Source organism: Canis lupus, chromosome 12 (genome assembly GCF_048164855.1).
Source record: "Canis lupus baileyi chromosome 12, mCanLup2.hap1, whole genome shotgun sequence".
NCBI classification, from domain to species: Eukaryota; Metazoa; Chordata; class Mammalia; order Carnivora; family Canidae; genus Canis; species Canis lupus.
Window position 1 is genome coordinate 21,992,540 of NC_132849.1, and position 140,252 is coordinate 22,132,791.

General features: G+C 35.3%; 1 long non-coding RNA gene across 10 annotated transcripts; it reads right to left on the reverse strand.

Moving 5' to 3' along the window:
* Positions 1–18,101: 18,101 nt before the first annotated feature.
* LOC140601279 (uncharacterized) lies at positions 18,102–80,958 on the reverse strand. Of its 10 annotated transcripts, XR_012004315.1 has the most exons (8): positions 80,875–80,949; positions 76,483–76,506; positions 67,707–67,755; positions 57,556–57,602; positions 40,101–40,149; positions 31,726–31,794; positions 19,832–19,928; positions 18,102–18,414 (listed from the first exon to the last, which is right to left on the reverse strand). It is a non-coding gene; the product is annotated as an uncharacterized lncRNA (long non-coding RNA). The 10 variants fall into 10 exon arrangements; XR_012004308.1 differs by lacking the exon at positions 57,556–57,602 and having other exon boundaries at positions 80,875–80,958; XR_012004312.1 differs by lacking the exon at positions 57,556–57,602 and having other exon boundaries at positions 67,707–67,867; positions 80,875–80,926.
* Positions 80,959–140,252: the final 59,294 nt, after the last annotated feature.

The window sequence follows — 140,252 nt, forward strand, 5'->3', positions numbered from 1 at the left end:
TCCTTATCAGATAATTAAATATATGAAAGTGTGTCTATACATAAAATAGTGCAATTATATGCTATATTTTATTATTAAGAAAACTGAGGCCAAGAGAAGTAAAATAACCTGTTTAATAATAATGAGACCATCAATTCTAGACCACGACTTTCTAGTAACCACAATTTCTCCTTGACCATGGTATTCATGTCTCCTAATTTTGCTTCTTGTCCTTTCCTTGAAAGAATACTTTGAAAAAAAAAAAAAAACTTTGGCAAAACTCTTCCCTTGCTTGTATGTGCAGTCTATAATGTGGTGCAAGGTTGTCACTTGCCAGTTTGCCTGCTTTAACTAACTAAGCTGCCTCTATTTGTGTGGCCTGCTCCAATTCTTTAAAGTGCAATGTGTTTCCTTTGGATATTATTAATATTATTTACACACTTGCTTAGCATATTGCTGTCAAATAAAATAGTGCTAATAAAAATAGGAATTTGATTATGTGTGAAACAAGAAAATGAGATCTGACAACGACTTATTGTCACATTTTATTTGGCAAAGATATAGAAAGTTAACAACTAAATTTACCTACTTTACAACTTTGCATGGTAATATATACCCTGATGTGTTTTAATAGAGGTGAAACCCATCACTCTACATTCTGGGTTTTTAAGTTAAAAAAATTCTTGTTCATCTCTTACAAAATTGATGATAATCACCACTACTTTAGTAATATACCCTTAATATTTTTTTAAAAAGATTTTATCCATTCAATCATGAGAGACACACACACAGAGAGAGGCAGAGACACACAGGCAGAGGGAGAAACAGGCTCCACGCAGGGAGCCCAATGTGGGACCCGATCCCAGGACCCAGGATCAGGCCCTGGGCGGAAGGTGGCGCTAAACCCTTGAGCCACTGGGGCGGCCCTACCCTTAATATTTGAATTCATACTGATTGATTAATCTATAGAGATACTATAATACAGCATGTGTGGGGTTGGGGAGTTTATAAAATAAGAAAATTACTTTCCAATAATTCAAAAAATAAATTACTTAAGTGTACAGATATTTTACTAGGAACTGAGTATAATATATTCAGTTAAGTGATTCAGCAATTTAAAGTGAAGAAAATATCCCGCACAAAAACCCAAAATATCTTAATGTAACTGCCTTTAAACTATTAAAACAGATTACATTGTATAAACCCGGTTAAAATTTAAATCCAGTGTAAAACAACAAAAAATGAAGTCTTAAAACGATATATAGTAAAATCAATATTGCTCTTTCAGAGTGGAAGTATTCTCTTGGAAATGCTCAGTAAACCATTAAGGTATCAGGACAAAAAATTTCGAGTAAAACTCCTGTAAATTTCAAGAGTTTAATTACTCAAATGCTACTCTTCATTCCGGAATCTTTCCAACCAATTTGGGAAGTAAGCTAAAGGAGAAAAATATCTCTACATCAATGACTATTCAAAATGTCTATGTTAAATCACACCACCAACACACTATATATATATATATATATATATAATAAAGCTATTTCCACCTAAAAACAATTGCATCAGGCCAGATAGCTTACAGTTACTCCAGTGGAGGCTTGGCTACTAGTAGGACCCAACTGCCTTTTTAGACTTGTGTCAGTATAAGCAAAATTATTGCAATTAAAAGAAAGGAAATAAATGAATGATTAAACTTGAGGAGAGTTTTTAAAAACAGTTTTGAGGTTTCTGAATCTGCAGTCAGGGGATATCAGACTTACAAACATGAGAGATTGCAGAAACTATCTTCTATCATGCATTATAGATAAGAACCTAATTTCAAAGTTTTATTTCATTTGTAGTAACTGTTTTTCAATGTGTCCATCTCTAACTAAACTTGTAAATAGCTTTTGTAGATAGATAAAATTATGCGCTCAATTAGAAATCTCTGATCATTATTTATTCTTCATTTATTGAAATAATAAATACAGTAGTGAAAGTTTGAATAGATGACTATGATGAGTTAAACTAGGTATTGTTACAGTTATGGGTAATGGTTATGGGTGTTTAAATACTGTCTCTGCAAAATCAGCAGGTATAAGTTTATGGGCTAGTCAACTTCTATATGCTTCACCAGTCTTACCTGGCAAATGGGGATGATGGTGGTGATGATGCATATAACAGTCATAATAACTTTGTTATTAAGCTTGTTATGAAGATCAAAAAATACTTGCAAGTTGCTTATCACAGTGACAAATTGAATAGGATAAATTTAGCCCCTCTGCCAGACTCATAGCAAGTATTTTAATAATTTAACAAGATATGCATTGTTGCAGGTTGTATTAATTAATAAGAATCAGCCCACAGAATGAAACACACCAGCAATTCATTTACTAAGATGTGTAGCTACTTGAAAATAAGTCTATAAAAATTTTACAAACTTTATTTTTTTTTAAATATTACAAACTTTATATGAAAAAACTGAAACGATTTGTGATGGCACGATAGGAGACTATTCAATTTATTTCTAGGCAGTGATAAATGAAAAACCAGTTGCAAATGATAAGAAGCATAGTGTTACAGGAACATTTGTATGCGTCCCTCTATAGCAATGCAAAATTCAAGAAGGACGTTTGCCTGAGAATTATACCCACACCTTCAAGTCTTTGAGATCAACTCAGTTACTATGGGCCATGAGGGATCTCAGATTCATTTAATTCAGGCTCAAGACCATTTTTTTTTTTTAGATTTTTTGTATTTATTCATGAGAGATACAGAGAGAGAAGTAGGCTCCATGCAGGGAGCCCGATGTGGCACTCAATCCACATAGGCCGAGACAGAAGTAGGCTCCCCACAGGGATGGAGGACTCAATCCCAGGATTCCAGGATCATGCCCTGAGCCAAAGGCAGATGCTCAACCACTGAGCCACCCAGGTGCCCCTGCTTTGTGTTTTAGAAAAAGAAAAAGGCTGGGATAAGGGAAGAAAGGACACAAAAGATTTTGGTTCTGTTACAGCCTGACCAATATCTTTTGTAGAATATTTACATATGAACAGATGAAAGTGGAGTTATTCCAATTAAGAAATTTAGGGCCTTGGCTACTTTGCTTCAAGACAACACATAGTGGTGACATAAGTCACTGCCACAGAATACTATTTCCCTGATAAAAATATTTGTAAACCACTGGATAGAGTCTAGGATTCTCTTCAGTTCTAATATTTCATGATTTCAAAATTTTTTTATTTGAAAAGAATCTTAGAGATCATCTAGATTTATTGTAAGACACATATTTTAAATAGAAAGATTAGAATTATCAGTGTTTTATAAACTAATGGAAGATTACATTCATTTGGGAACTCTTTAAATAAATTACACAAACAACACTCTCCTAGTTGTGAAGCAGTGAGTACGGTTTGAGGTACCAGAACCTGAATGTTTTTAAACCTATTAAGGGAGTCTAAAAATCACCAAAATGTGAGGACCAAAAAAAGAAAAAGTGAAAAAAAAAAACCCCTCCCTCCATTTTCAGTACTAAAAGACACTAGAGCATAAAGGACTATCTGCTTGACTCTTTTAGAGATAGTTTTAGAAAAAGCAACTGTGTGGGAAAAAACATTTTTGTTGGCTGAAGGAAAAAGAAAATAATAAAATAAAATGTGCAGAAAACATCAGATAGACTATATACCCCTCTTTATTTTTTTACTCAATTATTGCCATGGTATAATATGGTAATTCAATGATCATCTTTATAAATTATGAGATTTAGAGTCAGAATATCCACAGCAAAATTTGGCTCCACTATTTGTTTGTTTATAATTAAACAAATAATATTGAACAATTAGTCCCTTAACCTTTACTTCTAAGATGGGAATGGTAATAGACTCATGAAAGTGCTTTGTAAAATGTTAAACAAAAAATGAATATTTCTAAATAACAAAAAAAAAAAGACCTGAAATAAATTACTTAGGCTAAGTAATATTTTAGATTCAATTTAATTTCATTTTTTGTGCTATACAATGAGCTTCTCACATTGGAAAGCTGAAGTTTAGTGAAGTTCAATGAGTTGCCACAGTCAAAAATCTAATAAATGGTAGTTAGAATTTGAACACAGGTTTCTATATTTCCAGAGTCCAGGCTTTATAATCTATTGTACTTTATTATTTAGTAGTGTTTTAAAGAATATACAAGAAATAGATTTCTCCCCAATTTCATATAACTTGCATTTGCCTCAGTGTATCAACAAACAGAATATAAACAAGTGCTAAACCATTCTGAAAGCCTTCACAGCATATATTTACCTGCATAAAAGACTATCCAGAGAAACCTTAATAAACACTGGGAAAAGGAAAGATTCACACCCTAATATATATTCATGATCTATACCTTGATTTCATGTTGTTTACTGTGACAATAATGACTGAAAACTCTACACATGGTATAGATTTTCAAGCTTTCTAAAACTGACAACTAATAATATTTTTTAAGACTATTTCTATTCATGTAGTTTTAATACTTATTGTTTGGTCACATTAGCCCCTAAAAGATGTCATTAATTATTACACACTTAATTATTCACACTCTTTTTTTCCCCTATTATTGGGCTCTCCTTTCAGTTGTTATGGATCCCTTGAATACCATGCACGTAATGGGCGTACAAAATTGATATGTTCTGTTACCTGATGCTCATGTTATATACTATATGAGCTTTCAGGATCTGTCTCTCATTCTTCACTACAAGGTATGTGATTAATTTGCTTAAATTGTTTGTGCAAACAACGTGAAACTGCTTTATACTGAAAATCTGCTTGATTTTATGGAAAATATATAATAATATATAACTGATATTAGATGTCAATTGATTTTTATTACTTTGCAATTATATGTATTTCTATATAAATATTTATAAATCTATAGTGTAAATATTTGTAAACATATATATTTATATAGGTATGGACCATTTTATTAGATTCTTAAAGGTTTATAATTTTTATATTTGTGTAATGTATATTCCTTTTATTTTCATGCTGTGTCTCTTTTCTTTAGATTTTATTTATTTGAGAGAGTGAGTAGAGAAGAGCACAAGCAGGCAGTGGTAGAGGCACAGGGAAAAGGAGGCTCCCTCAGACATAGGGGACATAGGGCTGATCATCCTCAGACATAGGGGACATGAGGCCGATCATGACCTGAGCCAAAGGCAGACACTTAGCTGAATATGTGCCCCATGATGTGTCTTTTCTGCATTAAATTATATATTGTTATCTTACTATTTTTTATTATAACTTTTTCATTTACTTATTTCAAATTTTCTGTCAATTTTGTTTTTGGTATAGCACTCTTAAAATGACAAAACTACTTAATTTAAATCCAATTTTGGTTTTTTACTGTGGGCTTAGTAAATTTAATTGTTTAAAATATCATTACTAATAATACACTTTTAAGTGATCTTACCTTGTTTTACATTAACCAAGTGCTTTTTTCCCCTATCATTTCATATACTTTGTAAAGTTTAAAAATTTTTCAACATTTTTTTTGGCTTTATTTAGGTAATTGACATATAACTTTGTGTAAGTTTAATATGTACAATGTGATGGGGTATTATTCAACCATAAAAAAATAAGGCAATCCTGCTATTTGCATCTTCATTTCCTTTTTATCCTTTTTTGGTCTGAAAGCTATAAATTACTTACATGTTTCTTATTACATTGAATTGATTTGAAACCATATATAACTACAACTTTCCAATGTCGTGAAAAGTTTTTAGTAAATTTTAATTATCAATCATACAATTCTCTTCAGCCCTTGATCCCTGTAATTGCTCTCTGGAATATTACATCAACTATTTTTAAAACACTACTTACTTGTGATTATGTATGTATGTATGTATGTATGTATGTATTTCAAAAATATTGCGAAGGTACTTATTGTCTAACCACGTGGTTTCCTAGTCCCCGTTTTCACCTCTCATTCATTCTCACTTCTCTTTTTACTGAAATATTTACTGCAGTAGTTCTCTTAGGAAAAAAGATTGGGACAGAAATTCTGCCCCATAATGTTTCTTACTCAGGCTATTTTGCTCATTTATATTGCTTTGTGGGCTTCACTAGTCATAGATTTCATTTATTCTAAGATACACTTCACATCTTAACTTTTCTTATCACATCTTTTCTTAGATTGAGATGAGTTTTACAGTTGATGAAATCTTACCATTGGGTCATAGTTTAATACCACAGTGTCTTAGTGGTAACTTAGAAAAATTGTTTATCTGGTTTAGGTTCCACAAGATATGGTATTGCATTTATTGAGGGCTTTATCCCAGGCATTACTTTTAGCTTTAAGTAATCTTTTTAAATTACTCCCAAATTCAAATAACTGGTAAATAAAGCAACGTTGGGATTCAAAACCTGTCTGATTCTAGAGCCAACTTTTTTAACAACTATAAAACATCTGTTGTTTGTGAGCCTGTTTTCCAACTTGATAGAATCTCTTACTCCTTAGTTTTCCAAACTCCCCTATGATAAACATCCCTTGGCAAAAATAATGCCAATTCAAACTCCTGCCTTTAAGGGTTACTGAAACAAAACCTTCAGAAGAAGGGCAGATATGCTGTGCTTTATCAAATGTTTCCAAGTGATTTGAATCTTCAGGCAAGAAAAAAAAATGTCATGACTCAATTATTCCGGGCTAGTTCCTTTTTTAGGCTTTAACTCCTGACCAATAAGCAAAGTACCAGCTACTGTGGACCATTGCTATTTACCTTGGGAGGAGATGAGTTTTTAATACCAGTTAACTGCCTCCCTGAAATCAAAACCAAAACCTACTTTGATCCTTCACTGTCAGGGAGGGATATTCCCATTTCTGTATCTTTGGAGTCATCAGGCCACCTCATAACTTTTTTTATTTTTATTTATTTTTTATTATATTTTATGATAGTCACAGAGAGAGAGAGAGAGAGAGAGGCAGAGACACAGGCAGAGGGAGAAGTAGGCTCCATGCACCGGGAGCCCGACGTGGGACTCGATCCCGGGTCTCCAGGATCGCGCCCTGGGCCAAAGGCAGGTGCCAAACCGCTGCGCCACCCAGGGATCCCCAGAACACCTCATAACTTATGTGTCACTTGGATCCCTAGTGAGAACTACTGATTTACTAACATGGATGATAGAATGCTGACTTTAAGCCACTTTGGGTTTTTGGTCTTTGAACTTGAAGGTCATCTGTTTATAAAATGTCATACAGTTCTAAAAACTATTTGATAAACATTGATCTCCTTCAAATACTTTTTTTTTCCCTTCCTTTTCCCTACCCCTCCTCTCTCTCTTCTTTTTTGTGTGTATCCTGTGGCTCAAAGAGGAAAAGTGGCTTTTATATTTTATAAGTTAGTGTCAGACCTGGCAATAATACTCATGGAAGGACTCTCAAGTAGATTATTGCATTTTTTTCTGTACAATGGAATCTTTGCTATTTTAGTATATTACTTAAATGAATACATAATAGTTTCCACATTCAATTCTAAGCAGTGTATTGGGCTAAATGTATTAATATGAAAGACTGTGTCCGGTGGAACTCAGTTGAACTTTTAGGTTCATATCAAATTAATTTGAATGAAATCAAGTTTAGACTTTGATATGACCTTGATGTCAAGCAAGATTCTTTCAATTTGGCTGGAAAATTGTGCTTTCAAGAATCAAATTCATTTTTAGCTTTATTTCATTTCCCTCTTTCAACTCTATTTCCCTTAAGTCAAAATGAATCAAACCCAGCAGTGTCTTTATTATTTTAATTGGATGATATCAATTGACAGATTGTGTTTCAAAATTCTAGTTCCAATCTATTATATCTGAACACTGGAGAACTCCTTGGACAAAATCATCTAACAGAAAAGATTATTATTTATTTAAAAGAATGAAAAGGAGTACAGGTTTTAGTAGGTTTAGAAAAAATAAATACAATTTGAAAATTAGTAATAAAGGGGCACTTGGCTGGCTCACTCAGTAGAACATATGACTTGATCTCATGGTTGTGAGTTCGAGTCCCATATTGGATATAGAGCTTACTAAAAATAAAAATAAAAATAAAAATAATAATAATAATAATAAAAGAATATTCAGGGCAGCCCTGGTGGCTTAGCAGTTTACTGCTGCCTGCCCCTAGGGCATGATCCTGGAGACCCGGGATTGAGTCTTAATGTCGGGCTCCCTGCGTGGAGCCTGCTTCTCCTTCTGCCTGTTTCTCTCTCTCTCTCTCTCTCTCTCTCTGTCTCAAATAAATAGATACAGAAAGAAATAAAAATATTCAAAAATTAGTTATTAAGAGTCAAGGGTAAAAATCTGCCCTGGTATCTCAAAAGATCTCAGCTAACCTATATGTAAAATTAAGTAGTCAATATGATCTTCCTTTTAATATTCTTTATAAAGAAAAAAATTAGGAAAATGGGCCTTCAAATATAAAAGTGAATTAAAACATGTACTTTTCCTTCTACATAATGATCAACCAAATAAAATGTTAATTACATTCTAAGTTTGTGAAGAAATTTGAGGTTGTAAGATCCAGTTTTTTTTTTATCAGATCTGGGGATCTGAATGATGGTAAGGGTGAAGGATTCAAGACTGTTATATCCTTAGTTTGTATACATTGTTTTGCTCATTTTAAAATCTCAAATTATATTTTCAATGTCAGTCTCTAGTAAAAACTTTAATATTCAATTTTCTTATATTTTTCCTAACTTTTCTTAAATATGCAAAATTTGGCTGAAATTGCCTTGTAAATTTTTTTTTTAAGAATTTATTTACCTCTTTTTTAAAGATTTTACTTATTTATTTATGAGAGACACAGAGAGAGAGGCACAGATACAGGGAGAAACAGGCTCCATGCAGAGCCTGACGTGGGACTCGATCCCAGGTCTCCAGGATCACACCCTAGGCTGAAGGCAGTGCTAAACCGCTGAGCCACACGGGCTGCCCGCCTTGTAAATTTTTAATAAACTTTGCACATACCTCTCTAATTCTTTGTGTTTTCTTTTCCTTTTGATTCAATACTCTTTACCTACACTGCTATTTACCTACATTTTACTTAGAAAACCCAGAAAATGACAACTTTGAAACATGCAGAGATAAATTTGGGTCTTTATATAGTGTACTGACACAACTCCTAGCCAAGACAGTAAAACTGATCATATCTTCAGTTTAACATTCATGCCTGAATTTTTCATTGTTTTAAATATTTTGACTGCTTTGTATTTGAGAACATTACCTTTATTAATTTTAATTTTTATTATCTCTATTTGATTTTTCAGACAGATTCTTGGCTATGGCCCATTACTTTTCCCAAATTTGATACTGTTAACTGTTATTTCACAGCATATCAAACCTTATTGTTTGATAGCCATAATCTTCTATATTTACTGTCAAATCATATCTAGGTATTATTTCCATGGATCTACTGATCTGCACTAATGTCCTTTTTAGTAATAGTGACAATGCTTTTGTGGGCTCTTTAACCATGCTTGGTAGCAGGACTACATTTACACTTTTTTGGAGTCATAGATTCTTCTTCTTCTTCCTCTTTTAGAAATTTCTCAACTAACTCTAAAATATTCTTCAATGGCACATTCAGATGAGGTTAGGAAAACTACAAAGTTAGAGGCCACAGTGACCTAAATAAACTACACTCACTTTGGACGCCAACTGCAAGTTTTGGGTTGGGGAAGAACTGGACCTAACCATCTTCAGGTTTGATAATTTGCTAGAATGACTCACAGAACTCAGTGAAGACTATTATTATTCATGCTTATGATTTAGCACAAGAAAAGGACATATACTAAAATCAGCCAAAAGAAGAAAAACATAAGGAGAGTCTGGGAAACTACCAAATGCAGGGCTTCTATTGTCCTTTTCCACCATTTATGTATGACAGTATGCATGGAGTATCATCAGCCTGGGAAGCTTACCTGACCCTTGGTATTCAGAGTTTTTATGGGGCCCTATTATATAGACATGATTGACTGTTCATACAGTTGATCTCAGGCTCCAACTTGACTTACTCTAGATTGACTCAAAACCCTGACCCTAAATCATAATCTTAATTTTTCTGGAATAGCCAGCTCCCACCCAAAATCACATTGTTTGGCTAGGCCTATTTGGCTAGGCCAAAGATCCAAGACAAATGAAGATTACCTCCCAGGAGATGAGAATAAAGACTAGATCTCTCTGTGCAAAGTTAAATTCTTTACTACACAGGCTTTCCTGTGTAGTTCTATAAAATAGAACAAGTCTATTTTATAGCAAAACAATTATATTTTTCTGGGCATCTACATTTAGTATATAGTGAATATAACAGACACAGCTATAGTAGGATTAATATGCCCATAGTTTGGATGAACCAGTGTTGGGTAGGAATAGATTTAAAGATAATAAACCAAAAAAAAAAAAAATAAAGATAATAAACCTGTACTATAAGCCACTACACACATTTTCATATTTTTGTTTCCTGATCTACCACTGTTCATACTTTATGATTGATTACCTCTTACAGAACTATTTAGCATGATAATTATTAGCTAAATCTTGTTCTTCTTTAGGCCAGACATTTTCCATCAGCGTTGCATCATCATGAGTCTTTACTCAATTTCCCCATACATATGACCATCAATATCAGTACTGTAATTTTACCAACAATGCCAGTATTAGGCCAATATGAATATAGCAGTAGATATAACTTGAAAAATGAGTCAAAAGATATGCACATGCTAAAATCACACTTAGTCATTAACAATTAGTCTAGTCCATCATTATATTCTTTGACTAAAGTATCTTCCAGAGTAATGCCAGTCAAGTTTGCAGGCTTCCATTTTGCCTGGGCAGGTCCCAAAAAGCATAAGTGGCCTCAGTGAATATATGGTTTCATCCTTTCAAAAAACTAGTATAACTGAGGTCACAAATGGCATCTAGCTCTGAACCTCCTTTGAGGCATCAGTGTAACACCAGATTGTTCTCAGTGTATACCCCATTTATTTATTTTTACTCACAGTTACATTTCCTCTTTCTTTCCAGTTACATTCAAAATTTTCCACCTTTGGAAGGTGGATTAGGTTCAGCTACTGTGCTGGTTCAAACTGCCAGGAGCACTATTAGTCTAGCAAGTGCCTTCCCCTCAATCTACTCCTATTCATATAGGGTAGCATTACATAGAAGGCAGTATTGCTTGGATTTCCATAGTGGGTTATACTCATCACAAGACAGTAGAGCTGCATTCACTGCATGCCGTAACTTTGCCAGATGGAATGAGGGTAAAACTCACTTCCTCTGGCCCTTATTGATTCTAACAAAAATTTAAAGATCTATTTACAGTTTCTTGCTTAGAAATTATCCAAGCTCTGGCACACACAGAGCTTGGGTCCTGGGACCACTGCATCACATAGGAAAAAAGAGAGCTGAAGTGATCTTTGGCGGCAGTGGTGGGGGATAGTATTGTCATACCAGCATCCTACCCTATCTCCTCATCCCCAGCTCTCCCAAAGTAGAGGAAACTATCTGGCGAGGATCCTCCTTGGCTCCCTCTCATATTGAGTGTAAGCATGTATTTGTCAAAGTATATAAACCACCCTTCATACTTTCGTCTCCCCTAGTTTTAGACAACAAATGTTTTAAATGCTCATTCAACTGCACTCATTAGTGTAAGGATAAAAAGGGGTTCCTTGCTCTGAGAAAATGTGATTCAGCTGTCTAAACTGGTAAGCTATCTTTTATAATATAGTGAGCATCTATCCCTGGGTTAGTAAAGCCCCATCCTGAGTATACCTGTCAGGTCTCATTTATAGTCTCTTTGGTACTACCAGCATGAGTTCAACCAGCCAGATATGTCTGGATCTTCCCCTTCCCTCAGCATTATTTGCCCATAGCTATCTCCAGTTTCTGTCTCGCCTGCTGATTGACAGAACAGATCTTATTGGTATTTTGTTCCCCCCAAAATGCAAGAGGAATATATCTAAATTCAGGTAATCTCTGTATTGTTACATCCTTGTGAACCCAAGTGCCCACCTCATGTGAGCACATCAAGATATCCACTCACCCGTTCTAATCAACTTCCAGTCCTGGATGTGATTCTTCATGTCATGTCCTACTTAAAGTCCTATTTTAATACAATCCTTAAATTTTCATAGTGATTTTCATAAGGCTGTCCCCCATATGAGCACCCCTTAGATAAGCCTGTTTTCTACTGCCCTTCTGCCTGACCATATGGCTAGACCAGTCAGCCACTGTCCATGAGTCAGTTAAAAACCTAAATATAGAGGCAAACCACATGCAATTCAGCTCACTTTACTGATTCTTCTTTACCTTCCCACTGACAAAAGCAACTCACTGGAGAGTTTTTACTGCCATTTATATGCAGGTGTCCACATCAGTCACTAAATCTTATTCCTAGGTGAATTTTACATTTATGCAAATGCCTAATTCTCTAAGAAGTAATATAACTTTATTTCCTGGAAAAGTGGTTAACATATTTAACAAGTCTGATGTACATAAAGGAGTACACTTTTCGCAGTCTTGAAAGCACACTTCCCAGGCATATGCTTTCTTTCTTATCCTCTGGGCAACAGGTACAGAGTCTTATTTGCACTCATGTTTTACTTTTCTTAGTATTTAAATATCATTATGTGTCATTCTCACTTTAAGCCTGTGAGGGTAACAGAGAATTTATCATTACATATACTTTGTAAATAGGAAAATAATACTCAGAGAAGACAGTTGATATGCTCGAATTAGCTAACAAATGGCATGTAAATCATCAAAACTTAAGTTCATTGTCTTGTTTTAATTTATGATATACCCATTTCTTTTATATATATATATATTTTTAAATTTATTTATTCATGAGAGATACAGAGAGAGAGGCAGAGACACAGGCAGAGAGAGAGGCAGAGAGAGAGAGAAGCAGGCTCCACACAGGGAACCCAACGCAGGACTCGATACGGAGTCTCCAGGATCACACCCTGGGCCGAAGGCAGGCGCCAAACCGCTGAACCACCCAGGTGTCCCTGATATACCTATTTCTAAACCAAGACCTGCTTTATAAAAGGTTCTAGAGTTTTCCTAAACCTTCATTCTGTCTGTAATTCCACAATGGCATATTTCCTACAGATAATGTGCTAACTGTATAGAAACCAGGAAAGAGAATTAAATACAATATGGACCCTTGTGAAGCTTGGCACAAGTAATTGAGGTAATTCCTCATATAATATAAGATAAGGAGAAACCTATCTCTACTTGTAGAATTGAATTACCAGAATAATATATAAGAATATTTGAGCATTTTCTGATGGGTAATTGGGAGAGGGGTATGCTTATAAGATTGTAAATTGAAGAACACCAAAATAATACCTGTTGTCTCTTCCATATTATAATGGCAGAATGAACTGCAAAGATAGTGTAAGAAAAACTCCAACATTTAAAGAATGTTTTAACCCCAGTATATTTTAAGAACTACCAAATCAGAATAGACAATTGAACAAAAAAAAATTTATCATCATTGTTATCAGAAAATATAAAACACTTGCCTTATTGGCATAGTATTTTTTGATGCCTGAGTATCATAAATAAATTCAAGTACCATCTCAAAGGAATTAGTAATAATTTTTTTCATGTTATATAAAAATGATTTTAAAAATCTGTGATGAAGTATCAGTATTGCACTGTACTTTACATTTTCTTGTTTAAATAAGGAATTCCTAGAATCTAGACACTTGGATTTTTAAGTCAATTCTTTTGATAGTTAACTGCTGATAGCCAATTTTTAAATATTAAACACCACACCCAACAACCCCATGCAGCTAAATAAAATGTGCCTCTTTGCCGTATCTGGTGAGCTCTAATATGTGACCTCTATTCTGAATACAGTTTATTTAACAATGTGTAAAATACTAGATTTGTCCTCTCACCATAAATAATTGTAACAGGCTGTAAAAAAACAGTGTCTGTATGAATTAAAATTTACTAAATAGACAATGAAATTTGAAAATATAACTCATTAGCAGGAAAATAAGCAGTCCATAGAAACTGATTCTGAGATAATAGAATGCTGGAATTACCATAAAATAACTCTAATATAGCTATTTTAAACACTATCAGGGACTCAGAAGAAATATGATATTAACAAATGAGCAGATGAAGAATTTAAGTAGAGCAGTGGAAACTATAAAAGAAATTTAATTAGAAATTCTAGAAGCAAAAAGTAAATTCTCTATAATTAAATATTACTGGATAAGTTTAACAGAAGTATAGAAAGAGCAAGAAGAAAAATAACAGAACAATTTGGGGAAATGAACAAAATCTCAGTGAACCAAGGGAAATACATCTTCCAACATACATATTATTACTCCCAAAAAGAAAAAAAAAGGAAAGAATTGGGCCCCCCAAAACGTTTTTTCAAATGTTTAAAAATTCCTTAAAATTTTTTAGGAAAAAATTGAAAAAAAAAAAAGACCTAATGGAAAAAATCAATGGCATACTGATGAACATTTAACTGTCAGTTTGATGAGAATAAAAACTTATATTGTAGCATTTCCAACATCTCTGGTGTAAATATTCCAACCAATTTCAAGCAACTCATGTGATTTAACAAGATACCAACATTATATAACTAACATTTCTAATAGTAAAGCATTGGATACATTTTCCTCTAAGAGTGTGTATGTTTATTTATTATTGATTGATGATTTTGTTGTCTTATATCATCAGTTAGATCTTTTAATACTATATATATGTATATATAGTATTGGAAGTATATGTGTGTGTTTGTGTGTGTGTGTGTATCATATAGTATGGGAAGACTTAACTAATGATATAAGGCAACAAAATCATCAATAAGTGATAAATCCACTGGCTTGATTAAGTACACACAATATCACTCAGTGATCTTCCTGCCATAAACTATCAAACACAAATTGAGGTTCAGTGTTGAAAACAAAAAGCATACCTTCTTAAAGACAGTCAAGGTCCAGAAAAAGACAGGATATGCTATTGAATGTTCCTAGGTTAAAAAATTAAATTTTGAGATTAATGTAACTAGATGTTACACTTGACAATGAATTGGACCTCAGACCGCAGAAAAAATTAACAAAATAACTATTAAGGACATACTTGTCATGACTGTATGGACTTTGGATTTGATAATAACATTGAATCAATGTTAAATTTCTTCATTTTGATAGCTATTCTGAGTTTGTGTAATATAGCAATATTGTTCTTAAGAAATAACAGTGAAAAATTTAGAAGTAAAGGGAATGATTGTCTCAACTTATTTTTAAATGGATCAGAAAAAAAATGATTTGTCATTCTACCAATATAACAATATATCATATACTGAAATACATAGAATGTATATACAAACATATGTAACCATTTATAAAGAAATTCAAACATAAATGATTGATAAATTTGGTTAAAAGTAATGGGACTTCTCTGACCTACTTCTGTACTATTTTTTTAATATTTGAAACTATATCAATACATAATATTATAAATTTCAAAATAAACAAACATATAACCAAAAATGTGGAGACACATGGTAAGCATTTCCTTGAGGTAATAATTATCTGAATTATTATTTGAATTCCATTAGCAGCAAGTCTCTTCCTATGAAAAGAAATTTTAACACTATCATCCATCATGTTTTCTGAACCATAAATGTGGTACTAGTTTTAATTACACCTAACTTATTTCACCCATTTATGTGCTTTACACCTAAAGGCAGAAGAGTCTGCAACACTTTGTTGGAAGTAAAGATTGCTATAGGCCAGAATAAATAATGTTCTAGATATAATATTTAACAATTAGTTCTCTGTGGTGAAAAAAGTTCATATTTGTAATATCTGCCAATATCCATAGTGTAAATGCTCCCACTATGGCCAATTTTAAGCAACCAACATGAAATCATAAAACAATGCTAGGAGGTGTTGCACAAACAGCTTTTATGGGCTTGTGCAAGCCAGTTGCAGCACATCACTGGCTAGAACAGCCAAACTTCCCAGATTTCCATAGTTTAACTTAAAGATCATGCAGACTTGAAGAAAGTATAATAGGGAAAGAGAAATTACATTGCCAGTGATGGACAGAATAATACTTATAATCTTGCGATGGGAATTTGTAAAATGGTATATATATATATATATATATATATATATATATATATATATATATATGGAGGAAGAAAGTTTAGAACAGCAATTTAGAAAGTTTAGAACTACAGACTTTCCAATTTGAAGTATACTTAGCCTTCCTGAATATTTTAATCAGTTGAACTGTTATTTTTTTTCAACTTGCCATTTCAACATACTATTTTCTAAGGTGCATTTTATTTTCCCTTTTGCTTTCTCATTTACAAAACTTATCTAATTGCTTTCAAATACTTAAGTGGAGCTATGCTTTTTTCTGTTTTTGTTTAATTCTCTCCCATCTATTAAAAACAAACAAATTACAGACTAACCCCTATCTATTTGAAAGACAGTTTTTGGTTGAAGGCACTTAAAGCAATCCAGACTTGAGCTAATTTTCTCACTCTATGGGACTATAAGATTTTCCACTACCTTCTGTGATTAATGAGACACTATATAAATAAATAACTAAGCTTGTCAGAAAATAAGGTGGAATGCAGCAAAGGCCCTGAGAAAAACTGATACACTTATGCAAATTTATAATTGTAATTACATTCTTTATTATGTTGAGCTTCTTTGGTTTCAGTTCCTTAACCAGATTCATTGTCTTACTGTTACATAATATGGCATCTTAGTCCTGGTAGTTGGTAAATTAGTCTCCTTTCTTGGCCTAAATTACATCCTTTTGTTTTCTAATATTTTGTTATATTCTGTCTCAAAATGTCTCACCTTGTGTAATTTCAGGGTTAAGCAGGTCAATAATTCTGTCAAGCATTGTAAATGGTTTAAAATTCTCCCTGTTTGCTGCTAATTGGTTAACCTCCCACAATTTCATAGAATCTGGCAGAAGACATGAGACTTGTGAGACAAGGAAAAGGCTTTATTACACCCAGCACACCACCCAACATGGGTTTCTTGTTTACCTTCTGCTCCTAAATCTCCTGAGGGTGACAGGATACAAGTTTCAAGTGCAGTGGCTTTGCCTCACAACTGAAGAATCCGGAGATTAGGGGGCCTTGATCTTTGATATTTGGCTTTAAGCAAACTTTCATAAATGCTCCAGTGCACCGCATAGCCCGTCTGGGCTTGAGGAACACAGGGCTTCTGTAGGCAGGGCATCCAAGGGTAGCTCATCTGAGGACTCTTTGTCCCCTCCCACAAGGGCTGTGAGTTCTTGGGAGGTTGGGCTGATGCGCTGGGAAGTGGTCCAAGCTGAGTACCAGCCTGTTTCCATCCTGCGCTGAGATGCCTCAGGCCCTTGCTGTCAACCCTGTCCCCATCCTTTTTGCTGCCCTCATGCCAGGCTGGGGTCACTCTGGAGTTCTGCCTATCATAGGGATCATTCTATTAGACCATGTAGGATAGTCTCCCTGTTAGAAAAACAAAACAAAACAAAACAAAACAAAACACTTTTGCCAAATAAAATAACCTAATCGCAGATGGGATGTCCCTTTATATTCACATATCACCCTCCCCTCTGGGGAAGAGTTACACAAGTGAATAGGTCCTTGAGTTTCATTTTAGAATTCTGTTACCACACCTGTTGTACAGCGAAGTTGTAACTTTGTACAGTTGTAACTTAGTTAAAGTTTCTCATGAAACATCTGGAGTTTTACTTTTTAAACTAAGAATCAAAAAAGTAGTATTTTCTTTTATGATGAAGCTGTTTCATTTCTTTAGTAGCCAAAAGGACCTGCCAGGACACGTGAAACAATGATTCACAGCAGAAACGTGCAAAACCTCATTATTGTATAAAACTGTCTAGCATTTCAGAGTTTGTTGCCAATGAATAAGTAGAAGATATAATCCTTGTTCTTGAAAATATACATTGTTTTCTAGGAGAAGAGAGATGAATAGACAAGAATTTAAAGCTGGCATAAGAAAGGTTAGTGCATCAGTAAAGGTCATTAAGTATATTATTAACTGAAACTTGGGTTGAAATGACATTTTTTTATGGGGAGTACATTATATATTGCTGGGTAACAACATTACAACAAACTTGCAAGCTTAAAACAATGCACTTTTATCTCAGAGTTTCGGCAAGTCAGGACTATAGGTTCCTCCGCTTAGGTTCTCAGAATGTTGCAAAGTGCTGCATTCTCAACTGGTGGCTCAATTTGGGAAGAATCCACTTCTGAGCTCACTTGACTGTTGACAGGATTCATTTCCTCACAACTGTAGGACGGAAGGCCTCACCTTTTTCGTGGCTGCTGGCTAGAGGCTCTTAGAGGCTGGTGAAATTCCGTATCACATGGACTTCTCCAACATGACTGCTTACTTCAATTAGACAGTTGGGAGTCTGTAACATGAGTCTGAGAGCAAAACAGAATCTTATATAAAGTAATGTAATCACAAAAGTGATACCTCATCCCCTTTGATATATTCTACTAGTTAGAAGTCACAGGTACCACCCACAGTTAAGGACTATAGGTTATATAAAGGAATTAATGCCAAGATGTATGGATCATGGTGGGGAGCATTTTAGAGTCTTTCTGTCACTGTAAAACAAAGGTGGGCAGGTCCTTATAGGATAAAGATGGCTGAGAAGGAAAGAAAATAATGGTTTGGAAAGATAGATTTTGAGGTTTAAGGCATGAGTATTATTTTGAGCCCAGATTTACCAAGGAACACCAATGGTCTTTGCTTTAGAAAATGGTAATGTAGCAGCTCTATCAGATGAGTAATAAAATCAAACAGTGCTGATAGAGAAAACCTGCAAAATGTCAATATCAGAATAGTTATGTTCATGAGCAAGTGCACTAGAAGTCTGTCTCAGAAATGAGCTGAACTTCCTCATGTTCAACGAATCAGTCAGGTCTCAGAGATTGTAGAATTTAAACCCAAACCAACTTAAACACAAAAGTTTATTAACACAACTAATGAAGTCGATAGGTGGCTTAAGGAGTCTGCCAGGTTTCTGTGGCAAAACTAACACTGACTTTTTTTTTTTTTTTTTTTTTTTTGAAAGAGAGAGAGTGAGCAAGTAGGGAGGGAGAGGGAGAAAAAGAATCTTAAGCAGGCTCCATGCCCAGTGTGGAACCATTCTCAGGACTCTGAGATCATGACCTGAGCCAAAATCAAGAGTCAGACTCTTGGGGCACCTGGGTGGCTCAGTGGTTGAGCATCTGTTGTTGGCTCAGAGCGTGATCCCAGGATCCTGGGATCGAGTCCCATATTGGGATCCCCACAGGGAGACTGCTTCTCCCTTTGCCTATGTCTCTGTATCTCTCATGAATAAATAAATAAAATCTTAAAAAAAAAAGAGGGAGAGAGAGATTGTTAAGTGATAAAGCCACCCAGGCACTCCAAAACTGACAGTATTTTATGAGAGAGAGAGAGAGTAGAAGCAGAAGGAGCAGCAGGCAGAGGGAGAGGGAGAGGGAGAAGCAGACTCCCCACTGAGTAGGAAGCCTGATGCAGGGCTCAATCCCAGGATCCTGGGGTCATGACCTGAGCTGAAGGCAGATGCTTAACTGACTGAGCTACCCAAGTTCTCCTCTTGTTTATCATTGGTAATTGGCTTTCTTTTTTAGGTTTCATTCTTAGATAATTTCTTCACATAGGGTAACAATGATGATTTGCATGTTCCTCAACTCTCATCACATCAAAATCAAAAGAAGAATCTCACTCTTCCAGAGACCAAAGTCTTCCCTGAAAAAATAATCACTGTGATTTATCCTTCATAGATAGGATAAATCAGGATTTATCCTTCTACACCAATGATCTTACCTTGTGGGATGGAGAACTATAATTGACCAGATAGCCTGCGTCATGTACTCTTTTTTGTGGCCGGAGGGCCCGATCATGTGATCAGCAACTTCAAAAGCTGAGAGAAAAATAAGTAAACTCCATATTTAAAAAAGAAAAGAAAAGAAAAAAAAAATGACAACATTTCCTAAAAGTATAATAGATATTAAATTATGATAAAGTCATTGTAAGATTTACACATATTTGCACTAAATATTCCCACTTATATAACAAGTTAAATTTAAATATTCAGCAGAACAGTAATCATCAGGAACACTCAGCAGCATGTGAAAGTACCTCACAAAGTATAAAGTAGCCTAAATATGTTATTTTTATTAAATTTTTTTAAATTGAGAAATTTAAGGGTTTTTTTTCAACATTAAGGATAGTGATAATAGAGTTCTATATGTGACTTTTAGATATAATTCAATGTAGTAAGTTCAATGTGACTTTTAGATACAATTTAATGTAATAACATGGATAACAGCAATGGACTTATTTTCACACAAATATCTTGAACTTGAACTATCTTGAACCTATCTTGAACTTCTTATCATAACTAACCATACTTCTCTCTGAAGAGCTGAACTAGTAACCCCCAGTATAATATCTAGTAGAGAGTATCTCCTGAACAATATTATTTGTTTTATACAGAACTCTCCAGAAGAAATCCTGCAGGACTTCCTATTCCAGGATGATTAAATAACAATATTAAAAATATGAGGAAGCTACCACAGTGAGCCAACATGTTAAATAAACTAAGTGAGATTTCATAGCAATAATGGCTTTTCAAGAGAATGAAACAAGACTTAATTTGGTAGTTATGGAGTACATTTTTATTTCTAAGCAGTACTGAATATATTGGGTGATCAAATAATCAGCATAACATAATATTTCATTTTTTCTCTCCCAATTTTTTGGTTTCTGTATAGCAGTCAGAAGAATCACTTTCTCTTAAATTGTCCCTGTCATAAATATTCTAATTAAATCTAGATAAATCAATATAAATTTATTGACTTATATACAAGGTATTCTATTTAAGGCCATCCACATAGATATATAGTGGGTAGGGCCACCATACCTTCTGTTTTAGCAGAGACATACTATATTTATGCATGTTGTCCCAGAAAAATTCCTAAAAGCTCCTCCTTTCACTTTCACTGTGTTGTATGAAAAGTTATATAGGCTCCCTAGCACTGCAAACCTACCATATGCTCTGAGATTGAAACTAGATTACTATTTTTTAAATCTTAAATGTCATATAATTTTATCTTTAACTCTTCTATAAGGACATTTGAAAATATCAACCATACTAGTAACACAACAAGAAAAATAATAATTCCTTAAAACCAATACATATCCAACCAGTGTTCAAAATATCTCAAATGTTTAATATGTTTATAGCTTGTTTTATTTAGGATCCAAATAGATTCATTACATCGCCATTAACTTTTATGTCCTTTTGCAGTAGCTCTCATCTATATTTATCTCCAGGGATGTCTGGGGCCATACTAATGACCATTGGTCAAGATAAGAAGGAAATGTCCTAGCTAGTTGAAATGCCCTCACTAGCTAAACAGTTGAACTGTTTACTGCCCTAACACTCACCTAGAAGGGCTCTGTGCCAGTTTATCCACATGATAGTTGATCTACATGATAATTGAAAGTGTATATATTGATGATCTGTGACCTGATTTATCTGGTTACACAGCTTGATTTTGGCTTTGTAACCAAGGAAGTATAGAAGATCCCTCAGTAAACATGTGGCTGAGTTTTCCTGAGACCAAATTATCTCACATATACCTTGGTTTGTAATCTAAAGAAATGAATCTGGTATACCTGAGAAAGGACATGGAAGCCCACACCTGAAAGTGTGCCTAGGCTTTCTTTCTCCTGGTATATTGAATTCCTTATCTCTATTAAAGCCTTAATTAAGTTCACCAGGGTAGGCCATTATAAGTCTTTTCAATTATTTGGGGTGATACATAATTACTACAGTAATAGTAGCTGCCATTGATGATTACTGCTTAACTCCATTATGTTGTTAAAAGCTAAAGAGGATTTTATTAAATTTTTTACATACCTTATTCATTTACTGGATAATGTACATCTGTAATTATTTTTCTTGATTTATTATTTAGTTACCATGAAGTACCATTGGTAATAAAAGATAAATGTTTGATATTTTTGCTTTATTAAACAGTTTTCTAACTTGTGAATTATTTCTCTTGTGATTGCTTGTTGGCAGGATATAGGTTGTTAGACTGAGAGCTTCAGTTCCTCACTGGCCATTGGTCAGAGTTTTCTTTTAATTTCCTTCCCATTGACCCTCTCCAGTAAGGCAGCTTGCTTCATCAAAATGTGGAAGAAAACAGGGACAGTCAGCTAACAAGATGAAATTCAAAATCTTTTGAAACTGCATCATAGAAGTGATGTCCCATCGCCTTTATTGTTTTCTACTGGTTAGATGCAAAGTATTATAATCAGTGCATACTTAATTAGAGAGTATTAAACAAGACTTAAAAAACAGGATTTGGGTACTGTCTTAGAAATCTGCTTATCACATATGCATACACATATAGTCAGAGATTCAGAGAATATCTTGAGAATGAGAATGAGGAGTTAATACTCTAAGAGTTTATGAATAAATATTTTTAGAAGGAATGAATTCTATAAATCCATACAATCAGAAAAACACAACATGAAACAAGATAAATGTACTGAAAACCACAAGCCACGAAGAGACACAATGTAATCAAAACTGTAAAACACCAAAAATGAAGAGATTTTTCTTTAAGATTTTATTTGAGAGAGAGAGAAAAAACATGAGCAGGGGGAGGAGAAAGGGGAAAGAGACAAGCAGACTTCCCACTGAGCAAGTAGCCAGACTTGGACTGAAAAACTCGGGGCTGAATGACAAAGGGCTCCGTGACCTGAGTCAATGTCGTCAGATGCTTAACCAACTGACACACTCAAGTGCCCCAAAAATCAGAGATTTTTAAAAAGTTTAAAGATGGACCGCCAACTGAGGATTAGTATTTATGCTGACAGTAGATATCACATCAGCAACAAAAAAGTTAGAAAAAAGTAAAAAAAATCTTCAAATAGATAAGCAGAATTTCAACTTAAGATTCTTTGTTGAATAAAACTATATTTCATGACAAATGGTGATATATTTCTTTTATTTACTAAAGGAATTTCTAATGTACATATTTCAAGAAAATTATTATTTCCCATTTAAATTTATTATTTCCAGTAAAAAGTTCAATAAAAATGTATAAGATGCAATGAAAAATATTAGCAAATTAGCTAGTAAATGTTGACATAAATCTAACAAATTTTTGTGTGAAATAATGACAGTTAAGTTTATGACACTAAAAAATAAGACTTGCTTGAGAAGAGCAAACAACTCAGGAAGAAGTCAATAAAAATATTCTTCTGAGATCCATGTATCAGTTGTGAGAAGATTTAAATACTGATTAATGTTACTTTGTTGCAAACATGGTAAAAAATTAAAGTAGCCATTAAAATAATGAAAATAAAGATGAAATTAGTATGAGAGGAAACAAAAGAAGATATTACAACAAGAAAAAAAAACAATGGAAAAACAAAAATGCATGATATTAAATCATAATTATTTGCAAGGCATTAAAGTGCATTTAATCCCTCATTTAAGAGAAAGATCTCAGATTTCATATAAAAAAATTCAGCTAAGCTTTTATAGGTGGAACATATAAAACCTAATAATGGAAGTGATAAAAATAAATAATGGAAAAATATTTTCCAGGAAAATATGATAAGAATGAAACTAGTGTAGATGTAGTACTTTTAGTTAAATTAGACTTTGATATGAGAAGGATTATTAGGATTAAAGGTTGTCATTCTATAATGACAAATCAAGCCGTTCAAATCCTAGTCATCAGTAAGATATTACAATTTTAAACTTGTAGATTCCTGAAAAAAATTAATAAATCAGAAATAAATACAAATTAATGGATAAAATGACAAAGCTATTATCATCATAAGAGAACAGGTCTTGATTATAAATCAAATATACTAGACATTAGTATCTATATGAAAAATAAAAGTAATAAGCTTGATAATGTAGGCATAAAGAAAATCCTGAACTGAACAACTGAAAAATGTAATCTTTCCAAGCTTGTACCGTTAATTGGTAATCATTGATTTTGTACATTATTATAAAGCAAGTACATTTAATTAAAACTATTTTTATTATAGAACCCATGTCTTTCATGACAAGGCTGTATATTATATCATACAGGAATAACAAAATGATACCTGAATGCCCACCACCATGACAAAGACTGATAATCTCCTACCAGTTTTCATTTTCCCCTTCTATTTTAAATAATGAATTATCACATAAATTTAGAAAAAGAGATAGATGCTCTGTGGAAGAATTGAGTGTGGCAATGTGGTCAGGTTCTTGTCAGAGAATTTTGAATGGAAATGATATGTGTAAACTCTACATCATTTCCATAAAAGAAAATTGCTTATTTTTTTGTTTTACAGTCTCCTACTTTTCATGGGTGCTGGTGAGCCAAGCCAGGACTGATCATTCAATGTAAGAAAACATGCAAGGTAATGAGAGTGCAATAATAACACAAACAAAAGACATGGGCGGGTGAATAATGGATGTAGCAAAACTTTCTACTGGTTCTGAACTGGCTATTTATCCCTAAATGTTAGGTGATAAGAAGTAAACCTCTACCTTATGTAAGCTATTGATTTGCAAATTATCTTTATATATTCTTGATACTAGTTAATTCTTTTCTCTGTATAATGGATTAACTTCTCTGAGTTTTTGGTTTTATATTTTATTTTGATGCACAGAAATTTGTAATTTAAAACTATATAGACATACCAATATTATCTTAATTTAGTTTTTTTGAGTCTTACTGATAAACTCATCTCTTAAGGTTATGAAAATATTACCTAATGTCTACATGACATTATATTAGGTACTAATATACCTAACTACCTCCTGAAAATTTAAAGTTGAGACTCACACTGTGGTCAATCCACTCCAGTTATTTTTATGTACTAGGAAAAATAAAGATGCAACTTTATTCACTTCAAATGTAGAGTCAGTTACTTACAAATGATATATTGACTGTCCTGACATTTTTGCATCTTTGTTATATGGGAGTCTAAAGGAATCACAACTTCAGGAATTAACACTGCATTATTTTGTAATCCTGATAAAGTACGTACTCTAGGACCCACAAACATTCTTCTAAGGCATATTATGTACAGAATTCTTGTAAAGTGAAGTATGAAATATTTTAGAAAGTTCATAGCAGTGTTGTTTATCATTATCAAAGAATGGAGAATTCAAACGTCAGTTAACAGGAGAAAAGTAAATATGATTTACTCATTTAAGTATGAGGAAGGTGGGAACTCAACATTAACAGGAACAGAATGTTACGTGACAAAATATAATATGAAACCATTTTTATTAAGTTATAGAAGTAATCAAAACTAAATAATTTACCAGCTTTATTGTTTAAGGTACACATATTATAAAACTGCTATAAAGAAAAATAAATGTTAAAAAATTTTGGAGAGTATGCATGTAGAAAGAAGCTTGACTCAGAATTTATTTTTCTTTTAGCAATTTTTATTTTGGTATAATTTTAAACTCAGAGAAAACTGGCAAAAATAACACAGAATAACTTCCACCTAGATTCAAGAATTGTTAATATTTTATGCAATTTTTTTTTGCCATTCTTTCTTTGCTGGTGTGTGTGTGTGTGTGTGTGTACACACAGAAATACACACATACACTATTATGTGTGTAAAATAATAAAAGTTTTGTCTGGATCCTTTACATTTCCATATACATTTATAAAAAGTTTGTCAGAAACTGTGAGCAGTTTATTGAAATTATGATTTGGAAGGCATTAGATCTATAGATCAACTAGTGGAGAACTGAGTTCCTGATGATGTTGAGACATTCATATTTTAAACATATCTCTTGGGATCCCTGGGTGGCGCAGCAGTTTGGCGCCTGCCTTTGGCCCAGGGCATGATCCTGGAGACTCGGGATCGAATCCCACGTCGGGCTCCCGGTGCATGGAGCCTGATTCTCCCTCTGCCTGTGTCTCTGCCTCTCTCTCTCTCTCTCTCTCTCTCTGTTACTATCATAAATAAATAAAAATAATAATAATTAAAAAATAAATAAACATATCTCTTTTATTAAAATTTTCTCATTTTGTAGTTTTTATTGTAAAAATTTTGCATGTTTTTAATTTTATTCATATACATTGAGTGTTTTTTTTACTTTAAAAGGTAGTTTAGTTTTTATGTTATTTACCAATATTTGTTGCTACGATATAGAAAAAAAATTAGTTTTATTTTTGACCATGTAGTCTGCATTCTTAGTAAATTAATTTCTTTGTAATTGTTTATTTCTTAAGGATTTCTTTATCCTTAATCATACCTTCTGAAAATGGAAATAGTTTTACTTTTTGCTTTTCAAACTTTATGCATTTTATTTATATTTTGGCCTTATTGCTAGTATACTCAATGCAAGGCTATACAGAAATAGAGAGAAAGGACACCACAGCCTTCCTTGTTCCTGAATTTAGGGGAAGCATTTAATATTCCACCTTTAAAAATGGCTGTAGGTATTTTAGCTTTAGGTATTTTGTGGATGTCTTATCATATTCAGAAGTTTCCTTCAATTCATAGTTTACTGAGATGTTTAAATAATAGATAGAAGCAGAGCTTTGCCAAATGATTTTTCTGTATATATTGAAACAATCCTATCTCCTTTGTATTCAATAGGTAAATTATTTTAAGTGATTTAAAAATTTAAGCCAATCTTCCACACTTGGAACAAATGCCACTTAGTGGTAAGTTATTTTACATTATATATACAGCTGGGTATATTTTGATATGTAGGAGTTTTAAATCTATTGTCATGATATATTATTTTTCTTATAATGTGTCAATTTGGCTTTCATATGAGGGTTTGCTGGCTTTATAAAAAGAATTCAAGTTTCTTTTCTATTTTCTGAAAAATGTGATATTTTATTATCCAGGAATGAGAGAGCTCAACGGTAAACTCTTAAGAACCTGTTTTTTGTGATGCTTCTGATAAAAACTGTAATTTCTTTAACTGATATAAGATGTCTTTATATCAGTTGTTAAATTGTTCTTCAAGGAATTTTCACAGGTGGTATAGAGTGGTAACGATATTCTTTTCTACATTGTTTTTTTTGGCCTATAGGATGATCAATATTGATATATTTCTTTTTATATCAGGAATTGGTAATTTTGTTCTCTGTCTCTGTTGCTCTTTTTCTCTCAATATGTTTTGCTAATATATCTTTTTACAAAAACCTTTTGTTATTTTTTAGGTTACTGTTCTGTTTTCTATGCTCTTATTTTTATTGTTTTGTTTTAATTATGTTACATTTAAATTACTTCTTTTTATTTCTTAAGGTAGAAGATCTTTACTTTTCTAATATAAGAATTTATATCTATAAATTTCCATCTAATCACTGCTTTAGTTGGATTCCACAAATGGATATATGTTGTAATTTTACTACCAATTGATTCAAAATATTTCATAATGACTCATGTGATTGTTTTTAGACACAAACTATTTTCTATTGCATTTTAAACTTTCCAAAAATATGATGCCTTTTAAAAACTTTATTATAAATATTAATTTAAAACTATTTTACTATTTTCAGAAAATACTATTTTCAGAAAATACCCTTTGTAATATTTCTATCTTTGCTGTTATTGAGATATATTTTATCTCCATTTATGTGGTCAACCTTAGTTAATACTCTATGTGTACTTGAACATAATGTATATTCTGGAATTACTGGGTGCAGTGTTTTATAAAAGTCAATTGATTCAGGTGATTGATAGTGTTGTTTAGTTCTTTTATATCCTAGCTGCCTTTTTGTCTGTTTATTAATCCCAGCAAAGGGTTTGTTACAATCTCCAACTATGATTTTGGATTTATCTCTAATTCCCTTTAGTTCTATGAGGTGGTTTTTAGCTTTTGTTTTTTAAGTTGTGTTATTAAGAGAATTTACTAGGAATTTACTAGGAAAATTTACTGATAGTTATCCTTTATAATTTGTCGTAGTATTCCTTATTTTGATACCTAATATTTTCCTCAATTTTTGTAATCATAGTTTTCTAATATTGCAGGATACATTTCATTTTTCATTACTTTGCTTTAATCCTGTCAGTTTGTAAATTCAAAGTATGGCCCTGCAAATAGCATATACTTCTCTAGCTTTTTTATCCATTCTAATTCTGCCTTTTATATTAAGTCTTCATACCCTTAAAAGTTCAAAAAATTAACATAAATTGTTGGATTGAGGTCTATTATTTTACTACTTGTTTTCTATTTGTCCAATCCTCCTCCACCTAATCCTTCTTTTTCACCTTTATTAGGGTGAATCCATTGTTTTGTTTTGTTTTTACTATTCAAGTGTATTCCTTCTATTGACTCTGTAGCTATGCATTCTTACATTTTTTAGTTATTTCTCTAGAGGTTAAAAAAACACACCCTTACCCTATTACATAAAATCTAAGAACCTTGCCACAGATAGATATAATCCCCGTATTTTGTGCTCTTGTTTTCATGTATAATACATATACATATTACAAACCACAGAACACAGAGTTGTATATACCATTTTGAGTGCTTCTCATTACTTCCTATGCCAATGTTTCCATCTGGTTTTATTTCTCTTTATCTTAAATAACCTATTCACCATTATTTGCTGTGCAGTTCCACTAGCTGCATATTTATACTATTTTGTTTATCAAAAGAAGCCTTTATTTTGCCTTCATATAAAGGACAGTTCTGCTGGATTTGGAATTTTGAATTAACACGTTTTTGTTTTGTTTTGTTTTGTTTTTTTACAAACTATAAAGATTTGTTTTATTTTCATCTTTTATATTGTTCCTAAAAAAAATGTAGCTGCCTTTCTTATTTTAGTTCCCCTAAATGTAATATATTGCTTCTTTGGGGATGCTTTAATGATATTTTCTTTATTTTTGGATTTTGAAAATTTGACCCTGTCTACCTAGGTGTTATTTTCTTTGTATTTATAATGGTTGGGGTTTATTAAATTTCTTGGATGTAAAATCTATGCCAATCAAAAAATTTGGGGAGTTTGGGGACATTGATTCTTCAAATATATTTTCTACCTTTTTTTCTTCTTTCTCTAATTTCATTTCAACATATACTAGATGGTTTATATAATCACACAGGTCATTGGAAACTTCTAATTGAAAAAAAAATCTCTATTTTTTTGATAATTTCTGTTGGTCTACCTTCATTTAACTGACCTTTCTTCTGATTTTAATCTGTATTTAAATCATCCAGTAAAACTTTAACTTCATATTTTAATAAATTTAACTCTATAACTCCCTTTATTTTAAAATATATTTGCCTTTTTTTTGCAGGAATCTCCTATTTGTTTATTCATTATTACACAAATTTTCTGTAGGTTCTTCAACATATTTGCAAAAGCAATATCATAGTCTTTTTCCACTTATTTTAACATCTGCGTTATTTCTGTGTCAGTTTTTTTTAAAGATTTTTATTTATTCATGAGAGACAGAGAGAGTGTGTGTGTGTGTGAGAGAGAGAGGGACAGAGACACAGGCAGAGGGAGAAGCAGGCATCATGCAGGGAGCCTGACATGGGACTTGATCCCGGGTCTCCAGGATCACGCCCTGGGTTGAAGGCGGCGCTAAACCGCTGAGCCACCTGGGCTGCCCTCTGTGTCAGTTTCAATTGTTGACCTTGTCTATTGAACATAGGTCACTATGTTTTTGTTTCTATTTATGTCTAATAATTTTTATTATGTAGATGACATTGTGAATTGATAAACTTTAGACATTTTGAAAAGTGTTGATTTTGTTCTAACAAATAATGAACTTGGCTGGAATTAACCTAAAAATATTTCTTCTTTTTACCTTATACCAGTCGTTGATTAGTTCTAGCCTTTCAGATTTTGCATCCCTTAGGAAGTTCTGGAAATTTCCCCATATGTTTAAGTTCAGAACTCAAAGTTTTTCAGTAAGGTTATACAAAGGTTTTGGAGTTCACTTTTCTGCATTTTCCTCCTTTCTAATATCCTCTTCTTTACTTTTCATCTCTTCGGGAAGCTCCAACTCTGTTCATGAGCAGTTATGCAGTTACATGACTTCATGCCAACCTCAACCAAACCATGTGGGGAGTTCCTTCTGGATAAAAGCCACAAAACACAGTTCCTGGCCATTACATAGCCCCTCATTCAGTCATCAACTGCCTTCTGGTTTCTGCCTGGTTTTGGAAATTTTCCAATGCCTTCATGTGATCGATTTCAAAATTTTGTTCAGATATATAAATTTTATTTGTAAGAGAATTAGTCTGATATGAGGTAGCCATTATTTGAAGCAGAACTGTGCTAGGTAGTTTTTCTTTAAATATGGATACTGTTTTCATATGTTTTTCATTTACTATTATTATTATTAAGCTTTATTTATGTATTTTAGAGAGAAATAGAGCATGAGTGGGAGGGGTAGAGGGAGAGGAAGAGAGAGAATCTCAAGCAGACCCCACACTGAACATGGAGCCCAACATCCCATCTCATGACCCCGAGATCATGACCTGAGCTAAAACCAAGAGTCAGATGCTTAACTGACAGTACCACCCATGTGTCCCTCCATTTATTATTATAATTACTAAAATAAATATTTTCTATATTTCACCATAAAACATAATTAGATTTTTGACACAATGATATAAAGAGATTTTTGAAATGGCATTGATTTTTTAAATTTATTTTTAAAGATAATTGCTTATTTGTACCTGTACTATTCTGTCCATGGAATTATGTTTCTTTCTCTTGACACTCCCATGAGTGGGAATTTTTTTGAAGTTTCTTGGAATTAATTTGTGTTAGGTTTGAAGCTGGAAACAATTACTTCAAGGTCAAAAGCAGAGACTTTATCTATAGACTGGGTGGAATTCTAGTATGGATATACATTTCTGTAGGAGTCCAAAGTCTACTTTGACAGTCCTAATTATTTTTTAGGATGTTACTTTTTTTTTTTTTTTTTTTTTTTTTTTAAGTACTAGCCAGTATTTGATAATGCTGTGAAAATGTTGTGGTTCTCCTTTCTTCCACTTGGAGAATGGGTAAAGAAATGGCGGTGGTGAGATAAGAACTAAGAACGTAGGGATTAGACTGGCAGAGTAATTCAATATTCAGCATTTCAACAGCTACCATTCTCACTTCTCTTTGTGTTACATTTTTGTAATTCTTTTGGTTATCCAGAGAACCTCCCCAATTCACTGCAGTTGTCTTCTATGAGTACTGGTCTCTAGCTTTCTGGATTGACTTTATCCACATATAGGCAAAAACTTCTCACTGACAGTCTATCTCCCGTCTCATTTGTTTTTATGTGTTTATTTTTACTGTCATTTTATAAGATCATGAGAGCAAAGAGAAACAGACGTGTAGCCACCTTTGATTAATTCACAACCTTCATATGCATCTTTTTGTTGGTTTGAATTGATAACATGGTCAATACCAATGTTGGCCTTTTGAATCAAAACTTTTCAAATGAATCCCTCCTTTTTCAATCCTATGTGCTTGTTTTCTAAAATCCAAATCAAAATATTTTATATATGATCGTGTTAGATTTCATTTTAAGAATTTTAGATACTCTTGTTAACCTTTTAAAGTAATTTCTTACTCTATTTTGTCATTTGAAATAGCACAGCTCCCTCCTGCCAATATGCCATCTGTGATGACATATGGTGCTTTAACTTCTACAGCATGATTTGAAAAGGGTCATTGCATCACTGTCAGCCTGAATCTTACCTTAGATAACTAACCGGAGGCCCCTTTCCTGGTGCAGAGGCAATTTTCTTGCTTTTTTGAATTGTTTCCCTTGATACAATGAGATATTTGTTCAATAGGAAAGAAAGTAAATTTTAATGAATAAATGCCAACCATCTTAAGGTCATTATCTCTATTAAATCTCAAAGCTGTAAAGATATAATATTTTTCTTATATTATGGATGAAGACACTAAAGCAGAAGCAGTTTATGTAATTTTCTTAGGGTTACATAGACAGCAATTGAGAAGAATGAGATTTGAACTCATACTTTATGTCTTCAAAACTCATGATCTTTCCACTGCTGAACTTTAATTTTAGTGTAATCAAATAGCAGAGCTCAGTAATTCCAATTCTTCCTATATCCTGATCCTGGGATAGCCTTTAAGAGAAGTATCTCAATCTGACCTCATTTGTTGTAGTTTCAGAAAGGACTATGTTTACTACAATTAACAAGCTATAAGATTTCTGGAGGTTGACAGTGTTTATTTTAATTCAGTTTCACAAAAATACATAATAGATTCCTATGCTTCCTTTTAAGAAGCTTTTCCACTACCTTTCTCCATTGCCTAGACCTATGTCACACAGTCATATATGAATACAAGGAAGATGGCAACATCTTTTTTAATACTATTTTGTTCATATTCCCAACTTACATACAGCAACTCAACGACAATTTTTATTCTAAGGATTTAGTATATTTTCATTTGTGTATATATCACAATAAATATCTGGTACTTTAGGTTTAAAGGTATTTTAATTTAAATAAGTCATATGCCTTATTCTGTGTCTTCCGTTAACACACCAGCTTATGCTTGTGAGATCCATCTCTTCTTCAATGTTGCATCCTGTCCAGTATTCTGATCACTAAGATTTCATGATGTGTGTCCCACATATGTTCCATTTAAAATCCCTGTCCTTGGAGGAGGGGCAAGATGGCTGAAGAATAGGGTCCCCAAGTCACCTGTCCCCACCAACTTACCTAGATAACCTTCAAATCATCCTGAAAATCTACGAATTTGGCCTGAGATGTAAAGAGAGAACAGCTGGAATGCTACAGTGAGAAGAGTTCGCGCTTCTAACAAGGTAGGAAGACGGGGAAAAAGAAATAAAGAAACAAAAGGCCTCCAAGGGGGAGGGGCCCCGTAAGGAGCTGGGCTAAGGCCTAGGTGAGTGTCCCCAGGACAGGAGAGCCCCGTCCCAGAGAAGCAGGAGCTGCACCAACCTTCCGGGGGTAAAGGGGCTCGGAGCGAGTTGGAGCAGGACCCAGGAGGGCGGGGATGCCCTCGGGATCCCTGGGACACTAACAGACACTTGCGCCCCGGGGAGAGCCCCACACCCCGTGGCTGAGCTCCCTAAGGGCTGCAGCGTGCACGGTGGGACCGGAGCAGCTCGGGGGGCTCAGGCGGTGGCTCCATGGAGGGGGCTGCGGGGCGGGAGCAGCTCGGAGGGGCTCGGGCGGGCTCCGCGGAGGGGACTGCGCAGCCAGAGCACGAAACCAGCAGTGCAGGCTCCGGAGCACAGGGCGCCGGGACACAGCCCAGGATCCGGCCTACCCCCGGGAAAGGGAGAGGCCGGGAGGGCCCAGGACAGCAAGGACACTCCTGCCCCGAGCTGAGCAGATCAGCGGCCCCGCCCCGGAGCCTCCAGGCCCTGCAGACCGAGAGCTCCGGAGTTACTGCGGGGGCTGACTCCAGGGCTGCAGAGCTGGCCCCACCACTAAGGCTGTTCCTCCAGGGGCCTCACGGGGTAAACAACCCCCACTGAGCCCTGCACCAGGTAGGGGGCAGAGCAGCTCCCCCAAGTGCTAACACCTGAAAATCAGCACAACAGGCCCCTCCCCCAGAAGACCAACTAGAAGGACAAGTTCCAGAGGAAGTCAAGGGACTTACAGTATACAGAATCAGAAGATACTCCCCCGTGGTTTTTCTTTTTTCTTTTTGATTTCTGATTGCTTCCACCATCCTTTTTTTCCTTTCTTTCTTTTTCTTTTCTTTTTTCCTTTTTTTCTTCCTTTTTTCTTTTTTCTTTTTCTCTTTTCTTTCCTTCTTTCTCTCCTCTCTTTTTCTCCTTTTCCCAATACAACTTGTTTTTGGCCACTCTGCACTGTGCAAAATGACTAGAAGGAAAACCTCACCTCAGAAGAAAGAATCAGAAACAGTCCTCTCTCCCACAGAGTTACAAAATCTGGATTACAATTCAGTGTCAGAAAGCCAATTCAGAAGCACTATTATACAGGTACTGGTGGCTCTAGAAAAAAGCCTAAAGAACTCAAGAGACTTCATGACTGCAGAATTTAGATCTAATCAGGCAGAAATTAAAAATCAATTGAATGAAAAAAAAAATCAATTGAATGAAATGCAATCCAAAATAGAAGTCCTAACGGGGAGGGTTAAGGAGGTGGAAGAAGGAGGGAGTGAAATAGAAGACAAATTGATGGCAAAGAGGGAAACTGAGGAAAAAGACAAACAATTAAAAGAACATGAAGATAGATGAAGGGAAATAAACGACAGCCTGAGGAAGAAAACCTACATTTAATTGGGGCTCCTGAGGGCGCAGAAAGGGCCAGAGGGCCAGAATATGTATTGAACAAATCATAGTTGAAAACTTTCCTAATCTGGGAAGGGAAACAGGCATTCAGATCCAGGAAATAGAGAGATTCCCCCCCTAAAATCAATAATAAAAATAAAATAAAATAAAAATAAAAGCCGTTCAGCACCTCGACATTTAATAGTGAAGCTTGCAAATTCCAAAGATAAAGAGAAGATCCTACAGCAGCAAGAGACAAGAAATCCCTGACTTTTATGGGGAGGAGTATTAGGGTAACAGCAGACCTCTCCACAGAGACCTGGCAGGCCAGAAAGGGCTAGCAGGATATATTCAGGGCCCTAAATGAGAAGAACATGCAACCAACAATACTTTATCCAGCAAGACTCTCATTCAAAATAGAAGGAGAGAAAAAGAGCTTCCAAGACAGGCAGGAACTGAAGGAATATGTGACCTCCAAACCAGCTCTGCAAGAAATTTTAAGGGGGACTCTTAAAATTCCCCTTTAAGAAGAAGTTCAGTGGAACAATCCACAAAAACAAGGACTTAATAGACATCATGATGACACTAAACTCTTACCTTTCAATAGTAACTCTGAACGTGAACGGGCTTAATGACCCCATCAAAAGGCGCAGGGTTTCAGACTGGATAAAAAAGCAGGACCCATCTATTTGCTGTCTACAAGAGACTCATTTTAGACAGAAGGACACCTACAACCTGAAAATAAAACGTTGGAGAACCATTTACCACTCAAATGGTCCTCAAAAGAAAGCAGTGGTAGCCATCCTTATATCAGATAAACTAAAATTTACCCCGAAGACTGTAGTGAGAGATGAAGAGGGACACTATCTCATACTTAACGGATCTATCCAACAAGAGGACTTAACAATCCTCAATATATATGTCCCGAATGTGGGAGCTGCCAAATATATCAATCAAATAATAACCAAAGTGAAGAAATACTTAGATAATAATACTTATACTTGGTGACTTCAATCTAGCTCTTGCTATACTCGATAGGTCTTCTGAGCACAACATCTCCAAAAAAACAAGAGCTTTAAATGATACACTGGACCAGATGGATTTCACAGATATCTACAGAACTTTACATCCAAACTCAACTGAATACACATTCTTCTCAAGTGCACATGGAACTTACTCCAGAATAGACCACATACTGGGTCACAAATTCCATCTGAACCGATACCAAAGGATTGGGATCGTCCCCTGCATATTCTCAGACCATAATGCCTTGAAATTAGAAACAAATCACAACAAGAAGTTTGGAAGGACCTCAAACACGTGGAGGTTAAGGACCATCCTGCTAAAAGAGGAAAGGGTCAACCAGGAAATTAAGGAAGAATTAAAAAGATTCATGGAAACTAATGAGAATGAAGATACAACCGTTCAAAATCTTTGGGATGCAGCAAAAGCAGTCCTAAGGGGGAAATACATCGCAATACAAACATCCATTCAAACTCTGGAAAGAACTCAAATACAAAAGCTAACCTTACACTTAAAGGAGCTAGAGCAAAAACAGCAAATAGATCCTACACCCAGCAGAAGAAGAGAGTTAATTAATTTTCGAGCAGAACTCAACGAAATCGAGACCAGAAGAACTGTGGAACAGATCAACAGAACCAGGAGTTGGTTCTTTGAAAGAATTAATAAGATAGATAAACCATTAGCCAGCCTTATTAAAAAGAAGAGAGAGAAGACTCAAATTAATAAAATCATGAATGAGAAAGGAGAGATCACTACCAACACCAAGGAAATACAAACGATTTTAAAAACATATTATGAGCAGCTATACGCCAATAAATTAGGCAATCTAGAAGAAATGGACGCATCTTAAAAGCCATCTATGAAAAGCCCACAGCAAATATCATTCTCAATGGGAAAGCACTGGGAGCCTTTCCCCTAAGATCAGGAACAAGACAGGGATGTCCACACTCACCACTGCTATTCAACATAGTACTGGAAGTCCTAGCCTCAGCAATCAGACAACAAAAAGACATTAAGGCATTCAACTTGGCAAAGAAGAAGTCAAACTCTCCCTCTTCACCGATGACATGATACTCTACATAGAAAACCCAAAAGCCTCCACCCCAAGATTATTAGAACTCATACAGCAATTTGGTAGCATGGCATGATACACAATCAATCCCAGAAATCAGTGGCATTTCTATACACTAACGATGAGACTGAAGAAAGAGAAATTAAGGAGTCAATCCCATTTACAGTTGTACCCAAAAGCATAAGATACCTAGGAATAAACCTAATCAAAGAGGTAAAGGATCTATACCCTAAAAACTATAGAACACTTCTGAAAGAAATTGAGGAAGACACAAAGAGATGGAAAAATACTCCATGCTCATGGATTGGCAGAATTAATATTGTGAAAATGTCAATGTTACCCAGGGCAATTTACACGTTTAATGCAATCCCTATCAAAATACCATGGACTTTCTGCAGAGAGTTAGAACAAATTATTTTAAGATTTGTGTGGAATCAGAAAAGACCCGAATAGCCAGGGGAATTTTAAAAAAGAAAACCATAGCTGGGGGCATCACAATGCCAGATTTCAGGTTGTACTACAAAAGCTGTGGTCATCAAGACAGTGTGGTACTGGCACAAAAACAGACACATAGATCAGTGGAACAGAATAGAGAACCCAGAAGTGGACCCTGAACTTTATGGTCAACTAATATTCGATAAAGGAGGAAAGACTATCCATTGGAAGAAAGACAGTCTCTTCAATAAATTGTGCTGGGAAAATTGGACATCCACATGCAGAAGAATGAAACTAGACCACTCTCTTGCACCATACACAAAGATAAACTCAAAATGGATGAAAGATCTAAATGTGAGGTAAGAGTCCATCAAAATCCTAGAGGAGAACACAGGCAACACCCTTTTTTAACTCAGCCACAGCAACTTCTTGCAAGATACATCTATGAAGGCAAAGGAAACAAAACCAAAAATGAACTATTGGGACTTAATCAAGATAAAAAGCTTCTGCACAGCAAAGGATACAGTCAACAAAACTAAAAGACAACCTACAGAATGGGAGAAGATTTGCAAATGACATATCAGATAAAGGGCTAGTTTCCAAGATATAAAGAACTTATTAAACTCAACACCAAAGAAACAAACAATCCAATCTTGAAATGGGCAAAAGACATGAACAGAAATCTCACAGAGGAAGACATAGACATGGCCAACATGCACATGAGAAAATGCTCTGCATCACTTGCCATCAGGGAAATACAAATCAAAACCACAATGAGATACCACCTCACACCAGTGAGAATGGGGAAAATTAACAAGGCAGGAAACCACAAATGTTGGAGAGGATGCGGAGAAAAGGGAACCCTCTTACACTGTTGGTGGGAATGTGAACTGGTGTAGCCACTCTGGAAAACTGTGTGGAGGTTCCTCAAACAGTTAAAAATAGAACTGCCCTATGACCCAGCAATTGCACTGTTGGGGATTTACCCGAAAGATACAGATGCAATGAAACGCCGGGACACCTGCACCCCGATGTTTCTAGCAGCAATGTCCACAATAGCCAAACTGTGGAAGGAGCCTCGGTGTCCATCGAAAGATGAATGGATAAAGAAGATGTGGTTTATGTATACAATGGAATATTACTCAGGCATTAGAAACGACAAATACCCACCATTTGCTTCAAGGTGGATGGAACTGGAGGGTATTATGCTGAATGAAGTAAGTCAATTGGAGAAGGACAAACATTATTTGGTCTCATTCATTTGGGGAATATAATTAATAGTGAAAGGGAATATAAGGGAGGGAGAAGAAATGTGTGGGAAGTATCAGAAAGGGAGACAGAACATAAAGACTCCTAACTCTGGGAAATGAACTAGGTGTGGTGGAAGGGGAGGAGGGCCGGGCGTGGGGGTGAATGGGTGACCGGCACTGAGGGGGGCACTTGACAGGATGAGCACCGGGTGTTATTCTGTATGTTGGTAAATTGAACACCAATAAAAAATAAATTTATTATAAAAAAATAATAAAAAAATAAAATAATATAAAATCCCTGTCCTCACAGAAGAACCAAACTGTATATATATTGTTGTACATACGTGCTTATTGACCCTTGTGAGAAATTCTTTGGAATACATATGCAGATGTAGAATACTTAATTTGACTAGTATCAGATTACTCTCCAGAATGGTAACATCAATATATAAACCTAAGCTGCAGAAGTTTCCCTATTGTCCGCATCATCTGTTGACTGTACCAAGTTTCTAAATTTTACAAGCTTGCTATTTTGGGCAGCCTGGGTGGCTCAGTAGTTTAGCGCTGCCTTCAGCCTAGGGTGTGATCCTGTAGACCCAGGATTGAGTCCCACACCTGGCTCCCTGCATGGAGCCTGCTTCTCCCTCTGCCTGTGTCTCTGCCTCTCTCTCTCTCTCTCTCTCTCTGTATCTCTCATGAATATAAATAAAATTTAAAAAAATCCTTTTTGCTATTTTAGGTTTAACACCCCCTGCTAATTAATTATGTTCTCCTCTTCATATGCTGTTTGTATTAGTCAGGGTTCTCCAGAAAAGGAGTATCAGTAATTTGTTGGATATATATTTATTATGAAAAATTGGCTCACATGATTATGAAGACTGCTAAGTCCCACATAATCTATAAGCCCTCTGCAAGGTGGACACCCAGGAAAGCCAGTGGTATAATTCCTTCCAAGTTTGAAGTCCTGAGAACCAAGGGGGGAGCCAATTATGTAAATCCTAATCTAAAGGCCAACAAAGATGAGATGTCCCAATGCAAGCAGGAAGGCAGGAAGCAAAAAGTCATGAATTCCTCCCTCCTCCACCCTTTATACTATTCAGGCCCTCCCTCAATGGATTGTAGGATACACATTGTGAAAGGCTGTCTTCTTTCCTGAGTCCATCAATTCAAATGCTAATCTCACTGAGAAATATCCTCACAGATACACTCAGAAAAAAATCTAATCTAGGAACACCAAGGCCAATGAAGTTGATATATAAAATTAAGAATCACTGTCGGGATCCCTGGGTGGCGCAGCGGTTTGGCGCCTGCCTTTGGCCCGGGGCGCGATCCTGGAGACCCGGAATCAAATCCCACGTCGGGCTCCCGGTGCATGGAGCCTGCTTCTCCCTCTGCCTGTGTCTCTGCCTCATTCTCTCTCTCTCTCTGTGTGACTATCACAAATAAATAAAAAAAAATAAAAAAAAAATTAAAAAAAAAAGAATCACTGTCTTTAACGTTTTGTTTTTTCTCTGAAGTTTTCAACTTCTGTCGATTTTCACTGATAGTCTTGCCTTTTTTAATTTTTAATTTGTTGATCTTTATATTTTCAGATGCTAGATATTTTCTTGTCAGATTTAGAAATGTAAATATATTCTCTAAAATTGTTTTTAATATGTTAATTTAACTGAAAGAAAGTACTTAATTTTAACATGACACTATTGAATAAAAATACTTAATAGTAATACCATCAAAGTCTTCCATCTATTTTGCTTTACAAATGTTATTTTGAGTTTTTTACTTAAAAAAATGTTTTTATACCCTTTCTTTTTTCCAGCTTCCAGAGTCTACTTGCATTTCTTGTTCATTGCTCATTCTTCATACAAAGTACTTTACTCCAATATCTGGTTTCATCTTCAACTCTTTTTTTGAAATGGATGTTCTGTATCTCTCTTATAAAAAGTCTTATGATTACATTGGCTTGACCTGAATAATCCAGGAATAATCTCTGAAATTCAGGATTCTTCATTAATCAAATTTGCACCATTACAATGTAAAGTATCATACTCACCAGTTCCAGATAATAGGCCATGGACATCTTCTCAGGACCATTATTCAGCCTACCATACATTTAGAGTAAAAGATTACAAAAAGTTTTATACTATAAAATGCCTAGCATAAGAAAGCTCAAGTCAATATTTTAATGCTATAAATGAGACTTCAGGAGAATAAATATTACCAGGGAGAAAAAAATGTTAAATCATAGAACAATCAATTTATGAAAAATATATAGCCCAAATGTATATGCACTCAATTATAGACCATTTCCAAACATGTGGAGTATGTGCTAACCAAACAAAAATTGGAAAGAAGCAAATTACCAATTATATTTAGGGATTTCAATATTTACTTCTAAGTAATTGGTATTAAAATTAAACAAATTTAAATTAATAAGGTAACTTAAGATATGGTTAATTTATGTTTACAATTATTTAAAATTTTCTTAACTTTAATTGCAATGAGAATTAATTAGGAAAAGTAGACTTAAAAGAATATCCACCAACTCAACCTAATTGATATTTATAGAACATCCCCATTTCAAAAATCAAGATCAGGTAGGAAATTCATTAAGGAATTTTATGCTTCAAACATTAGAAATAAATGTTAAAGTATATGTAACTAAAGCTAATAAAAATATAATATTTTATGTAATAATTTAAAGTGGTTAGAGAGAAATTTATAGCTTTAAAGCTTGTATTAGGAAAAATGTAAAGAATACGGTGATCTATATTTCTAGAAATTGGAAAAATGAAGTGAAATTAAGACCAAAGGAACTATATTTAAGGGGATTATCAAAATAAAAACAAAAATAGGAGAAATAATAAAGAGAATCAATGGCTTCTAAGTCATTTCTTCAAAAATACTAGTGCAATTTATGAACCCTACCCAAACTGACCAAGAAAAAAATGAGAAGACACAAATTACCAACACCAGGAAAGAAAGAGGAGAGGCATCAATATCAGTCTTACAAATACAATGATAATAAAGACATATTAATAACTTTATGTTGAAAAATTTACAAACATATATCAAATGGAGAATTTCTGTAAAAAAATCTAACTTCAAAGCTTTTTCAAGAATCGATCACCTGAATAGCCTTATATGCATTGAAGCAATTGTATTTGATGTTGTGTTTTTTTTTAAAGCGCCCAAAGAAAAATTCAGAATGAGGCAATTTCAGTTGTGATTTCTACCAGTGTTTAAAAAATTAATTTGAAATGGGGATCCCTGGGTGGCTCAACAGTTTGGCACCTGCCTTCAGCTCAGGGCGTGATCCTGGAGTCCTGAGATGGAGTCCCGGGATGGAGTCCCGGGATGGAGTCCCGAGATGGAGTCCCACATCGGGCTCCCTGCATGGAGCCTGCTTCTCCCTCTGCCTGTGTCTCTGCCCCCCTCTTCTCTCTCTCTCTGTATCTCTCATGAGTAAACAAAAGATTTTAAAAATTTTAATTTAAAAATAATTTTATACTAAAATGGAGGACAAAGGAAAATTCCACTCATTTTATGAGACCAGCATTTCTCTGAAACCAAAATTAAAGAAAAATAAAATCAGGCAGACACATGACAACAAAGATAACAAACCAACAAAACTTTATGACACTATCCCTCATGAACATATATTTTATTTTTTTAAATTTTTTATTTATTTATGATAGTCACAGAGAGAGAGAGAGAGAGAGAAAGAGAGAGAGAGAGAAAGAGAGGCAGAGACATAGGCAGAGGGAGAAGCAGGCTCCATGCACTGGGAGCCCGATGTGGGATTCGATCCCGGGTCTCCAGGATCGCGCCCTGGGCCAAAGGCAGGTGCCAAACCGCTGCGCCACCCAGGGATCCCTGAACATATATTTTAAAATAATTTTTTAAAGTTAGGAAATATAATCCAGCAACATAAGAAAAATAATACACTATGACCAAATGCAGGTTACTCCAAGATTAGATATTAGCCCATAATGTATTTCTATTACAATTCACCAGAATGGATAAAATGAAAGATACATTTCCAAGTATTGTTATGGAAGGTACAGTCATTTTGGAAAATTATTTTATGGTCTATTTTAAAATGAAACATGACCTGTATGAGATAGTATCTCACTGCAGTTTTGATTTGCATTTCCTTAATGATGAGTGATATTGAGCATCTTTTCATATGTCTATTGGCTATTTGTATGCCTTCTTTGGAAAAAGGGTTTATTGAGGTCCTTTGCTTGTTTGTTAATTAGATTTCTTGTTTTTTTTTTTTTCTTTTTTATATAAGCTGTGTAAGTACTTTATATATTTTGGATTTTAACCTCTAACCAAATGTATGATTTGTAAATATCTCCTCACATTTGTTTTGGTGAGGATATAGAGAAAAAAGAACTTTCATATACTGTTGGCCGGAATGTAAATTGGTACAATCACTATAGAAAATAGTATAGAGTTTCCTGAAAAAAATAAAAATAGAACTACCAAATGATTCAACAATTCCACTTCTGGGTGGAAAGAACAAAAACATCAATTTGAAGAGTTAAGAGATAAATATACCCTATGTTTGATACAGCATTATTTACAAAACCAAGATATGGAAGGAATTTAAGTGTCCATTGGTAGATGAATGTATAAAGATGTGTATATATATAAAATGGAATATTACTCAACCATAAAAAGAACAAAATCTTGGCATTTGTGACAACATGGATGATGCCAGAAGATATCATTAAGTGAAATAAGTCAGGAAAAGATAGACAAATACTGTATGATTTCATTTATATGTGGAATCTAAAGCAAAACAAAGGAACAAACAAAACACACAAAAAACAGAAACAAACATACTCATAGATACAGGAAAATAAAACCTATTGACTTCTGAGCAAAATAAATGAAGGGGATTAAGAGGTACAAAATTCAGTTACAGAGTAAATAAACCACAGGAATGTAATGTATAGCATACAGAACAGTCAATAATATTGTAACAACTGTATGGTAACAGAAGGAAAATAGACTTAACATGAGGTCATTTTGTAATGTATAAAAATATCTAACCACTCTGATGTGCACCTGAAACTAATAGGATATTGTACGTCAATTATACTTCAGTTAAAAAGCAAAACAAAACATTATTACTTATATGATCCAGCAATTCCATTCTTATATTTAAACAAGATAAATAAAAGAACAATGTGTTACACAAAGATTTGGAATTTAATTCCATAGAAATTTATTTTAAATTATATAAATTATATAAAAACGTAGGTGAATATATAAACACATTTTAGTATAACTGTACAATAGAATAGTACTCAGCAATAAAAATGAAAGATACCCTGATACTTGAAAGTACATGGATGAATCTCAAAACTATTATTCCAAGGAAACAAAGGTAGAGTAGACAATATATATTTTCACTTATATAAAACTCTAGAAATGAGAAACCTAATACACAGGGGAAGAAAACATATCAAACACTGACTTGGGCCATGAGTAGAATATTGACCAGAAGGGGCACAAGGAGATATTTTGGAGGTGATGGAAATATTCAACACAACCTTGGTAATGTTGTCAGTCACTCAGATTTATACATTTGCTAAAACTCACCAATGTAAAGAGTATTTTACTCACCAATGGAAAGTAAATTTTATCTAAAAAAAAGTTTGTATTTAAAAGATAACATCATTTTTTCCACTTTATAGTGTTCCTTTTCTCATTCAGGTTTTGGATCCATTTAGGCTTTATATGTTTTGTTTAGGTATGTCATTTGTTTAGGTCAGATTCAATTTTATTATCTCCTATATAGATCTTTTATATGCTGCATTGAGATCTTCCCTAGATATCTTACTGATCTGTAATTATTTGAATAATATCTAAATTTTTTCCATATTGTCTAAAATTACTTTTGTACAAAAATGAGTTATCTAAGTAAATCTTGTTCAATAAACTTATGGAATTTGGAAAAATGTGATGCTTATTTGTATTAAAGCATGTTTTAGTTTTCTACTCCTGATATAAAAATCATCAAAATCTTATTGGCCTAAAATAGTATCAGTTTATTAACTTATAGTTCTAGATGTCAAAGCCAAACTCCGTTTCCCTGGAGTAAAATAAAGGGTTTAGTGAAGAATCCATTCCTTACCATTCCCCGGTTGTGGAAGCTGCCTGCATTCCTTGGTTTAAGGCCCTTTCTTCCATCTTCAAAGACGACAGTACAGCATTTTCTCTCACTCTGACCTATGCTTTCTTTTTTATATAATCTCTCATGCTCTGAATGAGACCATCCTTCCCTTTGATAACGACCCTTATGATTAAATTGAGCATACTCAGATAATCCAGGGTAAACTCTTCATCTTAATATTATTAACTTAATTCTATCTTCTAAGTTCCCTTTATCATGTCTAGTAGCATATTCATAGGTTTCCAGGGATTAGAAGTTGGACATTTTGTGGGGCCATTATTCATCTTAACCACATTTACATTGTAGTTAAATAATAAGAGTTGTAGTAAATCCATGTAGAACATAAATAAAAAGTTCTGTGAGTCATAAAAGTAGTTACTTCTCTTTCTTACTAGTTAAAAAAAATATTTTGAATTCATGAGTGTTATGTAACTACAGGGAAAGCTTCATAGCTATTTAATTATTTTTTAAAGTGAATATTTGGAAAACTCAGTACTTTGTAATCAGTGACTACCTTCTCTAAAACATGACCATAACTTTCATATCTTCTAGTTCCATGACACTGAGGTTGCTAAATGTGTAATCCTTTCTTAGCTCTCCATTTGCATCCTCCCATGCTTGAGGCATCCAGAATTTGTGTGTCATAAGAAATAAAAATATGTCAGAAAAATTTAAACTAAACTTTGGAAGGTTCTGACTACTAAATTACTAACTTATAATTACTTATACAAATCATACAATATCTATGATTTTCAGTTTCTTCACTGTGAAATTAGGATGATTTTTATGCCTAACTCTTACCATATATAAGAGAATCAATACATGATGATAATTTACAAAGTGCTCCACAAATGCAAATTATTACTGATATAAAAATGAGCTTGTAGGCATATTTATGCTGCTGAAGAAACATATATACTGGTAAGAACTTTCTGAAGGGATGTTTGTTATTTTCCTTTTTGGCCACAGATATTGTAAGTAAAGTGGACAAATTCCTAGAAAAACGGAAATTATCAAAACTGGCTAAAGAAGAAATAGAAGATTTCAACAAATCTATAACAAGGAGATTGATTCCATCATAAAAACTTTCTGAAGGGTAAAATTCCAGAACCATTTAAACATTTAAAGAATTAAAAATTCTTATCAAATCCTTTCAAAAAATAGAAGAGGGAGAAACACTTCCTACCTTTTTTTCTATAAGGCCAGAATTACCCTGATATCAAAGGCAGAGATATCATAATAAAAGAAAATTATAGAATACAGAACCTTTATGAATACAGATTCAGCAATACTCAACAAAATGCTAGCATACCAAACCCAGCAGCATATTAAAAGAATTACATACCACAAACAACCGAGATTTACCACAGAGGTAATCTTCATGATTTTAGACTTTGCAATGTATTTTAAATACGACCAGAAAGCACAAGTGAGAAAAGAAACAATGCAGCTGGTAATTGTAATTGGGTTGACACAAACTTACCCAACACATCAATAGACTATATATATATCTCAAGTGGATTTTCACCTGTCACGTGGCAAACTCAAGGACCAGTATAAAAATGGAAAAACAGCTGAACCACATTCAGTGATTGGAAAGGTTAATTTTGGCTGATGGCTGCCTCAGTGATTTGGAACATCTGTGAAATTTATGCTATTAATGCTTTTGATGTGTCTGATTCCCAGGAGCACTCATAAATTAGGCAAAAGCCTAACATTATTTTTGATCTTGGAGTATAAGTTTTCTAAGAGTAAGGTAATTAAGAGCGCAAGCTGAAATCAACCTGTTTTATAATCCTTTCTGGTTTCACCAGCCATTGTGTGATCAGCTATTGTGTATTAGGCAATTACTGAAACACTGGGCTTCAGTGTCCAAGGAGATAACACCTCTCTTAACAGATTTGCTGTGAAGGATAGGAGTTATAAAAGCCTTGCTTAGTTACTGGCACAGAGTGAGCATGAGATTCAGTTCTGTTCTGAATGTACCTCTATCTACAAAATCAGGATAATAGTTCCTTTAATTGTTGTGATGGTAAAGATGACATAATCTACATGAAGGCACGTTACAAGGTTTTAACAGATTCAGAAATGGTAGCTCACACTTTTCAGCACCTACCATATTCATGTAGTTTAATGTATGAATCAATAATGTAAAAATTTGTGAGTAGGAGTCTGAAAAGACAAATATTATCAATAGATTTTAGTGGTTGGAGAAGAACGTAAGACTAGACAAAACCTGAGCACATATGCTGATATTTGTGACTTGAGGTGATTATTACACATTTATTCCATGAACACATGGTTGATTTTCAAGATATATGTTTTGGAATTTGTGCAGGGATCAGTAGAGCAAGAACTGTGTCCTGATTATTTATGCATCCTTTGTTCTTGATGGGCTTCCTCAGAGATACCTCAATCTTCTGACACAATTTTTTTTTGCTTGTATACTATACTTCAGCTTAGCACTGCTCTTGTTTTCCATTTTTCAGTAGTCATAGCCTAACTGCCATTAATGATAGCTAAATCGCTTTGTCAATCTCTTAGGTAGGTACACATACCATCTATTTAGTTCAATACATAACTTCTCTCTTTCTTGATTCCAACTCCACCTGTTCCAGCCAATCAAGAGCTCCATAGACTCCTTTCATTTATCTGAGTGAATGTTATAAAGTAAAATCAAGTTGTAGTAGGTTTCCTTCACACTCTTTCTCCAAAAAATTAACTTGATGGGATAGGGGAAGCATTTTTTGGTCTTCAATTATTTACTGATTTTGTGTTTCTTAAACCCTTCAGTTTACGTTTTTGTCGTAACAAAAAAGGCAGAAATACTGTACAACTTGAGAAAGTTATTTAACTTGTCTATGTTTCAATTTCCTCATATATAAAATGGGAAAAAATAATAGCTTTTACTTCTTAGTGTTGTTTTAAGTAATAAATGAGTTTATATTTATAATAGTTAAAATAATGATAGAGTCTAGTAAGCACTATGGAAGTGTAACTAATTATTATTATGACTTACCTTAGTATACTTCCTATGATGTCCTCTTCCCCAACTGCAGCCACCTATCTGTATACCATGTATGTGTGTGCATGTGCATATATGTATGTTAAAACCACTAGATACAAATAGAAAAGATCCTCTCTTAATTACTCATTCATCTGAGAATGGGCTCATCAACCCTGCCCAAGTGAAGAGAGACATTGAAGGCTATTCAAAATCAATGTAAATGTCAACACACTTAGACAAATGGCCAACCTTCCTTGTGATAAGCACAATGAACAAATCAATGAAACCCATTAGAAGGTACTTAAGAATAATAAATTATAAGAGATAAATAACATGTCAGTAATGGTTTGGCCCTGAGACCTCGAACTGAAAGTGTCAGAATTGGAAACAACTCTGATATTCTCTGTATAATCTGAGCTTTGGCAAAATATATGAATCATTTTTAAAAGATCAAAACTTCTCTATAGGACGTGTATTCGTCAATTTGCAGGTAAGTATTCCTAACTGTAAACTTGCTTAAGCATGGGGTGAGAGCACTATCCTGTCTGCAAATGTGATCTCCCATCATTTCACCTCCTGTTTATAGTCCTAAATGAGAAAATTCTGAGTCAGAAGACCCAAACTATATTACCAGACATGTCTAAGCAACACAGAAAGTTGTCAAGACCTAGTGGTTGAGAAAAAGTTAGTATTTCATTTTAGAATACATGTTTACTCCTAGTTATTTTCCTATACCCATCTTTATCAGTGTGCTTATAGTAAAAGATCTATTAGAGTTTGGGGTCAATGGAGGACTGGCTACAACTTTGGCTGATTGGAAAGGACTTAAATAGTTATTCATACTTATCTTGTTAAAACCTCCAGGGGAAGTTGCATTTCAACAAGGGATGAAACTTAAATCACAGAAGTGAATCTGTAGTGTTATAAGTTGAGGCGTCAGAGAGCAAGTCAAGGAGAGGAAGGTCTGGCCACTTTCCCTGAAATCACATATTTTATTCAGGTAGCACTTTTCTTTCAATAAGGCTAGAGTAACTCTGTTTTTTGTATAAAAATGTTGTCAATCTGCACATAGCCTTCTGGAATTTTGTACCCAATTAAACCATCTGTTGATGCCCTGGAGCACACCCATCTACAAATTTCTGAGCTAATGATTTGCTCAGTGGTTTCAGTAAGATTTCTTCCTCAAGGACAGTGCCTTACGCAGTTAAAAAGCCTAAAAGAAACTGTTAGAGTGGAGAGAAGTGTAAAAATATGTATTTTTTATACTGTAGAAGGGTCAGTGTCAAAACAAGTGTAAGAAAAGTAGATTTGCTCAGCTCAGCAAGTGAATGTTCTCTTCATGGCATTTCCAAATTTACCAATTTAAGGAAAAAAATCAACACAGTCCTGAGATGGGATTCTCCATTTCATTGTAGAAGCTGCCTTCTCTGACAGTCATGAAGAAGAGGTCATGTAAAGGCATCTTCAAAAGTGGTCAGGTTCTGCTTATTGATATAAATTTATGATGCTCAGGAAGCAGGTGTATGATGGAGAAATTGTTCTTCAGCTTTTTTTGTGTATGAGTGTCCTGGAAAGACTTATTGAGAAAAATGGTGAGAGAGAGGGACAGGGAAGGTGTGAAAAGAAAAAGAAAAGAGAAAAAAGGTGAAAGAAAGGAGGATAGAAATAAAAATAGAAAGTAGAAGATATAGGGAAAAGACTAGGAAAAAAGAATTGCCCTTTTATCAAATTACTAATTTAAGTTCTTGTTGACCTAGGGATTGTAATATATTTGTTAAGATAACATTCATCTTCAATTTAGACTTAAGTACAATATCTTTTTTTAAAAATTGAGGTATAGTTGACATACAATGGTGGATTACTATCAGGTGTACAATATAGTGCCTTGACAAGTTTATCCATTATGCTATGTTCACCACAAGTGTAGCTACCATCTGTCCCCATACAACACTATTGCGATACCATTGACTATATTTCCTATGTTGCACTTTCCTATGACTTACTTATTCCAAAACTGAAAGCATGTACCACCCATTCCCCCTCACTCATTTTGCCCATCTCCTTTGACAACAATATCTTTTCATAAATGTTTACAAGTATACACCCTTTTAACACACAATTAATTGCAGGAAATTACTTCTTAAAGACAGCTTTTCTATAAACCAACTATTTAGCCTTACTATTCTTTTTGCCAAGATTAATGATATCTGAAAGTCAGTTCATGGATTGATTCACTATTGCCATAGTTAGAAGAAAATTTTATCACCAAAGAAAAATTTTCAGCATCAAGTTAGAAACTTATATAGACATTTACATAGACTTAAGTTTACAAGTAAGTTTCAAAGCATATGCCAACTCTCAATAATAGGTAGTAGTTGCCTCAGTGTTGAGTTGAGAGGGAGCCTGAGGTCAAGGACAGGCACAGCAGAAATTAATGACAATTCTTCGATGAGCGTAAGTGGGGAGTTTTATCACAGGTCCCAGGTAATTGTGATATGTTCTAGCATTGCATTCTCCAAAAGAGTAGTCACTAACAACATGTGGTTATTAGGTGCTTGACATGTGGCTAGTCCAATTTGAGACAAGCTGTATGAGTCAAATACTCACTAGAATTCAGACCTAGTATTCAAATCATGTAAAATATCTCTTAAAATTTTTATAGTGATTACGGGTTTAAATGCTTTTTGAAAATGTGACTACTAGAAAATTTAAAACTACTGGCTCACATTATATTTCAATTGGGCAGGACTGGTCTAAAAAATCAACTCAAACGGTGGTCCTACTGCATGTCAAACACATACAAAACTAATATTCTTTCATTTTTTTATGTGGATACTATACAATAATATACTTTGTTAACTTTTTGTGTGCCAAGATTTGAGTACAGCATATAAAAAAAGATACTTAATATTTTCTAAGCACTTATGATGTCCCACAAAGTATATATCAAAATCCCATTGATAAATGAGGAATCGGGCTTAGTGTGCTTAAGGGAGTACCAAAGTTGACAGTCTAATAAGCAGTGAATATGTGATCCAAATCCTGGTAGTCTGTCATAACTGCTGGGCTAGTCTATGAAATGTGTATATGCATTCAATATTATAACTGACTCTAGTGAATTTTTAATTAAATATTTCAAAGTGGCACAACTCAAGTAAATCATGATTCTCATTATGTGGTATCTGGTTTGTAAAGGACTTTAGGATGTCGTACAAATACTTCACAAAGGACTATAAGAAATAAATTTCTGTTGTTTACAAGCCACTAAGTCTATGTGGTACTTTGTTGTAGTGCCTCAAACTGACTAAGACAATCACTAATGATTCTGGTTGAGTGCAGGCCTCTGTAACCCTTGTTTTGGGTTAAATATAACATATAATTTATGCTATAAAGAATTAAAACTTTTTTATTTTAGCCTTTTCCCCCTAAAAGTTACCTCTAACTTTTCCTCTTACAGCATATCTCACTGATCATAATCTTCATAAGTAAGTTAAAATTTATAAGCATTAATTATTTAACTGCATTTGCATATAGGTGAGTCTTCAGGATCATCAAAATATATTAATGTTAGCATATTTGAGTGAAGGGACAAGTATCTTTGACAAAAGGCAATGGATGGGGCGTTCAGCTAACAGAACAGGCTAACATTCTATCTTCTCTTAGAGTGACAATCTCTAAATTTCTCTTCTCACCTCTCCCTCTCCCAACCACAAACACACAGAGGTAGTTCAGTTTGTATATCCTTCTTGTTCTTGCCTCAGATTTATTTTGAGTTGGTGCACATGTCCAGTGGGGCTCATGATTCAGTACTTTTTAGATAATAGTATATGTGTCAAAACTACAGTGGTTTAAACCCTAAAATAAACTATGTCACATTCGCTCACTCATTTTGAGGTAACTGCATGGTTAATAACCAGAGGTGTTTTTTTTTTTTAAATTGCTTATTTACCACAGATTTATTAACTACAGAAGAAAATGTCCAATATAAAATATATCTACCTCATATAAGCTTCTTCTAACACACTAATTTGAGGTAGGGAAGAAAGGCCACAGTATGTATATTAAACTCCTAGGTGGGTCTCCATGATGGTCGTATAGACATAAATGCACATTGTCTCCCACAAAGTGGTCTAGGTCAACACTGCAGAGTAGACTCTTCAGCAAGATCACACCCTTCTTCCAGGACACTTAGAGAACTGGTGGGATATCACTGTAGTAGGAGTAAATGTCACAGAGCTATGAAAGTTCAGAGATTTAAAACTTGGAAAACTTGAATATGTTGATCTTAGATTGGTATGGTTTGGTGTTGATAAAGGTGCTACGGTTGCAGCTGGGAGTCAGACTCAAAATTCATCCACACAAACACTCTAAAATGTCTAGACAATATTAACCTCTCTCCAGAAAAAAGTCCCATTCTGGTTGATTTTCTGTTCTTCTTTTTTTTTTTTTTCTTTTTTTTTTCTTTTTTTTTTTTTTTTTTACATTTTGCCATCTATCTTTTTCTCCCATTTTTCAATAGATCACACACTCTTTGAACAGTTTGCCCTCTTCAAAATCTCTAATTATTCTTATACCAGGTTCCTTTATTCTATATAATTGTTACTTAGGTTAGACTTGAAATATTATAAAACAAAACAGATAGTAAATCTATAATCCCAATAGGTTGTACAAAACTAAATTACTCAAATCCGTTACATGTCTGAAAATGTAGAGATGTCTCTATTCTTTATTGGTATATATTTTCCTCAATCCTCATTGTTTTTTTTTTTAATATTTTATTTATTTATGACAGATACAGAGAGAGAGAGAGAGAGAGAGAGGCAGAGACACAGGCAGAGGGAGAAGCAGGCTCCATGCACCGGGAGCCCGATGTGGGATTCGATCCCGGGTCTCCAGGATCACGCCCTGGGCCAAAGGCAGGCGCCAAACCGCTGCGCCACCCAGGGATCCCTCAATCCTCATTGTTAAAAATATTTTTATTTACCTCTGATGTTATAGGTATTTATATATGACGACTTAAACTTCAGTGTTCTCAGTAACTAGATTTCTGGAGAGTTCTACAAGAGAAAAACTAATCTAACTTTCAAAGGAACTAAACTATATTTGGATACAGTTTGATCTAAAAAAAATTATTTATTTATTTATTTGTTTGTTTATTTATTTGTTTATTTATTTATTTATTTATTTGTTTATTTATTTATTTAGAGAGTGTGGGGAAGGGTAGAGGGAGAAGAGAGAATCTCAAGCAGGCTCCATTGAAAGCACAAAGCCCAGGGCTCAATCTCACAACCCCAAGATCATGACCTGAGCTGAAACCAAGAGTTGGAGGCTCAATTGACTGATCCGCCCCCACTTTGACTTTTAGCACAGTTTGCAAAAGGAGATTATTTATCTGATGTTGGTGATTGTACATATTGTGTGGTTTGAGAAATACAAGGACAGAATTCCTCACCAAAAATAAAAAATGCCACTTTTATGCCATAATCTGAGGAATTATAGTATAAGTGATTTTCTTTTTTTTTTTTACAATTTATTTATTTTAGAGAAAGAGAAAGAAAGCGTGTGTGAGAGCAGGGGGAGGGGCAGAGGGAGAGGAAGAGAATCCCAAGCACACTCCCTACTGAGCATGGAGCCCAATTGGGTCTGGATCTTAAAACTCTGAGATTATGACCTGAGGCAAAATCAAGAGTCGCTTAACCAAGTGAGACACCCAAGTGCCCCCAAAGTGATTTCTCCACTTTGTGTTAAATATTATATTCTATGGACTCTAATTTTTTTTTAATTTTTTGTTTAATTTTTATTCATTTGTGATAGTCACAGAGAGAGAGAGAGAGAGAATGAGGCAGAGACACAGTCAGAGGGAGAAGCAGGCTCCATGTACCGGGAGCCCGACATGGGACTCGATCCCGGGTCTCCAGGATCCCGCCCTGGGCCAAAGGCAGGCACCAAACCGCTGCGCCACCCAGGGATCCCTATGGACTCTAATTTTGAAAACAAAATCATTTATCAGGTTAGGGGAGTTTGTTTTCTGTACAATAAGAAGATTCTAAAATGGATGAAAGTACTCTTGCATATCAGGAAAGGGAAGAAATAAATACATTTGGGAACTGAAAGGAGGTTCTAGGTCGTTAAACATAATCTTCTCCATTTTGCATAAGGAAAGTAAAGATGAGTGAGGAAATGGTTTGCTCCACCTTATATATTTGCCCTAATACATGCCAAGAATGCATTGCTTTCTTGGGCTACTCTGGTCCTTTGCCACCTTAAATCTTAAAAAACGTGTTGAAAGTGGGATGTTAGTAAGTATAACCTTTAGCTACCAGGGCCAGTATTTTTAAAGATCTTTCTAAAATATCAAATTGCAACTAATTGAGAAAAACATATAACTTTACATTTTCTTCAGTAATTTGTGTTGATAGGCTGCTTCCACTCCCCTTTAAGTGAACTGATTTATGCCTAAACTGTGACTATCATCATCAGCTATTTTTCCTTTCCTATGACCAGTTTTATCTTCACAGCACCCTTATGTTTAACTCCTCAGTAAACATAAAACAGCCATGGCCAGTTGGCTACAACCCTGCTATCTTATGCCTTAGCACCTAAAGAATTCTGTTTTCTTCAACTTTCATCTCTGCTGTAGATAAGAGAGTAGGAGCAGAGGAAGTAAGACAATAGTTATATCCATACTCCAAAAAAACATGATCACAAAAGAAGATGAAAACTTTGTGAGTTGACTTTCTATTCTTGCATGCAATTAGCCTAAAATTAAGTAATTTACTCTGTAATTACTATAAAACCAGATGGCCTTTAAAACTGAGGACACTCTTTTTTTAAAAAACACTTTATTTATTTGACAGAGAAAGCATAAGCAGGGAGAGGAAGAAGCAGACTCCCTGCTGAGCAGACAGCCAGATCTGGAGCTGGATGCTAGGACCCAGGATCATGACCTGAGTCAAAGGCAAACACTTGACTGACTAAGCCACGCAGGAGCCCCAACTGGGGACACTCTTAACATGAATGAGTTCCATTCAAATTTCTTTCCACTTGCAAAGTCTATATTAAATTTATACCAGAAATCAGATACTGTAATGGGAACCAAGGCTATAAAAAATAAAAAATTGAGTGCCTTCTTTCAAACTTTACACTTAATCTGTAGCCCAAATATGAAAAATGTTGGGCACACTCTCTAACACCTTGGAGAAGGGAAAAATGCATTTTCTGACACTCCCCACAGAGAGACATTTAAATTTTGTGTTCTATATAGCCCACATAGAAAAGAAACTCACTTGTACGGAAAATCAAAGAAACCAATCACTATTTGACACAATTGGTTCAAATGGAGGTTTGGAGACATATCAGCCCTCAGGGTGTCTTAGTCTTCTCAAGCTGCTAAAACAAAACCATAAACTAGATGACTTAAAAAACAGACATTTATTTCTTACAATGTGGAGGCTTGGAAGTCCAAAATCAAGTTGCTGGCAGGTTCAGGTCTTAATGAGGACCCTCCTCTAGATTTGCAGTTGGTCACCTTCTCACAGTATCCTTACATGGGAGGAGGTATAAGAGGCAGGGAGAAGGACAGGATACTTTGGTCTCTTTCTCTTCTTATAAGGACACAAATCCCATCATGTGGGTTTTACCTTCAGGACCTCATCTAAACCTAGAACTTCTAAAAGGCCCCATATCCAAACACTATCACTTTGAGAATTGGGCTTCAACGTACAATTTTGGAGTGACAAAAATATTCAGTTTGTAACAAAAGGGTCTACCTACAATATAAGGCAATCCTTAAGGTGCCACACTACAGTTAGATATAAAAAATATGTTTCTGCTAATTCAAAGGTAATTTAAATGATAATCCAAAGAAAATTTAAGAACTTATCCCTCTAGCCTCCTTATCCATCCTGAGAGTATCAAGTGATTGAAAGTTGAAAATCTGGAGAGGACTTATCCTGCCGCCTTCACATAAAACTTAGGGAGACAGCTTTAACAACTATGACGTGTAGACATGCATTTGACTATTTCAAGGAAACTGCAGTGATATTTTCCTGAAGAACGTGAAAAGCACCAGCTGGGGATGAATGAGTAGGGAAGAGCTGGTTTAAATGTCTACAAAATCCAAAGAGAGCTCCAAACCTACATTACTAAAATCAATTTATTAAAAGCTTTCTTAAGAATATTCCTGCTCCCTTGAAGAGGTCACAGCCATAGTTAGCAAGACGTGGAAGGAAGAATAGAAGTACTAAGTGAGAAAGGTGCTCATCACCTGACCCTTCACTGAACTGAAGCTTTCCTTTAGCATCAGACTTAATTGGGGCGATAGAAGTTTCAACTTTAAATCAAGGTAAGATTTTGGATTATTCTGAGAAGACATTTTATTTAATGAGTTGAAACTGTGATTTGTACTTAAAGTGACCATAGAACTTTTATTGCTTAAGAATAAGTAGAGAAGGCATTGTTCCCAAGTAGGGAAAATTTATTCTTTTTCCTGTCTGTCTCTTATATTCTCACATGACTACCACACCCACAACATTTCTGATACCAGGTGTGTGAAGGTTTTTCCCCATTAAGCAATCCATAGTTTCCTACAATTTAATCCAATTCTGACACTGTCTGTGGGAGATAGCATCAGATTCCACAGGTTTAGGGCTCATTCCCATAACACTCCCCTACTTCAGATGCCAAATGCAAGTTCAGGTTGTAGCCTGTGCTTTGGAACAATTGGCTACAAATTGAGAATTTCTCATGATACCCTCCTAGGTTTAATTAATTTGGTAGAGCAGCTCACAGAATTTAAGGAAACAGTTTACCTACTCTTTACTGGTTATTGTAAAAAGATATAATAAAGGATACAGATGTACATCCGGATGAAAGAGATGTTTGGGACACGTTATGTGGGAAGGGCATGGAGCCTTCATGTCTTCTTCAAGTGTACCACTTTCTTAACACCTCCATGTGGTCACCAACCCAGAAGCTTTTTGAACTCCATACTTCTTAGAGTTTTATCACATAGAGATGGTCAATCATTAGGTCCATTTCTAGCCCCTCTTCCCTCTGGGTAGGAGGGTACAGGGTAGTTGGATACGAAAAGTTCCAAGCTACTAATCATGATTTGGTCTTTCTGGTGACCAGCACTCATGCAGTAGACCAAGAGTCACCTCATTAGAACAAAAGACATTCCTATCACCCAGGAAGTCCCAAGAGATTCAAGAGTCCCCATGTCAGGAATTAGGGTCAAAAACCAAATGTTAGAATAATAAACACTTCTAGTGGGCTTTTTAAATTTTTTTTAGATATTTTATTTATTTATTCATGAGAGAAACACAGAGAAAGGCAAAGACATAGGCAGAGGGAGAAGCAAGCTCCCTATGGGGTAATTTCCTTGGCAATAACCTGGGTTTTAGGAGTTCTGTGCCAGAAACCAGGGACAAAGAATAATATATTTTTTCTATTATTTCACAGCATTTTAATCAAGTTTTTATCCAGGGAATGATGAAAATCTAGTGCTGCTGACTGTATTCAAATGGAGAGCAGGAAATCACGATATACTCCTTAATAATTATGTCCCATAGATTGAGCTGATTAGATGTAATGGCTACATATTTGTTATTGCATCATTAAGTCTAAAGCAGGCTGACCACAGCATACCATTTGGTACAACTGATTTATTGAAGTCTCACAACTCTTCACAGGTTTAAGTGAGAAACCATTTGAATTTTCCCAATAACTGTTTAGCAATTCTATATAAACCCCTTTCTACTGATCTCTTTATAATTTGTGACTAGATTCCATAATGACAGTCACTTCACTTAATTCAAACCATCTTATTTCAGTTTCAAATCCAGTCCTGTTCATTTTAAAGTTTCATTTAACTTTACCCATATTTTAACCTCTACCTATATTTTAGGCTAGACTCTTCCATGGCTTTAGCAGCTTGGAGTCTTGAGGTGGGGTTGAAGTAGGGTAGGATCATTTCTTCACTATCCTGATCTATTTATCTTTCTACCATACATCCTTTCTGTTACTAGGCAAGGAAAGGGGAGAGTGAAATAGAATAAGTGAATGGGCACATTTCTTCCTTTGTAAAAAGAAGTAGCTGAATATATTGTATGTTTGGCAAAATGCTTGTGAGTTATTTTAAGGACCCTAGAATTCCAGGTTTCTTTGTCTGGCAGAGGCTGGGCTCTAGTCTCGGGGAAGAGATCCCTTAACAGGAATTATGGTTGAGATAAAGGAAGACAGTCACTGTCAAACCAGATATGGGAAGCATGGTTCTAGGGAATAAAGTCTCCTTATTTTCTCTTTCCCTACCTTCTTATAGCCTGTAGGTGCTTCTCATGTGATAACTCACTTGGACCCTAGAAGACAAGAGAGCCTGTGAGATTCACTATGTCATCTCTTAGAGCAGAGAAAAATTAAAAAGATATCTGGAGAAGTAAACAAAATACACATCTCAACCTTTTGCTTGTTTCCTTCATTCAATGAGTAGCTTTCTTGGTAAACTAAAGTAAGATGGCTCAAGTTCAGTTACTTCTAATGCTGTCCAACTGGTTCTAAGGAAAATCCATATATAAGCCAAATCAAAGAGTAATTGTGTGTGTTCTGTCTCTGAACTCCTCCATCTCTCTCTACCTCAGGAATGTCAGGCATTCTGAAGACCCAGAAGTACAAATCCTTGGTTTATTACCATACACTGAGAGTGATGCTTCCCTGTTACTGGGGGAAAGAAAAGCCCTGCAAAAGGGGATATGATAAAGGGAATAACCTTTCTCTAGAAATCTGAACACATGCTCAACAAAATATTTGATTTCTGAGTGCTGTCCTTACATGAATTGAAGGATAATGGGGGTGGCATGGATGATGGAACACATTTTTCTAAATTGAGACCATTCAGTAAACACTGAAAAAGATATTCCTCCCTTGCTAATAATTCTCTGCATCCAAAATACAGGGACCATTATCCTTGTTGTTCAGGTAGAATTTGGGGCATCAGGAAAAAGGAACGTTTTGTAAGATGCCACATCTCTAGAGATAAGGAGAAATCTACAGGCTGATAGATTCAAGGGTGGAAGGTAGAGAAAGAGAAAAAGAGGTATACGAACTTAGAGCTTGGGACAGAAGCTAGTTTTTTTTCTACTGTATTCCATACTGCCTGCCATGTCTGAGGAGCCCTGATCTCACTGCTGTTGATACAATCATGTATTGGTAATTTGAGTGCCCTTAGAGATATTCTAGTCTAAACTATTTTTGAGAGAGAATTTTAGATAGAACTAAAAGTTTATAATTGCATAATTTCTCTGAAGCGGGTTCTTACTCTTACAGTAAATATTTTATGCCTTTTTCATATCTATCTATACCTTATATATCCAAGAATATTGTGAAATCCTTGAAGGGAGAACTTTTTTTTGTGTGAGTTCCATCAGCCTTAACCTCACTCTGGGGAGTAAATAAGTATTCAATAAAAGTTGTCCAACTGTAAATAACAGGCAGTGAGTTTATTAATGATTATTCCAGTTTCTAAGACTTTAAAGCTGTTTCTTATCAAAGTATCCTTATTACTAATAGCTCATATTGCCATACTTGATTCTAAGTTTTTCTGCTCTTAACTTGAGGTCAGAAAACATCCTTATATTATATATAAAACTCTGTATATTTGCCTGGTTTTGAGGGAAATAAATTTGCTTTGGTTCATTTTGTAATCAGGTTTCAAGGGGGTAGGTAAAACAAAATACACAACAACACAATTATCTAGTGAATGAAGATTTTAGAGGGGAATATTAAAGTTTGAGAGACTGAAAGCCTATAATTCTATACTGACACTGCAACTAATTACCTGTGATTTTTGCTATCTTTTGTTAAAAAAATAGCATCTCTCTTCCTTACTCTTTAGATGTCCTAACCTGTGTCACATCCTCCCAGGCATCACTAAGAAATTTACTTTAATGATTGTACACTCCTTTACACTGAAGGCATTGCCATTGCTATAATTGTATATGCTAAAATTGCTCACTCATAGACTAGCTCGGAGTTGATGCTTTGAACTTAATTTATACAGAATTTATGACATAGTAAAACTGAAACTTTTCCTGTGAGAATAATAGGTATATCAACATTGGTCTTCCTTGACATAACTCAAAGGAATCAGTACTGCAGAAGTTTCGAGTTCTAGGTCAGTCTATTTTAGTAACATGGATTCTGCTGTCAAAACACCTTCTCCATCTCCCAGCTCTGCCTTAACTAAGTGGAAACATGTCCAGCACTTTTAATATGTCTGCTTCAATTTGCCCTAACATAAAATTGAGATAATATTATCATGTAGTTTAGGTTTTGTAAGTTTTAAAAAAGTCAATACATGGGGATTATTTTGTTTTTGTTGGAGCTGTGATATGCTTGAGTTAATGAATGAATTAATTAATCCAGATGATTTCTTGAGTTATAACTGACAAATAGAAATTGTATACATTTAAGGTATAAAATATTAAGTTATGATGTATGTATACCCTGTGAAGTAATTATCATAATGAAGCTAATTAACATATCCATCAGCTCACATTTATTTTTTTATGTGGTAAGAACACATAAGATGTATTCCTTTAGCAAATTTTAATTATCCAATACAGTATTACTAACTTTAGTCATCATGCTGCTGTACCTTAGATCGTACTCATCCTGCATAGGTGTAACTGTACCCTTGACCAATTTCTCCTCATTTCCTCCACCCCTCAGATCCAGGCAACTACCATTTTACTTCCTGATTCTTGACTTTTTTAGGGAATCCTTATCCACTGTTGGTGGGGATCTAAACTGGTGTAGGCAGTATGGAAAATAGTATGGAAGTTCCGCAAAAAAATTAAAAAATAGAATTACCATATGATATAGCAATCTCACTTCTAGATATATATCCAAAGAAATGAAATCATTATCTTTTTAAAGAGGGTATTTATTTATTTATTTATTTATTCATTTATTTGAGAGAGCAAGCATGAGCAATGTGGGAGAAGCAGACGGAGAGGGAGAAGCAGAAGAGCCTAATTCGGGGCTTGATCCCAAGACCCTGTGATCATTACCTGAGCCAAAGGCAGATACTAAACTGACTGAGCTACCCTGGCTCCCAAAAATCAGTATCTCAAAGAAATGTCTATATTCCCATGTTTGCTGAAGTATTATTTATGGTAGCCAAGATTTAGAAACAAAGTAAGTGCTCACTGATAGATAAATGAATAAAGAAATTGTGGGATATACACATGCAGTGGAGTATTATTCAGCCTTAAAAAGGAGATCCTGTCATTTGAAACAACATAGATCGACCTAAAAGACATTATGGTTGGTGAAATAAGCCGGACAGAGAAAGACAAATACTGCATGATTTCACTTATTTCACTTATATTTGTAATCTTAAAAAAATCAGACATGTGACATATTATAAAAATTGTCATCACAAAGAAAATGCTCAATCAATTTTAGCAATAATCAGTTATAAAGCAAGGAGGTGTCTGGTCCCTAAGATAATTTACCATAGAAATAACCTTATCAAGCATGAGACTAGCTTGAAACATCTTGCAGCACCACAAAGAAGTGCTTATGAGAAGAGTTATACTGTAAGAGTAATAGTATTACTCTTGACTTGTACTCTTGACTTGTAAAGACTTGACTTTATTCCCAGCTTGACCACAAGGCTAGGTAATTTCAACCAACCACTTCCTCTCTTTGAATCAATATCTTGATCTTCAAGACAGTAATGGAGTAAATAGTATTATTTCCCATTTTAGAGCTTATCCTGAGTTGTTACATCACCTTGGCATTTGTCTCTTTAATGTTTAGCCTCAGGCTTCTCACATAGTGGTGTGCATACTATACTTGTATTCGTCCTTATGGGGGGTTTAATCTGGTGATATCTGAATAGCAACGATTATCCAGACTTATTTCTAAATCTGAACTGCTTCTCCTCAATTCTGTGTCTAAAGTCAGAATGAGTGACTTCAATATTCTAGGCAGTAGGTTAGCTGCATCTCTTGGGTCTCTTAGAGCCTCTTTCCTCAAAATGAATAGGTTGTTCTTTCCCTTTCCCCTTGCCTGTTACTGTGCCACCATTTTCTTTTCTCATATCTTTCATGGGGAAACTGTACAAAAGGAGTATGTGCTTTCTCATCTTACATTTCTTTTCTGACGAACACAAATAGCACTTTAATTCAAGAGGTTCCCCACTCCCAACTAGTGACTATTTTACACATACTATCACTTTTAAATAAAATTCTAAGAGTTCCTGAACTCTATTTATAGGCTTCTTGTTCCCAAATGCATTTCTAAACAAAACTGCTTCAAGCTCTCTCTTTGCAAGCACTTTTTCCTTTATTTATTTTTTCCCTTTAATCTTCCATTATTTGTTTTATTTCTGCCCTTTTTAGCTCTTTCAAGCCTAGTTTTGGGCAAAAAAACATTAGGCAGAGAATCACACATAACCTTAAATGCACCTCCAGAAGCACCATTCAAGGAAATGTACAATACAAAGTCCAGGGACGACTTTATTCCCAGCTTGACCACAAGGCTAGGTACTTTCAACCAACCACTTCCTCTCTTTCAATCAATATCCTGATCTTCAAGACAGAAATAATGGAGAGGAAACATTAGAGAATAAGTAATACTAACACATTTTTTAAATGGACATCAGTCCACATTGCCCTCCATTTCTTATGCCTTGCTTAACCAAGCCATCAAGTTATTCTGTCCAGATGTAAGAAAATGTGGGGATAGTAGAGCATAGGTTCTTGGTCCTGTCTTTACCTCTCCTCTGTATCTGCATATTCTGTAAAATGCTTCCTTGTATTAAGTCAGGTAATAGTAGTATATATATATATATATATATATATATATATATATATATATAATATACATACTATATACACACACACACACACACACACACATACACGCATATCCTCGTTTCCCACAACCTACCCCTAAGATGTAAAACTGAATAATACTACAATTTAGAAATTCAAAAGTGAGTAATTTTGTGTACAAATTATGTACAGTTAGGCATCTCTACTTTTTTTTTCAACTTTACTTTTTATGGTTTAGTTCAATTAGAGTGATAAGACCCTTTATTATTATTTTTTTTATTGGAGTTCAATTTGCCAACATGTAGCATATCACCCAGTGCTCATCCTGTCAAGTGCCTCCCTCAGTGCCTATCACCCAATCACTCCAACCCCCTGCCCACCTCCCTTTCCACTATCCCTTGTTTATTTCTCAGAGTTAGGAGTCTCTCAGTTCTGTCATCCTCCATGATATTTTCACTCATTTTCTCTCCTTTCCCCTTTATTCCCTTTTACTATTTTTTTATATTCTCCAAATGAATGGGACCATATAATGTTTGTCCTTTTCTGATTGACTTATTTCACTCAGCATAATACCCTCCAGTTCCATCCACGTCGAAGCAAATGGTGGGTATTTGTCATTTCTAATGGCTGAGTAATATTCCATTGTGTACATAGACCACATCTTCTTTATCCATTCATCTTTCGATGGACACTGAGGCTCCTTCCACAGTTTGGCTATTGTGGACATTGCTGCTAGAAACATTGGGGTGCAGGTGTCCCGGCATTTCATTGCATCTCTATCTTTGGGGCAAATCCCCAACATTGCAATTGCTGGGTCGTAGGGCAGTTCTATTTTTAACTCTTTGAGGAACCTCCACACAGTTTTCCAGAGTGGCTGCACCAGTTCACATTCCCACCAACAGTGCAAGAGGGTTCCCTTTTCTCCACATCCTCTCCAACATTTGTGGTTTCCTGCCTTGTTAATTTTCCCCATTCTCACTGGTGCGAGGTGGTATCTCATTGTGGTTTTGATTTGTATTTCCCTGATGGCAAGTGATGCAGAGCATTTACTCATGTGCTTATTGGCCGTGTCTATGTCTTCCTCTGTGAGATTTCTGTTCATGTCTTTGCCCATTTCATGATTCGATTGTTTCTTTGCTGTTGAGTTTAATAGATTCTTTATAGATCTTGGATACTAGCCCTTTATCTGTTATGTCATTTGAAAATATCTTCTCCCATTCTGTAGGTTGTCTTTTAGTTTTGTTGACTGCTTCTTTTGCTGTGCAGAAGCTTTTTCTCTTGATGAAGTCCCAATAATTCATTTTTTGTCTTTGTTTCCTTGCCTTCATAGATGTATCTTGCAAGAAGTCACTGTGGCCAAGTTCAAAAAGGATGTTGCCTGTGTTCTCCTCTAGGATTTTGATGGATTCTTGTCTCACATTTAGATCTTTCATCCATTTTGAGTTTATCTTTGTGTAGGGTGCAAGAGAGTGGTCTAGTTTCATTCTTCTGCATGTGGATGTCCAATTTCCCCAGCACCATTTATTGAAGAGACTGTCTTTCTTCCAGTGGATAGTCTTTCCTGCTTTGTTGAATATTAGTTGACCATAGAGTTGAGGGTCCACTTCTGGGTTCTCTATTCTGTTCCATTGATCTATGTGTCTATTTTGTGCCAGTACCACACTGTCCTGATGATCACAGCTTTGTAGTACAACCTGAAATCTGGCATTGTGATGCCCCCAGCTCTGACTTTCTTTTTTAATATTCCCCTGGCTCTTTGGGGTCTTTTCTGATTCCATACAAATCTTAAGATGATTTGTTCCAACTCTCTGAAGAAAGTCCATGGTATTTTGATAGGGATTGCATTAAATGTGTAAATTGCCCTGGGTTGCAAGGGTGATAAGACCCTTGACCAAACATCCCCTGGGTTATCTTCTACAAATCCAAGTTAATAGATATATCCTGACCATCAGCCATGGGTCTATATCTTTCTTGGCCTCTAATAAATTATAGCTCTGGATTCAATTTTTTAAAGGATGATTTTTAGGGTAAAAAGCTAAATATTACATATGGATATTATCTTTTAAAAAGTTCTCAAAAACTAATAAAATCTTAAAAATTAAAATCAATTAAATAAAATTTATTAATTAAATTTACTCTACTCCCAAAATACAAAAATATTATTTCAAAGGAATACATGAATACTTATGTTGACTTCAGCATTATTTACAATAGCCAAATTATGGAAGAAGTCCAAATATCTATGTACAAATGGATGGATAAAGATGTGGTCACACACACATAGACACAGCACACACAGACACACACTAGATTATTATTCAGCCATAAAAAAGAATGAAATCCTGCCATTTGAAACAACATGCATGGAACTAGAGAGCATAATGCTAAGTGAAATAAGTTAGAGAAAGGCAAATGTGATATGATAAAACTAACATGTGGAATTTAAGAAATAAAACAAATCAGCAAAGGGGGGAAAAACAGAGACAGAAACAAACCAAGAAACAGACTCATAACTGCAGAAAACAAACTGATGGTTACCAGAGGGGTGCTGGGTGGGGGTTGGATGAAATAGATGAAGAGGATTAAGAATACACTTATTACGATGAGCAGTGAGTAATATTTAGAATTGTTGAATCAGTATATTGTATACCTAAAACTAACATAACACTGTAGGTTAACTATACTTAAATAAAAATATACAACTTAATAAAAAAGAGAGGAAAATAAATCAATAAAATAAAATGTATATTAATTGCATTAATAGCACCTAAACTCAAAAACTAATAAAAAGTGAAATAAACCTAGTATGACATGAATCAAATTATGCATTTTTTTTCATGATTTTTATCATATATAACATTCCAGTCATGTCTCATTATATATAGATAGGTAGATAGATAGATAAAAGATTGTTAAATATAATGACCCACAAAACCAATTGAAAACATAGCAAACACAGAATGCTTAAAATGTTAAATTAATTTTACTTCAGTTTTGCAGAAGAAATAGAGGAATAAAGAAGTGATCGCTGGACCTCAGATAAATATCTCTTCTCGAGGCATATTGTATTCTAAAGTCTATCCCTAAGTTTAAGAAAAATGTTGCAGAACATAGCTAATATGTGTTTTAATTTTGAATAGAATTGACTGACTCCTTGTATGTTAGGTAGTAGAATGGTCTCTCAAAGATAACCCATGTCCTAAATCCTGTGGCTATGTTATTTTGCATGGCAAGAAGGTATTAAGTAGTAGATGAAATAAAGTTTGCTAAACAGTTGACCTTAAAATGGAAAATTATTTGGGCTTATCCAAATGAGTTCAGTCTAATGATGGGATGGATAAAAGTAGAAAAAGGAGGCAGGAGAGAAAGTCAGAGAGATGGGAGCATGAGAAGAACTTATCTCAATATTGCTGGCTTGGCAGATGGGGATTTGTCCATTTTTCTTATGATTAGAATAGGTAATGTGTTTCTAGAAAGGAAAACTTCAGAGGTAAAGTGCCACTTTCATTACTACATCATACCAAGGATAGATTCTACCAATATGACTTCTTTTTTATTTTGACTTTGATAGCTGAGATAGTATTTGCCTGGTTTCTCCACTATAAAGTTACAGTTTTCCCCCTCTATTTCCATAGTGGTCCCTTTGGAAGGAAGTCACCATATGTAGCCCTCAACTGAGGAGCTGGAAGTTAGTCTATCTCCTTAAAAGTGAAGTATCTACATATATTTGGAATAGTATATGGAAGATTTGTTGCTTGCCATTTTCTTTTTTTTTTTTTCAATCATTTACTTATGTCAGTATATACTCATGAATCGTTGTTCTATACTTTTGAGTTTTAATATGATACTATTTTATTTAGTTGCTCAAATTGTTCTAGCTTAGGAGCTCTTTCAGTTGACTTTTTTGATAAAGCCCTGTCAACATGTGTCTTGTTTTGCTTTTAGGACTCCCTTACCTACTTTTTTTTTTTTTTTTTTTTCAGCTTTCCTTTCATTTCTGTCACTGCAAGATATTGTATGCTCATCTTGTGTATTCTCTGACTCAGTCTTAGAACTAGCCATTTCTCCAAGAAGCCATGGTCCTTTTATTGGAGAATACTATTAAAAATCAAGATCTAGTGGTGCCTGAGTAGCTCTGTCAGTTCAGCATCCAACTCTTGATTTCAGCTCAGGTCATGATCTCAGGGTTGTGAGATTGAGCCCTGCATCAAGCTCCATACTCAGCATGGAGCCTGCTTAAGATTCTCTCTCTCCCTCTGTCCCTGCACCCCCTCCTCTAGTTTTTTTTAAATCAAGATTTAGAATACTATATGTGCTCATTATTTCTGAGGTGTCATTATTTGACCCTTTCAAGAGATAGAGAAATATTTGTGTAAATCAAACTGTATATATAAACATATCTATAAATATTTCTAGACATCTATAAAACTTTAACTCAAACTGATGTCTCTAACTGTAATCCAGAAATACACAGGTCATTTTAACCTTCCCACATCAGTTGATTGTAACCTCTCCCTCTAAAAATGAGAAACCTGGACCTCACCATCATCCATCATTCCTTGCTTAATGTACAGTTACACCATAAATGTATAGTGATTTCATATTTATTAACCTATACCCTAGTATGCAACACCCTTACCTATTAAAGTACTTATATATACTATCTTTTGCCTTTAGTCTCATGGTCTAAACTCACTTTTAACATTGCTTAGGTGAACAACTTTTTCCTATCTCCACTCAGTGAGATTATTTCCTATACTTATTATACAGTTTGATTATTGCTATGTAGTGTCTGAAGTCAGTTGAAATCATATTACTTATGTTTTGCTTTCTTTTCAGACAACCCCCTGACACATACTTCTAATTTTTTTTTTGATAAATATCTTAACCACAATATGTCTTCATGGTCATTTATGTATCAATTTACCTTACATCCCTCCAAAATTCAGATCTCTTTCCTTCATTATTTCAAGGAATTCCAATTTTATTATTACTGTGCAACATATGCTTCATGCCCTATTTACAACAAAGTATCTATAAACTCTAGTTACTAATCTCAAGTCAATACTGAAATTTTTACCATATTTCACTTAAAAACATTCTTTGTTTTATTTGTTATTATTTTATTAATTTCAATCTCTATTGTCCTTCTTTTCATGATTATATTCTACTTCTCATGATTGTCCATACATATTTATGTTGGTTTTTAGCTGCTCTCTGTACTAGGTGTTAATCTTTTGGCATAATTACTCTGTATAATTACAGAGTGGAAATGTCTGTCCTTTTCATTCAGCAATGACTTAATGATAATTTGGGCAATATCAGCTCGTGAATCCTTTGCATATCTTTAATAAAATGAGTCATATGTTAGAAAGCTCACAGCTGCATACCTCTGCTAGATAAAACTGAAAGCTTGCAAGCTCGGGGGATGAGATTAATGCTCTCATGTCCCACCTCTCTAGACATCCATTGTCCATCTGGCCTAATCCCATCTGTGACTCATTGTTTTACCACAGAATGTCTACCCTTGTTTAGTCATCTAAACTATTTATGCTATGGTTAATATTATTGTTATATCATTAAATGCAGTTGGGGTAATGTTCTAAGCAGTAAGTTGCTCACCTGAAATGACTTTTGTGGAGATATTACCTCAGCACAGTATCTGAGAATCCTGCATCAAAACGCCAACTATTAGGAGACTGTTTGTTATCTTTCACAACGTTTCAAGGCATATTTTCTTGTTTGCATACTGCCTCCTATGCAGTCATGCTTAATTTATTGGGCTAAGGAACATTTGACAAGTTATCATAAGATTAGCACCATCAATTACTTATACTTAATATTCATATATATATGCACACACAGAATATAGTAAGATATCCAAATATCTTTTAGACAATTAGGCATTAACCTTTACTTAAGAAAACCAGCATAAATCCTTCATTTTATGATCAATTTTGCTTAATGTAAGGTAAAAGATATGGACAGTTTGGGAAAAGAAAAAAATAGGCTGAATAAACTATGTAAGAGGCAAGAAATAAAGCATTTTAAAAAGACAGGAAGACTAGTTTGACTGGAGCAAAGAACTCATATAAGAAAAAATGACTTAGAAAAGCTTTATTTCTAAGAAATATGAACATTTTTATGGGCAAAAAGATCATTATAATTTTGGTTTTTGTGGAACAGAATGAATCCTGATACTGCTATGGATTCTTTCATTTCAATACCACCCTCTTCAAAAATTCTGAAACCTGCATATTATAGCTTTACTTTTCATAAAGTGTTTTCAGTTTCTTAATTTGATCTGATGCTTAAAACTCTGTCAGATAACAGGAATAGAAGAAAACTTAATTCTCCATTTGCAGATGAAGCATTTAAGATGCAGAGACTGGCTTGTGACAACTAAATCCTCAAGAAATGACCCTTTCTACCAGGCTGGCCACCCAACCTTCTCAATGGGATTCTTAAGTAATAGCTCTTCTTCTTTCACTACTTTCCAAACCTGGAAAAAGTTCACCTCTTCTAAAAAAAGTACATCATCATGCAGATCACTAGTCCATAAGCACTGAGCATTTAACATGTGCCAGACATATTTTATAACTACCTATCATACCTTCCTGTGACTTCTGTACACTGCTTGCTAGTATTCCACAATTTCTTTCTCATTACTTCAGTTTAGAGCAATGGCTATAACAAAATGACAATACCACTAGTAGAGTTAACCTATAAAACACTACCAGTCATTTACACATTTCCTTGACCCTATCCTGAAACCAGATGTAGATAAAAGGGTAAAAAAGAGAAGATGAATGTCCTAATCTAGTCTAAGTCATTCATGACCACTCTGCCCTCTTGCCCCTTAGAGGAAAGTCAGGGTGATGTTAATGTGTGCTTGCTTAGAAATGCCAGCTTGCTCCCTCCTCCCCACAGTTTGTTCCAGCTGTACCCAATTAAATTCAACAGTTCACAGGTGTTCAGAGAAATGCTTTCAACATAAAACCTCAGTTGTTTTTAGGGCTCTTCACTCTCCTTTGTACTCTTTAAATTTGAAATATACTTCCAACAAAACAAACCACATTTACAAATGAAGAAAAAAATGCAAGGAATGATGATGAGGATGCTAACAGTTATATTGTCAATAACCAAAAGGAAAGATTCTTTTGGCACCAGCCAGATTTCTAACACATTTAGCCCAAATCTGAAGAAAATACTCTTTTCTTGATTGAAATGGATGAAGGGTGAAAGTGGAATACCATCATTCTAGGTATATGATAAAGGTAAAAAAAGAAAATACATACTATCATATATATTTATTAGCTTTTTAAGTTTTTCTACAAATAACCTGCTTATACAAACATGTTTTATTTATTTAGCCCATAAGAAAGGTCAGCAGTTTTTTAAGTGCTTCAGATACATTAATTCATTTTGATTCTTGAAATAATTCTACAGATAATAAACTAAATATTTTCTAGAAGTCTGTGGTAGGATGAATAATGGTTCTCCACTGATATACAGATCGTGATCTCTGGAACCTGTAAATATGTTAAACTTACATGGGCGAGGGGGGCGGGTAGGAAGACTTTGCTTATGTGATTAAGTTGAGGATCTTGATATTGGGATCTGATCCTCAATTTTCTGAGTGAGTTCAATGTAATCAAAAGGGTCCTTACAAGGAGGTAGCAGGGTCAGACGCAGAGAAGACAGTATGAAGCTAGAAGCAGAAGTTAATGAGCTATGGAATGCCAACAGTCCTAAGAATGTGGGAAAGGCAAGGAAATAGACTCTCCCTAGAGCTTCCAGATAGAATACAAGCTTTCCAACCCCTTTTGGACTTCTGACCTCAATAACCATATGATGATAAATCTGGGTTGTCTAAGCTACCAATTTTATGGTAATTTGTTACAGGCACACTAGGAAACTAATGTGGATTTTAGAACCTAGAAATGGGCTGCTTCTGTAACATATGCCTAAAAATATGAAAATGGCACTGGAATTGGGTAATGGGTAAAGGCTGGAAAAATCTCAAGGAGCATGATTGAAACTTCTTTATTTACTTTCCACAGACTGTTAGCAGAAATATGGATGTTAATGACTCTGCTAGTGAGGAGTCAAAAATATGAGGAGCAAAGAAGAGAAAGTCTATTTTGTCATAGAGAATAACTGAGTCATCACAAAGAGAATGTTGGTAGAAATATCATCAAAGGCACTGTCTGGGAAGATTTAGAAGTAAGTGAAGAATAAGTTATGGAAAAATAGAGGGAAGGAGATACTTGCTATTTAAATGCAGAAACTTAGTTAAATTGTGTCCTACAGTTATGTGGAAAGCAATGAACAACTGAAAGCAATAAACTTGGATATTATAGCTGAAGAGACTTCTAAGCAGTGTTGAGAGCATTGCCTTTTTTTTCTATACCCTACTTAATAGCAAAACAGGATAAACTGAAGAAACAACTTAAGCAAAAGGGAATCATGACTTGATGATTTGGGAAATGACTAGCCTAACAAGACTGTGAAAGATGCTAAAATGAAGAAATATACTGTCAGGAAAGCATACTCTGCAAAGAAAACCAAGAGCCAAGTACAAATTTTACCAGTACCTTGGAAAGATGGAAAACTTAGTCATATGGAGGATTCTTTGAAAATATTAGACATATGACTCATGGATCCCCTCAGTCACCTCACTAGAAGACAAAAATGGAGATGGGATACCTAGGAGAGACAGTCTAAAAGTGTCATATTCCTCGGTGACACTATATATGATATCTCTATTCACAATCAACAATCAATCAAAAAGCTATTATGTTTGGGATAGGTACTTTTTATTTATTCCTATTATGCAATTTGAAAAATAGGGAAGAAGAAAGAACTTGATGATTGGTTTCAAAGAAATGAAAAATTATTATAAATTACAAGTAATTTATAAATTATTTGAAGATTTAGACATTTTCAAATATAAAATAAAAATAGAGGAAACAAATAATATTAACTGTTTCACTGTGTGGTCTAACATTATAGGAGAAATTGAGCAAAGAGGGAGAATTTGAGTCTCTCAGCAGGGAGATATAATTTAAACTGGTCAAGGATGGATACTATTTTCATGATAAGCAGAGTGGGAGATGAGCAGTGAGTAAAGAAAGAACTTCACGGTAAAGATATAGATGGCTTAAATTAAAGATCTCATTTGGGATTTAGGGGAAATTATGTTTATATGGGTAAAGTGTGGTCAGAATATATTGAAGATAAAGTTTAAGAATCCCTCTTTTATTAGGGAATCATTGAAAGGATGAAGTTACTGGAGGCTTGAATCAATCCTACTTGTGTTTGTTTGAGTTAAAAAGCTTATCTTTCATATTTCACAACCTACCATATTGAAGAAACAAATACATGAATTATTCAACTTATAAAAATATAAACAGAAGAAAGCAATCTTTTTTATAATCACAAACACATTTAATTCTTCTTATGTGATACATAATTATACATGAATGTATTTGTATTTGTGCACATAAAGCATTAACTGTGTAAAAATCCCAAGTCTATTTATCAAGGAGTGCAAATAAGTACGTTGAAGTTATTATACAGTAAATAAGTCAGTCTCTACCTAGAGGTGAAACGTGTCACAATTACAGGTTGTCTTTACTCTTGTTATGCTCCAATTAATTTTTTTTCCTATTCTTTTCTGTTTTTAACAGATTCTTTCTTCAAATTACGTGTTTTTTTCCAGAAGATTTATCTTTGCCCAATTATTTTATAATTACTCTGACTTATAAAAAAACTGTCTTAGATTCATAGACATTTTAAAGTATTTGAAACCCAACTTGCTAAATAGAGGCAGATAATAAGATCATTAAGCTTTGTTTCCCATTTGGGATAGAGGCATTATTATTGCTTTAAAATGTACTAATTAAGGCAGTTTCAGATCCTTAAGGAGTTAGAATCTGAATAATCTGATTTCATGGTCTTTGGTTTTCTGCCTTTTAGCCCACATCTGCATAAAATAGAGCAAATCATGTCAAGCATCATCTACTACTTTTACCTAATGTGTTACCCTACTACAACAACTTTAGTTTTGTTAGTCACACATTTATTACCACTTCTATTCCCATCTCTTTCCTTTGTTGACTTCACCGTGCCTGGATTACTGTCTACATCCTCTCTTCTACTTCATGTTCTCTAATATATCATATTCCCAAAAGTAACTGTAAAACTGCTCTCACTTCTTCCTGTGTGCTCTTTTAATCTATATATTAAAAAATATCAGACATATTGACAAATGTCTAAATAGTGAGTTGTCTTGTTGACTTACATTCTTTATGTAGCCTAAGATTGAAGCCTAAGGTTATTAGTCTTCAAATAAAATGTTATTTAAAAATAACTAACATATATAAAAGGTAATGCAATGAAATAAAATGAAGTGAAAAATTTTAGCTCTATAACAGAGCTAATTTATATTCCTTTTCCCCCACCACTACAATCCCATATAATGTTGGAATCAAATAATCCCATATAATGCTGAGGAGAAGAGCCGGGGTGGCCAGATAAAACATGTAGAGTATTAGTGAATACAAAAATTTCTGAAATTTTTTTAAAACTTTAAATCAATGAATTTTAAGCAATGACAAGAAAATCATCGAGTATTAAAATAAAGAAAGAAATCAGAGCCTTGGGATCCCTGGGTGGCGCAGCGGTTTGGCGCCTGCCTTTGGCCCAGGGCACGATCCTGGAGACCCCGGATCGAATCCCACATCGGGCTCCCGGTGCATGGAGCCTGTTTCTCCCTCTGCCTGTGTCTCTGCCTCTCTCTCTCTCTCACTGTGTGCCTATCATAAATAAATAAAAATTTAAAAAAAAAAAAAAAAAAGAAATCAGAGCCTGAAAAGTAAACAGACTGCTTCATGGTGTGCTAACTTACAGGACCAATAGACTTAGAGGATATTTGGGGCTATAGCTATATTGCTCACATGAATAAGGAAATCAGTTCTTGTCCCAGTGATAAGGAAAAGTAGAACTGAGACAACCATTCCATGCTAAAATTGCTCTGCCCACATGGAAAGGAGAAAAGAAAAAAATTGCCCTTCTTGGTGCCCAAGAAAGTATAAAAGATAATCTTATTTGACATAACTCTGAAAAGTGTTTTCTATGAGAAATCAAAACTATAGTTACAAACTTCTGCTTGTGACCAAGATGAAATAACAGAACTCAATTTTCTCTCCTGTCCTTAACAATTATAAAAACAGAAAAACAGACAAATATATGAAAGAATAGATTTTAGACAGTGAACAGCAAGTAGCAAATGATAGAGAACACTGAAAGAGGAAACAAATGAGGTGAGCCATCCGATTGCTCTAGTTCACTGACCAGAAGTTTCTAGACTGCAGCGCAGGAAGCAGAAAACACTTGAAGTCTGGCAGTCTCCCTAAGTTAAAAAGACAGATCTGGGAGTCCCACTAGATCAAAGTAGTCAGAGTACACAGGGCAGAGTACTGAAGAAGAGGGTGTAGTAAAGAGAGAATGAAAGCTTTGGAGATCTGCATAAGGTCCCCCTTGATGTTCAAGCTGAGCATTGATCAGCACATGCACATTTGGAAACGACCCAATGTCTGAAAAGACCTACCCAAAAGGAGCAGATAAAATAATTCCCAAGGATCACACAGTGCTGGAATTTTTCATGTTCCCACCAGGTAAAGGAAATTTTAATTCACTGGACATTGGGTTGGTAATAATGAGAAGGGAACTGCCCTAGTAGCAGAACAAAAGCAGTCCTAGATTAAAGTAGTTCTGTTTCTGTTCTTACCTAATAAAGCTTAAAAAGGAATCTTGAAAACAAATTAACTTGTTTCAAAGTAACTTAACTGTATCTCAAAACAAAGCTCCATAATTTTTATAGGAATGTGAAAATATCTAAGACCCAACAAAACAAATTCACAATATCTGGAACCTAATCAAATATTACTAAGTATGAAAAGAGGAAGGAAAATGTGATCCCTAACAAGATAAATACATCATTACAAAATGACACAGTAATGACACAGATTTTATAATTAACATACAAAGACATTGAAACTGTTGTAATTCTATTCTATGTTTTCAGGAGGATGAAGGGGGAAAAAGTGAGCATATAAAGTAGGACATAAAAGAAATTTAAAATAAGGCTCAAATTAAATTTCTATATATAAAAACCACAATATCTGATAGAAAAATACACTTGATCATATGAATGTCAGATGAGACAACACAGAAGAAAAGTTTAGTGAACATGAAAACACAACAGTAGAACTAACAAACCAAACATGCTGAGAAAAAAAGACATTAAAGAGATGAAGGGAGCATCAGTGAAACGTTGAATAATCTCAAAAAGCCTAATAAGTGTATAATAAGAGTCACTAAACAGGAGAAGAGCAAGGGTGGTCAGATAAAACATTTAAAGTAAAAATGAATAAAAAAAATTCTGAAGTCTTATTAAAACTATAAACTCACATATCCAAGAAGTTCAAAGAATCCTAAGCACATTCTTGAAGAAGAAATTACAGAAAAAGCACATGATGCTGAATTCCTTGAAACCAGAGAAAAAGTAAATATTTTAGAATAGCCAGAAAGGAAAAAAAAGATATTTTACACACGGCAAAACAAACATAAGAATGACAATAGAGTTCAATTGGAAAAAATTATATGAGTCAGGAGACAATGAAACAGTTTCTTTAAAGTATTGGAAAAAACTCGATGTAGCAAAAATATCTTCCAAAAGCAAATAAAAACTTCCAGATATAATAAAGCTGAAGAATTTATCACCAGCAGCATTGTACTATGGAAATGCTAAAGCAATTCCTGTGGACAGAATGAAAATAATGTCAGATGGAAATCCACATCTAGCACCAAACAACAAAGAGTTATTTATGTGTAAATAAAAAGCAATGTTTTTATCTTGATTTTGAAATCTCTTTGAAGATACTGTTTCAAACAAAAACAATAATGACACAATGTAAAGTATATTAAAGTGCATTGTAATATTATAGCAATCTCCAGGAGGAAATATGGAATTGCACTGATGTGAGGTGGTTGTATTTTCATGAAGTAGTACATTGTTACTTTAAGGCGGAATGTGATTAAATTATAGATAGACACTGTAAACTGTAAAGCAACCATTAAAGATAAAAAAGTTACTATAGCTAATAAATCAAGTAAGAAGAAAAATGGATTAAAACATATACAACACATGGAAGAAAAGAAGAAATGAGGGAAAATGAACACATGAAACTAATAGAAATAAATAGCAATATAGTATCTTGAAACCCAAGTAAATCATAGCCACCTCAAATGAAAATAGTTTAAGCACTCCAATTAAGTGTCACATATAACACTAAAGAAAGATCTACTTTAAATATAACATATAATTAGATATAAGAGGATTTTTAAAAGAATTTATTTATTTATTAATGAGAGACACAGAGAAAGAGAGGGAGAGACATAGGCAGAGGGAGAAGCAGGCTCCATACAGGGAGCCATATTTGGACTCAATCCCAGGACCCCAGGATCACGTCCTGAGCCGAAGGCAAATGCTCAACCACTGAGCAACCCAGATATCCCAGTAAGAGAATTTGAAAAGGTATACCATTTTAACACTAATAAAAAATATGGATTAGTTATTTACATATTAAATACATTTTCATAGCTAAAAATATTACTAGAATGAAAAGGAATAATTTTTATCAGTAAAGGAATTAATTCATCAAAAAATATAGCAATCTTACATGTGTATGTTTCTAGTAATAGCACTTATAAACATGTAAAGCAAAGTTTAACTGAGCATATAAATGAAAAGAAATACACAAATACAGTTTTATTTGGGCGTTTTATATCTTACTGTCTATAATTAATACATGTAGGAGAAAGGTATAGAAGGCATAAACAACACTCAACTTTAAAACAATCCTTAAAAGGATTAACTTTATATACAATCTTTTCTTATCACAATGGAGTTAAATTAGAAGTAATAACAAAAAGATTCCTGGAAAATCTCCAAATATTAGAAATTAAACACCTAAATAGTGGTTGGACAAAAGAAAAAATCAAAGAGAAATTGAAAACTATTATGAACCAAGTGATAAGTGACACCAAAACATATCAAAATTTATGAATACTTTGTTGGAAATTTGTAGCCATTCATATAAGATATGTATGAATGGACATTAGAACATGTATAAGAAAAGTCTTAAATTAATTACCTAAATTTCCACATGAAACATTAGATTAAAATGTCAAATTAAATACAAAATAAGAATAACTTAAAAATGAAGATAATATTATAAATTAATAAAACAAAAAATAGGAGATAAAGAAAATCAAAACAGCCAAAAGTTGATTTACTTCAAGAGATCAGTATGACTTTAGCAAGACTTACCAGAGAGTGATAGTGGGAAAATACCTAAGTGACAAATGGGAGAGATAACACCAAAGCACTCTCAATAAGAAATTAATAACCTGAATACCTTATATGTATTAAATGATCTGTAGTTGAACAATTTCTCAAAAAGAAAATTCTAGACCCAGATGATTTCATTTTTTTCTATAAAAAAATTAAAGAAGAAAAATGCTAAAAATAACTAAATGCTAAAATACTAATTGTTACTAGCAAACTTGGGGGCTTTCTGGGTGAAATATGAACCCAGCCCCCACCCAGAGAATAGGGGGAAACCAAAGAAAGAAGCAAACCCCACTCTAGATTGGGAGGTGGATGATTTAATAAGCAAATGAACTTACTCTGTGAGGCTTGTTTTAGATGACTGCAAAAGGAATAGATGTGCATATCCTTTGGCCAGAATCTTAAAATTTTATATACAGGCCTTAACAGAGTTCAGGCATATATTCATCCATATGGTCTCAATAACACACTGCTTTCCCAAGGCTGCAATATTAAAATGGACTCTGGCTGTGGGATTGGTGGGCTGAACATACATTCCAAGGACAGGGCAGTAGTTAAAGAGCCTCTGATTGTCCGGGTCCAGCTCCCAGGTCAAGCAGTGGTCATTGTCCCCTGAATGACCACCTCTAACACTAATCTACCAAAATACAAATATAAAAGTACTAAGTACTTTTACTAAGTACTAAGTACTATTAAAAAATATGTTTTTGATGTTGCACGGCATACTAATAGGCAGAATCAGTATGGAAAACTTTAACATATTAAAAGATTTCAAATATTTATCAAATAGATAAAATTGCAATTAATTGAGATTATTTCATGCATCTAAGATTTAAAAAAAAAAATTATTCATGAGAAACACAGAATGAGAGAGAAAGAGGCAGAGGGACAGGCAGACTCCCTGTAGGGAGCCAGATGTGGGACTCAATCCCAGGACCCCAGGATCATGCCCTGAGCCAAAGGCAGACACTTAACCATTAAGCCACCCAGGTGCCCCTATTTCATACATCTAAATGTGCACTGTCACTGTTGAAATTCATTTATTTAGTTTAATAATTGTACTTTCTTTCCAAATGATCTCTTTAAAACATGCTTACAAATGGAAAGATAAAGTATATTTTTATCAATTTAATCTACATTAATCGAATTATTTGTATGAACAAAGTACATATATTCAAATAACTATGCTCTACTGCCATCTTAGTTGAAAATGTTTTAATAGATCCCTTTCCTCTAAGATAGATGGAAAAAATTCCAGGTATTTTGGAAAGTTTATATAAATTCCTAATAGGTATCCATACTGGAGAGTAAGATTTTATCTTTAAAATCAAGGGGGGGAAACAAGAAAATGATAATTAGGTTGCACATTCATTTCCAGAAGACTAAATGGTTTGTTTACTCCAATCTTCACTTCCTTACTGAATCCTATACATATATTTACTATGGTAAATGTTACTAGACATTTCTTTGTGGCAAATTGGGTGGTGACATCTAGTTCATTCAAAAGATAGCATCAGAAATTAGCCCATTAGGTCTGGAATCCTAATTTTCACTAGTCTTCTATCTTTGGACAAAAACTTTCACCAATAAAATAGGGATAGAAATAGATGTTACCTCAAAGATAGATTGTAAGTATTAAAGGAAATGCGTAAAGAACTTGAAGAGTCCCAGATAAATCTAAGCACTTAATAAATATTAGTTCTGATTGTGTCATCACGGCAGTAAAGTACATCTGTACCCTGATTCAGGCTTTGAGTCTATACTCTTTCTTGCTGATATCCAGTCTGCTAGTCTTATCCAGTAAAAATAGTAATACCAAAGAATTAGGATCAAAGGCCAAAGTTCTTAATGAAATTTCAAAAATGATCTTTTAAAAAAGTAAATATTCCTGAAACTTTTAGAGAAAATTCAAATATAGGCTTCAAATTTATATTGTTATTAAAATCATATTGGTTTTCTCAAGGTATCAGAACTCTTTCAGCTGAATCTCATCAAGATGAGAAGTTTATTATCATTATTATTATTATTGGCAAATGTGAAGCTGACATAGAAATCAAGTGAAACTTGCTCAAGAGGTTTACAAGTTTATTTGCTTCAGAAGCAGCAGACAGTGCAGTCTTTTTTTAATTAAGAAAATCTAGGTCAACAAACATATTTACACATATGATTTAGTGTAACTTTATCTATTTGGGGATTGTGTAGTGTACTTAATATACTTTATTATTATCTAATCCTTTCTAATTACCTACAAATTCCTTTGTGGAGTTTTTGCTGTCTTAGTTTATGTTTTCTATGCAATTGGGGATAGATATATATCTTGCAGTAAATACTTAGTCAATTCTAAAATGTCTGTGTTCTTTGGACTGTATTCTTTTTATTCAATAGGTGTTTGGATGATGTCAAGATATTTACTTTAAAAACAATGAGCAGCCATGATGGAGTAAATGGTATTAAACTTGTCTTCCTACTATAAACAACAACTCAAAATATATGAAATGATTTTTTTCAGAAAAAGCACACCAGGCAGCACAACCTCTGATCCCCACAACATGGCAAACAAATTAAGTGAGCCCTGTTATCCCACTGGTTTCTGGCTTGCCCTTTCTTTCAAGACCATGAAGAAACAAGAATGGAGGTCTTGCTGAATTTGAGGAGACAGATAATAAGTCGAGCAAAGTTACAAGGCACAATATTGTGGAGGCTGAGAAAATTAAGGCCATTCCACCTTAAGTTCAGCGTTAGCACAAATACAGCCGCCCCGGCACCTGTGAATAAGAGCTGAACTTTACCTTACTTCAGTTACAGGAAAAAAACCAGCTTAACGCCCTTGAAAGCCCCATATTAGAATGAGAACAGAGCTCAACGCCTGTGGCAGAAAGCCCCATATCAGAATGTAAACAGAACTTAAGAAATTCCTCCACCCCTTCTGGAAATCCCCTAGACCAGCCTATAAAACTCAGCTGGAACCCACCTCGGGGTCCAAGTCCCTGCTCCACTTGGGCCCAAGCTCAAGCTTGTTAATAAACCCTCATGTACTTGCACCGGTGTCGGCTCCTTGGTGGTTTCTCGGATTCGCAATCTTGGGCACAACAAATATCATGGCTTCAGAAGTCTGCTTAGAGTTCCTCATAAGTTTTTGGTTGAATACTGACATGTACATGTTGGAGGTCAACTACACAAGGACCAGGTAAATAATTATTGGAGAAAGAACAACTACTAGGGAGCTGTACACTTACCAATTTTTAGAGCTCAATGATTTACATTTCCACTGAGAGGATATAACATTTGTGTTTCTGTATATTTTTGACAATATTTGTTATTTTGACAATTAAAAAAAATATGTTCATCTGATGAATGTGATACAGAGATATCATGTTGTCAGCCAGAGTGGGAAGATCCCATCAACCATCTTAGTAGCATGCCTTTAGTAGTTTAGTAGTGGCATTTAGTAGTATCTTCAAAAGAGCCATGCCTTAGTAGATGCAATTACAAGAAAAATACCTTTTAAAAATCCAATACAAATATATTCAAGGATTTAAGTAAAAACATAAACATACTATAAAAAGAAATGGAGGGATGCCTGGATGGCTCAGCAGTTGAGCATCTGCCTTCAGCTCAGGGTATGATCCTGGGGTCCTGGGATCAAGTCCCACATCAGTCTCCCTGCAGGGAGCCTGTTTCTCCCTCGGTCTCTCTCTCTCTCTCTCTCTCTCTCTCATGAATAAATAAATGAAATCCTTTAAAAAATGGAAATTATTAAAAGAACCCTAAAGAAATATCTATATCTAAAAACAATGCAAAAATTTTAGAAGCACATTCACAGAATGTCACGTAAGAGTTTGATGGATAGTAAACCAAATTTATAACATTAAAATGTAACAGAACTCCTCAATATCCTTCATTGTTTGTATTTTCCTCTACCCTGCAAATTTGGTATAATTCATGACTTTACTGCTTCTGTGCTTTGGTTTATATTTTGTGACACATATAACTTAAAAAAAAGTCTTTTATGCATGCTTCTACACTGTCTACAAAGTAAACATATTGTATATATTCTTTGGAATTTTCTTCCATTGAAGTATATTTTGTCTTTATATTGTGGTTCTTAATGTTCACATATACTATATAAGTCATACTAATAAAAGTTGGTTAAATGTATTACAATTATGTTTTTAGGGGATATAATTGTATTTTAATTTTTCTAGTTGCCATTAAATAAATTTTCACTCTAAATATAGTCAACTTGTCAACTTTCATTTATAAGTTGATTCTTCTGTGTTAATAGAACCTTTTCAGAAATTATCAGTATGATATTGCCTGTTTTATTCTAAATGTTTCAAGTTTCCTTATCATAGCTAATATTTAATTTACCTGTAACTGAATTATCTGCATGGTATGAGGCAAGAACCCAATCACATTATATTATCATCTCAGTAGTATTTATTGACCGGTTCACCCTACTCACAATGGTTTATGATGTCAGACACATAAACAGAATGTCTATCTCCAAGATCCTTATTCTGTTATTTCAGTGCATTCATTTAGCTGAGCACCACTTTTCTTTTGTGGGCCACATTAAGTTATCATTTTCTAGGGCTATCTGTGATGACACAGAGATTAATGCAAATCACAAATCTATGTGAGGGCAGGTAAATGCTTCTTAATTCTCAAATGATACATTTTTGAACACATAGCCCATTTTAAGATAGTCGAAGAACGTTGTCTCCCTTTGACAATATGATAATTTTTCCATCTTACTTTTTCACTAAGAATTTTATTGGATGAGTTCTAGTTTTAGGTGAGTGTCTCAATTTTCTTCTTTGAAGGAGACACAACCATGTTTCCTGCTGCCTGAACAACCACTAAAATATTCTCTTAGTTATCAGTGCCTGCATAGGCTCCCGAGTAACTTCAAATCTACACTGGCTTACCTCTGGTTTCTAGTTCTATTTTTCGTCAAGGACCTCTGAGATTTCTCTTATTTTCCAGCACAGTAAGGTGTGATTCAAAACAAAACAAAAAAACAAAAATAGAGAAACCAAATCAACCAACCAACCAATTTAAAAAAAAAAAAAAGTATTTGTTACAATATATTCAGTATTCATGAGTGTTATGTACTTGGAGTTTTTTTTTTTTTTTCCTCTAGGGCACCTTATACACTGTAATACTAGATGCAAAAGTCCAGACAAATATTTCTAGGACTTTTGATATAAAGGATAGCATAAAAAAGAGCAATTGCTGGGCACCATTTTCCCTAAGCAAGTTATTTAATTTTTTTTATAGTGGAGTAAAAATCTCTGTAGATAAGGATGTGCTCTTCAGTTCTCTACAGTTCCACACTCTCTCCATTTTTTCACATACCACATACCTCTTTATGTTATCTTTCTGATGCCTAATGAAATGAAAACCTGCAATACCCAATTTAAGTATTTATTTATCTTTTCTATATTTATCCCACTCTTAATTTTGAAGAGCTTTGTACTTGTTGATGATAACAAAAGAAAAATTAGAATAGGACAGGTTCCTTTCTCTTTGACTTCTATTAAAATAAGAGCCCCTGCCTCAAGCAGGTTGAGCTCCCTCCCCTGTTTACCCTCTCACTGCAAACACTGCCTGAAGAACCACTTATACTCAACACTCTCAGGAGCCACAGCTTATTTTGAGCTCAGGTCTTCCTGACTCTTCTATGTTTTTGTCACATTCTTATATTCTTTCTTGTTTATATGTATCTCTCTTACCTCTTGTAATGAAGGAAGAAGAGAAGGGAGGAAGGGAGGAAGGAAGGATTAACAACTAGAATTTTGCAAAAGGTCTTTAGGCTTGCATGTTATATGGTTCTTATTTAATTTGCCTTTTTAAGGTTATTTGTGGGAATGTGATGAGGATCTTATTTTTAAGGTGCCAATTAATTTTGTCATATTGCTTTATACAGTTTCTGATCACTGGATCATTTTACAATTTAAATGTAATTTTTTCCCAAAACGTTATAAGTACTATCAAACTGTGCTGAATATTTTTTTCCTTTATCATCATAAGTTCCAAAATGGCCCAGTTACATCTACATCATGAATGTGTCATTCTTGTTGATGTTTTATTTTCTTCTCATAGTTCATGTGATTACATATATCAGAAAGTATTGTATAAGCAAAATGATACTATTAAAAAGTATTGAGATCAACAAGATTCTCCAAGCTACCTTATATTTTCTCTATGACAAAACATTTAGAAACTAGTAGGTGTTTGATAAATACCATTAATACTGAATTGAAACTAATACGAATTGGGGAATTTGGTCAGGGATATTCTAACCCACTAAGAACAATATCTTACAACCCTTCCTGTTACATCTCCAACTGTGTGGTAAGAGTCATCAGTGTTCAGAATAATGAGGATACTGAGAACTGTAAAACCAGAGTCTGATAAGTGATTTTGGTAAAGAGAAGCTGCTCATCTGGCCCCGTGACTTTAGACATTTTAGGAAAAATTCCTGTAAGAAAGCCTGTATTTGTTTTTGTTTCCTGGTTTGTTTTCTTTTTTGTGTGATTTTTGCTCCCTCCCCTCCCCCCCCCAGTGAATTCATTTTCCTGGCTACTTGGACTTCTTTGGCTTTATGTGTGTGTGGGGGGGGGTGGGGGGTATAGGTGCGCCCTACGCATTTTTAAAAAGTGTCAGCTCATCATCATTATTATATACGGTATTATATACATATAACCTTTAGGTTGTGCTTATATATATACACATACACACATAATCTGTTTTGAGGCACGAAAGTTCGGGGAAACTGAATCAACTACAGAGCTGTCTTTATAAATTAAATTACCAGGTAAATTATTTAACCTTTCACATTTTCTATTTATCCCTTAGCAAAAGACATTTTAAAAACACCACTTCATATGCAAATCTTCACATACAATAATTTTAGTGTTGGCTTTTCTTTTTAAATTTAAGGTTGAAAGGCTAGTTCTCACCAGTCTCTTATTTTTTTCCTACCTACTGAGCCCTTATAACATTAGATTTTGTTGCTCTGGATAAAAGTCACCAGATGAGTGGTAACAACTTATTCATGATTTTTAATGTCAAAGAGTGAGGCATTTCAAAGTTGATTAGCTGAGAATAAACTATTTTTCGCTCAATAGGTTAGGAAAGATGTCTAAAAGAAATCTTTTTAATTATACATGTTCAAGAATATTCTAATTTACTTGGAGTGATAGCAAACTCTTACTTGAAATAATAATCCTGAATACCCCTTACAAAGCAACATATATCTTAATTTTTCTTAGCTATGACATTTATTTCATGAAAAAGATAAGAAAAGCATAACTTAAATAGTATGAAGTTGAACTAAATTGACGTCTCACCTCCACTTTCCAGTAAATTCTTGACTGGCAGTTTCAGGCTTACAGGTGAATAGGTGCCCTGACTAATGGATGAAGGGCTATGGAATAGCCACCCTGGGAAATAGCAATTACCTATGTCTGAGATGAGCACTCTGAGGCAGGGAAAAGCAGAACAATAAACCCAGTAGTATGTCTCCCACAGCAGATGCCAGTGCTCCTTACTTGAAGCAGCCAGACTTCAGGGTTAGGATAGAGGGTCAGCCAGTGGGCAGCCCACTTCGAACAATTGTTGCCTGAAACAGTTTTATAACAATAGAGCAATTAGAAAGCCTTTGCTTATTAGATTTTCCACCAACTACAATTTCTTTTTCAGGTCACTGTCTTCAGAGAGTTTTGTTTACTTGGGGCAAGGGTGGGAGGCTGTTTCAGAAGAGGAGGATGGCTTTCTGACAGAAAAGTTTGTAGAACACATTCAAGCAAGGATTAGAGTTATTTGGCTAGGTAGTCTTTAGAGTTACAAGACATCTTAGGTTTTATGACCTGATGAGTCTGGATATCATTAGCTAGTTTTCCAATCAAAGCATTAAAGCCCATATGACTGAAACCCTAAATCTTGGGATACAGACTGTTATCAGTACTCATTGCTCCAGAATCACATCATATTTCTTCCACCAATAGTTGCTCAAATATATACATTCCAATGTCAGTAACACCAACATATGCCATCATTTTTGTCATCTGTCTCCCTCCTTGTCTATAACCAATGCTACCAACTCTACCTCATAAACTGAACTCAGATTTCTTCATCTCATAGTCATTAATTTAGAACAAGACAACATTATTTGAAAAAAATGGAATACAGCAAGCCTAAATAGTCTGTCAGTTACCAGTCTTGTACCAAATCTACTCCTTTCTCCAAAGTGGCCTGTTTCAGAAATACACAATGTATCATGGCACTCTCCAGCTTATAAGGTAGCCAATCACTTTATGGATTCTGAATATATCATGAGGCATACATGCAGGCTCCAGCTCTTGCTGAATTCTCCAGCATCAACTCCTCCTTTACTGTGCCCTCCAGCCCTCCAGTCACACAGCCATTATTTCTACTCCTAGTTTCTAAATAGGCCATAATCTCACATTCCTTCTGCCTTCCCACATGCTTCTCATTGATCAGGAATATTTCCTCACATTTTAGCACCTTAATCTTCCATTTTACTCATATTTTGCTTCCGTAGGCTGATGCCTTCTCACTTTTCAGTTGTTGGTTTAGGAGATATTTTTTTCCTAGTGCTAATTCTGGCTTCTCTTAACCTGGGAACAGAGACATTTTCCTGCAAAGGACCAAGAGCAAATATTTTAGTTGTGCAGACCATATAAGGTCTCTGTCACATATTCTTTGTTGTTGTTTTGTTTGTAACCCTTTAAAAGGTCAAAATATTCTGAGCTCTCAGGCCATCCCAAAATGGACCAGGGCAGTATTTGGGCTATAATTTAAGCCCAAAAATTAAATTATAGACTATAATTTGCCACCCCTTATTCTAGACACTTCTTCACCTGTGTTCTTAAGAGCACCCCTCTCTTTTCTTAAAATAGCACTTTCCAACACAGTAATTATTAAACATGTTTCTTTTTTAAGTGATTTTAAGTTTATAGAAGAGTAGAACCCTATACCCTTTACCTAGCTTCCCGTCATATTACCATATAACCATAGTACGTTTATTAAAACTAGGAAACTTAAAATGGAACAACATTGGTGATTAAATTTAAAACTTCACTTGGAATTCCTCACTAAGCAGTTTTTCCACTAACGTCTTTTTTTCGAGGATCCAATCAAGAAAAAAAAAAACTCCACATTTAGTTATTATCTTCTTTGTACTTTCCATTTTGTGACATTTTCTTTATTTTTCATAACTTTGATAGTTTTCAAGAACACTAGTCATTTTTTTATGTCTCTTAATTTGACTTTTTTCCCTTGATGTTTCTCATGATGAGACTGTGCTTATGGATTCTGAGGAAGAATATCACAGAGGTGAAGTTAACCTCCTCCTTACCACATATCAGGAGGTACACAATATTAATATGATTTATTCCTGATGATGTTAGCCTTGATCATTTGGCTAAGGTAGTGTTTATCAGGTTTATCCTCTATATAGTCCCTATTTTTCCTTTTTCATTCTTTATTCTTTGGAAGCAAGTCACTAGGTTTTGATAACCAGCCAGCCCTCTCTTAATAGAATGGGAAGTGTATATTTTGTTATTTGATTCCACTATTGAATCTAAAGAGCAGAATTTATTAGGCAGGAATCTAGGCATGAGCAACAGGAGGATGGACCTTAGACATTCTGACAGAGAGCCCAGCCAAGGACCCTCCAGGGACTACCTGACTCCACTCCTCTAGCAGTCAGCTTGCAGTTACAACATCCCAGGAGAGGAAGAGCCAAGCTTGTGCTTGTTGTACTTGTGCAGAAAGCAGCGCCTTGTCCTTACTTGATCTGTGTCCTTAGAATAGAAATTATGCTGTGGTTTCCTACCCCATGCGAGCATTTCAAATGCATCTTGGGAAAGGCCATGTGTCGTTGGGTAATCATTATATAATCCAGGCCTGTCACTCAAATGATGACCATAGGACCCTCTGGAAAAAAACAAAAATTGGTATAAACAGGGTTGCTATCTCTCTTGACTGGCCTGCTCCACCTTTGCAGTAGACTTTTACTTTGCTCTGGTGATACTTTTCATTTCACTGTCCTGTAATTCTTTACTGTGGCAGTGAGGAGAACTGAGGTTTCTTTCTTTTTCTATTCAATTCTTGGTAATGAAATCATGTTTTGTATTATTTTTATAGACCCAGAATGTTATCAGGCATAGTGTTAATTAATTTATGTGGAGTAAATACCTTGTGACCATCTGCCTCTTCTTTCTAAAGTTTGCCATAGTTTATATGGTGGTAGGGCATAAAATATGAAGAAAGGAAGGAAAAATAATCACCAAGCAAATAAACAAACAAAAGCCTTAGCCTGGAGTTAGAAGTCATGAATTTTTAAAACCCTCTCCATGTATGAACTATATATTTGGGTAAGTAATAACCACTTTAAATTTTTGAAATTTTTTTTGTTGCAAAAGGCAGGTAACAAGACTACAGCATTATCTAGTTTTAAGAGCATCAATGCTGGAACTCGACTGCATTGGTTCAAACTGACCAGCTGTGCAAGTTTCATCAGGTTACCAATCCTTCTCTGACTCTTCTTCCTCATCTCGAAAATAAGGATCAGAATAGTATTTCATAAATCCTATTATCTTCTTCATAAATTATCTACTTCATAAAATTATTTCTTACACTAAACACTCTAACATATATAAAACCCTTAAGAATCACTCTCAGATCTATAAATGCTAGCAGTTATTATTATTTATTAGAATCAGTTATACTCCAAGTACGAATTAGGCAATTTACACAAAAAAACTTTTAAGTTGCAAGGTCTAATAGAAATATACTATTAGTAAGATAGAAAAACACAATGTGGTTTTTTTTGAGAAAATTTCAAAATTCAAAATGATGGTTTCTTTGTAAATATCAGGGTCCAAGTTATAATTGCAGGGAATTCAGACAGAATGAGGGATACAAACATAAAGAAAAATATGAATGTGCCTTTAACTTTGTCTAATTTTTATAGTTAAAATATTGATTATATGTAAAATTAAACCTTTTTTAGAAATTAATCATTAGAACCATTATCCCTAAGAATAATAACTATAACAAATATAAATTATTATCTGTCTACTTTTTGTCAGGCCCCCTAGTTTAGGAGCTTAATATGTACTCTTTCCCATATTTTTTTTCCATAATTTTTATAAAACTTATAAAATTACTATTATTATTCCTATTTCATAGGTGAAATAGAAAGGCGAAAGAGGTTAAAATAATTTACCTGAGGTCTCACAGTTGGCATTTTCTAGAGCCAAAATTTGAATGTAGGCCTAACAGACTATATGGTTTATGCTATACTATATCTCACAGAGTGAAACAGAGGCTAAAGCCTTCTAATCCATAGTTTTTCCATAATTTCACCTTGTTAAGACTTTTGAATGAACATACTTTATTAACATTCCTGTCCCTTTGAAACATCCCCCAATCTAATGGGTCTTCTACATTGTTATCTGAATTGTCTTCAAATAATAAATGTCACATCACTTTCCTGTTTAAAAACTCTCCATTAACTCTGGCATATCCACACTTCTTAGTTTGAGAGAAAGGTAAGATATTTCCCATATGCCTGTGATCCTTTACATGTACGGCTTCCCCTATTGTCAGCATCACCCACTGGAGTGGTACATTTGGTTACAAAGGATGAGCCTACACTGACACTCAAAGGCATAGTTACATGAGGATTCACTCTTGGTATTGTACATTCTATGGTTTGGACAAACTTATAATGATATATATCCATCATTATAGTACTGTAAAAACTCTCTTCACTTCCCTAATATCCACTGTGCTGTGCCTTTTCAACATCCCTCTCCCTACCTCACTGGAAACCATCTCTTTATTGTCTGCATAGTTTGGCCTTTTCTAGACTGTTATATGGTTGGACTCATACTATTAAGTCTTTTCAGACTGGCTTCTTCCACTTAGTTATAAGCATTTAAATTCCCTCCATGTTTTTTCATGACTTGATAGCTCACATTCTTTGTAGCACTGAATAATGTTCCATTGTCTAGTTGTACCACACTTTCATCTATTCATTCCCTTACTGGAGGATGTGCTGGTTCCTTCTAAGTTTTGTCAACTTTGAATAAATTAGCTATTATAAACAACCCTAAGCAGGTTTTTGTATGGACATTAGCTTTTAACTCCTTTGGGTAAATACACATGAGCATGACTGCTGAACCAATTTTAGGGTATATTTAGTTTTTTAAGAACCCATCCAACTGTCTTCTAAAGTGGTTGCACCATTTTGCATTCCTGTCAGCAATAAGTGAGAGTTCCTACTGCTCTACACCCCCACAGCATTTGGTGTTGTTAATGTTCTGGATTTTGGCCATTCTAATAGGTTTGTATCTCATAGGGTTTTTGTTGTTGTTTTCTATTTTCTTTCTTTCTTTCTTTCTTTCTTTCTTTCTTTCTTTCTTTCTTTCTTTCTTTTTTCTTGAGAGAGAAAGAGCAAGCACAAGCTCAACAGAGGGCAGAGGGAGAGAGAGAATCCTAAGTAGGCTCCACGTTCAGCATGGAGCCTGACACAGAGCTTGATATCAAGTCTCTAAGATCATGACCTGAGTCAAAATCAACCCAACTGACTGAGCCAGCCAGGTGTCCCATGTTCATTGTTTTAATTTGTTTTTCCCCGATGATTTATGATGTGGAACAGCTTTTCATTTGTTTATTTGCTATCTGTGTATCTTCTTTGGTGAAATCTATTAAGGTCCTTAGTCCATTTTTTTAAACTGAGTTTTTTTTTCTTATTGTTGAGTTTTAAGAGTTCTTTGTATAGATTGGATAATAGTCCTTATCAGATGTGTTTCTGGAAAATATATTCTCCCAGGGTATTGTCTTCTCATTTTCTTAACATTGTCTTTCACAAAGCAGAGGCTTTTAATTTGAATGAAGTCCAGCTTATCAATTATTTCTTCCATGGATTTTGCTTTTAGTGTTGTATCTAAAGTAACCTTACCATACCCAAGGTTATCCAGGTTGCTTCCAATGTTATCTTCTAGTTTTATAATTTTGTATTTAATATTTAGGTCTGTGATCCACTTTGACTTAATTCTTGTGAAGTGTGTAAAGGTTTGTGTTTAGTTACATTTTTTTTTTTTTTTTGCATGTGGACGTTCAATTATTCCAGCACCATGTGTGGAAGAGACTTTGCCTTTGTTCCTTTATCAGAGATCAGTTGACAACTCGGATATTGAGAGGCATTTAGAAAGTAGTATTAATAAGAGTTGGTAATAAATTGTTTATGGAAGTGAGTGTTTGGTGGCTGGAGAGTAGAACACATTTTCATACATTCTATAAATAATATTCAGATTTTCCTGAATCAGCATTCAATGGAAGCAATTGTGGTCATTTCCTGAAGCAATATGTGGAGTTTCTTTGAGATTCTGGACATCTTCTTTATAATCATTTATTTTTGATGGTGAGGTGTCAGACAAAAATCTCCAAGGTGCTTTATTTTTCAGGAGATTTGTGAAAAGAAATAAGTCTTTGTTTTCTACACATTTTTTCACTGAATTCATGACCAGAGTGAGTGATATTTCACAAAAAAAGTTTAATAAGGCTTTGCAGTTTCAGCATTCCGCAGCTATGAAAATATGGGGTTCACTTTAATGCTTCCTTTCTATCCATCTCTAAGGTCACAAGCAATCTATAGTATGCCTCTATTGTCACTTCAGAAATTGCTCAAGTTCTAAGTTCTGTCTTTCATTTGTAAACATTTCTCATATCTGGTTCTTAGCCTTTAATCCGTTAGCCTCATACTCAAATTCTTCCTCTCAGTTTAGTTCCTGTGTTTTGTCAATTCCTCACTTATGATTTAGAATCTCAGCAAACTTATTCTTCTCAATTTTTTTCTTTTCTTTTTTAATTAGTAAACAAGAAATGGGAAGATGCTATGATGAAACTGTAATTCTGGGATACGTTAATTGAATTTGGACCTCAATAATACTGGCTTACATTGTTTTCCCCTAAATTTATAGATTAGAACCACTAAGAGAAGATTAATAGTGAGTATTCATTAGCATAGAATGTAAAGAGTGGAAGGACCCAGTCTTGCTGCAGCTCATGATTAGCCTTGAGCTATAGAGGAAAAGTAAAATTAACAAACATCCAGGTAAGTCATGCTTGAAAAATAGAGTGATAAGAATGATGGGACCTGTGTCCTGCAGATATTTCCTTTTTCTCTTCTTTTTGTTTTGAAAAGATAGTATAACACGGGAAAAGCTTAAGAATTTAGATTTTAGCAGGGCAGGCGGGTAGGTCTAGAGTATGCGCACATTAAAAGCCTAAATGCAGATTCAGATGGAGACAACTACATGTATAAAAAGTATTGCAAATGGCCTTCAAGACTTGTATGATTAACCTAAGGGTTTTCAGTAAGTAAAACCATGTAGAACATGATATACTTCAAAATAAAAAGTACAAGTAATTCATGAAGAAAAAAACAACAGAAGGATTCTACTTTTTTTGTCAAATAAACTAAAATAAGACATTATTCCCTTTAAAATATCATCCGACCTATGCAACCTTCTAAAACACACCAGAATATACAGACAATGAAAGCACTTTACATCAGTGACAACTAAGGTGGATTTCTTTAGTCAGCACATCAGAGCAAGCTCAAACTTGGTCTCACAGTGACAGCATCAGAGACTTTGTAATACTTCCTCTATATATTGTCTTCTCACAGACACAGACTCTCTTGCACTCTGGAAGTTAACTAGCCCTTTGTATACACTGTGGATGGTGAGTTTGGACTTGGTATACTACAATCACCCTCATCTTTTCAGCCTTTTCAGTGATAAAAAAAACACCTCTGAGAAAACTGTTAACCAAGAAAATAGGTGATAGACCAGTAATGGAGATATATTATTATCAAAAAAAAAAAAAGGAACTCACTGTTCAATTCCTTTATATAAAAACTATGACAAGACAGACTCAAATACCAGACCATACTGTAATGTTTCAGAAACTTCATCCTTTCAAAGTGTCAATGAACCAATTTAGAAGTGGAGCTAGAGGAAGGTATTAATTTTAACTTTTAAGGAAAACTGCAATAAAAAGAACATATAATAATTGGAAGCAGTTCAATATTTACAGAAAATGGACAAAGAGACCACAAGCAAAACAGTAATTTAAAATGGAACAATATTAAAGACCAAATTCTCGGAACTCAACTCACTAATCTGCAATATAGTAAGTAGAAGAACCAAGATACTTTAAAACACAGGAACAGGAGCACCTGGATGGTTCAGTCCGTTAAGCATCTGCCTTCAGCTCAGGAGATGATCCCAGAATCCTGGGACAGAGCCCTGTATAGGGCTCTCTACTCAGTTGGGAGTCTGCTTCTCCCTCTCCCTCTGCAGCTCCCCCTGCTTAATCTTGCTTGTGTGTGCATGCGTGCTCTCCTCTAGTAAATAAAATCTTAAAAAAAAAGAAAAATTAAACACAAACCTATGTAAACTCTCCCATCACACACAAATTTCCTTCTTAACTAAAGGGTAAAAGGAGAAAGTAAAACTCACATCACATAATATTTAGAACAAATTATTTAAAGCCCTAAAAATCCTGACCTAGTAGAGATGTTAAAGCTATAATGAAACCAACATTCATAACTTTGAATAACCATATTATTAGGCAGAAATAAGTAAATAAGCAGTAAGCTAGCAAGAATTAACTTGCCATGGTGACTGACAATATCTTTGGAAAGTTTGCCTTCAAAGTTTGCCTATCCAGGTCTACAGTCAACACTCAGGAAATTGTACTTGCTGTCTGTCTTTGCACTGGTTAACTGGCTCTGGTAAGCAGGCAAGCACAAAACCAGAGTGTCCTGAAAAGTTGCACACTAGGGGAGAGGAAGAATAAAATATTCTTTGTGAAGAGGTGATGTCAAGTGTCTCGTGTCTATTTTTTTAGAAATAAGAAATCCTGAATGAATGGTGATAGACAAGAACATCAAAAAATGAAATTACTTAGGAGAACATAAAAGTCTTATTGGTGGAAGTGTAAAGGAAATATAAACACTTAACTGAAAATCAACTTTTCTCCACTGTACTGCAAAGATACCACCATTCTTTATTAAAGGACTATGCTTGTGTTTGATTCTGGAGTTTCTATTTTGTTCCATGGCTCTATTTGTATTTTCTTGCAGCAACATCCTGTCTAATGTCATGGAGTTTAAAATAACCCCTGGGGGATGCCTGGGTGGTTCAGTCAATTGAGCATCCAACTCTTGGTTTAGGCTCAGGTCATGATCTCAAGACCCTGGGACAGAGCCCCACTTCGGCCTCTGTGTTCAGTATAGAGTCTTCTTGTCTCTCTCCCTCATCCTCTGCTCCTCCCCACTCGTGTGTGCTCTCTCTCAAATAAATAAATGAAATCTTAAGAAAAAAATGACCCCTGTTATTCAGTAGATGCCTCCATCCTTATTGTCCATCAGTTTTTTTGTCTTGGCAATTTGTATGCTTCTATACAAATTTCAAATAATATCAATTCATACCCCAAAAGAAATCTCTCAAGATCCTGAGTAATTTCTATTGCTATTACATTGAATTTATTGACATAAGAATTACATCTTTATAACTTTCAATAACTTTCTATATCTTTCAATAATCAGTAATGACAGGACATTTTAGTTATTTAGATTTTCTTTAATTTCAGTATTGCCAACTAATGTTCTTTGTAAAGAGGTGGCACATCTTTTATAAAATTTATTTCTCTGTATTGGATATGTTTTAATGTTGTTATAAATGATATCATTAGAAGTTTCACATTCTATTTTTGTCACTAATATATAGAAATATGTGGTTTTTATATATAGGCCTGAATCCATAAACTTTGAAATACCAAATTATAACAATTTTCAGTAGATTATTTTGGAATTTCCATGTACAATCACATCACTTGTTTAAAAACACATATTCTTCCCTTTTTTCCATTGTCTTTCATGTTTTTTCCTTGTTGGAAACTTGTAGCATTATCTAGAATTCTTATGTGTTTCATTCCAATTCACAAGTGGAAAGGTTTTAATATTAACTACTTAAGATGATCTTTGTAGATTTTTGGATATGCCCGTACTTAGATTAAGGAAGTTTTCTTTTAATCTAGTTTTCAAAGTATTTTATCATGAATAGGCATGGAATTCAATTCCATCTCCTGGAGGGGGCAGTATTTACTTATATTATTTATAATTCTTCTGTAAGGAGGATGTGTCTTTTTTCCCCATTTATTTATTTGTTCAATAATTTATTTATATCAATATGGACTCGTGTATATTTGTTTTATACATTGTTTTTGTATCTAATATCATATTATGCATTTTATTGCTAAAATTGTTCCAGCTTTGACTATTAGTAGCTCTTTCAATTTGGCTTTCCTGTTCTTTTGACCTGCCCTTCCTTAGCTTTTTGAGCACTTATTTGCTTTCTGATACCAAAAGATTTTCTGGGCTCATTTGGTACAATAGCTTACTCAGCTATAGAACACCCATTTCTACAGAGCCCTGTCCTTTTCATTGAATCATGGCATTTAGAAACCAAAAACTACGTGCTGGGTGTGCTCTTAGCTATTGGATTGTTATTGCTTCTAGAATCTCTTAGAAAATTATCTAGGATATATATGCCTGCATACAACTAACCTGTATATACACATACCTATCATTAATTCTGTATCTATCCATAGGTACCTATGTTAAACTAAATATAACTTCATACTGATGTCTCATACTCTCATCCAGGCTAGTCATTTATTTTCTTTTTCTTTTCTGTGTTTTCCCTGCCTAACAGTGACAAACCTGACCCCCAACCCACCATCCACTGACTTGTTAAACCTGAACAGACATATAATACAGGTTCAGAACAGTTATACCATACTATAAAATATCTCAGCATGGGAAACAATCACCAGCTGAAGTAAAGTGTTTATGCACAGTTCCACTTCCCTTCAGCTTTACAATTTTTAGTCTAAATGTAATTTTTTAGCATTGATTCAATCAATTTCTTTTTATCTCCACTGTGTGCAGTATGGTTATGTCACAATTTTTTTGTACAATTAGAGTCATTTGTCACAGTTTATATTACATTCTGGGATGCCAGGCAGCTGATAGATTTTTTTTTTAATTTGCATACATTGAAGCTCACCCTTTGAGATAGGTTTTGTTAAATTCATAAAGCCCTGTATCTACCATTCCAGTACTATAAAGATCGGTTCCATTACCTGCTAAATTCGTCCATGTGTCCATTCATCATCAGCCATCCTTTCCTTCATGACTGGCAAACATTCTTCTGTTTTCCATTCCTTATTTTTGCCTCTTTAGAATGTTAGATGACTGAAATAATATAATCTGTGGTCTTTTGAATCTAGCTTCTTCCACTCCACAAAATGCATTTATCCATGAATTCCAATATTGGCTCAGAGAATTTCCAAATGAGGCTGAGATACTTTGTTTGTATGTATGTATGTATGTATTTATATATTTTATTTATTTATTCATGAGAGACACAGAGAAAGAGAGAGAGGCCGAGACACAAGGCAGAGGGAGAAGCAGGCTCCCTGCAGGGAGCCTGACGTGGGACTCAATCCTGGGTTTCCAGGATCACATCCTGGGCTGAAGGTGGTGCTAAACCGTTGAGCCACCTGGGCTTCCTGATACTTTGTTTTTATAAAGAAAAGATGTTTTTAAATATGTTTGGGACAGCATTTTAAAAAGTATTAAGAAGTTACCCTGAAGGAAAGGCCAAGCAGTAAAAATTTAAATATTAAATTTAAAGTATTTTCATTAATCTTAACCGGTGAAGTTTTTAAGGAACTATTAGGTCATGATGGTACTTAAAATGAACAAATAATATCAAATATACTAAGGAAAAATCATACTAACAAATGGAAGTGAAATTATTCATGCTACTCCTTACCAATAAGTGAGTTATTAAAATTTGTTTAATTCATATACCCTATATTCCCCAATAAGTTGTTCAAGTACTTGCTATAATAATAGTAATTAATACTAGTTTCTGTAACTAACTAGTAATTAATACTAGTTTCTGTCATTTTTCCTGAAATATGTAGACCTAGTATGTTTATACTCCAATTAAAATGAATCATAGTTAAGGAAACTAACCACAGAATGCAAACCAACCAACCTGGGCCTGCTGGACAATGCTCTATAGGGAATATTGATTTTAGATTCATCTAGTTTAAAAATATTCGTTGGGAATTTTTCATAGAGTCCATTTTTCCTATTGAGCTGAGAACCAAATTGTAATAGCCTCTAGGCTTATTGTATTGAGAGGTGACTTAATTTAGGAAATAAAAAATAAAAAGAGGAGGCGGGGCAAGATGGCAGAAGAGTAGGGTCCCCAAGTCACCTGTCCCCACCAACTTACCTAGATAACCTTCAAATCATCCTGAAAATCTACGAATTCGGCCTGAGATTTAAAGAGAGAACAGCTGGAATGCTACAGTGAGAAGAGTTCCTGCTTCTATCAAGGTAGGAAGACGGGGAAAAAGAAATAAAGAAACAAAAGGCCTCCAAGGGGGAGGGGCCCCGCGAGGAGCCGGGCTGAGGCCGGGGCGAGTGTCCCCAGGACAGGAGAGCCCCGTCCCAGAGGAGCAGGAGCTGCACCGACCTTCCCGGGTGGAAAGAGGCTCGCAGGGAGGTGGAGCAGGACCCAGGAGGGCGGGGATGCCCTCGGGCTCCTGGGGACACTAACAGACACCTGCGCCCCGGGACAGTGCGCCGAGCTCCCTAAGGGCTGCAGCGCGCACGGCGGGACCCGGAGCAGCTCGGGGGGGGCTCGGGCGGCGGCTCCGCGGAGGGGGCTGCGGGGCGGGAGCAGCTCGGGGGGGCTCGGGCGGCAGCTCCGCGGAGGGGGCTGCAGGGTGGGAGCATGAATCCAACAGCGCAGACCGGGAGCACTGGGCCCCGGGACACAGCCCAGGATCCGGCCTCCCCCGGGACAGGCAGAGGCCGGGAGGGCCCAGGACAGCGAGGACGCTCCTGCCCCAGCTGAGCAGATCAGCGGCCCCGCCCGGAGCCTCCAGGCCCTGCAGACGGAGAGCTCTGGAGCTACTGCGGGGGCTGACTCCAGGGCTGCAGAGCTGGCCCTGCCACTGCGGTTGTTCCTCCTGGGGCCTCACGGGGTAAACAACCCCCACTGAGCCCTGCACCAGGCAGGGGCACAGCAGCTCCCCCAAGTGCTAACACCTGAAAATCAGCACAACAGGCCCCTCCCCCAGAAGACCAGCTGGACGGACAGGGGAAAAACAAATTATTGACCAAGCAGCACTGGAAAGCTCCAGGGGAAGTCGAAGGATTTAGAGTATACAGAATCAGAGGATACTCCCCCTTGTTTTTTGTTTTTGATTTCTGTTTGCCCCCCACTTTTTTTCTTTTTTCTTTTCTTCTCTCTTTTTTTTCTTTTTTCCTTTATTTTCTTTTTTCTTTTTTTTCTTTTTCTTTTCTTTTTTCTCTTCTTTCTTTTTCTCCTTTTCCCAATACAACTTGTTTTTGGCCACTCTGCACTGAGCAAAATGACTAGAAGGAAAACCTCACCTCAAAAGAAAGAATCAGAAACAGTCCTCTCTCCCACAGTTACAAAATTCGGATTATAATTCAGTGTCAGAAAGCCAATTCAGAAGCACTATTATAAAGCTACTGGTGGCTCTAGAGAAAAGCATAAAGGACTCAAAAGACTTCATGATGCAGAATTTAGAGCTAATCAGGCAGAAATTAAAAACCAATTGAATGAGATGCAATCCAAACTGGAAGTCCTAACGACGAGGGTTAACGAGGTGGAAGAACGAGTGAGTGACATAGAAGACAAGTTGATAGCAAAGAGGGAAACTGAGGAAAAAAGAGACAAACAATTAAAAGACCATGAAGATAGATTAAGGGAAATAAACGACAGCCTGAGGAAGAAAAACCTACGTTTAATTGGTGTTCCCGAGGGCGCCGAAAGGGCCAGAGGGCCAGAATATGTATTTGAACAAATTCTAGCTGAAAACTTTCCTAATCTGGGAAGGGAAACAGGCATTCAGATCCAGGAAATAGAGAGATCCCCGCCCCCCTAAAAATCAATAAGAACCGCTCAACACCTCGACATTTAATAGTGAAGCTTACAAATTCCAAAGATAAAGAGAAGATCCTTAAAGCAGCAAGAGACAAGAAGTCTCTAACTTTTATGGGGAGAAATATTAGATTAACAGCAGACCTCTCCACAGAGACCTGGCAGGCCAGAAAGGGCTGGCAGGATATATCCAGGATCCTAAATGAGAAGAACATGCAGCCAAGAATACTTTATCCAGCAAGGCTCTCATTCAGAACAGAAGGAGAGATAAAGAGCTTCCAAGAAAGGCAGGAACTGAAAGAATATGTGACCACCAAACCAGCTCTGGAAGAAATTTTAAGGGGGGCTCTTAAAATTTCTCTTTAAGAAGTCCAATGGAACAATCCACAAATACAGGGACTGAATAGGTATCATGATGACACTAAACTCATATCTTTCAATAGTAACTCTGAATGTGAACGGGCTTAATGACCCCATCAAAAGGTGCAGGGTTTCAGACTGGATAAAAAAGCAGGACCCATCTATTTGCTGTCTACAAGAGACTCATTTTAGACAGAAGGACACCTACAGCCTGAAAATAAAAGGTTGGAGAACCATTTACCATTCAAATGGTCCTCAAAAGAAAGCAGGGGTAGCCATCCTTATATCAGATAAACTAAAATTTACCCCGAAGACTGTAGTGAGAGATGAAGGGGGACACTATCTCATACTTAAAAGATCTATCCAACAAGAGGACTTAACAATCCTCAATATATATGTCCTGAATGTGGGAGCTGCCAAATATATCAATCAATAAATAACCAAAGTTAAGACATACTTAGATAATATTAAACTTATACTTGGTGACGTCAATCTAGCATTTTCTACACTCAATAGGTCTTCTAAGCACAACATCTCCAAAGAAACGAGAGCTTTAAATGATACACTGGACCAGATGGATTTCACAGATATCTACAGAACTGTACATCCAAGCTCAACTGAATACACATTCTTCTCAAGTGCACATGGAACTTTCTCCAATAGACCACATACTGGGTCACAAATCAGGTCTTAACTGACACCAAAAGATTGGGATCGTCCCCTGCATATTCTCAGACCATAATGCCTTGAAATTAGAACTAAATCACAACAAGATGTTTGGAAGGACCTCAAACATGTGGAGGTTAAGGACCATCCTGCTAAAAGAGGAAAGGGTCAACCAGGAAATTAAGGAAGAATTAAAAAGATTCATGGAAACTAATGAGAATGAAAATACAACCATTCAAAATCTTTGGGATAGTGCAAAAGCAGTCCTGAGGGGGAAATACATCGCAATACAAGCATCCATCCAAAAACTGGAATGAACTCAAATACAAAAGGTAACCTTACACATAAAGGAGCTGGAGAAAAAACAGCAAATAGATCCTACACCCAGCAGAAGAAGAGAGTTAATAAAGATTTGAGCAGAACTCAATGAAATCGAGACCAGAAGAAATGTGGAACAGATCAACAAAGCCAGGAGTTGATTCTTTGAAAGAATTAAAAAGATAGATAAACCATTAGCCAGCCTTATTAAAAAGGAGAGAAGACTTAAATTAATAAAATCATGAATGAGAAAGGAGAGATCACTACCAACACCAAGGAAATACAAACGATTTTAAAAACATATTATGAACAGCTATACGCCAATAAATTAGGCAATCTAGAAGAAATGGATGCATTTCTGGAAAGCCACAAACTACCCAAACTGGAACTGGAAGAAATAGAAAACCTTAACAGGCCAATAACCAGGGAGGATATTGAAGCAGTCATCAAGAACCTCCCAAGACACAAAAATCCAGGGCCAGATGGCTTCCCTCGGGAATTCTATCAAACGTTTAAAGAAGAAACCATACCTATTCTACTAAAGCTGTTTGGAAAGATAGAAAGAGATGGAGTATTTCTATGAGGCCAGCATCACCTTAATTCCAAAACCAGACAAAGACCCCCACCAAAAAGGAGAATTATAGACCAATATCCTTGATAAACATGGATGCAAAAATTCTCAACAAGATACTAGCCAATAGAATACAACCATACATTAAGATGATTATTCACCATGACCAAGTAGGATTTATCCCCAGGATGCAAGGCTAGTTCAACATGCGTAAAACAATCAATGTGATTCATCATATCAGCAAGAGAAGAAACAAGAACCATATGATCCTCTGAATAGATGTAGAGAAAGCATTTGACAAAATACAGCATTGATTCCTGATCAAAACTCTTCAGAGTGTAGGGATAGAGGGAACGTTCCTTGACATCTTAAAAGCCATCTACGAAAAGCCCACAGCAAAATATCATTCTCATTGGGGAAACACTGGGAGCCTTTCCCCTAAGATCAGGAACAAGACAGGGATGTCCACTCTCACCACTGCTATTCAACATAGTACTAGAAGTCCTAGCCTCAGCAATCAGACAACAAAATTAAATAAAAGGCATTCAAATTGGCAGAGAAGAAGTCAAACTCTCCCTCTTCACCAATGACGTGATACTGTACATAGAAAATCCAAAAGACTCCACCCCAAGATTGCTAGAACTCATACAGCAATTTGGCAGTTTGGCAGGATACAAAATCAATGCCCAGAAGTCAGTGGCATTTCTATACACTAACAATGAGACTGAAGAAAGAGAAATTAAGGAGTCAATCCCATTTACAATTGCACCCAAAAGCATAAGATACCTAGGAATAAACCTAACCAGAGAGGTAAAGGATCTATACCCTAAAAACTATAGAACACTTCTGAATGAAATTGAGGAAGACACAAAGAGATGGAAAAATATTCCATGCTCATGGATTGGAAGAATTAACATTGTGAAAATGTCAATGTTACCCAGGGCAATTGACACGTTTAATGCAATCCCTATCAAAATACCATGGACTTTCTTCAGAGAGTTGGAATAAATCATCTTAAGATTTGTATGGAATCAGAAAAGACCCCGAATAGCCAGGGGAATTTGCAAAAAGAAAACCATAGCTGGGGGCATCACAATGCCAGATTTCAGGTTGTACTACAAAGCTGTGGTCATCAAGACAGTGTGGTCCTGGCACAAAAACAGACACATAGATCAATGGAACAGAATAGAGAATCCAGAAGTGGACTCTCAACTTTATGGGCAACTAATGTTCAACAAAGGAGGAAAGACTATCTACTGGAAGAGAGACAGTCTCTTCAATAAATGGTGCTGGAAAAATTGAACATCCACATGCAGAAGAATGAAACTAGACCACTCTCTTGCACCATACACAAAGATAAACTCAAAATGGATGAAAGATCTAAATGTAAGACAAGAATCCATCAAAATCCTAGAGGAGAACACAGGCAACACCCTTTTTGAACTTGGCCACAGCGACTTCTTGCAAGATACATCTATGAAGGCGAGAGAAACAAAAGCAAAAAATGAATTATTGGGACTTCATCAAGAGAAAAAGCTTCTGCACAGCAAAAGAAACAGTCAACAAAACTAAAAGACAACCTACAGAATGGGAGAAGATATTTGCAAATGACATATCAGATGAAGGACTAGTATCCAATATCTATAAAGAACTTATTAAACTCAACACCAAAGAAACAAACAATCCAATCATGAAATGGGCAAAAGACATGAACAGAAATCTCACAGAGGAAGACATAGACATGGCCAACATGCACATGAGAAAATGCTCTGCATCACTGGCCATCAGGGAAATACAAATCAAAACCACAATGAGATACCACCTCACACCAGTGAGAATGGGGAAAATTAACAAGGCAGGAAACCACAAGTATTGGAGAGGATGTGGAGAAAGGGGAACCCTCTTGCACTGCTGGTGGGATTGTGAACTGGAGTAGCCACTCTGGAAAACTGTGTGGAGTTTCCTCAAAGAGTTAAAAATAGACCTGCCCTAGGACCCAGCAATTGCTCTGCTGGGAATTTACCCCAAAGATACAGATGCAATGAAATGCCTGAACACCTGCACCCCGATGTTTCTAGCAGCAATGTCCACAATAGCCAAACTGTGGAAGGAGCCTTGGTCCATCGAAAGATGAATGGATAAAGAAGATGTGGTTTATGTATACAATGGAAGATTACTCAGCCATTAGAAACGACAAATACCCACTATTTACTTCGATGTGGATGGAACTGTAGGGTATTATGCTGAGTGAAATAAGTCAATCGGAGAAGGACAAACATTATATGGTCTCATTCATTTGGGCAATATAAAAAATAGTGAAAGGGAATAAAGGGGAAAGGAGAAAAAATGAGTGGGAAATATCAGAAAGGGAGATAGAATATGAAAGACTCCTAACTCTGGGAAAGGAACTAGGGGTGGTGGAAGGGAGGTGGGCAGGGGGTGGGGGTGACTGGGTGATGGGCACCGAGGTGGGCACTTGATGGGATGAGCACTGGGTGTTATTCGATATGTTGGCAAATTGAACACCAATAAAAAATAAATTTATCAATTGGAAAAAAATAAAAATAAAATATAATGAAAATAAAAAATTAAAAATAAAGAAAAAGAAAATAGTTTTGAGCAAATATCAGAAAGGCTGGCACTGGGTATAATTCTCACTGTTGCTGCAGTGTCAGCTCTCAAGCATTTCTGTATTAATTTTGGAGTTCATAGGGACTTCTATCTGTGTGTTTGTGCTACGTCATTTCTGCCTTTGGAAAATCATCTCTATAAGTCTTCATACATTTTACCATGAAAGTAATTTGTGTCTTCAAATTTTATCCTTCTTTCCTTCTTTTTTTTTTTTTTTTTTAATCTTTGTAGTAATCATACTGGAGGTAATTTTTGTTTGCCACAGAAACATTGTTTCAAGAAACAAAGACAATGAAAAATAAAACAAATATGAAGGCAAGCAATGGCTAATATTTTAAAATTCTCAAAAATGACTGGCCAATCATAGCCTCACTACAAGGTAGAAAACCCAAACCTATTAAATATTCTTGAGGAATTTGAGGCAATTTTCTAAACACAAGACTTCTTCATATGTGACAGGTCCATATTGATTCACAGATGAATGACTTTCAGCTAGTAAGAAACTAATAACTTTGACTTTATTTATCCCTAAGAAAGAGGGAAATTTTCTATTTTTTTTCAACTACCATCTTCTTTCATGAGGGAATTTTCTATTTTTTAAACCAGAATGCCCATATATAAAAATACATGACAATGACTACAAAAGGTTTATACATATCATTTATTGAATATTAATATAAAATCTGATAGAAAATATTAGAAAGTGAAATTAAATGCATATTAGGAGAATAATCTACTGTTATTTTGCCAAAACAAGAATAGAACTTGATAAAGTCTATTAATATAATTCAAAGTTGAAAATAGTTTCCTTCATATACACTAAACTTTTAATATATAAGAACTATTCCTGATTTTTTAAATATTAGTTTATCTCAGTATACATAGATATTTTCTTAAAAGTAATCTTAAAGTAATACCAAAATTGGACTTAGTTGTGAACATGCAGAGTATTCTCATTAATGTCAGGGAGAAAAAAACTTTCCTGACTTCAATATATCTTTTTAGCATTCTTCTGTTGAGAATGTTAAGTTTTTCTGTGACTGACATATAGTAAATGCTCAATATATATGAATAAATAAATGAACTGCTCCATCAATGTTTTTTCGAACACTTGTCCATCCATTTAGAGAAAGCAAATCCAGTTTCTGATTTCATTCCATATCCAAAGAGAATCTATACAAATAAATGTAATATAAAATAATCAATTTGTATGTTATTAAAAAATATGTGGGGTGTTAGGAAAATGAAATTTTATAGAAAAGGACTGTGAATGACAAATGAGCAAAAGAAAATATGTTAAAGCTTTTTAATTAGGAAATGTAACTCAAAATTACAGATGTGTCATCTTTTACAGATAAGATTAAAATGTGATTAACATTTCTTAATACTCTGTTTAGAAAAAGGTGGGGAGAAGTAGGCACTCCCACACAGTGGTGACAAGAAGATAAATTAGCTAAACCTTATTGATGCAATTTGTTAATGTTTATCAATATTTTAAATGCATATACATATGACATACATATGTATAAGGGAAAAGATTTAAGATTTATATTAAGAGTTGAATGGAGGACGCATGGTTGGCTCAGTGGTTGAGCACCTGCCCCTGGCTGGGGCGAGATCCGCAGTCTCAGGATTGAGTCCAACATCAGGCTCCCTGCATGGAGCCTGCTTCTCCCTCTGCCTGTTTCTCTGCCTCTCTCTCTCTGTGTCTTTCATGAATAAATAAATAAAATCTTTAAAACAAACAAAAAAAGTTGAATAGAAACAACTGAAAAGTACAATTAGAAAATGACTATTTAAATATGGTGCCTCTTGGGACACCTGGGTGGCTCCCCAGTTGAGCGTCTGCCTTTGGCTCAGCGCATGATCCTGGAGTTCCCAGATGGAGTCCGCATCAGGCTCCTGCGGGGAGCCTGCTTCTCCCTCTGCCTGTGTCTCTGCCTCTCACTCTATGTTTCTCATGAATCAATCAATCAATCAATCAATCTTTAAAAATAAATAAAGGTACCTCTTTACAATGAAATTAAAAGCATTATTATCTTTTATTTTGAGAATGTACCAAAATTAATAGTCCCTTTTTATTTAATAGTCCCTTTTAATCAAGAAAATTTGACTGGGGTGGGGGGCCCCTGGGTGACTCAGTCGGTTAAACTTTGGACTCTTGGTTTCTGCTCAGGTCCTCAGGGTCCTGGGGGATTCCCTGCTGAGATGGGAGCCTGCTTCCCTACCCCTGCACCCTCCCCATGTGCACTGCAGTGTGAACTCTCTAAAATAATAAATTAAAAATCTTAGAATAAAAAGTTGACTGGGAATATGTGGTTTCAATTTATTACTAACATAAATATTGAAGTATACAGAAAATTTGGGGAAAAATATAGAACTTTAACTACTATAGAGGGTAAAATTGGAAAAGTTGCAGATTAGAATTTTATATTTCCTTTTAGGAATAATCAGCTATGTATTTAAGGAAAATTAGTTTGGCAATATATATAGGATATACTGGAGAATGGGAAACTTTAGCGGGTAAAGATTGTAGATGTCACTTTCGGCAATAAGCTTAAGCAACGGAAACTTGGGCAAGCTAAAAGGGCCGACAGCCACCACTGAGCTGATGCAAAATAGGCTCATTAAGCAACCCACCTCGAAATAGCCAGAGGTCCTAACTGACGGGTTATAACCAGGCACAGTTCCTAAGATTAGCAAAAATGGGACAATTCCATACGGCCTATACTCCATCATTCCACGTTGTGGGCTCTCACCACTGCCTCCTCCAGTCTCTCCTTTGCTTTCTGCCCACTGCTCCCTTGCAGTGTATTCAATCAACTTTTATCTCTTTGGTTCTGTCTTGGTGAGTTCTTTCACCACCCAACCCACTTGCATCAACCTGATCTGCTCATGTGGTCACCCCACAAAGATGCTTGTGGAAAGATGCTCTATAGGGAAAGGAGGAGACATGAAACTCACACACAGTTTTAGTTCATTCTTGGAATGAACTCGGTAGTCTACTTTAAAAGTTTTACTTTTTATGATTTTATTTCAGTGCTCCCATTTAACTTATTTTGACAAGCTATTTAAAGTTCCCCCCAAATAATGAGTTTCTAAAATGCCTGGATCTGGGCAGCCCGGGTGGCTCAGCGATTTAGCGGCCCTCGGCCCAGGGTGTGATCCTGGAGTCCCGGGATCGAGTCCCACATCCAGCTCCCTGCATGGAGCCGCTTCTCCCTTTGCCTGTGCCTTTCTCTCTCTCTCTCCCCGTGTCTCGAATGAATGAATGAATGAATGAATGAATAAATAAATAAATAAATAAATAAATAAATAAATAAAATGCCTAGATCTGCAGTTTTTTTGGGGTTTGTATGCATTTATATCAAGTAAAAAGAAAATATTAATGTGGCTGTTAATTTCTCTCATTAGCCATAGTGCTTAGCAAAAGAATGTCAAGTAAATTCACATTAGCCACTATATATTTTTTCATCCATTTGGCATTCTGACCCCATTTTGACTTGTCCTTTTTACTTTCCCATCCTCCAGCTATAGTTTCATTTTGATCATTCTCAGCATTTTTTTAAAGTACAACTCCCATTGTTTTCTGCAAAACTCTGTTAGCCATAGAACCCTTGGATATGGTTTACAATCAAACATGTATTTGTTCGTGTATAAATATCAGGAATAGTCCTATCCACCACTGGTACCATGAAAATCATAAAAATTAAAAAAATGAAAAACCCAAAACACTGAAAACCTTCTCACCAGGTAGAACCTAGCAACTAGTTCAGCCACATGTGTTCAAAGTCATTTGGCTGTTTTTCAAGGTCCTAAGCAAAATGGTCCCTCTTTTCTTCTGTATGTTCACTTACCTAAAGCAAACAGAAAAATGTGATACTCCTTCCAAAGAATATTTATTGCTAAATTGGTTTTGGATGACCACAAATAAGATGTTTGTATGTTTTATTAAGCCATTAAAAGAAGGGAAGTGGAGGAGGGAGGTGAAAAACACCTGGCTCTCATTCAAATGTCGACTCCACTTGTTCAACTTTGGCCTCAGGTATTGAGGCAAAAGGACTAAGGAGCCCAGGGGAGATTTTAATGGAGATGTGCAGAGGAAGACATCAGATGCAAATTTTAGAAAAACAGTGGGAAGGCTAAAGATGCAATGCTTTAGGAAATATTAAGGGAGTAGAATTTACTGAACTTAGTAAATGACTGAATAAGATAAGTAACAGTGAACAACTGAGAGTCTGTGTTAGCTGCTGTCGTAAACTGGTTCTCTATCTACTACTACCAGTATCTACTGGCACCTTTCACTGTACTGGGGAATAGAAAAGAGGCATGTCTGGGGTCTAGACAATGAGTTGAACATGTTGTACTGAAGGCACCTGCAGGTGAGTTATGCAAAGATGTTTAAACTGCAGCTAAATACTGAGAGAGAATTCTACCATCATTTAAAGATTTAGAAATAATTAGTATTTGTGTTTCATCAAAATGGTGCTGTATATGAGGAGATCAAGTTTAAAAACAAAACCCTTGAAGAACAATCAGTAAGAAAAATAGGAATGGTTAGAAAGTTTAGAGGAGGACTAAAACAGTGCAAACCATGAAAGTGGTGGGTGTGGTAAATGTCAAATGTGGTTGATGTGGAGAGCAAACCAGAAGAAATGTAGGTGAAATTAAATTGCCTTATAAACTGCAGCCAACTGACAGATTCTTGGGATAGGCAGATTCCTCCAGCAACTCCCAGTTGTGTATGTACATATATATGTATGAATGTATTAGAGACACAGCATGTGGGGGAAGGGGCAAAGAGAAACTTCAGCAGACTCTGCTAACACTAAGATCAAGACCCTAAGATCAGGACCTGAGATCAGGACCCTAAGATCAGGACCTGAGCGGAAACCAAGGGTCAGACTCTTTTTTTTTTTTAATTTATTTTTTATTGGTGTTCAATTTACTAACATACAGAATAACCCCCAGTGCCCGTCACCCATTCACTCCCACCCCCCGCCCTCCTCCCCTTCTACCACCCCTAGTTCGTTTCCCAGAGTTAGCAGTCTTTACGTTCTGTCTCCCTTTCTGATATTTCCCACACTCTTAAAAGCTTAATCCACTGCACCACCCAGGCACACCTAGGAACTCCCAACTGTCTTTATGCTTTGCTAAAGGTTAAAACAACCTTAGTTTGACAATAGCTAGGCCTCCAGGGTCCAGTGAGTCTTCTTTAGCATATGAAAGTCTTTTGGGAAAGCTCCCTTTGTATTTACTTCCCCCCCAACTCCTATGAAATAATCAGCCACTCCTCACAACCCTATTGTAGCTCCTTCTGCCCCTGGGTCCTGTCCCTGTGCTTTAAAAAAAAAAAAAATCACAGTTTTTGCACTGAAGATATCTCAAGAATTCTTTCTTGGCTGTTGGTTCTGAACCCCAAGCTTCAAACCATATCAGTGGTTATCAGAAATGTGTGTTGAATATGCCCAAGGGATTGGGCAATTTAAAAAGTAAAGGCAAAGTTAACACAAGCAATCTATGTAGAAGAGTGAGAATCAGTTGAATTTGAAGAGGAAAAAGAAGGGTACCTTGTGCTATCATTTTGAGACTGCATGATAAAATCATGCTGAGTCATGATAAAGGAGATAAGCTAGATAAGATCATAGGTGCAACAGAATAATTAGTAAATATTCATTGGCAGCAAGAGAGGGTGACCACGGTATTGGACAGCAGGGTAAGCTGGACTTGCCCGGGTAAAGGGTGCCCAGAGGGCTATCCTGAGAGAAAGACCAGGAAGGAGAGATGAGACTTGGGTTTGGAAAACAGAAACAAATCTGCCTTATAGACTGCTTTTAGAGAGTAGGAGATGATATGTATTTAGATGTCAGAGGAAGCAAGACTGTAGAAAACTTTAAAAACTGTATAATAGAAATTAGATGAAATGCTGTAAAAAAAATTAGAGTTCTGGGGGAAAAATTAGAGTTCTGATGATTAAAAAGTCTTTCATTCAATTTTCTGAAAATATTGGTTTAAGAGGTAAAATTACTCAAAAATATCACATTATACTAAAATGTTTACCAGTCCTTCCTTTACTACAACCATATGTTAAAAGTATTTTCTTTATTCGCTTAACTGAGCTTTTAATGGATTAAATTGTTCAAAACATCACTATTATGCTTTTGGGCCTTTTAGTCATCACATAATTGCTATGTACTCTCTTCCAGCTGTATATTAACATAAAAATGCAAGCATTATTTTCACAAATATTGGATGCCAAGGCTGAAAATCTGGTTTGATAATAGGAAAAAAAAATGACAAAAATGCTTTAGAGCTAGGTACTGTTCATGTGATTTGATAGTTATTTGCATTTTTTAAATTTGAAGACCCAGATTTAATCCTGAATATCTAGCTATGGCTTAAAATATTTGCTAACTAAAAGGATGAAACCTAAGACTTAGATTAGATAAATTGGCATAAAAAACTGAGCTACAGCTTGACCAGCTTACTTCAGTTATCATTGCATGCACCAGTTTTAATATTTTTTAAGCATTTAGTATTCCCTATAGCACTGTATCCCTATGACTAGAAACAGGTACCGCATGGACCTTACGATGCCACAGGTCTCTCTCAGTTTCATGTAGCTCCTAATATCTTGTTCTGTTTCATCTCAGTACATATTTTGCTCACCTTGTTTTCTTCTCTTACGGTAGATACCATCGCATCTTCAGCCCCCTTTCTGCTTCTGAAAAAGACAAAATCTAGTAGCAGAGTTAAAGGTAATCTTAGTTATCACTTTTCTTAATCCCTGAAGACAACTACATGGACAATCTCCATTTTAAAGACTTTAAATCTAAGCCCTTTAGGGAAAGCCAAGGGAGTGGGCAATAAAAATCTAATTATAGGTAATGAGAAATGATTATTGCACACATTTTGTATGTCTCATATTCTTCATGTTCATGCAATCTTCACCACAGTCCTGTGGGGCAGGTCCTTTTTAAATTCTAATTTTGCAGGATGCCTTGGTGGCTCAGTGGTTGGGCCGCTGCCTTCCGCTCAGGGTGTGATTCTGGGATCTGGGATCCGTCAGCATTGGGCTCCTTGCAGGGAGCCTGCTTCTCCCTCTGCCTGTGTCTCTGCCTCTCTCTGTATCTCTCATGAATGAATAAATAAAATCTTTAAAAATAAATAAATAAATAAATAAATAAATAAATAAATAAATTCTAATTCTGCAACTGAGAAAATTGAGTGGCAAGTAACTTGCTCCAAGCTACACAGCAGTAGTGGAATAGACATTTAATCCTAGGATATCTGATATCAGAGCCCCAAATCTTTCCTTCCATATTATAATGCATCAATACATAATTAAACATTTAAAATATCTTACTTAGCTCTCATAGATATGATTTATAACTCCCTCAGAAATGGTAACAGTAAATCTATTGCATAAACCATACCATCCCTTTGATTATTCTCTCAAAATACATGAAATCCTAGAGAGGAAGTGAAGTAAAAATAGTTTTCCCTGTGCTTTGAAGATTTCAAAGTATAATAACTTCTTCCTTAGTTTCTCTAACATTTCTAATCTCATAGTAGAGTTGTCCATACATTTGCCTCAAAAACTATGGAAGCAATTTCATCCTCATTTCACGATGCCAATAATGATCAGTAAAACTGAGAAGATACCATTGAATATTGACACTTAAGATTTCTCAGTCCCCAAATAGCAGATGAAAGGTATTATTCACATTATTATTTGTGGATCACAAATTTGCTTTGGCCCCTTGATAGGAAGCTGTCTTACCAGCAGATAATTGGCAGGAACTATTTTCCCAATAATTGAGAAAGATCTGCCTAAGCCAATCCTACATCATCTACAGGCCAGTGCCTTTTTTAACGAAATAGAGTTTGTTTACTCTATTGATTGATTCTTTTTATTCCAATAAGTTATTAGAGATACCCTTCATGCTCTCTGTAATAGATGTCAACTCCTATAGTCTTTGTTGCTGAATGAAATGTTTATAACTGCTGTGTCAGTCAGGAAAGCAGGGATAAGATATTGTAAATAGCATTCCAAAAGCATGTGTAATGTTTATATTCAGGAATGTATTCATTGAGGAAACAAGAGGAAAAAGAATCTTAAATGGTTACCAGTGGATGAAAGGAAGCAGTAAAATAAACAATCCAAACAGGCAGAAATGAAAAAGAGACTCAGAAAAAAAAATCACTAGGTCAATAATGAGAACACTTTTTTTGGCATTTAAAATTCCATTTTTCATGGTATTTTAGCTATGGAAGGTTGAGAAAGGGAATGTAGATAAGCAAAAGTAGTAGTCAGAGAATTCAACCACTTTTCTAAGAAGTTTAGCAGTCAAAAGAAATGAAAGGAATAAACAGAAAATTCAAGATAAATGGAAAAGTGCCATATATTCAGGAACACAGGGAAGTGAGCGGCATAAAAAAGAAACTGACAACAGTGAAGGCTAAAGAGGTTAACAGTAACGCAGCACATGAGGCCTGACTTCAAAGAACTCTCCTTAGGAGTGGAAATACATGTAGCTGGATGTCACATTTAGAGAACATAAAATTGCTTAATTTTGCTAAAAAGAACTCTGAGAAATAAGTAATCAGGGACTGCCATGGAATGCCAGTGAATGACTTCCCAGAAAGAGGGAAGTGTTCGTGTGAAATTTAAATAAGGTAAAAATTTCAAATAGTTAATTGAAAAGAGAAAGGTACTACAGGCAGGTTGTGTAGCATGAATGAAGGCTGGGAGCCATGGCAGAACAAGAGACGGACACTTGAGGATGAAAGGGAACCAGATGGAGAAAATGGTTGCTCGTGTCCAGCCTTTCCTGGCTAGGAGTACACTCTCAATTAGTCGTTATTTAATTTCTCTGAAAAGCGAAGTGTTAAATTTTTACTTTTTTTTTTTTCTCTCCACATATTATTTTTGTATTTTATATCTAGAGAACTTCACATTTCTTCTTAGAAAGTTGCTTCTCCTATCTAGACTGCCAAGGTCTAATGGCATCCAAAAAAAATCTAAATGTACAGATGCAAAATTGGTCATCTAGCTGATTCCAAACACAGATAATTATTTGACTATTTTTTCCACATTTATTTTCCTTTTTTTTTTTGAAAATTGTGTTTTTTATTTAGATATCTGTCCAAACCTAGAAAAGACAACAAATATGGGTACTTTTAGGTAGAATTTCAGTCTCTCTGATGAGAACCAACTCCCAAGTCTTATCCTGTTTAGCCACTGATAAATAGAGTAGAAAAAGAAGCAAATTTTAGTCTATTTCAAAAAAGAGCAGAAGATTTGAATAGGCAGACTCTAACTTTAATGTGATAAATATTAGACTAAAAGTTGGGTTAAAATAAATATGCATTTCCACAGCAGACTTTGAAAAAAATCTAGAAGATTGTTAAAAATAAGCAATTCTTCTCTATAAGTGTCCCCGGCTAATATATGGACAGCAGTGGCAGATAACTTAGGGAGAATATTATCGAGTATCACTTTTTTCCTACACTAGTTATTCCAAAGTGGACCAAAACCAAGGCAGATCAAAAAGCATAATCTGCTTGCTTCTACATTAATCCTAAACTGAAATCCTGGATCTTGCTTTTTATTAGGATAGATATATGAACCAATGAAAAGACCTGATGAAAATATCCAAGACCGGCCTTGACAATGAGATGGAACAGTCCTACTTAGGCTTCCATGGACCTTTTCTTTTTTCTTTTCTTTTAATTTAGTTTGGGACAAAGAGGAGTGAAGTTCACAAGCAGGTGTCTGCTAATTCTAGCTCCTGTGTATCCATTTTAAGTCAATATCAATTGACTGGTTTTCTGCTGCTGATGGGTGGCATGTTTTCCTGCTTCTATGCAGTCTAGTAATGTCTGATTTGACGTAAATTTTACTTTTTTGGGTCCTGGGTGTTTTTATATTCCTACAAATATTCTTTTTTTAAACAGTGATTTTATTTATTTTATTTGAGAAAGGGGGCGGGGGAGAGCATGAGCATGAGCAGGGGGCAGGGCAGAGGAAGAGGCAAAAGCAAACTCCTTGCTGAGCAGGGAGCCTGACATGGGGCTTGATCCCAGGACAGGGGATCATGACCTGAGCTGAAGGCAGATGCTTAAACGACTGAGCTACCCAGGCATCCACCTACAAATATTCTCGAGGTTTGTTTTGTGATGCCCTCATTTGGAAAATGGTAGTCTTAAGTCTCACTCCTAAGATCTGTCAGGTGGAACCAGAGCTGGGTCATTATTGCAGCAAAAGCAGCCTTCTGATTAGTCTACTCAGTGTCCCATGGATGATGAGGTTTATCATTCTGAGTGGTAGAAATAAGACCTCTTTTCCACTCTGAGTATTGGATACTATTTCCTCCTTCAAATGGCTCTTTCCTTGGTCTCAGGTAGTTTTCAAATATGCATGTGGTGATTACTACTCTGAGTTCTCTGTCCATCTCTGGAGTTCTACCTCCCACATTTCCAGAATTATCTCTCTATGCTGCTCTTTCTTTTCTGCTGCACTATCCTTCAAATCTATCTTCCTTGGTCTCCCTGGATTCTCAATTCTATATCCTCAATTCTGTCGGTCTATGAGACTTTTCTTGAGTTCTATTTTCTTATGTTGTGCCCAAAAAACTCTCAAAGTAGTGAATTTGGACAATCTTAGGGCTCTCCTTCTTTGTTTGCTGTATCTCAGAAAACACGGTCCTTTGCTTCTACATATCTTTTGCTTTGAAGATTGTTGTTTCATAATAATATTCTCATTTTTTCCTTTTGTTTTAGGCAATAGTCCCTAGTACAGCATTTTGGGTTGGAAACCTCCTTTATCCTTTAAAGGTGAAAATAATTTCTACCATTCTCTCTGGGATAGGATATTGTTTCTGATTTACAATTTGACTGGCAATGGAAGGTGGTAGTTACAGAGGCTTCCACTTTTATAATAGCTCTTGTGCAGGCCAAGTAGCCAATCTCTGAGTTCTGCCAACACTTATATCAGCTCATCTCAAATATACCTTTGGGCACTTGGAAGATAATTACTGGGTGGGCCTGTGGAGACAACAGACACAGTGAGACCCCAAATGTGCCAAAAATTCATGTATTATCTTTCCCCTCATAAGCTTCTACCAGAGGTCCTAATGACTCTTTTGATCTATACGCAATAATATTATCTTGATTTCTGTGTCCAGTAGTCTTCAAAATATTTGTGCATTCCCTTTCTCCGGTATGCAGTTACCTGAGTAAATAGCTGTAGGTCTATATGGTGAAGGACTATGGAAATCATTATATCATACATTGCCAGTGGCATTGCAATATCTTTCCCCCAGGATATTCAATGCTCCCTCAATCATTGGGTTCTGGATCTGGAAAACTGACCTCTATCTAGAAATTAATCCAGGAATTAAGACTTGTTTGGAAACGGCTGCCCTCAATCTCTTGATCCATCCTTGATTTACTTTGTTTTGGTCTGCCTTATTCCTATAAGAGGGTTTTTCACTCTCAGAACTATGGACATTGCATGTGGCTGGGTAATTCTTTCTTGTGGGGTGTTGTCCTGTATATTGTAGAATGTTTAGCAGCATGCCTGGTCTCTGCCACCTTGATGCCAGTAGCATCACTCTTCCATTTGTGACAGCCAAAAATATCCCTGAACATTGCCAAATGTTTCCTGAGGGACAAAATTCCTCCTGGTTGAAAACCACTTCCCTATGAATTTCAAGTATGTTTAAACATCTTGATAGGTTCTTCTGATATTCCTTAGATTGTATCACATATTCCCCAGCTACTTCTCAGATAATCCTACCTAATATTATGAAAATGATTGCACATTCTGTCCAATATCCTGTTTCCTATTTTTTCATAATCTTAACTAACCGTATAGCCATTTAGAAGCACATGCTGTATGAGCATCTCTTACTGCCAGTACCATTTGGCAGAAGACAACCTCTGAGCTGCTCAAAAATGCTTGTGCCTTTATGACCAGTTCATCTCATCATTCGTGTAAACCAAGTATCATCTAGTCCCTCTACTGGTGAGTCTTTCAATCCCATGTTGTTTGCATTTCTCTATCATTTAGCATGGACCACCACCTTCTCTAAGCTTCCAAAAACAATCTTTGCATGTCAGCAGTATTTCCAAATACTTTGCCAGGATGTCTAATCCTGTGTTATGGTAGGGTGCTCCCATAGCCATAAACTCTTCTTTCAACTTTATGTTCTCTCCTTAATCCAGCATCCTCCAAAGCTAATCCTATGAAGATTCCTCTGATCCCTAATGGTGAATATTGACTGAGCCCAGCAGGCAATTCAGGATATAGTTCCCTGAGGATGTAGTCCTGCACTTCCTCAGCTTGGTTATGTCGTAACCTAATCCTAGTTACTGATCTTGTAGACTGCAGAGGTGGTGTGGATAGATCCCGACTAGGGTGCTTGCTTTCTTGCAAGATACTGACACCTACAATGATTTCAAGCAAGGGAGGAGTGCTAGCATTTAACAGAGACCCATGGACCTCTGAAATGGGCCCTAAATCTTCAGAAGTGTTTGAGCAATTCGTATTTTAGACTGCATTTATCCAGATAACCCTATAACATACTTCTAGGTCCTATTCCTTCCTTATTAGAATCCTGATCTTAGCAAGGTAGATGTTCCAAATCTGAACATTTAAACTACTCTATAGCTTTGCTACTATTTTACTTAAGTCTTATGCTTTATCCTAAGCTTTTTCCTGTCCTCTAGCTATAGCAAAAGTGAATTTTTGTATATGCTACTAAGACAATGCTACTAAGGAGGCCCTCTAGCCTTCATTCTTAGCTTTTTGTTAGTGATTAATCATCCTCTGCCTTTTGATTTCTTTATCCAAAGTGTTGATAGCCTCTAATAATGAGACAGAGAAACTGAAGAGACTCCATGGGAAAAAAAAATGTTTTTATTTTATTTTCTTCTTTTTCTGCTTCTGTTCTTGCTAGGAACTATACTCCCTCCTAACACATGCCTTAATGTATGTCCTCCTTGTAAAGGTCAAGAGTTAATGTTGTCTTTGCAGTCTTCCAGAAGAATACATAACATCTAAGGAATGATCAGGTGAGCTTGTCATGTATGTTTTCCAAGACCCCTGACACCAGATGCCTTGGTGCTAAGATCCCTGGCTCTGGGGCATAACTGACTTATGGAGGACACCTGAGCACTGGTCCTTGTTTGACCAATTTCTGGATGCCTGAGAGGACATGTACACTAGACTATCATCCTCAATAAAAACTCCAGACCCTAAGCAAAGATAAAATTTATTCTCCTTTTTCTTTCCAAGTCTCCCACACTCTGTCTAATTCTATGTTCTCTGTACACCTTCAATTAACTCTGCTTTCACTTCTTGCTGACTTGGGTTTGATTTCTATCCTGTGTGTAGCCAAGGACCCTCTTTGTTGGTCCTGTGGGACCCCTCTGGGTCCCTGGACCCAGCCTGCATGCACCAGTAAGAATCATTCCACTCTACTTTCCTAATTTTATTACTTACACAGAATTTCTTAAATACCTGAGATATGCCCCTACTAGGGCATATGGCCCTTCAGGGTTTGCCAGAGCCAAGTTCTCAACAATTAACACTGCAAAGCAAATACAAGGCACTAACAATGTTCAACATTCTACCAGTCAGTTCTCATTGCCAGCTGAATAGTGGCTGATTCAGCTCCAAATTTCCAAAGTCATCTTCCTTGGGCATTCTTGACACCAACTATCTTAGGTCAGGTTCCCCAGGGAAGATTCTGAGGCCAAGATTTTGGGCAAAAGGTTAATCGAGGAGTGCCCTGGGGATTGAAAATGCTAGAACAGTGAAGGAAACAGGGTAGGGGAAAGGAGTCAGTGAACTGGGATGTAGTTACTACAGAGCCTACAGCTAGTTCCATGGGGGAATTCTGGCGTTGGAATAATCTTATAGAGTTATTTACTTAAAGCAAAGAGGCAAAGCTCTTAATTCCCTCAACTGACCCATCACTGGATATAGGCTGCTCCTCATAAGGGAGCCTAACTTTGCGCAAGTCAGTACTCTTCTAAAGAGTGCAATTTCCAGAGAGGCTCTCAGTTAAAACTTAGATGCTATTTCCAAAAACTGAGAGAATGAGATCTCAGTCCTAAAGAGTGAAATGGCATCTCTCTGGTATCTCAGACTCCATTAGGCTGCTTAAACCAAAAAATAAAGATGTGATTGGAGATCCTGGCTTGCAGCTTAAGTGAACTAGAAGGAGGAAATATTCTAGCAGAGGAAGGGTGGTTTTTTTGGCCTCAAGGCACATACTTTTTTTTCCTATGGCTTAGGCACAGCCCTGTTTAAAGATAATTTCCAGATCTGAACAACTAACTCAGTAGTGCTAGCAAGAAAGATCATTGGCTGCCCCTGCCATAACTACATTACTTTTGTTCTTTATCCCATTCTAGAGATTGCAATCAGTCATGTTTCTTTCACTGGCTGGTGTAAATCATGACTTCCCTAAGCAATAGCTCAAGAACTTTTCACTTTAAAGTGACCTGAAAGGCAATAATGGGAGCTTGAGTAATATATTCTATATTGTTATGTCCCTGAGAATTTGCTATCAAATATAATATATGTTACAGTCTTCTACATTGACTGTAAATTATTAAGTGGTATGTGATACTTCTGAATTTAAATAGTACTAACTAGCCCCCATAAAATGAATATGTGCACGTCATGTGTGTGCACACAACATACATGCACACACTTTTCTAATAACACGTTATTTCTGCAATAGAAAACAATGCAGTAGTGGTAGATGGATTTAGATTTTAAAAGCATTCTATTTAATAATAACTTATAAGAAAGGCTTATTTTAATTTTTTGAGAAAAAAATTTTAAGATTTTTTTTATTAGAGAGAGAGAGCACGCACATGAGCAGGAGGGAGAGGCAACGGAAGAGGGAGAGGGAGAAGCAAACTCCCTGCTGAGCAGGGAGCCTGATATGGGCCTCTGGATCCCAGGACCCTAGGGTCATGACATGAGCCAAAGGCAGATGCTTAACTAATTGAGCCACACGGGAGCCACAAGAAACATTTTTTTTTAAGCAAAAGTTCCTTTAAATGTCACATGTTACCATTTGCAATTTTATTGACACTCCTTTTCTGTCCAATGCAGATTAATGTTTATTTTCATTTTCTTTTAGGCACTAATAATTTAAAGCAGACCTGGAATACATTATTTTACATGCCAGTATTTTGTATTAGTTCTGCTCCAGTGGGCCAGGTCATGACTAATTACTGATTTTGTTGTTGTTTCTAATTTGATTCTTTCTCTTCCATTAAACCCACATTTTTCTCTCACGCATGCCTCTTTTCACAAAATTCCATTTGTCCATTTGCCTTAATGGACTGAATAACAGGACAAAGTATTTAACACATCTGCATCACTGTAGTGAAATTATGTATAAGATATTCTTGGCAATACAAATAATTTTATCTATTTCTAGGGTTATGCTCACAAAGCACATACTGTCCACAAATTCCCTGAAATTATAAAAAGTAAACAAACCCATATGCAATAGTTACCTTTTTATATTTTCCTCTTCTATAAAATTGCTGACTTTAGATGAAAATTTATCATACTATAATTATGGAATATTTTCTCACCTGAGAGATGCCTGCATATTCCATAGCTTCCATCCACTGAAGCAACAAGAAACAGATCATTCACGTTGTCTGATAAAATGCCATCATCATACAGTCATATCTCAGTCTCACATTTTTCACTCGATATCCCCAAATCCCTATATGTTTTCCTGGCAAATTGTTCCAGTTATTGTTTTATCCATATACCATGCCCATGAGAGTTTCACACCTTAGTCATTTGGTCTTCACTCAAATTTCCTGCCTCCTTTTTTCTTCCTAAAGAAAATTTACTTTGTCTATTCGATAATCTCAGGTGTCACCTGTTGCAAGCTGAAGAACGATTATTCCTTGTCTGTACTTCTTCCACAATGTTTTTTATGTTCTCCCACTATAGCAGTTCATTTTTTCTTTTATTATACTCGTTATTTTATGGTCTAATTTTTGCACAAGAAATGTGTCCTTTCATCACATGTGTCATAATATTTTGTGGAAATTATTGGCAAATGGAATTTTGGCTTTAAATTAGGGACAAAAAGTGACTGGGAATGGGAAACTCCGCTGAAATGATGCTTTGATTTTGAGAGATGCATGGTATAGAAGAAGAGATTGGAGTGGTCAGTTGAATGAGATCTGGATCTGGGATTAGTATAAGTTGATTATGGAGGTTTTTCTAATACCCTCATGCTACATAATGCTGAATTTGCTGCATTAGTCCTTTGTGCCTCATTTTCTTTATTGCTCAACATAAATAGTAATGCCCTTCTCTTCTTCCTGCTTCCTTTTGATTTCCTGTTTGACTTACTACTCAGAAGTAGTAATTATAAGATTGTAGCCACTAGTAAAGTGGATGAGAAAAAAACAGCACAGTGGGTCAGAGCACAGGCTTCATACATATGTGAGTTTGTATCCATTCTCTGTTACCTATCCTGGGCAATGACCTTGGATACTTTTACTAACTTTGCTGAATTCTAGTTTCCTTAAAATAGCAATAATATACTCTCTACAGATCGTTCTAAGAAATGAATGAGATGATGAATACAAAACACTTGTGGAAGTGCTACCATATAGTAACTGCTCAATAAATTATGGTGGTTACAAAAACATGTGGTACTAGGGGGCAAGTTATGTCACATGACATCTGGCATCAAGGTCATAATATGGACACTGGCTAGTGACAGCAGCACCCTATGTCTATAATGTCATGTATAAAGCACCCACATTTCCATTATAGTCATATTTATATAAAGATTAACCTGCTTTTGCCTTTGCTTTTAATTAGAAATAGGATTTTATTAGGACACCTGGGTAGCTCAGTGGTTGAATGTCTTTGGCTCAGGTCATGATCCCAGGGTCTTGGGATCAAGTCTCACATCAGGCTCCCTGCATGGAGGCTGCTTCTCCCTCTGTCTGTGTCTCTGCCTCTCTCTCTGTGTGTGTCTCTCATGAATAAATAAATAAAATCTTTAAAAAAATAGAATTTTATTGAATTGCATATTAAATCAGTGCATATATACTAAAATAATCTTCACAAAAATATTTTTAAAACAAATTTAAGAACAATAATCGGTACATTTTCACAAATCTTAAAACATCAAACTTTCTCAAATTACCTGTTTTGATACAAAGAGTGAAACTATTGGCTCTTTTCACTCATTATTTCATTTCACATAAACACTCTGAGGTTTTATCTCTGAAGTGTTTTCCACAAATGAGGCCTCTCCATTATCAGAGATTGATCTCAAAACAGAAAGATAGGAAAGTGGTAGAAAATTATCCTATTTTATGGAGCCACCTGTTAGCTACTCTTAATTGTCTCATGTTTTGCTCTAACATCAAAAATTGAATGGGGTGTGTGTGTGTGTGTGTGTGTGTGTGTGTTTTAATTTGTTTCCGCATCAGTATCATAAACTCTGCCCTTCTCTTTGCCCAATAAGAAAAAAAAAGATTATGTTTTAGGGAAATCTCAGGTTGGTGAAAGTCTTAGTAGAAAGGAGGTCAGTTTAAATTTTTGAGCCATGTATCTATAAAAACCTAGCCCTTAAGGTCATGTTTTATTTAATGAGATGAACTAGCAACAGATGTTGATACCCACAGTATTTTATGACTTGCCACCAATGTTCATAACCAGGTAGAGAGGTAAAACTGAAAATAAAGTCACTGTATCTCACACAACTAAGGAACATCTACTTATGGATTCATATTCAGATTATAAAATAACTTAAAGGGATGCCTTGGTGGATCAGTGGTTGAGGGTCTGCCTTTGGCTCAGGTTGTGATCCTGGGGTCCTGGGGTCATGCTCCCCTCAGGGAGCTTGCTTCTCCCTCTGCCTATGTCTCTGCCTCTCTCTGTGTGTCTCATGAATAAATAAATAAAATCTTAACAATAAAATAAAATAAAAAGTAAAAGCTGGAAAGGCCAGAGGACTGATACAAGGAAATTTAAGGCATGATATCAATCCAGTGGCAGACATTATTTGGGACAAAATTTGTTTTTCAAAATCCTTAATTAGATGCTATGTAAGAAGTTAGTATTTCTTCATAAAATGTTATGAGCAAGAATGTGACAAACACATCCTCTTTTTTCTAGTCTGAATAATCTTAATACAAATGGATGTGAATTGAGGATAAATACAGTCTGGTTGGGACGCCTGGGTGGCTCAGCAGTTGAGCGTCTATCTGCCTTTGGCTCAGGGTGTGATCCCGGGTCCTGGGATCGAGTTCTATATCTGGCTCCCTGCATGGAGCCTGCTTCTCCCTCTGCCTATGTCTCTGCCTCTCTCTTTGTGTCTCTCATGAAGAAATAAAATCTTTAACAAACAAACAAAAAAATACAGTATGGTCCATGTGGAGTATCAACAGTATTTAGCTAAGCCTGTATATTTTAAGACATGTCATCCAAAGGAGAAGTTGGAGTACTGATTGTAGGGATAAACACTGAATTTTTTAGGTGATGAATACTATTTATATTTCATGATATGCTAGATGACATTGTGGACATCATGTTTATATTTTATTAGCCAAATTGTTTTTAATTTCAATACTTTTCCTTAAGGAAAAGTCATGCCAGTTTACTCAAAATTTCATAATTTAAGGGTCCCTTTCAGGTAATCACTAAGCAGAATTTTATATGCATCTATAATTCCATAATCACATATTTTTTAGAAAAATGAAGTTGAATGTTTTCTACTGGGCCATGGATTTTTATATTAGCTGAAATAACAGAAGGAAATCTTGAGCTGGCATTAAAATGCATGGGGGTAAGCATTAGTGGGTTGGATTGACAAGAAAATGTTTAAAGATAATGGTTTATATGCCAGCGTCTCTCAATGTATCTTCTGCCATTGGCCTAGGATGTCATAAATATAGCATCTGTAGCAGCTGAAATAATACCTTAAAACTCTGATAATTTTCTCATGACTTAAGGATGGACACAAAAAAGAGAAGTCATACCAGATATTCATCAAGTGTTTCCACTATCATTTTATAATGTATCAATTGAATTTTATTAAATTATCTCCCCTTGAATTTGTAAAGCAAAGGCAGTTACATGGAATTATTTACATTTTGGTTTTTGGTATTGAGTTTTTATTCATTATTGCTCACCTGGCTTCTAAAATAGAGCTTAGGGGTAGATTGACCTTTTCTGTCTTCTCTTTACAACTTCCTCTGTCTCTTGCACAGGAAATGATACACAATCAACACGTTGGCAATTGTTAAAATGGGAGTGCACAGAAAAGGGTTAACTCTGTAGCCTGAGTTGCTCAAAGCCTCCAAATTCCCAGGAAAGGCCCCTTTTCAGGTCTGGCCCTTGGCTGGCTCCTGGGAGCTGAGCTCCTAGAGTTTTCCATTTGATGAGAATGTTTCTGCATGCCTTTTGCCTTGGGCCACACTACACTAGTTTTCAAGATAGTTTATATTAACAATGTGATTTATGGTGAACACTTACTTTGTCTCAGGGTCTGGAGCTTGTGAAACTGAGGTCAGTCACACAGTGCTGAATGCCCATATAACTGATCCCAACAAAAACTCTGGGCACCTCGACTAGCAGGAGATTTCCTGGTTGGCAATATTTTGTGTTGTCATACAACATTCTTGGGAGAATGAAATGCATTCTACATGATTCTACTAGATGTGGACACTCAAAAGCTTGCATTTAGAATTCCGAAGACTTTGTCTCCTGTACCTTTTTCCTCTGCCGATTATAATCTGTATTATTTTGCTCCAATAAAGAGTAAAGATAAATATAACAACTTCAGAGTCCTCCTAGGAAACCATCTGACCTGAGGTGGTACTGAGGACCCTTAACACAGCTGGCTACTCCCCAGGTTAAGCTATAGCAGTGTGGATCCAATGTGGACCTCAGTGACTGCTAGTTTCTGATTTCTATGGTGCTTCTCCTCCTTTTCCTCCTTTTTTCTTGAATCAGGTAAGCCTCTTCTCAGTTCCTTATTTTTCTATTATTCTATTGTGCTCTAGAGAAAGAGAAATTAAGGCTACAAAAAGAATTTTGAGAAAAGACTGGATTCAATGGAGTACTCCAAATCGGTCATTGTTAATGATGTCCACTTTTGTCCCCATTTATCTTTGCCAGTCTTTCTACTAGCTCTCTATTTCCACTAAATCAGATTGAAATTCCTTTACCTGGCTCTCAAGATCACAAAAAATCTAGTTTTCCGTCACCCAACCTTTCTTTTTAAAAACAATTCTCCAAATTAGGACTCTTTCCTGTGAGTAACCTAGATTTTCCCAAACTACCTTCATGCATTACCTCAATTATATATTCAAACACTCTCCTAATGAAAATCCATTTGTTGCATAACTTTATTGTGCCATAAACACTGTTAGACATTATAGATACACAGATGTAAAGACAGATCTCTTTCATGGTGTTCACAGACAGATATTGAATGAACACACAAATGACTGCTTGCATTTATGGGAATTCTTTAACAAAGAAGCACAGCTTCATTTAAACCTCCTTATATAAGTATTGAATATGTATGTACATATATATTCAATATCCTCCCACCTACACTCATGGAATTATCAGCTATTGATAGATGTGATATTTGAAATTATTCCAAAAAAATGCCATAAAACATAGACAGTTCTGGGCAGTATAATTAGTTCTCACATATTTAGCAAAGTGGGGAATAAAGTGAAGGTCTTTTAAAGAGGCACAGGTATTTTTTAAGACACCTTCTTCACTGTGGGATATCTCCTCCCAATTTTCTTCCACATCACATTTAGCACAGGCTAGAAAATGCTCCTATCCACTGATCTTCTTAGAAATAAGATAAAATATGAACCACAATGTTTTGCTCCATCTATGTTAACTAAAGCAACTAAAATGTATTTTTTATTTTTTACTGCACTTTTGAAACAAAGTACCATTGTTATTGTTTCACTGAAATTTATTGCTTTGTGCTTATACTTAATAACACCTTATTTTTGATATGACATCAAAATTATTAAATATGTATTATTCTGCAACTCATAATCTGCTGCACACACTGATAATAAATATAGTATGACTAAATTGAAAATTCAGGTTAGAATCCACAATCCTAATTTGTGAATAGGTTCCCTTTGAATCTAAAGGATTTCTATCTTTTCTCTCTTTAAATACAAAGCCAACAACAGTAGCAAAATAACAATAATAAAGACACATTATAGTTCATACCCCTATTTTTAAAGTTTACTTTGCAATAATAGGGCAACATTATCAGATGAGGAAATTTTATTCCTTTAACAGATGAGAAAACTGGCACTCTATTCAGTGGCTCTGACTGTCATGCCCAACGTCATATTGAGAGGAATTAGATCACTCAATCTTTCTATTTCTTACAGTTCTCAGAATATTTGTACTGACCTGCATTATCTCTTTAACTCTGTTCTAGGAATAGTGACCAAATGAACTGTTGTCAATTTCTAATGGGATTTTTCTCAGTTCACCGAACCATTCTATTAATAATTATTGATGGGTTGACTATTTAAAATTCTTAGTTATATTATTTCTTCTTTCATAAATAATTTGAGATGGCTTAAAGATATACAGACAATAACATGAGATGACAGGAAAGGAAAACTAAATTATGAACTACTAACAGATAAAAGAAAATCTGCTTGCAATCTTTCTAGCCATTAAAGTAAGGAAGATGTAATAAATTGAATGTTTTTTAAAGAGGTATAATATTCATTCATATACTTACACTGCAGTAGTTAAGGACTTGGGTTTTGAAGGCAGAGAATTCATGTTCAAAGTAGATTATCAATCACTACCTAGTTCAGGGACTTGAGCAAGTCAATAAACATCTATAACCTTCAGTGAAGTATCTGAAAAGAAGAAACAGTATATTGTGAGGATAAAATGAGATAATGAATGTAAGTTGTTTAACTTAGCCGACTACCTACTCTATAGTAAGAACTCAATAAAGATTAGTGCTTCTTTTGAAAAAGTCATATACAGATTCAAACTTAATAAGAGTATTTATTATGTGCACTGTACAATTCAGACCTCAAAGAATATTCTTAACTCTTCTGCTCAGTTTATCATTCATACAAGGGCAATAAAGTAATTTATACATAAATTCCTAGTTTTTATTAGTGCCCATTTGGAGACATATAACTTTGTATTTACTATGATAAATTTACATTAGTAATCTTTTCTGGCTAAATTAAATGTCATGAACAAACGTTGACATTAGTCAAGTAACATTTTACTTTATTACACATTTTATGGTAGTTCCTAATCACTTTGTGAAGAGCAGGAGTGGGAGAAGACATAACTGCAAATGACTGAGGCTGGTGAGAAATCCTGCCCAATTCTGTAAATCAGAGAACTGATGGTATCTCAGCAGGACCTGGGATATGTTGCTTTAGTATGCTGAATCACAATGATCAATGGGGTGACCCACTATTGACCAAGGTCAGGTTTCAGAACCTACTGGCTAGCAGTTGCTAGCAATTGACTGGAGCCTCTCCTATAGTGTTACCCAGAGACAGAAACTAAATATACTATCACATTATAAACTCATTCTAAAAAAATAAGTCTCAAAAATCAAAGATGTAATGTAGTACTACCTCCCCTTGTAATGAGCAAAATCACTCAATTAATGTAATGACATCCAACATAAAGTTATTTTAAAACTTCTGGTATTACATAAAATCAAGAAAACTAATTGTTCTTAACATATATTGTTCCACTTACTGGTAGTATACAAAGGCCCTGTGCTAAAATCTGTGGATCTACAGATGAATTAGATAAGATCCAAAATTCAAGGGGCTCGTAATCTTGTAAGATTGTAAGCTCTCTGTGGAGCTCTCTGCCCACATCTGGAAGGACTAAAGTCTGGGTAGAGGGCTTGGATTCATTTTCCTACCCCTGGGGGTGCCTGAGGTAGCCCTAGTCCTTGTCTGCCTGTCTGTGCCTACTGCCTCTGCCCACAGGATGAGATGGCCCAGCCTCTGGTGGCACCGTCTGCCCTATTCTGTCCCAATCAGGAAGCCAGTCCTGCAGGAGGACCAAAGGGCTGAGCTATCCGGTGTGTTGTGTCCTGGGATGCTGCGGTGGTGGAACCTGGTATCTAGTGGATGCCAGTAAAATCCTCAAGTGACGTCTGGCCACAAGCTACGTCACATCTTCCTTTGGCTCTCTTTCCATCCACCACTTTTTAAACAAATCTACACAAGCTGTGTTTTCTATGATACCTATCTGTGACTTTCTGGAGCTTGGGGTCCCCCTACCTCCTTTACCTGATGTTAAACTTTTCTTTTTTTACCAATGGATCTGGGCCCAAGACACTAACCCACACTGGAAGGGGATTTCTATAATAAATGTGTAAACTGAAAAAAAAAAAAAACCAATAAACAATACCAGTTTAATAAGTTCAATGATACAGCACTCATCACATATTTAGAAAGAAAGTCATTCTGCTTAAGGAGTGGTGGAAAGATGCCTTGCAATCATGTAAATATAGGGAAAGACGAAGATTTAAATTTTAGTGGGAGGTAGCACAGGTATAATCACAAAGAAGTACATTTAGCACAAAGGAAAAGATTTAAGGAAGGAAGAGTACTCCAAAAAATGTCAAGGGACTCTTTAGCTAAGAGAGAAATATTCAAATTGGCGATAGTCACAGCAAATATTAATAGTGTTGTTCCAATGTATTTCACCTTCAATATCTTATTCCAAGTTGGGTCCAATTCCTGATGAGTTAAAATTTCATATTTGATTTTCTCATTCAGATTAGGGTATTTTAATGCAAGCATATAATGTAAATCTACCCTGCTTCATTTAAAAATAAGTAATGTATTCACAAGCAATGTATGGTTGAACAATCATTGGTAATAAATAATTTAAACCTCACCCACAGTTTAACATATCAACCTATTAACATAACCGATGACACCATTGTGCAGAGTACAGAGTGTACATCAAGTGACATGGTCAGGGATAGAGGTCAATGTGAGGAGTGGCTTTTTGGGTTTTCTAACTTAAAGACTGCATACTCTCTAAATGGCTCTATTCTTTAAGGTCTAATGTGCATTTTTCAAGTTTTCCTATACATCTATCTATAAATTTTCACTGCCATGCTCACTAATAAAATGCTTTCACATGAAAAATTATGCAATTTTAAGGTGCTTTGATATCCCTCTACATTGGGTCTTAGAAAGGAGAAACATACAATGACTCCTATTCTAGTATAAATTTTCAAAATCATACACAGTAAGTGAATTGATCTGGCAAATTCCCCTATGAAATCCACTCCTCAGAGTACTCATTAGCTCTTCAAATTTCTGTAGTGATTCAGCTTCTTCTCTTTTTAAAGAGCAGCTCCCTTAGGGTTCAACTAATATATATATTTTTCAATTTTTTTTTTTCTTTAGGGGTTTGGTGGCTGCCTTAGGCCCAGGGCATAATCCTGGAGTCCCGGGGTCCAGTCCCATGTCAGGCACCCTGCATGGAGCCTGCTTCTCCCTCTGCCTGTGTCTCTGCCTCTCTCGTGAATAAATAAATTCAGACAGAGGGAGGAGAAGCAGATGCCATTCAGGAGAATGATGCGGGACTCGATGCAGGAGTCGATTCTGGAACTCCAGGATCACGACCTGAGCCAAAGGCAGACACTCAACCACTTGAGCCACCCAGGTGTCCCTATATTCTTCAATTCTTAAACTGCTTTAACAAGATTTGAGGATGATAACTACTGAAAGTCTAGCCCATCTTGGTTAACAGAGGCTGACAATATTAACTTACCTCTTTTTGAAGATAGGGACATAACATTTGCTATTATAATTAAGGTTCTGCAAATTTCCTCCCTTTGACTTACTCTCATCCCTTATAGAAACCTTGTCGTTCTTGTCTATCACACTCATTCATAGTTTTTATTTATTATCTTTCAACAGTAAATCTCTGCTACATGCTATTTTGGTAGTGTTGTCATATCAATAAATAGAATGTTTTCAGTTATCTTCTACCCTGAATTTTGATTTCATATTTATTAGAATTTATGCCAATACTTCTAGGGATCTAAGAATTGTATAATACAGAGAATATACTCATGTTTAATCTGAAATTGATGATGATGATGATAGTGAAAATAGAACATGGCTTGGTGACAAATCTAATGAATAAGACTAAATGTTAGCTACAAACCATGTGTTCTTTAGTATAAACAAGAAATATTTTGAAAATCCTTCACATTTCAGGGGAGTACAAAGCATCTGATATACAAATCTTGACCTTGGATATTTATTTATTTATTTATTTATTTATTTATTCATTCATTCATTCATTCATTCATTCATTTATTTATTTAGATTTTATTTATTTATTTATTTGAAAGAGAGAGAAAGTGAGCAAGGGTAGAGCATAAGGGGAGGGAGAGGTACAAGTAGACTCTATGCAGAGCACAAAGTCCTATACGGGGCTCAATTTCTCAACCCTGAGATCATGACCTGAGCTGCCAAAACCGAGTGGGATCCTCAACTGACTGAGCCACCCAGGTACTCCTTGACCCTGGACTTTTAATGGTAGCAAACTGCACTTTCTGGAGATCCCAAGAACAAAACAAAATACAAATACAACAGAAACAAAAAACACTGAAATAAGAGGAGGTCATGATTTGGAAGTCATGTCTCCACCTGCTACAAGCTCATGAGTAGTCCGTATATGTCTTTGCCTCCCTCAAAGCTCACCATGGGAATACAAGGTTTTGTAGCCGAGGGGGGAATTTAAGGTGTGTTACTAAATATGTCTTAACTGGCCATGTGAAAATTTGAGTACACTGCCACAAAGTGCATCCAGAGTACTCTGAAGATTTTTTAATAGCTTGAGTGACCATAATGCAGAAGTCAAAATGACAACAAAAAAATGATACATGGATTGATGTGAAATATAACATTGGTACAGGATGTTTCCTAGAAAGACTGCCCAAAAAGTGAACAATCACTTAAAATAGTGCAGATGTTACTACAATTTACATCATTTAATAATTATATATGTATAATTATAAATACATAAAAATATATAATAATTATATATGTATGACACATATACATCACACATATAGCTACTTTCAATGCAAGATCTTACACTGGTGGTGTGTTAGCTTACATATGCATTATCATACAGACTCATAAGAGCCGAACTTCAGTAGTTCTGCAAGACAGAACAAATATTACTATTATTCCAAATTTATAGATGAAGAAATTGAAAATGAGAAAAAATTATTTTTTATAGTGAATGCAGTTCTCCAGAATGAGTTGTAGCCTTTCACTTGTATATAAAAGTGCCTTTAATAATGTAGTGCAGTCATTTATTTCTACCAATTGCTAATGGCTCTTCAAATGTCACTGCACCTATAGGAATCAGCATGTGTATGGGTATATTAGATGTACTTCCTCAGAGAGACTATGATCAGAAAACCTTGTCGTCTTATTTTTTCATTTTGTGTATATTCAGTTTTCCAAATTATTACTGTTTTGAAATGTTCGATTAATACTATTCTAGTATTCTTTTTATATTTTTATGATTTTATTCATTTCTGTGCTTAACCAAATAAGGGAATTTATCTCCTAGCTAATCTCTGAATGGACATTAAGTTTAACATCCAAAACCTTTGGAAAACAGCTTACTTATTCCTCTTAATATAAATTTCCTTCAAATTATATGAACCAGGGTTGAAGTTCATGGGATTAGACAAATCTATAACATGGAATACTGCAGCTTGGTTAAAAAGAATCATTTGAAATTTTATATACTGGTAGTAAAGATACTCATTATCTGAATTATTTGGAAAATATATATTTATAAATGATAAATTATGCACATTATTTTTATAAGGATACATTTGTGTATGCACATACACAAACACACAGATGAACAGACTTCATGTAAGTAGAATAAAGGACACAGGACTGGGAAAGTACGCACAAAACATTTAACAACAGTCATGGGGCTAGGCTGTAAAAGTTGAAGGATGGCAATTCTTTCATATTTTACTTTACATATTTCTGTTTTGAAGATTTTTTAAAAGTATAACTTCAAAAAAAAAAAAAAGTATAACTTCAGGGGTACCTCGGTGGCTCAGTTGGTTAAGCATCCAACTTGATTCCAGCTCAGGTCATGATCTCAGAGTCGTGAGATCAAGCACCGCACTGGGCTCCACATTGAGCACAGAGCCTGGTTAACATTCTCTTTTTCTCTCTCTCCTTTTGCCTCTCACTCTCACCCCTGGCTAACACGTGCTCTCCCTCTATCTCTCAAAAAAATTATATATATTTATATTATATTATACATATATAATATAATGTGTATATAACTTCAATGCGCATTGTGTATCACATTTGTATTTAAAAATTACACAATGGGAAAATTATTAAAATGCACTAAAATATTTTCATAAGTATCCTCTGACCCAACAACTAGATTTCACAAATTGGAAAAAAATAGTTCAACAATAAGGATTATATAGGAAGTATATTATATAAAACATGCTCTTTAAAATAATAAGGATGGAGAGATTTGTTCAAAATATATTGTTATAAAAAACACATTGAAAAATGGGGAAGCATAATCCATTTTTATTTGTTTACGAATATATCTACATAGAACACTACATGGAAAGATACACATGTGTCTACAATAGTTGTCTCAGACTGTTGTAACTTTGGATAATTATATGTACTTTTAATGTGTGTGTTTACCTTCTTTTCTTACATATAATTTCTACCTTTGATAGACTATGTAATGCTGTAATTTTATTTTTTTTAAGATTTTATTTATTTATTTGAGAGAGAGAAAGAGAGAACATGAGCAGGGTTAGGGGCAGAGGAAGAAGCAGACTCACTGAGCAGAGAGCCAGATGTGGGGCCCGATTCCAGTACCCTGAGAGAATGACCTGAGCCAAAGGCAGATGATTAACTGAGCACACAGGAGCCCCTGTAATTTTCTTTTTTAATCCAAGTAAATACTAAATATGTAAAAGTTCTAATTGGACTTCGCAATTGGAGATTCTCCTGAAATCTAAATGGACTTTGCATTTAGCCATTTTCTTTTGCAGATCATATTCTCCCTCCCTTAAGGCTTAAGCTTCCTGACTTTATAATTGCTAGCCTAGTCATCCTCCATGTTATTGTTCATGCATTTCCTTTTGTCTTTTTTCAGGTAATGAACTCCATCTCCTTGAAGACCTTCTGAAATCTGCTGATGAATGAGGTTTGCCACCCTTTCTTTGTGTCCCATGCATGTTGTTCATATGCTGATACATCATTAATCATAATATGGGAAATCTGTTGGATTTCAGCCACTTGATAATACAGTGAGCTCCTGAGTGCTGGAATTATGGCTTATGTGTGGAATAGAATAGTTCTAGGGCAGTATCTAAGAAAGCATCTAATATGTAATACATGTTCACTGAAATTAGTCTTTGTATTCTTCTCAGCGGCTTGCACATCAATGACATTTGTTGAATGTTTTTCTTGATTGACTGACAACAAACAACCTTACTAAGACAGCTAGGGGAAGAAAAGAGCTGTGCAATTCTATGCATTAGGTTCCTTGATATAGATCCACTTTGTAAGGAAAGAGCAAATAGTCACCTTTGTTTTTCTTGATGTGTCAAATATTCTGGAAGTAAGCATAAAAATAAATGCCCCTAATTTGTCTTCTAAGAAGAACATAAAGAAATTCAAGACTTATTCAATCACATTAAGAAAACAAAACAAAACAACAAAAAACAGAACAGCCACCACTGCTGCCATTACCACCCCTGCCAATACCACCACTGCCACTGCTACTGCTACCATTACTGCCACCACCACTGCTACCACCACAAACTAATAATTTACTGGGCTCTTTCCCCTATTGTCAAAGCAAGGAAATTTGTCATTCCAAAAGTCAGGCACAGTGATGGGAATAAACAGTTGTGTAAATTCACAGGTTACAGGAAACACTTCAAGAATATTCAACCTACTGTTTTTTTGAAGGAAAGTTCAGTTTTCTTGGCTCACAGTTGAATGCAAATCTCTTCAGTTTATCATCGTGATAGTTGCCATGGGCAGAAAGGGGGGGGGGCGCGGAGAACAAATTCATGAAAAGAAGATCAACTCTGCAAAAGAGTAAATGAAAGTTGCAGGGAAGTAGGCTGCATGACTGAAAGGTCAATGGGAGAAAACGGTGAAGGAAAGGATTGTTATAAGGGAACAAATTGGAAACAGTCTCTAAGGCCAAGTTACCACTAATTTCTCTTTTTCTTCATTGTGCATCCCACTGCCAAGCCTGGAAGGCCAAATAGATAAGACTCCTGCTGTGATTTTTTTTTTTTTTTTTAAATCTCAACTTTCCCTTGGTTGTTGCCATCAGGATAACCAGGATTAGCAGGAATGGCCAGGGTCATTAGAGGGAGACTGAAAGAGGGCATTAGGAATATATAACCAGCACCTCTACCCAAGACTGAATACAGCTTTGATTCCCTCTGTGGATACTGTGCACGTGGAAAGCTATAATCAATGCAAGAATCATTTTGAGTATGGCTCTGAGATAAGTGAAATTTTAACATTTGACTTTATGGAAGGAATGGATATAAAAGAAATCCTGGTATCAGGAAACTCAGAGAAATGCAGGGCTGCTCAAACAACATTGGGATTGATGATAAATTAATATTCATATGGATGACTTACATAACGGGCTCTGGTCCTCATTTTGTAATTTTTGTTCAGCTATCCTTTGCTTCAGCCACCCACACTACGGCCTAAGTAATATGGGTCAACTCTGTCCCCTTGTCTCCAATTGCCAGAACACAGTCTCCTGATGGACATGGTAGAGGTGCAGGAGAGCAGCACAGTCAAACAGGCACATGCTTAAGCCTGTCAAGGTCTATTAAGAGCCCATGAAACAAGTCAACAGATCAAACTCAAATTTATGAAGTAGGAAATACATTCCATTTTCAATAGGAGAGACTGCAAAGTCAAATGTAAATTGCTGTAGATAGAGGAAGCAGTACAGAAATGGAGCCAATATGCAATTTGCTGTATATATTAGTCAGGGTTCTTTAGAGAAAGAGAAGCAAAACCAATGTATGTACAAAGATAAGAGGAGAGAGCGGGAGGGAGAGAAGGGGAAAGAGAGATTGACTGAGATTTATTTTAAGGAATTGGCTCATGAGACTGTGGAGGCTGGCAAGTCCATAATCTACGGGGCAGGCTGACAGGCTGGAGACCGAGAGTTTATTTTGCAGCTCAATTCTTCAGGCAATCTGGAGCAGAATTCCCTTTTCTTTGGGAGATCTCAGTCTTTTTTCTCTTTAGGTCTTTAATTGGATGAGACCCACCCATGTTATGGAGGTTAATCTGCTTTATTCACAGTCTACTGATTTAAGGGTTAATCCTATCTAAAAAACACCCCCATGGAGACCTCCAGATGGGTGTTTGACCAAATATCCGGGTACAGGGTCTATCTAAGTTGATACAGAAAATCACCCACCACACCACAGTTATCAAAGACAGAGAAAAAGATTTGGAAATTAGTAAAAAATAAATCATCCACCTAAAATATTTTATTTACACAGCATCCCCTATTTATCCAAAAGTTCAACTATTCTCTCCTTTTGGCTATTTTCTTCCTGTATGTGAATATATTCAGCCTCTATTAAAAATCAGTTTGTTTAAAAATCAGTGTTGCAGTCTGCATTGAGAAAGGAGATTTACAGGTGTTAGGGCATTTATAAATTAGGTTACAGAGGTAAATGCTAACAGATTCAGTGGCTTCATTGCTTCCTTCTGTGGATGACAATGAATGGCTGTATATTCTAGGTTTTCCTCTTAAATATTACTGAGTATCTGTTGAATAAGTATTAACAAAATTTTCCTAGCAACAATGCAATGAAAAGTCATGTTCTGTTACCTACAATTAAGGCTCAGTTGGTTAAGTGGCTGCGTTTGGCTCAGGTCATGATCCTGGGGTCCTGGGATTGAGTCCCCAGTCAGGCTCCCTGCTCAGTGGGGAGCCTGCTTCTCCCTCTACCCCTCCCCTTACTTGTTCTCTCTCTCTCTCTCTCTCTCTCCACCTCCCAATAAATAATAAATAAATAAATAAATAAATAAATAAATAAATAAATAAAAATATCTAAAATTAAAAAAAAAAAATCCAACTAAGTTCCCTCATACATACATTCTCCTTTAGGTTTTATTTTCACTTTTCAGGCTGCCAGTAATACCAAAGCCACAGAATGTGGCTGGCATGACCTGGCACAAAATAGACCTTCAATAATGATTGTCTATTTTTATAGTTCTCCTTTTTATCTTTTCTTCTTTATTTTTGAGAAATCATTATAAAAGATTATATATTTTTTTCCAGATTGTCATTCAACTGTGTCGAAATCTTGGACTTTAATTTTGCCCTTTATTGCTGACTGTTACTCCTTGTGGAAATTTTTATTCATTTTTTTGGGGGGGATTTTGGTTTTTGTTTTAGTTCAACTTTGGAAAAGTCCCTTTTGCATCCCTACTTGTGGAGATATTCCTACAATGCTTTTGCCAGGAGCCCCAGGAGTATCAACAATTTAGGGCAGATATTCTTGCTAGTATTTCTGATTATAATTTTCTGCTCAAGGCTTTAGAATAAATTTAAATCCCAATTTTGTGTGATACGTAGAGTCTAAATTCTCTGAGAAGATCACCTCCAACAGCAATTCTTAAATTTGGCTGCACTTTGAAATTGCCTGTGGAGCTTTAAATAAAGATGGGTGCCCACAGAGATTCTGATTTAATTAGTCTGCCAGACATGTCCTTGGCATCCTTGCTTTTTGTTCCTTTGATGTGCATTTGTTTGTTTGTCAGCTCCCCAGGTGATGCTAATACACAGCCACATTTGAGAATCACTACCTTAGAGATACTGCTTGGTTGACTATCTTCTCTGGTGACTAGTCCAACCTTTCACCAAGGGTGCAGCCTTTTCCTACAGGATGCTGGCTTTATGGAGGTCTGTGTTCACACTCCTGAGACCTTGTCTAGTATCCTGGGGAGATTTCAAATCCCAAGCCTCCAGAATACAAGGAGCAATAACCTCTAGGGTCAATATAGTCCAGTGGCAGCTGCAGTGTTAGTTTGTGCATTTATCAATTCAGTTGTCAGTTTCCTTTCCTTTTTTTAAAAAGTTGGGAAATTCCTTTCTTCTTTCTTTCTTTCTTTCTTTCTTTCTTTCTTTCTTTCTTTCTTTCTTTCTTTCTTTCTTTCTTTTCTTTCTTCTTTCTTTTTTCTCTTTCTTTCTTTCTTTCTTTCTTCTTTCTTCTTTTTCTCTTTCTTCTTTCATTCTTTTTTCTTTCTTGTAAGCATATTAAAACTATCTTGTTTTATTTTATACAAAAATTGTGCTTATTGCTAGAAATTTTTCTACTAATTGTATCCCATTATTTTTTTTTATTTTTCAAATTTGATTCAAATGTCATCTCTTTGAGAAAGCATTTCCTTTTAGTCAGATGTAAATGACTTTCTCTAGATTTTAGCAGCTTCCTGTGCTTACCTGCATCAAGCTATGTATGACTGTCATATGATATTTGATGTGCATACCTGTCATTTTGGTAGACAGTGTGCTCCTTGAGGTCCATGGAGAACATCCTAAATAACACAGACGTTAAGTCATCACAGTTCCATTATCACAGTCTGTGACACAGAGACACTACACAATAGTAAGAAGAAAAACTGGATGAACTGAGATCCTTGTTTCTTATTTTTGTTTTTTAAACTGTGATGTAAAAAAGGAAGATACTACACAAGCAGTTGTTTCAGAAATGCACATGGTATCAAGATTTCTTAAGAGATAGAGGCTAGAATGTATGTTGACCCAGTAGCCACTGGCCATATGTAGCTATTTTAATTTACATTTAATTACTTAACATAAAAAAATATTAGTTCCTCATTCACACTATAGCCACATGTGGTGGGTATCAACTGTATTGGACCACACAGATACAGCAAATCTACTTATCCTTTTAAGAAGTTCTACAAGACTGAAATAAGTTCCCTCTTTTTGAGGCAGTTAGTTCCATTACTTGTGAAAATCATCCCAAAGGACCTTACTGCTAATTCTCAAAAGTAGGTTTTGAACTAAATTATAAACAAATCATTTGAAACACAAATGTTAGCTAGTTTCCCATATTATATACAGGATTTTACATGTTTTTAGACTTTAAATAGCACCATGTTGAAGTTTTTCACTTTACAGTTAAGTAACCTAAGATTCAGAGGGTTAGCAGCTTTGTCAAACCCACAGAGAATTCATATAAGAGGAAGTAAATTGCAATGAAGAGAAATTAACCCAAAGCTAGGCACTCTGTTCCACAGAGGAATTAGGCACATATGGGTTTACTAAAATGAGCCTACACATTTACAAAGCACTTACCATCACCTGCTACCACAGGCAGTATGGAAAGGCCACATGTGTGCCTCTATAAATCCAACATGATATTCAATTATGTATGGATGAAGAAACTATGGAAAATAAGGTGGCATCAAAAATTCTGTAAATACTTGCAGCTTGGGTCCAATCCTTAGGAGTCTGTGCATTAGATTAGCTCTGTGTTTCCAGAGTTGAATCACAGGCATCCCTGGTATAATACTTAGTTAGCATTGCAATAAATCAGTGCTCCCTCTCTGTTCTATCAGACCTCCACAGCCTCTAAGGACTGAAGCAACCCAAGATGTTTATATTCCATTCCAAGTGTACATGCTTTTACACAGCTCATGGTAATGAGAATGTCTTTGTATATTCATAAGGCTATCCATCAAGAACAGGAAGACCAGCTCTGTTTGGTAATTATTATCATAGAAATTCAAGCAAATGCTAGAATGGAGTTTTTAAAATACACTCCTTGGGAACTTTCTCTTCAATTATATGAATCTTAGGCAAAACCATTTTTTTTTGGAACTCACGGTTTTTATTAACTTAGACTCTTGAGTGATTTTTTTGAAAAAGCTCACCTAAGAGACTTTACTTAATAGGTATATCACACACACAATCTGTACCCTCCTCCCAACATTTCTCCCTTATAGTAGAAAATAGATTAGTAATCTTTATCCATAGGAAAATATTCAGAACTCAAAAAAAGAAAAACAACAAACAAACAAAAACAAAAACCTGTAAGTCTGATGATTAATTTTCTAAACTTAATGTAAAGAGTAGGTGGCTATAAACCCATTGATTAAATTCTCTCTATTTTAATTTTACTTTTCATTTTTTTATTTTTGATTGTGAAAGAGCTTGTATTATCTAGTGAAAATTTCTTTGGTTTCTGTAAACTTCAAATTCACCTTTAGAAACATACTTACTGTCAGGTATGCTACAGGGTGGGGGCGAACCAACCGCAATAGCTTTGTCCATTGTTTTTCAAAAGAGAAGATGGGGATTTTGATGTAGATTAGACTGAAAACTATTCTTCAAACAGTGGGCACAAAGTGATTGGTTGAGTATAATATGCCATAATTCTCACAAAAAGTCATCTTCCTTAATAACATTTTCAGAAAACAGAATAAATAATTATTTGAAATTGGAGTTTGAACTACCCTGTATGAGTGAGTAATGACAAGGGCCTAGAGCTGAGGTAGAAGTAGGGAGTGGCATGGGGAAGCAGATGATTTCCAAAAATGAAAAGGAGGGAAGAAAAAAAGAAAGGAAAGGAAAGGAAAGGAAAGGAAAGGAAAGGAAAGGAAAGGAAAGGAAAGGAAAGGAAAGGAAAGGAGGAAGGAAGGAGGAAAGTTATAGTCAAAAATGACAGAAGAAACTAGGTGTAAATTAACCATATATTGGTAGGTAAAAGAGGCTGAATCTGCTGCTCACATCTTTTTAACAAATTTACTGACCATTTTAGGATATGTAGACCCTTGTTCTCCTACTGTGATGATGGAATCAAAATGCTTGCACTAAACAAATGTGATCTAAAGCAAGCAAACATAGTAAAAGAGGTTATTCTCACTATAGGAGAAGATTGGGATAACACTGAGTTTGTCAGCAAAGCCAGAGCAGAATAGGGGTCTTGAGTGAATCAGGGCATACTTGGAAGGTGTTCTTGATTGCATCACCAACATTGGCAGTATTAATTGATCTTTAGGCTTCTAGAATTCATTACTACTCAATCGAGGAACTAAGAAGCGAGTTTTCCTGATTTTAGTTACTTATTTATCAAATTCTTCATGCATAAAAGCCACAGTAAGTAGGCCATGGTAAGCTAGAAAATACATGGAGAAAAGTGAAATGTTAACATGTAAAAAAAATTATTTTAATCTATGCTCCTTTCTTTTCTCACAGAAATTCTAACCTTTCCTTGAAAGCAGGTATCAAGGGGTGCCTGGGTGTTGGTCAGTTTAGAGTCTGCCTTTGGCTCAGGTCATGATTCCAGGGTCCTGAGGTCCAGCCCCACATTGGGCTCCACTCAGTGCAGAGCCTGCTTCTCCCTCTCCTATCTGCTCATGCTCTGTCACTATCTCTGTCAATCCCTCAAATAAATATTTATTTATTTAGAAAAGAAAAGAAGAAAAGAAAGAAAAGAAAAAAGAAAAGAAAAGAAAAGAAAAGGAAAAAAAGAAAAGAAAAGAAGAAAAGAAAGCAGTTATCAGTTCTCACTTGAATTGTAAGAACACTTTCAACCATTTTGGCTTATTGTGTCTTCCTATTCTATGACTCTATGATTCTCATTATATGAGTAACAGATTTTGGTACTTAGTCATATGCTATCTTACATTAATATTTTCTATTCATTTGAATATCAATTGTTTCCCCAAAAAGACAGGTACGAAGTTTTAATTTCTTTCAACTTTCACTTAGTACCTCACATAGTGTTATGTATATAAAAGTATTCACCTCACATTTCATGATTGCAAAATTTACTATAAATCTACAATAATCCAAACAAAGTGGCACTAACATAAAGGCAAACATGTGAATCAATATAACAGAATTGAGAGTCAAGAAATAAACCTATACATCTCTGGGGTCAACTTAATTTTGACAAGCATGCCAAGTCCATTCAATTAGGAAATAATAGACTCTTCAGCTACTGAAAACTATGTATCCGTATGCAAAAGGATGAAAAGTAAGACCCCTACCTCACACTTCACACACCATATACAAAAATTAAATGAAAATGGATAAATGACCTGAATGTAATAGCTGAAACCATAACATTCTTAGCAGGAAATACAGGGGTAAATCTTCATGACCTTGGGTTTGGTAATGGATTTTTTTTTTTTTTTTTTAAGGAAGAAAAAAACCTCAGGTTATAAGAAAGAATAAGGAAGAAATATTCAATGCTATCCATGTCTACGGCCTTAACTTGAATGGCCATGAGGACCTATGCCCTTGGTTTTCAGGAACTTTAATTTCAAATTTCAGAAAAAGCCCTGTTCTTATTATTAGGTTGTAGATCTTAAATCTAGATTCAGAAAAACATTCCTCAGAAGGAACATACTTAAAAATAAGTACCCTCCAAATTGAATGGATCCTGCAGACATATTAACCAATCAACTTCTGGGCCCGGTGGGCATATAGATTATAACCTATTATTGAGAAGTGAGTGAGTTGTGTGTTGTATAACAGACAGCATTAGCTCTTGTGATTGCTTCTCTGAATTAATTATGGTCAGCAGGGATTTCTTGGAACTAATTTGTGCTGTTTTCATATTTTGTCTTTCTTAGGACTGTGTCAGCCTTACTTAGCTGGCATTTCTAAAATGTTTTTTAAAGTTTCAGAAGTCAGGCCCCTAGTAATATTGGGTAATTACTGGCATTTAGCCATTGGTACTTCTGATTTTAATTTGGTGATGGGTTCTTAGATATGATACCAAAAGCATGAGCAACAAAAGGAAGAATAGATTAGTTGTACTTCATGAAAAATAAAACAAAACATAACAAAACCCAAAGTATTCCCTTTGCTTATCAAAGGGTATTATCAAAAATGTGAATAGCCATACATAATAAGAGAAAATATTTGCAAATAATATAGCTAATAATAGTATATAGTACCCAGAATATATAAAAAACATTTTCTTTTTTTTTATTTTTTAAAAGATTTTATTTATTCATGAGAGACAGAGAGAGAGAGAGAGAGAGGCAGAGACACAGGCAGAGGGAGAAGCAGGCTCCATGCAGGGAGCCCGACATGGGACTTGATCCTAGGTCTCCAGCATCAGGCCCTGGGCTGAAGGTGGCGCTAAACCACTGAGCCCCCGGGGCTGCCCTAAAGAACATTTTCAACTCAAGAATGAAAACACAAACAACTTAATTAAGAAGCAAACAAAAAACTTAAGTTGACATTTCTCCAAGGAAGATACATAAATGGTCAGTCAATAAGCACATGAAAAGCTATTCAGCATCATTAGTAATTAGGGAAATGCAAATAAAAACAATGAGGTATACCCTCAGGATGAGTATAGTCAAAACAACAGAAAATAAAGTGTTAGTGAGGATGTAGAAAAATTGGAACTCTCATCAATTGCTTGTGGGAATGTAAAATAGTTTTATCCTTGTAAAAAACAGTTTGGCAGCTCCTCACAAGTTAAATATGAAATTACCATATGGCTGAGCAATTCCACCCCTAAGTCAATAACCAAAAAACTGAAAACAAATATTCAAAAAAAAATGTGCACGCATATTCATAGCATGTTGGTTCACAATTACCAAAAAGTATAAACAGCCCAAATGTCTATCAATCGATAAGTGGAAAACCACATTGAGGTAGATCCATAAATGCCATATTATTTAGGCATAAAACAGAATAATATACAGAAATATGTGACAATATGAATAAATCTTGAAAACATGCTGAAACAAGTAATATATTAGGTCACATATTGTTATGATTCTATTTATATGAAATATCTATAATAGAAATAGGAAGCAGATTGAAGGCTTCCTGGGGGAGGAGTGAAGAAGATATGGGGAACAACTGCTTAATGGGTACAGTCTCCTTTGGGAGTGATAAATGTTTTGCAAGATAG